The sequence below is a fragment of the Cyprinus carpio genome, chromosome A16, assembly GCF_018340385.1.
Source record: "Cyprinus carpio isolate SPL01 chromosome A16, ASM1834038v1, whole genome shotgun sequence".
In the NCBI taxonomy this organism is placed as follows: domain Eukaryota; kingdom Metazoa; phylum Chordata; class Actinopteri; order Cypriniformes; family Cyprinidae; genus Cyprinus; species Cyprinus carpio.
Window position 1 is genome coordinate 7,761,409 of NC_056587.1, and position 102,290 is coordinate 7,863,698.

Sequence of the window (102,290 nt, forward strand, 5' to 3'; positions counted from 1 at the left end):
TTAAACATAGCATCATTATAGTAACACGGAGGAGACAAACTTATCAATAAAAAAAAAGTTTGTCATTAATATTCCTGTATGTTTTCATTTATTTATTATAGAAACAAGTCCTCACCATGAGGATGCACTCCCATGCCATCCAGCGAATAGGCAGCACAGCTCGCCCCTGTATCCTGTAGTAATCGCCAGCATAGAGGTTCCTGCTCATGCCAAAATCAGCTATCTTTATCTGACGCTCTCCGCCGCGGTCCTCCCCCTCACCCCTCTCTCCACCCACCAGGCAGTTCCGCGTGGCCAGGTCTCGGTGCACAAAGTTCAGAGACGACAAGAACTTCATTCCTGATGCGATCTGACTCGCCATGGAGATCAAAGCTGGGTAGCTGAGACAGAAAGAGACATTTATCCTCCCACACTATGGGAAATGCATTTCTATTAGATTCTATCATTGCTTGATATTGTCATTGTACTGTTCTGTGTGTTTGTGCACCTGATGGTTGGTGTGTTATGTGCAGGGCCGGTCTTGTCCAGCAACACTCTATGGGAGAGGTACTGATTGAGGTCTCCACTCTCCATGTACTCTGTGACCATACACAGTGGGTCACTGCTTACACACACACCCAGCAGGCGGATTATGTTCGGATCCTTCAGGCGAGATAAGATCTTCACCTCCTTCAGAAAATCATTTCTGATGAAAAAAAGAGCATGAAAGGAATGAGAGATTAACAAGAGAAGGGGAAAAGACAGAACATTAAGATATGAAGTGTATGAAGAATTTGAGTTTACTACAGTTTTACAAAATACACAACAGTTACAGCTTAAGAACTATTCCAACCAAATCTGAAAATATTGCACAAAACATATGCACAATAAAATAATTACATAATAACCCATAATAATTATAATAATTAAAATAAGCCACATATGTCCTAAGTTCAAACTAATATATCTGTTTTTTTTAATATCCTTCCATCTATCTATCTACGTACCTACCTATCTATCCACACACATTTATTTTATATTTATTATTTATTATTATATATATACACACAATTCAAAAACTAATAGAGTTACCTGGCATTTTTAGAAGCATCTGGCCTTAAAATCTTCACCGCCACCAGCAGAGGGCGCCCTTTCCTCACATTAAATGGGAACTCAAGGTTTTCAAGGTCCTGGGGGTTTTCAATCTCACACAGATGAACCTAACAAGGAAACATACAATATATAGCCTGCTATAAAGGGAACAATTTTATTTAAATAGTCTGCTTTTGGCCACACAATAAGGTTTTTGAAGAAAGAATTTCGTGAAGCGGAGAGGGGTGTGGGACTTTGTAATGTTAATGTAATCCAAAGTTGTACCTCTCCAAATTGTCCTTCTCCCAGCTTTTCTTTGAATACAAGTCGTTCCCTTGGCAACTCGGGCAGTGGTGGACAATCAGTGGGCGTGGCTAAGAGGGCGGGAACTGCATATGTATTGTTACCACTAACTCCTTGCAGGCTAATGATGTCAGCTTCTGCATAATGAGGAACACTTCCCCCGCCTCCTGATGCTTCTCCATAATGAGCCAGGCCAGGGGGCGGAGCTCCAGGATAAGGAGGCGGTCCCTCCTGAATGGGTAGGCCTTTATCAACCATATCAACAGCACATGCTAAGAAGAAAAAAAATGAACAAACGAAAAACTTATAATAGAGAGCCATATTACATAATAATAATTATAATAATAATAATAATGAGTAATTATGAACTGCACACATGCACTTAAACACTCACATACACTGGAGAGGACACATTATGTACATGCATACTGTGATATGATTGGCTGTCAGAAGACAACAAGAAAACACTAACATACTCCCATACTCTCATACGGTACCTCATCCCGGAAAAAATGATATGCTACGGAAAGTTTTGGCCCTGTAGACTTTACTTTTACTCTCTCTAATGTATTTAGTCTGGGGTCAGTAAGTTTTTTTTTTTTAAGAAATTCATACTTTTTGTTCAGCAAGGACAAATTTTTGATCAAAAGTGACAGCAAAAACATTTACATTGTTACTAAAGATTTCTATATCAAATTTATGCTATTCTTTTGAACCTCATATTCAAAGAATCTGGTTTCCACAAGTATATTAAGCAGCACAATTGTTTCAGTGTTGGCGATATCGATAATAAGAAAAGCAGCTTGAGAGTAAAATCAGCATATTAGAACGATTTCTGAAGGATCACGTGACACTGAATTCAGCTTTGCAATGATGGGAATAAATTATATTTCATAAAATGTAGTAAATAGTTATTTTAAATTGAAATAATGCTGCACAATATTAATTTATTTACTGTATTTTGATCAAATGTAAACAAGTACATTAAATCACAATAAACTTAGATTAATAATTTAGAAAAATGTTTGTTGCACTGGTAATGAAAGTAATGGCAGATTTAAAAAACAAACAACTCAGGCAAAATCATTAAATCACTGAACAATTCATGTTTATTTCACTCTGTTAGGTCATCTTAGTTCTAAACGTATTAATACGTGATGGATTTTTATATTGTGATTGACGTTTAGGTCTGGGACAAGGGTTAACCACTACAAGCTTCCAAGACAATTTTAAATGTGTCCTTCATATAACAAAAGATACAATTTTAAATCTTTTATTTAGAATAAATTCAACCCCAGAGACATAAAAGTCCCAGAAACACAACTGAAGAAACACCCTTTTATGAATGTTTAATATCCTCTGTGCTGTTCTGGGGTCATTACATCACTAACCGTTGCCTTTAGGAGTTCAGGGCACCACCCCTTGCCCCTTGCCCCTTTTTTAGGGCAAAATGAACCCCTCTCTCTTACCCTGGGACAGGTTTTGGGGCTTTTCTTGCTGGCTGTGGCAGTTTGTCAGCCTGTTGGGGCCATGTGTCAGGTCAGACAGGAGGAGATGATATGCTGGGTTGTTTAACAGCAGTGCTAGGAGGACACACACACAAACACACACACACACACAAATCCCACGGACACACAAGTCCACGAAGGGTACGACAGTGTGAGCAGACACCACATGACAAAAATGACACGAAACGGCACAACCACAACCAAACCACAGCACAACACAACCGTGTCACATCACAACATGAGACGACACAACAACAAAACACAAACAACAGGGCCGTTAATGGTTGACAGAGCAAACCAGTTACATGTGAGATGCACAAACACGGCAGGCAGTGTTATCATTGATAATGACGCAGGCTGTTAATCATCTTTTCATTGGTCAGTCTGTTGTGGGGCATTCGTTTATGTTAATTAATATATGAAAACAATCACACAGTGATTCAAAAATTAAGTATCTGTCACGAAAGCAACTATGGCATTAAAAACCGGAACATTTGAGTAAAAGTGGAGTGTGAGTGAAATCAAATCTGCCTCGCTCCTCTCTCTGTCAGATAGGACAGTGGCTCTTTGTGTCTGGGTTGTGGATTGTCCTAAAGTACTTTTTCGGATGTCGTTTTGGCAGTGCTGTTGATTCCCCCTGGTGACCCAGGTTCCTGTGCATTTACTGAGTGATGAATGCTGAGTAAGCGTGCGTGTGTGTTTTGTGTGTGTCACCTGTGCTGTCACGTTGCTCTTGGGGCCGCAGTACAGTGCTGGGCTCCTGGTATTCTCCCTCGCGGTCTCGGTCGTCGGGGAAGGTGTGTATGCGCTGGTAGCGGCTGGAGTATGTGTGCGTGTTAGTGTTATTGATCACCACGCTGTCCGATGGAACCGAAAGATGAACCCGCAGCTCGTCGCTGGAGAGGCTGCCTTGTGCCTGGATATACAGAGACAAATAGAAAATTAAAGAGCCATGAAATCAAATTTGGAGTTTTGTGGCGTTTTGTCCATGTCTGTTAGCTATCTGTATGCTAGTGTATTCCTAAAATGGTATAACAGATAAATGCACATAAAATACAGTTTTCTATTCTGAAAAAATAAATCAAACAGATGAATATTCTGCTTTTATACAACGGTCTAAAAAAAATATTAAATTTTATTTATATTTTAGACACAATATTGCCAGTTACTCTATTTTTGCTCCACCAATGAAAAGTTACAAACAAAGTCAAAGTAGAATAAACCATTGCGTGCCTCAGAAAGAATCAGGATGAACCTGAATGCTTTTGAATGAATATGTTTACTGAATAATTCAATGACTCACTCATAAAGATTTACTTGATTTGATGAATTAACCATTGTTTTTTAATAAATCACCTAAAAGAATGATTCAATTACTTATTATTAAAAACATTTACCATTTTTTCCCAACAAGAATAAGTTCTTATGAACAAATCAGTTGAGTTAAGGACTCGCTTATAAAGCGCGAACACAGTTAAGTGGAGTTATACAAACACTGAAAAGACCCAGTGCTTTTGAACTGTTTAAGAACAGAGTAATAAAAAACACCTTGCCAAGTAGCTTCTTCCAGTATTGCCTCCAAAGTATGACAGCTATGATAGCCAATAGGAGCAGGATAATTCCAACCAGGCAGCCAATCAGGATGGCCGTGTTGCTGCTGTCATCTTTGGCCACAGGTAACCCGGCCCTCAGAGTGACGGCAGAGAACTCTGTTAATACGAAACACAACAGTTCAAGATTACATGTGTATGTTAGTGTAATGCTGGCCTGAATTTACAAATGATTACAAACACCACAAATGAGGCATTTAAAGACCTTTAGAGTGTTTAGAGAGTAAAATCTCTAGTACCTATTAGTAACCTTCTAATCTCAGTGCTGGGTGAGGCAGTAACAAGCAAATGCCTTCATGGTTTTTGACACACTTTCTGTGATTTGACTTGCTTTCTTATACACTGTGTGTGTGTGTGTCTGTGTTCTTATGTCAGTAAATTTAGAAGGCAGCTGTTGTTTTGGGGGACTGTAATAAGCTTTGACGGGGGTAAATGAGCTATGAGAGTGGGCACGGTCCAAAAGCTAAGAGAACTGAAGTTAATTCAAAGAGGGACTAGAGCAAGGAAAGCTGGAGCAATTTCACAAAGATTCTTTATGAGTTTGGCTATATAAAAACACTAACTCAAAACAATAGTGCATTGTTAAAATCAAGAAAAAAAAAATAAAACATCCAAATCATGCAAAAAAAAATTCTACTTGCTTCAAGATGGACTCGCATACACACGCACAACAACCAACCACATTCTCAAGGGATTTTATGTGAGGGCAGAGTTTTCAAATGCGAAGAAGTTTAGAGGGGAACATCATAAAAGGCCTCTGTAGTGGTAAACATGCCATACAAATCTAAGACGCAAGAACAAGTATGGGAGATGGTACTCTTTTCTTCCCCTTGTTCTTCTATCTTTCTCTCTCTCTCACCTCTCTCATTGCAGTGAAGTAATGGTCATAAGGTGGTCTAGAAAAATGAGGGTGTGCAAGTCAGAAGAGGGAGAATTAGAGAGATAGGGGTGGGTGACATGGGAGTGCTGAAAGGTGAGGGAGGGCAGACTGTGAGCTAGGCCTTTTCAGTTTGTAAAGATGCATTTTCTAAATTATTCTCCCAGTAAACTTTATAAATAGGGTTGGAAATGAAGAACTGGTTTAAAAAAAAACAAAAAAACACTGAATTAACAATATTAACATTTTTAGTAGTATCCTTGGTCCAGCGTGCTGTTGTAATAAAGAGTCTTGTTGTAATAAATAAAACGTACACAAACATGACAGTTCGGTACACATCTCGGTTTTGACATCACACTTTGGTACATTTTCGGTTCAGCAGGGGGAAAAACGAAACTATTTTTTTTTTTTATCTATTATTTCTTTAAATAAACTTATTTATAATTAAAAATTTCTTAGGAATAAAAATCTACCTTGGCTTATGCTTTAGTGAGCCCTTTTACATTAGGCCTAGGGTTACAGTTAACAACAGAGCCCAAACTTAAATTTAATTACTATTTATTTTAAAAATATAGCAAGCAACACTCAACTTAAAAAATATATATGCAAACATCTAAATTGCACATAATGTAGTTTTTAAATTAACTTATAAATTATAAAAATTATGTTTACTGTTGAAATATACTCATTTACACAGTGCCTTTCATAACTCGTTTCATAACAATTTTTTTAAACATTAAATAATTAGTCTCTAGACTTCATTTATAGATTTATAGATTATTAGATTATAATGAGGATGGTTTGAAGTGTGTTTAAGTAACTGGTGGGGCTGCTGGTTCCGTTTGCTAGATTAGGGGTGTGAGGAGAGGTAGCATTGAGAGGACGAGTGCTAGAGGAAGGCAGAGGAGGAAGGAAGTATCCATCCTCAAAAGGCACTGGAGACAAGACAGAGAAAGAAATATGTAGATAAGCAGGCTTTATCTTGGATAAAGCATGAATATTGATCATTTCGTCTCTCTATCTTATCTACAAACCCATCAAGTACGAGTCTCAAAGTGAATGCGGCCCAAAGATTCACTTTTTCTCCAAATTCTTGTTGTCAGGTGTAAGTACCCTTTCAAGTCACACTACTATGATTTGCTCATAATTTGACATTGACCAACCAATCAGAACCCAAAGGCACGCACTCAGAAGAGTCATTTAGTTGACAGTGCTTTTTTAATTAGGGCGGTAACTTGAGCTATATTTCATTTAAGACATTTAATTTAAGAAGTCCATAATGATGAGCGCAAAACATTCAGAGAGAAGTCAAGACTTTCTTTTGAATGATGTCGGAATATTTGTTTTGTGGCCAAGGATCATACTATTCATTCCTTTCCTGCAAGAAAAAAAATCTTAAACCAGTCTAAGCTGTTTTTGTTGGTCTCAGCTGGATTTGGGGTACTTTTCATAAGCTTGTAACACTGGAAGACCAGCTTGCTGAACCAGCATACATCAGCTTGACAAGACTGTGAGACCAACTAAACCACAACAACTCTCTAAAAAAACTCTCTGATAGGTCAATCGCAGCTCACTTTGGTCATTTTTTATATAATTAACGCCAAACTGTATAATAGAACAATTTACTACAAAGCTGAGCAAAACACTCTTTCTTCCCACTTAATAGAAAAACTCAAATTAAACAGCCATGCAATATGTCAAAATATGATACATAATAAATTGCTACTATATACTTAAAAGTGGCTGCAGAACCGTAATGGTAATGAACCAGTGCACTTTGCTGTGAGAGGTCAGGTGTGTGTGTGTTCATACTCGAATAGAAGCTTATCTCGCTGATGAGGAGCCAGCGGTCACTGAAAGAAAAACGGCAGCGGAGGATTTGCGCTGGTTGTCCTCCGAGTGGCAGTGAGATGGTGCGGGACGAAGGGTCGTGTAGGTCAGACAGCGGCACCTGAAGACTGAGCGCAGGCTCTGCCCACGGGCTCAGCAGACTGGCCTTAAACTCACACACCACTTCGTTGAACACCCGCACATGCTGAGTGTGTCTGTGATTACTGTGCACCTGTAACACAGACATTTAAAAACAAAAATCTGCAATCAGACACTAGACTGCTGGGAACAAAAATAAGGAGCAGTGGAAACAACGGACATCTGGGAGAAATAAACAGAAGTTATTACTCCACAAATGAAGAAAAAAAGGTAAGGTACAGGGAGCAAATGAAAGGTGGAAGGCTAGAACATATATAATGTGACAGGTTAGACATTAATGGCGCTGTTAGGTCAATGTGTAACTGTGCACATGTGTGCAAACGCTCACTGATACATAAAACAAAACAAAATGCTACAACAGCGGTAGAAGTTAATGCGTAGCCAAAGCTATCATGTTGATACCTCATAAGTCTCTCTCTCACACACACACACACACACACACACACACACAAACACACACCTTGGTGAGAAATGATTTTGTAAACAAAATAAAGACTGTTCGAGTAAGTTTTAATTTAATGTGTTACTTGCTACTATTATTTGTGAAATTTATTACCAATTTCTGAGTGAGAACTGTTTTAAAGTAAATCCTACACTGATTTATTCTCAATGTGTAGCAAACTTTGCACTGGAGTTCCTGAAGCAACGGGGGTTGATTTATACAGGAAAAGTGCTGGTGAGACTTGAGGTATTCTGACACGGCAGGAATACAGCCAGAAATACTCTAAACAAAGGTCTGAGAAAGTGAGCAGAGGGAGGCAACATAAATCATCTTGCAAAGGCACGTGAACACGTGAAGTGCTTGTTGTTATGGAAAATGTTTTAATAGGACCCCTGGTCCTTTTTCTTAGTATCTTTTGGGAATCTGCTGCGAGACTTGCAGGAAGCAAGCATTAGAGGAAGTGTTCAAAACACTGGGAAGCCACAGGAAAAACAGGGCGACATGAGAGGATGATGCTGTTTGAACTGTAAGTCAAAAAGAAATAAGAGAGAATGCTCTCTCAAGACCAGAAAAAGTCAGAAGTGGTACAAACAAATCTGCATTCCTGGTCTGGAAGACCCTTAAAAAATGACAATGCACACACACAAACTCACATACACGCAAATAACAAACAACAGAAATAATTATGGCGCCACAAATTGGATAACGAAACACTCAGATGCCTCTCAGAATCACACATGACCACAAATGCAAAGCCACAGGCAGAAAGATGAACAAAAACAAATCAAATGTTCATTAAAGGGGTGAAGGATAATGACAGACTCCTGAGGGTGATTTACTGAGGCAGAGCTTCATTGCTGTCCTACTAACTGACTGAGATGACTTTCATTGTATGAACAAAAAAGTTATTTGGCATTCAGCACAAGAAAGAAAGAGATGAAGATGAGTAAGTGATGACAGAATGTTCAGTTTTTGAGTGAACTATCCCTTAAAATGTTTTTCCAGACACTTTGAATGCCTTAAAATCACCTTGAAACCATAATTTAAAATGGCTCAGAAACATGAAATTACTATTGAGAAAAAGTTCTAGTATCATTTGTTTGCCTCGCTGTGATTTTTAAAGCAATGACATTAAGGCATTTAAAGTGAAACTTAAATGTCCAAACATATTTTGGGTTGCCTGTGCACATACTGACCTGCATGGTGTGAAAGACCCGTGTTTTCTCGAAGTGAAACTCAATGTCAACAGTGGGCTGGCCCAAAGTTTCTTGATTCCAGCCCACGTAATCATATCCCGGCCACACTCTCAGCTCTTTACTCTCCATGAAATCATTCCCACCTAAAACACCATCACACAACTGGCCCAATCCTCCGAACATCACCCTACGAAGAAGAGAGAGACATTACAGCAGTGAAGTCATAAGGCATGTCCACACACATACACACAGATGCATGCACTCACATAAGTGTTGGAATTTCCCATGCATACCCACATCTGGCTAGTGTCAAACCTTAGCTTAGGTATTGCAAACATTTCTCCTCCATCAAAACACATCTGGGAATGTTTCTACACAATATTCGTCAACCCCACTTGACAGGTACACATACATACATGAGAAAGGGCTCTGGACTTTAACATACATCACGGAAAATGAAGTCTGACAGGAGCAGGTGAGATTTGAGAAGTTTACCACAGCAAGTTCTCAACTGCTTGTTTCTGACACACAGCATGAAGCTATGGTTGCAAACTGAGAAATGGTTCCTTTTTTCTGGTATTTTTTTCAATATATGATTCAAATGTTTTGTTCCATCATCGGTTCTAGAATGTGCATTCTTCTACAGTTCAAGGCTGATTCCAAATGGACTCTGAGCCAGTTCTTTTTAGTGAATCAAAAACATACACGCAACCAGTGTAGTCTAACCACTTTCTAAATGAATGACTCTCATGAGTCAGTATTTTAAGTGAATCAAACACGTCATTTTTATTTATTTGTCACTAATCATTGATTTCGGCCAAGGGAATCTTACAATCTCCATTCCTACTTAAACATACTTGTTTAACTCAACAAAATGATTGAAAAATTATATTTGATGGTTTCTATATCATTTTTGTTTTCAACATGTGTAGCACATACATGTACAATTTTCATGCAGATATGGAACAATTGCAGGGAGCATGAAATTCCATTCTTAAAAAATGAAAATAAACAAAGTTGCGTGTGTGTGTTTATACATTACCCTGCCTCTTTACTGCCATCATAGACGGAGTCATTAAGGTAGACAGGACTGCCTGATAGGTCCATCACATGACCCACAGGAGCGGTGTACGCCTTCAGCCCGTCTAACAAAGAAGAAGCACATCACTCAAAGGTAAACATTATTCCACTGCAAAAGGTGCCTGATGTGAATGTAATGGAGTTGTGTTTGATCAGAATGATGGATTGCTTGTCATGTGTTGGACTCACCCTTCCAAACACAACCGTACAGTTCAACTCTTAGACATACACTCATCACACGGTCTGCCAGTGGGTAGAAGCGCACCATACGAGCTATGACGGGTGGACCCAGGTCCTTCAGGACCACGTCGTATGTGTTCTCATTCCCTGTCACCACCTGAGCCAAAAACAGTACAGAAGAACTGTAAAATACCAACAAAAAATCCATATTCTGCTAACTAAACTTTATTATTACAATTCATACGAGGGTTACAAACCTCCTGTCCCCAGCGGTCCTTCCACGTTATCCAGTGTCGTCCGTCACGGGAGTATCGCAGCCGGTAGCTACGTGCAAACTCCCGCCCGAGCCCATCTGCGTGGCGACCCTGCGTGCCCACCAGAGACAGGAAATGAAGCTTGCGCAGATCCACCTGCAGGTACTCGGAGCTGCTGGGGAACACCGGACCAGCTGGACACCATGCCCCGTCCCCCTCTCCAGTACTCAACCTAGGACAAGACACAAACATAAGCATTATGTACATGCTCAACTATATAGATCTAATATATATATATATATATATATATATATATATATATATATATATATATATAATATATATATATATATATACACACACACACACACAATAATATATATATATATATATACATATACACACATATATGTTTTTATATTTATATTTATAGCACTGTGGATGTGTAAATTATGGATTGTAAATTTAAGTATTCTTTAAATTTAGTGTACTACTGGCAAATTTTTTGACATTGTGACATTTTCTTTATTATTACATTATTATACTTTTTATTATTATTTTTACTATATTACAAAAATCATTCTTTTTCAAATTATTCTTTGTTTTGAATAACTTAAAGTTAATATTTTTTAACATAATTTTTTTTATATAAATTCTACTGTCAAAAATCTGGGTGTTATATTAGACAGTAACTTGTCTTTGAAAATCATATTTCCCATGTTACAAAAACAGCATTCTTCCATCTAACATTGCCAAGCTACGAACCATGTTACCTGTTTCTGATGCAGAAAAGCTGGTTCATGCATTCATGACCTCTAGACTGGACTATTGTAATGCACTGCTCAGTGGTTGTCCTGCATCCTCAATAAATAAGCTACAGATAGTACAAAATGCAGCGGCTAGAGTCCTTACCAGGTCAAGAAAATATGATCATATTACCCCAATTTTACAGTCTCTGCACTGGCTACCTATTAAGTTCTGTATTAGTTACAAAATATTATTACTTACTAATAAGGCCCTTAATGGTTTAGCTCCTGCGTACCTAACTAGTCTTCTACCACGCTACAACCCATCACGCTCCCTAAGGTCACAAAACACTGGACTTTTGATAGTACCTAAGATAGCAAAGTCCACTAAAGGAGGTAGAGCTTTTTCGCATTTGGCTCCCAAACTCTGGAATAGCCTTCCTGATAATGTTCAGGGTTCATGGATACTATATTTTTTTTAATCTAGATTAAAAACACACCTCTTTGGCCAAGCATTCAAATAATGCCTCTCACGATTTTGGACTGCAGTTATATCTGATCAAATGTGCATTATTATTCTTTAGCTTGTGTTAAACTAATTAATTTTACTTGGCTGGAACAGCAAAGTAAGTTTGATTGCATAATTGCTGTTAATAGTGTTAATGGTCTGTTTGTTTACGTCTTTTATTGATTTTTCTGAACATTTCTGCCATATGCACATAAACTGACAGTCACCACTGATAAGCTACTCCTAAATATTGTAGAAACGTAATTTTCTGTAAAGTTGCTTTGCAATGATTTGTATCGTAAAAATGTGCTATACAAATAAACTTGAATTGAATTGAAATTAATGAGAATTTGGTGGTACAATTAATTATGCTGAAAATAAAACAACACAAAACAAAGCAAAATACAATAACACTCAACCATCAAAAAAAAAAAAAAAGGGAAAAAAAATAAATCACACAATTTGGAATTTCTTGGCAAAAAAACAACAACAAAAAACCTGCAGGCTAATGAGGTGATGTGTAAGAGGTGAGGTCTGTGTGTAAACACCATTACCTGGTTTCGCTTTCTCACAAGCCTCTACACACAACCATCTGTATGACATTTAAGCCATTTCCTCTTTTAAACTTCCTAACACACTTTCTACACTCACAAACACAAGTAATAGCCTAATCTGTCGGCTGGCTCAGCATCAGTACTAAATGTTTTTCGCTCAAAGAAGAAAGAACAACACTGAATGTCCCTGCATTCAGCTACTGATATCACATAGGTGACGAGACACTGATGACAGAAAGTGGAGACCACAACCACTCAAACGAAAAAAGAAATGCACCTGAGACAAGATATTCCAGTGAGGTGTGGGTACTGTCACCTCACTGAGAGCTCATTGTGACACAGCTGAGATCAAGAAACTGAGAGCAGTCAGAGACATTTCAGATTCACCCTTGAATCTTCACCATTACCTCAGAGCCGATACATGTGCCGATATTCGGTATATCGCGGTAATGAATAGGCACGGTATTGTTATCGTGAGCACTTCTAAATACCGAGAATAATTATATATTACAAATTGTTCCGAATTTGGAATGCATTTTAAGTATACTTTTCCCATCAGCTGGTCAAAATGCACAACACTGCTGTATGCTGCTTTAAAGATGCGTGTGCGCTCTGATGTAAACAAGCACGGATGAGAAGCACATGGAGGAACACGTGAGAGACGCGCTGAATGAAAGCACATTCACTCTCTGAAAGCAGATGGCGCTAAACTGCAGAAAATGCAGCCCTTACCCTGGAAACCCCATTAATAAAAGCAGCTGCTACTTTCTGAACATTTAAATAATATAAAATAATATTTATATATTTCCATAAAATTTTTCCATTTTAATCTGGACTACAACATGCCCTAGATATTGTCTGAAAGTGTTTTGATTCTCTATTGTTCATTAACACTTTACATTAGGGCTTCATTAGTTAACAAACTGCCAATGAAAAATTCTTCTGAACATTCATTAATCTTAGGTATTCCAATATTTAATAACACATTGTTATAATTTGAAAGTTGCAACTTTGCTATTAAATGAGCTAACATAAGCTATGACTTGAATTTTTTAACAAAGATTAATAACTTCTGAAGCAAATGTAGCTATTGCTCATTGTGAATGTTAATGCATTAACTAAGGTTAACTAATGAGGTCTTATTGTAACGTGATACCTATGGGTCTTTAAAGTTCATTTTGCACTTTAATCGGTGTAAAACTTTTATTTTAAATATATTTTTGGTATTTCTTTATTGTATTCAAATGTTTAGTTATTTTTGTCATAAAAAAGTTATTTAACCTGTTATACTGTATTATGACCACTTTTTTTAAACTTAATTTCAATACCGTAATAATATCGCATACCGTGACAAAACATTATCAATTAATCGCAACAGGAAAATTTGATACCGGCATATCCTTACCTCAGAGTCACAGAGAAACACGGATCTCAAAGACCCTTTCAAAATCAAAATAAAGTTTAATCCACTTTGTAATATTCTTCTGGCCAAGAATAAGACACATAGGCCATCAGAGTTTAGTCAAGTAAAGTGATCAGTGTTGGTCCAGAGCCAATTTTAGAAATTGCAAGTACAACTTTCTGCAGAACATTCCACCTCAAACCAGTTAACAAAGTTTGTTTCTCTGTAATATTGTTTATTCTTTGATTTGTTTTTCACTTTATATATATTTATATATTCAGCAGTCGTGATCTGGAAGTAAAAATCCCATTCATTTAGCCTACTCCACAGAGGAACTGATGTTTCACTTTAACTTATAAACTGTTAAAGACAGACCTACTGTAAACTACATGCTTGTTAATCGATGGTATATGCTTTTGTTGCCATCAGTGTGCATTATTTAAACTTCTTTTCTTTTTTTTAATAAATAAATAAATAATAATAATAATAGTCTTTAACAGAATTCCAGGTGAAAAAATGCAGTGTCCCTATAAATACTAGAAACTATATATATATATATATATATATATATATATATATATATATAAATAAAATGTAAAATAAGTTAATAAATTATACATGTAAAATCAAAATCTTTTAAATCAATCTTCATCTTTTGATTTTTTAATTCTTTCTCCTTAAAAAAAAACAATAAGCACAGTCTTTTTACATTTGTCTTTTTGTCATATTTTCATATACTTTTTTTTTATTTAAATCAAATTTGGAAATTTAGTGATTCACCTCATAGCTTATAACATCTTAAAGACTTTTTCAAAATCTCTGGAAAAATGGATATGAATATTTGTCTTACAAAAACACATTGATTCACTACAGGAGGCCTTTGTTCACCCCCCGGAGCCATGTGAGACATTTTTTTTTTATGGATGGGCGCTTTTTATTTAACTTCTTTTGGACTGATGCACTGCAACATCCGCTGAAGTGCCATTAAACAGCTTGAAAGATCAAAGACAATTTTTAATATAACTCTGACTGGATACGTCTGAAAGAAGAAAGTCATATACACCTAGGATGACTTGAGGGTGAGTAATTTGTGGGTTAATTTTCATTTTTGGGTGAACTAACCCTTTAAAGCACTGTATCCCCACCATAAATCCCATCTTCAGCACCTCTCCCTCGCCCCATTTTTCTTGTAAGCTCCTCTCCCCTCTGTTCGAAATCCCCCTGCTGTCTTAAACAGAATGTGGACTTAATAACAACCACATGATCTGTGTGTTGCCAAAAGACAGAAACAGCCTTCGCAAACACACACACACACACACACACGCTTCTATTCGTTTCAGGGTGGGAGAGTGATGCTAACCTCAAAGCTTATCAGTCAGGTGTCGTTTTGTGTCTGCTTTTGTGTTTTGTGTGTGTGTTGCATCTGTATTCAGCAGCATGTGAGTCTAGTCCAGACAGACAGTGCTGTAATGTCATTACCTAATGCTCTATATCAGGATACGCTCCATTAATGACATCTCATGTAACCTAATCACGTCCCCTCATGAGCCTCACAGAGCCCACAAACACAAACAACCAACCACAAATCACAAAAACAAAATGAGAGTGAGAATATTGTATTAAGCACGCAACAAGAAAGCAGTGTGTGAATAGAAAGCATGTGCTCTACGCTTACCTGCCGTGTTTGGCCTCGGTTGAGTCAGACCAGGCACTGGATGCGGTGATGTCGGAGTCGGGTATGGTGCGGTCCTCCATCCCCAGAGCGTAGCGACACTTAGCTGTGTGTTATAAAGGAAACACTTCAGACAGGCTCTGAGAACAAAACTAACAAAAATTAAACATACACATCATGAAGAATCAGGATGGTAGAAAAAACAATTACTCTGTTGTTAGCGTTAACTAAAACATTTTGTTTAATTGAAATAAAGCTGGGGAAAAAAATTATGAATACATATTAAAAACTTAAAACTAAACTTCAAAAAAAAAAAAAAAAACTTTTAGAAAAGTTGCCATGGCAACTAAATGAAATAAAATAAGTTTACATTGAATTTCAGAAAATACTAAAACTAAAAAAAAACTTAAGCTAAATATACATATTTAAAAACAAATAAAAAAATTAAAATCTCAAAGGCACATAAGCACATAAAATTACTAAAATTAAAATGAAAACTGAAAATAAAAGTCAATTCAATATATTATTAAATACACACAAGTATATAATACTAAAATAACATTATGACACATGCATGTTTACCCTTACTTTTTTAAATCTAAATGATTACATAGACTTACATACTATACATACTTTGATACTTGTATGAATGACGGTATTCAAAGTAAGTTTGATATTTATGATAAAATTAGTATTTATTATTTATTGACTTAAAAAAAAAGCCTTGAGGATATCACTGAAACTGAATTCTTAGGGCATTTCTGTGCTTAAAGCATAGGTAAATGAAGTCGCACATGGCACAATGTCAAACTCTCACAAAAATACCAATGCAACGTTGCTGCATTGTTGGAATTGCTTCGGCAATGCCTTACAGATGAAGCACAGGGAGGAGAAAACTGAAGTAAAGAGATGAAATAAAGACAGTAGAGGAAAATTCTGGCACAAACACAGCGTTGAAATAATCCGCACAGATCACATGTCAGTCCTGTCTGTGTGTCAGTCCAGAGGGTGTGCCTGTCAGTGTGTGTTGAAGCTGGGGGTGATGGGTGAGGTTTTGGGTTGGGGGGGGGGGGGGCGTACTCAGTTGCTGTAAAGTGAGTCATGAGATAAGAATGCAAAGGCTGGAAACAAACCCTGCCTAACCAGTGAGACCCTCAAACTCCCACCCACCCATACACACACACACACACACACACAGGAAGAGAGAGGGAGAGAGAGAGAGAGAGAGAGAGAGAGTCACACTGTGGAAAGGTGCCTGTTTCATTACATCATCACTCTGCTGCCAATAAAATGATTTCTCTCTCCATGACTCTTAATCTGTCTATCTCACACATCTCCAGCTAATACAGAGCAGATGAGAGCTGCGCTTTACAGTCATTCTGGATTGTAAGCAGATGTCTCGATCTCGGTGACACGAATGCAGTCATTTTTTGCTTCTGATCTATTTGCACCTCCACGTTCATCTCTCTCTCCTGAGGAAACACATCATCCTCACTATAATCAACTGTTGCAGAGGGTGGGTTTGTTGAAAATGTTAGAAAAAAACTGAATTCAAAAGTTTAGGGTCAGTAAATGTAAACCAAAAGTGACAGTAAAGACATTCAGAATGTTACAATAATAATAATAATTCCAAATAAATGTTGTTCTTTTGAGATTTCTATTCATCAAAAATCCTGAAAAAAACAAAACATATCACGGTTTCCACAAAAACATTAAGCAGCATAACTATTTCAAACCTTGACAAAAATAAGAACTGTTTCTTGAGCAGCAAATCAGTATATTAGCATGATTCTCTAAAGATCATGTGACACTGAAGACTGAAGTTTCTTATCTCTCTTTGCCTGTCCCCTTCTTTTCCCTCAGTCACTGGAAAGCTATACATGCAGACGTTCCAGCTTATTACATGATTAACTATCAGTAACCTGAATATAATGACTTCTAATGACCACAGAAACATTTCACAGGCATTAAAAACTCATTAGAAACCCCAATAAACACAAAAGAGGGGGAAAAAAGAAAAGTGGACTGGAAGAGTTGAAAGAGAAGACTGATTAAAGGAAATCTGACTTTAGGACTTTGGGAGGACCCACACATCCTCAGGGTCGGACCGCAAAGCCACAGTTAAATAAACTGAGAAAGGATGTTTCTCACACTAGCTGTGATGTATGACAGGAGCAGCACACGATCAGAACACCTGACATTCTTACCAGTGTCAAAATGCCAATCCACGTCCTGGGCCGCTGTCCAGGAAACGAGGAGGACAGTGAGGAGGGCAGGCAACAACAGCAGCATCTGTGTTGCCATAGCAACAGTGACACCAGGTTACCTGTCCAGAGTTGAACTATCTTCTACAGACATACCTGATGAAGAAAGAGAGAGAATGATTCAATTAAGTTTCCACATATTGTACTAAGGATGCACAAAACATTGGTATTTCATCGGTTATAGGCCGATATTACGGTTTTAAAAATATATCGGTAATCATCAAACGTTCACTTAAAAGTTAATCTTTAAAAAACTAAAACATTTATATCACTGTTAAACATAGTTTTTCAAATTTAACTCTATAATTTTGTGATGCCCAAATTCATTTGTAGCATTTAAAATCCCATTCATGCTGGATTTCCACATTTCATAGTGGAAATGTGCTGTCATGACTATTATATTTTTATCCATTCAATTTTGGGGTGAAATATGATCTCAGTTATGATGTCATAGCATGTGATGAGGGGAATCTCCACCTTTCTACAACTAATGAAGTCGGTTGGACAGAATAGATATAAACACTTGAGACATACTTCCATTCCAACAGCCACATATATCAAAACACATTAGTACAATAAGTTACACAGCATGCCATTTTTTCCATTAACACCAACCCTTTGTCTCTGTGAATATGGGACTTATGTTTGTTCATACATTAGGCTTCTTTTTTTTTTAAGCTGACAAATCCATTATAGGAGAAAGAAGAGAGGGAATGGAATGGCTGGATTAATTTCCTGTATGTGCACCACGTCAACATACATTACATACACATTACCATTCATCATTTTGGTGTCAATAAGAGTTTTTTTTTTTTTTTTTTTTTTTGACAGAAATGAATACTTTTATTCAGAAATGATGCACGAAATTGCTCAAAGGTAGTAGTAAAGACATGTCAATGTTATAAAAGACGTCTAATTAAAATTAAAGTTGTTCTTTAGAAATCTCTATTCATCAAAAAAAAAAAAAAAAACACGGAAAAACCGAAAAAGAGCATAATGGTTTCCACAAAATTACTAAGCAGCACAACTGTTTTCAACATTGATAATTGTATATTCACTAATAGGTTACAGTTTTTTTTTAAATCACACGTGCTGTTATTCCAGCATCATCTGGCATTGCTGTTATTCAATCCCCATTAAAAATAAGGTCTCTGTAAATATGTGATTTGTGTTTGTATATATGTTTATGTCCCACAAAGCCGTGGAATGGGGGTCTGTGTGTGTGTCTCTGAGTGTGTGTGTGTGTGTGTGTGTGTGCATGAGGTGGCAGCTGTCCAGTGCGGAGTGACAGTGCTGGTTCTGGGGTCTGAGAGAGAGACAGACAGCTGATGCACAGCTGTGCAGACACAAGGACAAAGAGAGTAGAGGAGAGAAGTAGAATCTGAAAGGAGGTGTGGAAAAGAGGTGTAGATAAGGCATGCGTGTAATAGACCCAGCTTAATGGACTGTGTGTTACTGTGTATGTCATATTCAGTATACTGTCTGTCTCTGTGTGTGTGTGTGTGTGTGTGTGTGTGTGTGTGTGTGTGTGTGTGTGTGAATGAGTGTGGCAGCCAGTGCAGCTGTCCTGAGCTCGAGACATGCGGTGGCCAACACACAGACTGCAAGTGTTTCCAAAACCCAGGGAAAACAGAAAGGAAGAGGGAGAGAGAAATATCAGTCTGTGCCAAATAATTCGCTATTGTGATGCAAGTTTTGGGTTTATTACAGTTGGCATTACAAATCCTCTCACGTCTTAGCAACCTATCAACAATTTCAATTAACCGAATCCAAATGATTAAGAGAGGGAACAAAATACTGAGACCATAGTCCAAAATTAATGCTCACCAAGCGCCAATGTGAGCAAAAATTGACTTTGGCAAGTAAACAAAATAAAGTTAATCGCCAGTTGCCCGGTAACTTTGTTATGCACTGCAACATTACCTCATGTGAGTCAAACTTTAAAAACAATAGTCTGACCCTATCAAATCAAATCAAATATTTATAATCGATTACCTCTTATGAAAAAAGTACCCTTTGGCATAATCTTAAAAAAGAGTACTGAATGGAATGCTTTGGGGCACTTAATTCCATGTTTTATAGTTTAAATGTATATTAAATGCAATTATCTTAACTTTAGAATTGCTTTTCGACTCAACATACACATCTTTAAATGTAATTTCATAATTACTTCTATTCTCTTTGAAATAAGGTTAAAATGTACTAAGGAATATACTGACAAGCAATTACAGTAAACTAAACCATACTTTAATGTAATTTCTAATGAACCTTGGATGTCATGTATTTAAATATATTTCTAAAAACACATTTGTAATGAAGTTGCAATTTAGTACATTTAGAAATCATTAACTTTAAATGTTTAACTTTTTAACTTTACATTTTTAATTTTGCATTACAACAAACTGCACTTTTTAAAAGTGTAATTAATTGTATTAAACATGAAAGTGGCATTTTATTTCATTAATATTATATTAAATGCAATTAAAATTTCACATTCAATACAATAAAGCAGACTTCTTTCTCGTAAGCATCTGCAACATTCAATATGGCAGCTATACGACTGAGAGTCTTGTCTTATTAGCTTGACCAACCTAAAATATATATATTTTTTTAAAATTTAAAATATATATATATATATTAATATATTTATATATTAATGACCTGTGCGGTTTGTCACTAATATGAAAGTAAATGAAATGGCTAAATTATGCCATTTTCATTAGTACAGAAATGTATGTGTGGATAGTTTCACTGCCTGTAAAAAAATATATATTTCTGGCTTGCTTAACCGTGAGCGCAAAGGAGAATGGAAAAAAGAATCTAAGGTAATGCAAGTTTATATGTTCAGTTTGATCTGATCTTTTATTTCCCCTATAAACTTCCTTTTCATGTTCTGCAAAGAAAAACGGTTTCTATAGCAGCATCTGCTGTAGCGAGTGAATGAGCTAAACCTCCTCAGCGGTTATAATAATGCTGATCTGGTCCTGCGGGAGCCATATAGCAACCAGGCTGGAAATAAGCCCCTATGTACTGGGTTTAAACAGATAAAGATCTTAAACACTCAAATGACTCACTTCATACATTAGAAGTCAATCAGAACGCCCTATACATTATACAGTAATAATGTGGCTCATAACTCAGGTTGACACCACTGGGGTCACTCTGGGTGTGATTCTGCCCTAGGGAATTTCACACAGCAAATTCGTCAGTTCAGCTCCATTTAATAAAATCCTTCTTGACAACGTTTTAACTGACTCGCCTGAAGCAAGTTCACACACACACAAGCACATCAAGAACTGTCAGTATTAACTGTCAATAAATGCTTACAGTATGTGTTTTTGAGTCTATAACCCTGAGGACACAATCACTGGGCAAACTACATTTCACATCATCAATACTTGCAACACATCATCACTGCTGACTTTCACCTTCATGAACCCATCTGCACTGAGTTTAACCCCCATGATTTGGGACAGATACAAACTTGAGTCAGATACATTCTCAAAATTCTCCAAAAGAAAATGGTTCATATTTCAGCAAGTGTGTGTGTGTGTATGTGTGGGGGGGGGGGTTTACTTAAAAAAAAAACTATAAAATGTAAATATGAATAATTTAAAATGTTTATATATATATATTTTATTTGTTCATTTTCCTTGTATAAAATGTATATCTATATTTTTTGGGAAAATATTTAAAAATGTATTATTTTTCTCATGATTTGAGTGAAACTTGACATTTCTTTACAATTTTTGTGTGACCCTGTCAAATCTCAGTAACATAAAACATTACCAACACAATAATAAGGTTGTGTGTTTTAAACAATTATTTCACAAAAATTACACACAAATTCCAGTCCATGCAAGAATAATCTACAATAAATTGTTTCACTTTATAATCATATTGTAAAGTTTTTTTTTTTTTTTTTGGAGAAATAATCATATTCATGGAAATCTCTAGTTTATTATTGGGATGTTCTCTAAATCCTAAGTTAGCAGTAACAATAATTAAGGAGGGCGGAACTTAATGAAAGGTCAGTTGTAGTTATTTTTTGTTATATGCTAGTTTTAATAGACAAAGTTAACAGAGAAGAGAAAGATTTTTTTTTAGGGAGAGAGAAGGAAAGAGACTTGCATTCAAACCTGGATCTCCTGTCCGAGCAGGCCCTGAGTGCTAACTGCTAGGCCACATCTTTGACAACTCCTACTTTTAATTTTCAATAAATCATACAGAGTATTGCATTGCTTTCATTTCATTACCATAACAAAGTCATAGTGTTGTTACACAACACTGATTGACTAAAACAGTCTCCAAACCATTTAAATGACCGTGTTGATGCATATGTGAGTCTTATGAGTGAGTCCCGCTGACTCCGCCAGACAGATGAAAAGTTTCCAACCACTCCGTCCAAATCTGTGGAGAATGACTGAATCAATGTGTGTGCTCAAGCTGGCATGAGAAAGAATCGGTGAGTAACACTCGGACTGAGGAGACTCAGCGTCCTCGGCTCCATAGTTTTGATGTTCCCTTTAAAGATCAGATAAAATGGAACTTCCTCAGTTCCCAAGTGACCTATGATTGTTTAACTCAAAGTATCCGACCACACAACCTCTGAAAACACATCACCTCTGAAGACAGCGGCAGTGTTTTAAAGAATGAAGGGTCGTGTTTACACTTGGGCACACTATTTTCATGCTAAATCATGACTCAGGTGTGTGTCAGTCCCCACACTGACTCAGTCGCACAGATGAGCTGTTCCTTCAGCAGTCCTGCCAAGATGACCAATAACTTGTGAATTTGTGGCTGACAGGAAAAGTAAAACAGAATTACTTACTCAATGAACAGGAAAAGAGTCAAAGAGAGGACAAATGAGACAGCAAGCAAGAGAGAAATCATCAGGAGAGAGAACAAAAAGGCAGTGAAGGTTGAATAATGGCAGAAAGGTTTAGCCACTTTACAAGGGGAAAATGTTTTACTGGAAATATCCGGGATGAGCCAAATCATTTAAGCCCCTGTTTAAATCCTCATCTACATGAAAACCTCACCTATCAGACATTATATGCCCTTGACCCACCAAGTACATTTCTGTTATTGCCTGATTCACCTCGTCACCCCATGAAACACTCACAGCTGACGGTTCCCACAATACACTCAAACTATTTGAACATGATGCCAAATCCACATTTCACCCTATTCAGTTTCCTCATCTTTGAGCTCATAAAATAAGGTTTTTCTCAGAAGTAACCATCTGTGCTGACCAAGTGCCAACTTGTTCTTGTTTTCTCTCATGAAACCAACACAGAACTGACTAAAACTGCAATTCATCGACTGGCCGCTAAAGGCTGGCTCCAAAAGGGAGTCAGTCCCTTAGACTCCCTATGTTAAAATGCCCAACTTTACAGCAGAAAAAAAAAAATATGTTTACAGCCTGGTACAAAAAGTGGTTTTGGTCTATATAACTAATTTTGCCCTTCATGACAACTGAGGGGGGTAAATGTATTTTTTTTTATAACTCATCCGTTTAAATATGGTAAAGAATTTGGTTTTTGCATAATTAAAGGCGTGGTCACTTGACTGAGAAGTGGATTGCCGCTGCTGACACTGCCATCGAGCTAGGTGGGTGTGGTTTCAGCAACCAGCTCCCACCTCTTTGCCCATTTTCGATTATCCAGGAGTGACGCAAGGTTAAATAAATGACAGTAGCTATATTTCACTGAATCGATTATACTGAGCTTGACCCAAATTCAATTTCAATTGAACTGAAAGGGATGGTGCAGATCTAAAATAATAAAAAAAAAAATAACAAACAAAATAAAAACAAAGCAAGGAAATTCTTGAATAGACCATATTATCCTAGCTTTCCTTTTAGATATGTCATCAAATCAAAAATGACAGTAACCATTTGTGAAGTGCACTACTGACATGTTTATTAAACCATTTTGGATGAAACCAGAGTTCTTTTTATTGGTTCTTCACTGAATATTTTCAATTGCCGAATCTAGTCACAGCATATTGCTTATCAGCAAATATACTGGTTAAACTTTAGGGTGATTGGTTAGTAAATAAGATGCTGGTTTGTGTTGTAAAAAAACACCCCTCAAGGTGTTCCTTAGGTTTGCAGCACTTTATGATAGTAAATGTAGCGCTATATCAAAGCAAAACAAATTTGTGCACATTGCAGGTTCTGCAATGAGTAAAAGCAAAGAAATGTGACATTGCTCTTTTGTGCAACTGAGTTAGAGTGCTTTGACTTTGGACCTTGAAGAGCAACGAAAAAATGAGAATGAAAGATGAGAAGGGTCTTTAGATTGAGGGTTATTAGTAATTCAAAACGGGTGAAAAGGAGGGCATTTTCAAAAAGTAGAAAAGCCAAAAGCTAAAAAAAAAAATGAAAAAAAAAAAAAAAATGAAGAGAACAGTTCAATTGGAAATGCTTAACACAAAGCTCAGCAGGGTAAACAGCAGTGGTTTTTGCCCAAAAGAACACTAACCTTAGTGCTCACACAAAATCTCCATCAGAATATAAGCATCAGTTCGCACAAGAAGTATATGGGCTGATGAAGATTTGATTTGACTTATTTGATGCATTCATTATTACAAAAGCATCTCAAGCCAACAGAAACAGAAGGGTGTTGGTGCAATATCTGGCTGCGGTCTGGAAGAAGAAGACAAGCACAGAAATGGTGGAAATGGTTTTAATAAGCAGAAGTGAGAGTTGTTATGGTCTTGTTTTCCTCTAGAGTGTTTGGCTGTCAGGATTCAGGCAAAAAACACTTAGCGAAGCTGCAGCTTTGATGTTGAATGTTCCTGTTTTCAGGAACAAGTTTCAAAAGCTTGTCTACCTTTGCTTGAAGCCATGTGTAATTACTGGAGAGCTAAATGAACCTGGCAGCAGTTGTGATACAGCATGTATATGTGTGTTTGTTAGTCATCCTCTATACAAATTAAAACTGTTCTACCTGTTTAAACATATTTTCATATTACATTTAGGTTCATACACCTGTGAAATGTACCTAGAGGACATGCTAATGAGTTGTTTCTTCACTAATCAAACTACATAATATAAACAGCTTGTCCACTTTGTGCTGGATGATGTATCATTTCTTCCGGTATGAATCAATCTGAATAACACTTTAGTTTGTTGCTCTCCCTGCAGTTCTGTGTGCAGATCTGGCTGTAATGTTTCACATTCTGGTTACCCCCTCATGTCAGACATTAATGAATGCAGAACCCTTATGTAAGAGTGATTCATGAAGCTTTTCAGAATGTAACACACATACAGGCCAAGGATCTCTGAACATTGATTTCTTCAGTAATCCAGACTGTATCATCAGGGTTATGCGTAAATCATAAAATACATGAACAGCACATAAAAAAAGAGCATGATGAATCAATAAAACGGGCAGAATCTACAGCAGCATCAACCTTGAAAATGTACCTTTAAATCTTTAGGCTGAAATCCTGGAGATGAAGAACAAGTGTGTCTGTAGGTGGAAGCGAATCGGGTGAACATGTACAACCAGGTGCAACACACTTGCCCGGCAGTTTCTATTGAGTCTGAAGACCTTGGTTAACTGGTTTGGGTGTGTTGAATTAGGGTTGGGGCTAAACTCCGCAGGACAGTGGCCCTCCAGGTAGAGGTTTGGACACCCCGATATACAGCTTTTGTCTATTTGATTCCATAAGCATTCACATTATTCAAAAAATGGTTTTAGACATTTTTCAATTTAACTGAAAATCTCAAATATTTCTAATTCTTAAATCATTAATATGATTTATATTTACGCAATACTTTTAAACTCCTAAATATAAATTGCTTTTATACTGACCTTTATGACCTTAACAAATGTGTATGTACACACAAACACCCACAGCACTCTAAAGGAGCTGACAAAAAAGACTGAAGATAGAGACAGTGATGTGTGATGGACGGACGGATGGATGGATGGGTAGGCTAAATGATTTAAAGCTACCTCAACATCAAGACGGGACAGCATGGAGACAGACAGTGATGAAAGACAGGAGGTGAACAGAATGTGATATGAAGTAAAACAGATTGCTCAGGAGGCCAAATTGCAGCATCAAAAGTATATGGACTGAGAAAGAAAAAGAGAGCAAGACAGAGAGAGAGAAGTACAGGGTGTGTCAAAAGACAATTTAATAGATGAAATAAGACCGTCTGATGTTAGTTCCAACTCAGAGGACATTTCCATTCTGTATGCCACCCGTGTCTCTCCCTCTCTCTTTCAATTCTCCTTTGATCCCTCTATCATTACCCACCAAACGCTAGTCATATTACCCAGCTTTTTACAGACATGAGTGTGGAGACAAAAAAAAATGGTTTAAGAAATGCATGAAAAACAATTCATTGTGAGCTTAAACACACACAAACACACACATCAAGAATGAGGTGAAATGCAAAGAAAAGCATTTTATAGTTCTTTGTATTCAAGTAAAGCCAAACCTCCCTGGGATAATGACCCAGCGAAGAGTTCTCGAGTGATTTCTCCACAAACAACCTCATAATAAACCCTCACTGCCCAGATCAATGCTCTCGACCTCCTCAGGGATGTTTGTGGACATCCCCCACCCACCCCCACACACACACACATTCTTCTGTAACCCTCTTGGCACTCACTTAGGGAGGGCCTTAGTGACACAGCACAATTCAGAGCACTTTTCATTGCGTCTTTATTCACACATCTCCAAAACCCATTTTAAACAGAGAGAGAGAGAGAGAGAGAGAGAGAGAGAGAGAGAGAGAGAGAGAGAGGGAGGGAGCAAAGAGAAGAAAGAAAGGGGGGAGGGGGAATTTTCAGCTTCATGGTGCATTCATTAGCATCTCTTCATTGCTTTTGCGCATACACTGCATTTTCTTTTGCCTGTTCAGAAAAAAAAACCCAGTGTTTTTTATATTCTGACATGGTCTGAATGAAATCCCATACCTGTGGTACTATGGTTATCATGGTAATGTTCCTTCACTGATTCATCAGAAAATGAATTCTCCTTCTTAATGCAAAAGTTCATTTGCATGCTTTTTTGTATGGTTAGTAATTTAGACACTTTGAAAGGCTGCAGTGTCCTTATTGCACACAGTTTAAAGTTGCTCTCCTGTCTTGTGGTGGTCTGAGGTCACCTCTGGCACAGAAGGGTCACAACAATCCAACCAGGTCTCATGAGAAAACCTTACTACTTTACGAGGTGGCAATCTCATGAATTTGTATGATGTGATTCGTAGGGAAACACACAATTTTTAGAATAAAGTAAGCATGAAGGTCCACACCCAAATTTTAGCCACCAAATCTCCAAAAGTTGTTACAACTGGACGCCACATTCCCACTCAAACAAGCTCTAGAGTGGCTGTAAAAGAGAGCTTAAACAAAAGCACCACTATCCCGCTGAGTCTCACTAGAAACATTTGTGACCAAAATGTACCTATCGATTTGAATCGTCAAACCAGAGTTGATGTATTTACATGTAGTTGTCAACTATAAAGGAACGTGTAGACTATTTTGAATTCTAAATAAGTTGAAACATCTTAAATCAGTGCATATAGGTCTGATAAGTACTTTGCATAAATCTTACTTACCATGACTCGTCAGATCAGCGTGTTTTTGAGACTGCTCGCTGCAATTACAGTTAAAAGCAAAATTGCAAGTAGTCCATAAATACTAAATGACGCGTAATGCCGGGGCCACAGGTGGGTAAATATACCACCAGAATGACCCAAAGCAGTTTTCAAGCCATTTCACAGTATTTGTTCTAATAAATGTTGCCACTGAACCCTGGTTCCAGGTATCATAACCATAACTAGGAACCATTTAAATTCGTCGAGCGGGTGTGAAAACAACTTCACAAACAAACAGCACTCAGACTCCGCAACAGACCGAGCGCATTCCCGGTTACCGTGGCAGACGTCCAAACTCCTCACATACACACACACACACACACACACACACACACACACACACACACACACACACACAGACTCTTGGCCGCCATGCACGAGACAGACGGTTAAGTTTACTCGCGCGACGACTTGACACATTTGAGCAGAGTCTAAAACAACTAACGTAACTTAGTTTAATGAAAAGCCAAATGTGTTTCCACGCGGCGGTCGAAAAACACTGACAATCAAAATACGAGTATTTTAGTAAATACAGTGTATTTACTAAAAACGACATAGTAAAAAGTAACGCCTGGCAGTTTGCTAAACATAGCCTACACTTAACGTTATATGCAATTATCAGTTATTTTCTAACCACTTACCTAGAAGTCTGTCAAAACGCGAAAACGTCTCCAAATGTGTCGCCTGATCTTCTTTTAAATCCGAGTTGTTCACTTTGGCAGGTTGTTTTTATACTAGGTAAATATAGTCTGGCACAGTCTTTTGACTTTGTGCTTAAAGCCACAAAACCACCAATAAATAAACCGAGTCAAGAAAGCAAAGGCAGAAAGTTTCTGAAAGCAGGCAAGTTGTACGTCCCACACTCGAAAAGGTTTGTAAGTAGGAATGTTCTATAAGATCCGACTTCTATATGAGCGCAAATGACACGGACGTCCTTATTTATTTCTCAATCAGTGTTTCTCTCTCTCAGCGCGCTCATAAGCGCTTAGCTTTTAGACCTCTTTCTCTTCCCCTCAGGGCTTGCAAACTCGACCAGGTGCTCATTTACATAACTGCACTAGCTGCGTCCAATGGCAGCCCTCAATCAGCTGCTGCTTTGAATATTCCATGAGGCAATTGACCAATCCGGAGCGAGTAAAGCAAGGAACCCGTGACCTGGCAGCGCCGCTGTAAATGATACTCAAGGCTTACATCTGAGAGTCTTTTTTTTTTTTGAAGTGTTACAGGAACGAAGTTTTTTTTTGTTGGATATGAAATTTAATATTGCTGGTAAGGAAACAACAGGATTTACCTTGTTAACCCTTTCCGGTGTCTGCCGTAAATCTTGTAGGCTATCGGCTTAATTTCTAATAACTAAACATGCTTGGCTTTTCCCCACAGAGTTTCATGTTAGCGTTTAGAAACAGCCCTTTGTAGTGTTAAAAGATGGCATTATTACAGAGTAAAAATCCAGCAATATACCATTATGTCCTGAGGCGAGACAGTAAAGATGGTGTGTTAACAGACTAAAACCTGAGCTCAGAGGCAACAAGGAGAAACATTGTTAGATTGAAAAGTTCAAACACTGGTAAAATTCTGCAGATGTACAAATACAGGAGAATGAAGGGTGTGGTGCTTTAAAGTCAGCAAAAAGCAATATTTAAAGGTAAATAAGACAGGTATGGGTGGAGGAGTGAAAAAGCTATTCCACAGCTATGTGTTGCTACTTGCCCATTCACTGGAAGCAGATGGGAACTGGAGAGTTGTTGGCAGTCATTCAGTTACAATGAGGTAAGTAGTTGACCAAGAGAAACAGCAGTCTACCTAGCGAGTCAATATTGTTTCTCAAAGCCTGTTGACCGCAGGCATCGTGTATGAGCATGAGCATGTGTGGAGGTATTGCTTTTTATGGCACGGAAAGAATTTGCACAGAAAGATGAGGCATATTTGAGAAAAACAGAAAGAGATATTATTTAACATCAGGTCCAGGAGTTCCAGTTCAAATTTTGTTTTAAAAGCAGCTTGTTCTTTTGTCTTCTTTGAGCTGAATGAACAATTGTGCATGACCTGGTTTGTCTTTGAATATGATTAACTTTAATTCACACATTATAATGGTAAAAGATTCTGACACAAATCCTCTGCCTCTTTTTTTCTTTTCCTCACACTTTGCTTTGCCAAGTCAGCATGAAAAGAAAATTCACCCTATCTAGTTTCTAAATGCATGTTATAGATCCTAATGTAAACAATTCATCAGTGCATGTTCATTTTTAAAAATGTTTACACCTGTTTAATCATAATGTATTAACTGGACCTTTCAGTGAAAATGACAGACTTCTCTCTGTCCACTTAAACTGGATGTATGCCATTTTTGATTTATTAATATATTTATATCTGTTTAATCATAAGGTTTCATTGCAAAATTTAAGTTGACATGAAATGGAAATTCACTCCTATTTTTCTAAATGCATCTCAGTGGTGTTATTGTGAACAATTCATGCATGCATGTTACATTTTTTTCATTTTTTTGACCTTGTATTTTTATTAAAAATGTCATAACTCAGTCTAACATTGAAATGACAGACTTCAGCAATAATTTAGTCCACTTTAAAACCCCACCTCTCAATCAACAATGGACAGAACCAAGTCCCCACCCTTTTTCATTTTTTTATAATCCATGTCACTCGGATATACATCACAATATAAAGAAACTATCTGCCGCAACTTCCATTTCATCATGACTTAAAATTAAATTACTGATTGATTTAGTGTCTGCACTTCGGTGGTTAAAAAAGTTGGGGGACATTTCCTCTCTGTCCACTTAAACTGGATGTATGCAACTAATCTTCAAGTTTTATAATGAAAATCAATACTGTAAAGTGCATTTCAGCACTGAGTAATAAAGCTGAGGGCATGTCCTTGAGCAGAGCTCAGCTTACCACGTTGCCACAAGAAAAGACAGGAACTATAACTTTTCAACTTTGTTAGAAAATTAACTTAGCTTGTGATATAACCTTAACTTGTGATATAACCTGATTACTTCTTCTTCTACGTCTCCTTTCTTCCCACTTCCCACTCTCTGTTTTTCACACCCTCACTTTTTTACCTCTCTCCTACCAGCCTAGCTTTGTGCGTTGCTCTGGCAACCTGCGATCCCCCTGTACTGTTGCAATGACCTTTGCACATTGTTTAATTTGTTTCCACTACTTGCACTGGCTTTGTCTCACTCTCTCTTCATTCGCTCTCTTCCTGAAGATAAGGCCCTCTGTTACACTTGGTCAATGACTCTTTTTCAACAGATCTCTTCCACCGCTTTATTTCCAATCTTGTCTTTCTCTCTCTGTCTCGTTTTTTTTTTTTTTTTTTTTTTTTTTTGATCCAGCTAAGCATGAAAAGCAAGCCTGATCCTGTGTGGAATTCACAGTGAAAGATGGAGAGGGAAAAGAGCAGTGTGGGCCAAAGGAAAAGGAGGTAAAAAAGAGTGAAGCTGGTTAGAGTTAAAGAGAGAAAGACAGGGAAGAGAGATGCACAAGTGCCTGATAGTTATAGTTTTACCCCCTGAGAAGCCAGTAATGCATAACATTTTATTACATTTTAATGAAATGAAAAACTGAGGATATGTGATGCATGTAGTTCAGGTTGTGGTTCCATCAAACCCATCATTTCATCACAATTTCACCATCCAGTTAGACACACCGACCATAACTCCTTCAAAAACAGCCAGAAACCTTGGTGTTATAATTGATGATCAGCTGACTTTCTCAGACCACATTGCTAAAACTGCCCGGTCCTGCAGATTTGCTTTATTCATCATCAAGAAGATCATGCCCTTTCTTTCAGAACATGCTTCACAACTCCTTGTTCAAGCTCTTGTTCTGTCCAGGCTGGACTATTGCAACGCTCTCTTGGCAGGTCTTCCAGCCAGTTCTATCAAGCCTTTACAATTAATCCAGAACACGGCAGCAAGATTAATTTTTAATGAGCCAAAAAGAATGCATGTCACACCTCTGTTCATCAATTTGCACTGGCTACCAGTAACTGCTCGCATGAAATTTTATGTATTAATTTTTGAGTAAATAAACACCAATGGCTCTGCACCCCTTTACCTAAATTCATTACTTAAGACTTATGTGCTTCTAGAAGTTCTGCAAGTTAACGTCGCTTTATTGTGCCATCCCAAAGAAGCACAAAATCACTTTCACAGACTTTTAAATTAAATGGTCCCTCCTGGTGGAATGACCTGCCCAACTCAATCTAAGCAGCTGAGTCCTTAGCCATCTTCAAGAATCGGCTAAAAACACATCTCTTCCAACTCTAGCACTCTCTATTCTAATTCTGTTTAAAAAAAAAAAATACTTGTCCCTTTTAGACTTGCACTCTATATATTTACTTAGTGCTTGTTTTCTTAAAAAAAAAAAAAAACACTAGCTTCATTCTTTTTCTATTCTGTTTTCTTTTTATTTATTATATAATTTAAAAACAAAAACAAGAAAACCCTTGCTACATGTACTGCATTAAGCTAACTGAGACTTGTTATAGAACTTGCATATCATTGCTCTCTTGCTGATTTTGATTGCTTCCATTGTCCTCATTTGTAAGTCGCTTTGGATGAAAGTGTCTGCTAAATGACTAAATGTAAATGTAAATGTAGAATCAGCGAACAACAAAAGAGTTTCACAAAATGTGAAATGATTTTAATTAAAAGACTTATTGAAATTATAAAGCTAAAGTATGAAATGTGTTGTAATAAAAAATAATTTAATAAAAAAAAATTTTTTTGTATAATTGTACATACAAACAAATGTATGAATGATACAGTCTTGTTCACTATGATGTGTTGTAATAAAAAATAATTTAATAAAAAAAAATTTTTTTGTATAATTGTACATACAAACAACATGGAATTAAACAAGCTTTAAAGTGAATTTTGCATTGTGTAAGAGAGTGGCTTTCACATAGCTTCTGCTAACTGTCATACGTGCCTTCACAATAGTGTAAGCTCCGGTGAGAACCAGGTTTTGTTTTAGCAAAGGAAAACCAGTATCCTTCTTGGCTTATATCAAAATCCTCCAAAATTTTTCTTTACAAATCCTCGTTTTGTACTTCTAATTGTGACCGGTGTTTTGTTTTGCTCTTGAGTATTAGACACTTCTCACTGGACCTTACGCTATGCCTACATCCTTCATCTTTTAAGTCACTCTCTTGTGAAGGCACGTATGACAGTTATCGGAAGCTATAGAATACTGTTTTTAAATATGGATGTTTTTCTTACACAAACGCTTAAAATTCACTTCAGAAGGCCTTTAGTAACCTAAGCCCGTGTGTAGCACTTTTTATGATGGATGGATGCAGTTTATTGGAACTTAACACCGGTTGGATGCAGTTTTTTGGATTTTAAGAGCAGTGAATTTTTTTTTTTTTTAATTTGATTGTATTCGTCTGAAAGAAGAAAGTCATATATATATATGGCTCTGGATGTTTCTACTCCAGACTCAGTCCACTGCTTCCGCAGGTCCCCCAAGGTCTGGAATCGGTCCTTCTCCACAATCTTCCTCAGGGTCCGGTCACCTCTTCTCGTTGTGCAGCGTTTTTTGCCACACTTTTTACTTCCTACAGACTTCCCACTGAGGTGCCTTGATACAGCACTCTGGGAACAGCCTATTCGTTCAGAAATTTCTTTCTGTGTCTTACCCTCTCGCTTGAGGGTGTCAATGATGGCCTTCTGGACAGCAGTCAGGTCGGCAGTCTTACCCATGATTGCAGTTTTGGGTAATGAACCAGGCTGGGAGTTTTTAAAAGCTTCAGGAATCTTTTGCAGGTGTTTAGAGTTAATTAGTTGATTCAGATGATAAGGTTTAATAGCTCGTTTAGAGAACCTTTTCATGATATGCTAATTTTTTGAGAAAGGAATTTTGGGTTTTCATGAGCTGTATGCCAAAATCATCAGTATTAAAACAATAAAAGACCTGAAATATTTCAGTTGGTGTGCAATGAATCTAAAATATATGAAAGTTTAATTTTTATCATTACATTATGGAAAATAATGAACTTTTTCACAATATGCTAATTTTTTGAGAAGGACCTGTACACCTAGGATGGCTTGAGGGTGAGTAAATCATGGGGTAATTTTCATTTTTGGGTGACCTGTCCCTTTATTATTTGCTTCTGTCTGAATACTTATAATTACGTCATTGCAACAGATACTTATAATGGCTTGCTGCGCAACCTTATGTGACACAATGTACGTCATCCAACTTACAACAAACAATTTGCATTTGTTCTAGACATATGGACAGACAAAACAAGATGTTTTCTGCAGAAAGGTAAATGCAGGTTATGGTTGAATAGTCTAATTGAATGCTAGAAATTACTTTAAAAAGCTGCAAAGTTGCATAAATGTGCAAGGTCACAGCTGAGAGAGAGAGATGCACATGGCTTTGAATACCAATATAATATTTAGCATACACAAAGCATTGCATATTATAATAGTTCACTTTCACCAATGTCATCTATACGATTTATGTAATTAAATGCAGATTTAAGTGAGGAAGTGCAGATCATATGTACACCCATGAGTCCACATGTATGCACCCCTCCCCACCAACACACACACACACACACACACACAATGAGTTGTCATCTATAAGCCTCACACACACACACACACACACACACACACACACACACACACACACACACACACAGCTGTTGAGGGGCAGAGCGGCCTGATCACTCTCACAATCTCAGGCCTGCAGAATGCGGGGAAGCGACACAAACTGACATTCCACTCATTCCCTTACTAAAGCACATAATCTATCCATTTCTCTCCCTCCCTTGCTATGGATCCCTCCTGCTACCTCAGTTACCAATGTCACACACATAAATCCTCCCCCACCTTCACACACACACACACACACAAACACACACTTGAAGAATGGCAGGACACTCTCTGTTCTGTCCTCTTTGGTGTCCTCTTTCAAAATGGCTGGTTGTCTCAGGGGCCCAGAGGTTAGAGAGCTTCTCTAAAGTGTCATAAGAGTGTAAAAAGACAGGGATGATTCAGGGACTGTGTGTGTGTGTGTGTGTGTGTGTGTGTGTGTGTGTGTGTGTGTGTGTGTGTGTGTGTGTGTGTGTGTGTGTGTGTGTGTGTGTGTGTGTGAGTGAGTGTTTTGTGAAATGAGATCAGCCACATTTGGTGTCTGAGGCTCAAAGGAATGTAATACTTTTGACTTTGTCCTGTGTGCATGTGTGTGATGTGAAAAGACAATGACAGTGACAGAGGGAGATTCATCCTGGTGATATGTTATAATCACATCACATTACTGCTAAAATATCAGACATTGTATGAAAGTCAGACATGTTTTTAAAGGTTGGATGAAGTAAACAGATACCTAATTAAATATCACTTCTTAGTATGTGAAAATATAAGTACTTATTTTAATCAAAATGACCAAATCCTTTTAATGTATTAAAGAATTAAATGTATACTAATCTATAATAATTAATAATTAGTCATTTTTGTTGGACAATTTTTTTTAAATATTTTTATTTAGTAATATGTATATTTTATTATTATTTTTTTTTTTATTATTTTTATTATTATTATTAATTAATTAATTAATTTTTTTATTTATTTATTTATTTATTTATTATTATTATTACACTACTATAATTATTAATTTAAGCATTTAAAAAATAATAATTGTTGTTATTATTATTACTATTTAAAAATGTATTTATTATATTTCAAAAATAGAATTATTTTAAAATTTGCTAGAGGGGGTCTAATGTTACAGACACATTTTTGTGAAATATTGTTAAGTAGAAAGCTGACAAATTATTCACTGAAAAAGAGTGAAGTAAAAGTTTCCCAAAATCCAAATACTAAAATATTAAATATTATGAATAAAATACTGTGTTACTGTCTACTACTGAACTATGCACCGCATTTTACGGAGCGATCATGGTGCAAAAATGCTAAAAAAAACAACAGTTTTTTTTAACTGTGTCATTAAATTTGTCATTGAGTTTCTTGAGGCTTTTTATGTTGGGTTTATCATGGCAGCATTGACCTATTGTGTGTTAAACATATTAGTTTGCACATTTGAAAATAATTACCATTTTTGGTTACTCCCTTGAAGCTTTTCCAAAAGGTGAAGGTGTCAGAGGTCACAGGGTCAGGCTGCAGCCGTGGGCGGGAGTCTGGGTGGGGGTCAAAAGGGTGTCAGATCTCTGATCTCTTTTTTTGGGTATTGGGAAGTAAAATTGCTCCAGGCACAACTTCTGCTGCTCCATCACTGATATCAGTCACCTCATATAGCTGGAGGATGTTCTGTTTGAGTCTGCTTCAGTGCTATCATAGAACTGAAGTCTGTCAAATCACGCTGACCGGCTTCTGCATAACCATCCTTTCAGTCAGGAACAGACAGCAGAGAAGCACAACCACTGGAAATAACTCAGCTTCAGTGTGATGAGTTCAAACAGGTTATTCCCAGACCCATAGTCATTTCCTGAACAGTAATCCCACTTATTATTTGTTGAGCCTGTTGTTCTTTTCTATGTTGTGTAGTTTTCTAAGACATATTCGCATAAGCATTCATCGTGTTTACCCCCATTAAGAGTCTGTATATCCTTCTTTTGTGGGCCTAAATATAAATGCATTCATAACTATAATGTTGTGTTTTAATTCTGCATTGTTGTTGTGTGTTTTCTCTTTCTATGGAACATCTCCTTGGAAGATTAAAACAGAAGGGTGAGTGTGACCGCAGGTGTTCTTTAGCAGACGGTAATTGTGTTTGTGTCTGTCTGTGTTTTTGTGTCATGTGGTTTAAGGTTTTTCTCTGCTTGATCGCTTACATTATATAGTCAAAGACTCAAGATTTGAAGAAATAGTTCACCCCAAAATTAAAATGATGTCATTTTTTACTCACCTTTATGTCATTGACCAAACCTGTATGACTTTCTTCCTTCTGAGGAACGTAAAAATTACATTTGGAAGAATGGTCTCTCTTTGTCATGTAGTCTCATACATTAAAGTTTGTATTATATTTATATGATGCTTCTGGTCCCCATTTATTGTAATTTATTGTTTTATGTTCCACAGAAGAGTGAATAAATGATGACAGAAATTAGATTTTTGGGTCAACTATCCCTTTAAGGCCCCACCCACAGTCTGCTCACTTCATTCCCAAACCTCTACAGAACCCTTCAGGGACTCTGATTCTTTTAACATGAAAAGAGGAAAGTGAAGAGACCCTGAAGAGGGAGAGAGATCTGGTATTTATGTGTCTCCTTTACAACTGTTGCTGAAGTTGTGACTGCAGAAACAGTTTCACTTGACTTCCTCTCCATCTCCTCCACCGCCTCTCATTCTTTTCCATCTGTAAATAAACATGTCATTTATTTGTCTGAGGGCCTAATTCATTAGTTCCCTTGTTACACTCACTGTGTTTCCTAAGTATGGGTTCTCTCCTTGAATCTGTCTCTTTCCCTCCATTTCTCCCTCCCTTTTTCTTCCACATCAGACAGAATTTGATTCTCCCCAAATTACTGTTATTTTCTGTCTCTGCACGGAGCGTATGAGTGGTTAACAATATAGCGGCTGACGGTAATAACGGTTGAGTCAGGGTGTGGCAATCAGGTAGGTCGCCCTTTATAACAGCCCATCATAGAGGCTATTTCAAACTGTCTCCATGGAAACAGAGCAGGTAGTGTCTAATTCTGTGACGATACAACTGTCCCACTCGCTCTCTTCCTGTCCGTTCTTGCTGTTTCTGGTTTCGCAGTGAGAGTGAGTGGAGTGGGGGGTTGCTGGGATTTTGGGAATGAATGCCATTGCAATGCAGTGAGAGCCGAAGCTAAAAATACCTATTGACACATAGACTCTAACAAACATGGTGAGCGGCAAACAGTCACACCACTCAAAACACACAGATGCACATGTGGAAAAAAAGTGATGAATATCTAAAATATTGCTTATTTTTATCTGTAAAATCTCTGTGATGTGAGTTTATACACTGTCTTTAGGCTATCTGAGCTTATTCTGTCACATAATAGGTGGCTTATGGTGGTCCTGTTGTGGGATATGTCATAATGCTGTTTGATGATAATTTATTATGTCTGTACTATTGTGTGCCAGTATAGTTTGGCCTCTCTGACTTGAGTTTAGATTCAAAGACAGGACACCTAATACACTTCACTGCCATCGGCAGCACCCAACTCGGAAGCAGACTAGAAACAACTGCCTGCTCATAAATTACACCGGCGTGTGTGTGTGTGTGTGTGTTCCTGAAGCACTGAGCGTACTGAAATAAATCTAGGGGAAACTCCTATCCACATATATACCATAAACACTATAAATCATTTTTAAACTTAAAATCATGAACAAAATTCATTTTGCCGACTAAGGTCCTCTTAATAGAGCTTTTCAATCATGTGGTTAATTTATAGGCCAACCTGGAAGGTTAATTTGCTAAATCCTGTTTGAAGTATGACAGTAAAAAAAAAAAAAAAAATTATATATACAAAGGTAATGCAACGTTATTTCTTTTCATTTTGACTTAGTATCTTTAAATATGATTTGATGGCCTGAAATTGCAACTTAATTTTTCACATTTCTGAGTTTATTTTTAAAATTGTGACTTGTATTTTGAAACTATAAGATTATTTCTTGTAAATGCAACTATTTTTCCACAGTTGTAGCATATTACTCAATGTGACTTTATATTAGCAATGGTGAGTTTATTTCTCGTAATTGTAACAATTGTGACATTATTTTTGTTTTCCGTAACTGGGATTTCATATTGCTCTTTATTTTTATGCAAGTGAACAAAAAATATATATTTATGCAAGTTGTGCCTTATATTTTTAAATTGTGACATTATTTCTTGGAAAAGTTACTTTATTTTTCACAATTGTAACTTTATATTGACTTCAAATCTTGCAATTGTGAAATAATTGCTTGTAAATGTGATTTTTTTCTCGCAATTGTGACTTTATAATATACAACTGCGAGTTTAGTTCTCAAAATTTTGACATCATGCAATCGCAACATTATTTCTTGTAAATGCAAGCTGTTTTTCTCAATTGTGACTTTCTGTTGTTCACTGTGACCTTATATCATGCAATTGCAAGTTTATTTTTCATAATCGTTACTTATATCTTTTCATTTTTCATTTATTTATTTGCGTCTGTGACTTTATATCCCGCAACTGCGAGTTTATTTCTCAAAATTGTCTGTTTTATTTTTTACTCAGAAGCAGAAACGGGCTTCCATATTATAACTTTCATTTAATGTATGTGGTATATTGTAGAATATGAAAGAATTGTTTCATCCACAAACAGAATTTCAAAATGCCATTCTCATGTCTGTAAAATAATTAATTGTGGTCAAATATCACTGGAACCATAAATATTGTGGAGCTACAGTACGAGACCAGTGACATTCCTAGGATTGCTGTGCCAGTGTTATCAGTTCCTTCTACATTCCTAAGGGAGGTGATATAGAGCCTGCGAAGTCAAGAAGACCAAATGCCACCTCTGCATTCCCTTCAGATACTGAACCACACAACTCAGTACTTCCATTTATCATTAAGATACAAGCTTCATTTTTAATTTTACTGTAGAGGTTATTTAATCAGCCAGACATCCTAAACTGGGAAATCCCTTCATGTGACAAATGGTATGGCTAACAGAGTTTGCAAAATCGCCAGATGTCTCAACAGGCAAATCAACACCAATCAGGTTAGAGATACAGTATGTGTCTGGTTTCTGGTTAACCCCTGCCTGACCTATTGTGTTTACCATTATTCACACTGATAAAAACTCAGACTTTTTCTCAGTCAATACCAGGCCCTTGATTATACTGTTTAAAGGCAGACTGGTTTATTAGGACTAATTCATTCACTTTTTCTAGACTAGTTGTTTAAAGGGTGTTGCAGGCTGGCTGCTCTACACAAATGCAACACATGTGGACAGCACGAGCGTGACCAATGACTCCTGTTATAGACCACAGAATTTAATTTGGATAATTTATGAGGTCACGGTTGAGTGAAATATGAGAGTAGCGTGAAGCTGACTTTGGTTACAAAGGCAAATAGTTTTACACAATCTACCGGAAATTAGTGAGTTGTGTTTTACAGTTTTACAGAGGGGAAGATTATTTGTGTTGGTTATTATGAGCAAATTATGCTTGTGAGGCACTGTAACATATCCAAGTCACACCCGAAACCACAAGCCTGTTTTAATAGTTTTCCCAGTTTAATTAGAAACAGATAATAATGTAATCCACAGAGGATTTTAAACGACTTGTTTTTGATTGTGGTGGAATAATCAAATTAGATAGGAATGCTTTATTGTCTTCATAATGCTGCAGTGTTTACAGCTGGGAGATGATGAATATTAATGTCTTAGCTGATGTGACCTCGTGATCAGTGATTGTCAAAGGTTTTATTTCCTGAACAGTGTTACTGTAAAGCTTATAATTAGTACCAGTCTGTGGACACACCTACTCCTTCTTTATGATTACTATTTTCCACATTTTACAATAACAGTAATTGAGATTATGGGAAAACACTAACTGGGAGCATAGGCATTATGTATCTTGAGATTATGGGAAAACACTAACTGGATTTGGCTTCTTTAAGGCCGAGAACAGCTTTTTTAGAAATAACAAGTCTCTCAGAAAACTGAGGTAACCAGTTGTTTTTCCAACAGTTTTAAGGCTGGTTCACACAGAACACGTTTTTGCGTTCTACTCCGCAGCTTTTTAACTGTATTTCTATGTAAACATGGTAAATAGACCGTCACTCTCAATAACATGCCTTAGTAAAATTATATTTACAGTAAACGTTATATAATCAAAGCTCTGTAGTTTGTCAAGTTAGTCCTTAAAAGCCTGATGTATCATATTTGATACATTTTAACCTGATTTTTCTAGAAAAAAAAATGCATGGATAATCAAGTAAACCCAAGTGAGGATTTCAGCAAAAAGCCGTGTACATCATGACCCCCGTTATTAGAATTACACTAAAAGGCCTTTTGCTTGCTAGATTGTGTACAACAGGTTTTTCAGCAGTTTTGATCAATCATGTCAATAATTTAGAGGCCTTAGAAATGTGCATATCAAATATGATACAGTAGGCTTTATCGGGTTAAAGTTGGCATGAAATGAAAGTTGGTTTTTTGTTTGGTTATTTGTTTTGTTATTTCTTGTTTTGTATGTATTTTTTAGTGCTCTTTTCCAGTGAAAGTTATAGACTTTTTTTGTGATTGCTTTATAAGATGTTAATTTGCCATTCTGATTAATTTTAAAGTATAAATTTCCAGTCCAGATGCTACTTTCATTTTATGTTTTTCTACATTATACTTTCAGTTACATTATATTGTCATTTAGATTGACATTCTGTTTGTAAAGAGTTGTTTTGTCCTCATGCAAAAATACTGATTGCAAAGAGTCAGAGGAATGTCTTTATTGCAGAGGGCTGTTTCTTTCAGCATAATTACATTTCAATAAAGAATGATCCACACACCATCACACAAACAAAGACACACCCACATGAAATCCCTAAGCAAGGGCATGCAGGACTGGAGACTGAAAAGCAGGAAACCAGCACCCTTCTATCGGTATCTCTGCACATCATCACCATTACCTGAGTCCTACTGCAAAAGTGCACAAACTCGAGTTCTTCAAAACCAACCCACTCTCTAACAAATGCATTTTTAGTCCAAAACAACACGACTTCAAAACCTTTGAGTGGCTTGTGTTAGTGTGCAGCTACAATGTGTGTTACACAATCTCACTTTAATTACTGGAACACTTGTATCAGGTTTTTCTGATATCTCTGAAAACTTTGCATAGTCTATAACATTTTGTGGGATAAATTCACTCCCACCGCAACTCTCAACAACACCCTCACTTCATTACCCACATAATAAATGTATATCTGCTCAGAAATTAAAGTATTCAAAAATAAAAGACTGCTGGTTGCTGCCTCTTGCTTTAGAAAGTGCTTTGAGTGTCCATAACTTCTTTTTATAAGAATAATCTTCTGAAGACAGCAGCCTGTTCCTGGCCTCTATCTCTTCTCCTCAAACATGGCTGGTTCTGCACTGCATGCAGAGGTTTGTGGTACTGACATTGAAGGTAAAATACATTCACATGGGCAACTTACAGTTTGAGGTCAAAGCAGTGACCTCTGACCTCACCTGATGTTTGGCATTTCTGCTTTGAAATTGACAATAAATCAGCGATTGTATTCAATGTTTGTTTAGTAACACTGATTGTACAATCACTGGCTGTACAGACATTCCTTCTGCCCTCTCAAAAATGGAAAAGGCTGCATGCAGGAGGTACAAAAGGTTTCAAAGCATTCTGATAATTTTCTGAAAAGCAGGGTAGATACAGAGGCACAGAGAGGCTGAAAAAACACAAAACCAGCAAAAATAAGTAGATTGTGAGATTTGATGTCTGTACATTGGGCCGTATAAGTGCACAATGAGTGTCAAATGCAAAACAAATGTGTAGCGTTTAAATTCAAAACATTATACAGTCCTTTGATTGACATTTTGCAGATTGAAATTAGATGGTTGTATAGAGATCAGTAATAAATAAAAAAAACTGGAATGCATGAACATGGATCTCATCCCTCACGCACACTCGTTCTCTCCCAGCACACTGAACATGTTGAGAGTGAGGCCCTTCCTGTCAGCCTTCACAGTATCATCTTCATCATCCCCATCAGCATCTTCATCATCATCGGCATCTCTATCATCCTCCTCCAGCTCCGAGCTGGATTCGCCCTCGTCGTCTTCCCTCTCACGCTCTTCATCCGTCCTTCCTTGTAGAGCGCTGATCTCGGCCAGGTCCGGGTGTGATTCCCATTCATCTGAAGAGATGGTTGTTGTATTTCAATTTATTGCCATATAATCTTCAGAAGTTATTACATGGCAGATACAGACTCAACATTCAACAATTGGGGGCATCTTACAAAAATAAGTTTGCCCTGATAAAAATGACATTAAAAATGAGGAAAATCAAAAATATATGTTAGTGCTACAATATTCTGAAGAAACCGAAATTTTATACATCAAATCTGGTCATGAGTGGCGGATGATATGAGCCATAATGTTTTGACCTCTGACCTTTACTCTCAGTGTATCCAGGTGGTTGCAGACAAAGACATATGCGTCCATCAATGGCTAAACGCAGGAGACTGTTGGCTGCTCGGTAGACATCGTTACGGGCCGCCTTAGCAGTTTTATACCCTCTCTTCTCGGCCCAGGCTATAAAATGTAAAAAATACATGATAAACTAACGTGACTGTAGACAAACCAATAAAAACAACAACTTTTCATCTCTCCAAGTTTCTTCCCCCAGTCGAATGTTAAATATGAATTGAATGATGCCATTTCAAAACAGGACAGGCACCTTCACACACGTCCCATGCGGTCCAGTCCTGTGTGCTGGAGTCGTGTGGGGTTTCTGGGCTGTGGTCAGGATGTGTCAGCTTTAATACAGGCAGGAAGTTGGTCCGTTCACACAAATATCCTACTGAACTGTAAGGCTCCTGCAGCTGGGACACTGGATATATACCAGCCAGGATCTGTTCGAGAAGATTAATAACACACGCACACACATAAACAAAACCCAGATTGGATGACTTAACTTTCATAAATGATACAGTATCATGCAGTTTTTACCTGTAGCTGCTTGTCCACTTGGGAAGGGAAGACAAGCCCAGGACAATCACACAGTTTAACAGTGGGAGTGAGGTAGTATGTTTGGAAATATTTTGTGTGACCCGGGGTTCGGGACACACTCACGACCTTCCTGCCAACCAGACTGTTTAGCACTGAAGATTTGCCTACATTAGGAAAACCTGGAGAAATGCAAAAAGTCTCCATATGAATTTGAAACTAATGAATGAATTTAAATTTATGCATCAAGGAGAAGATACTTCATTTAAAAGATATATTAACATAGCAATAGGAGACCATATATATTAAACTGATACTGAGGTGATGTTAATATTTTTGATGAAAAATTACGAGGGCACATTCATTTATAAAAATAATGATGTGAACAGATAAATAATTTATGTAATAAATGCTGCAATATTCCATAAAAAAAAATAGTGTCAGTTCTGATTTTATGATGACAGACTTTTACCTATGCAGCCCAATGTTAGTACTCCATCTTTATAAAGTTCTTGCGTGGGGCTGTTCATTTCCATGCCAATGTCACTATTATGCTCCATCAACACAGATTCTGCTCCATCATCAGCCTGATCCCCTTCTGTTCTCATGGCAACAGCATCCCTCTTGATCTTCTTCTCCCAGCTACTCAAATCCACTATAAACAACAACCACCATCATCATCATCATTTAATGCTCCCATGAGTTCCAGTACTGATATTTTTTGTTGTCTGGGAGGAAGCGGTCTAACCTCTTCCTGCTGTGATCTCCTGACACGCTCTCATGATGTGGATCGGGCCTCCACCATTCCATCCTACTTTCTTCCTGATCCTCTTCTTCTGCAGAACTGCAGTTAGTACAGATGAAGGAAGTATTTTTATTCTAATCTATTTCTTTGATCATATAATAGCTAAAGCTCTGATACTGGAAAGACTCTCACGTGTGGTGTAGGGTTGTCCTGGGTGCGAGGTGAAGCAGACACAGTGCAGGTGTGGGAACTGTTTAGTCATATAGTGTTTCCATGCCAACACCAGAGGGGAGGGGCACAAGTCCACCTTATTGAGCACCAGGATGATGTACTTCTTTAACTCACCGGTGATGTAGTGATACAGAGCAGGAGGAAACTGCAGCACCTACAGACAGAGTGATAATGTTTGCTTGAACAGCAATGATGACTCAACTATGAGTACTTTACACTGTGTCTTTCACACTGTCCTTCTTTTGCTAAAAATGTATAACAATATAAAAAGTGCTGTTTTCTGAGATTAAATGTAATACAATCTCTGGCCCCACCTAGTGGGGAGTTTATTATGTCAGTTTGCATAATTTGACACTCCCTATATTTAGTGTAATGGCTATGCAATTTTGATGATCTTTTGAAAACTGCTAAAAGTTTCAACAGGCGTTAAAGTCGCACACTTACTGGGTATCTGATATCCACTATGAGAAGAATGACATCAGACATCTCCATTACTCTCCACAGCTGCCTCCATGTCTGAGAGAGAACGAGTAGGGAAAAAAAAGATACATTTTTAAATAGTGGTTATTTGAAAGAACACTAGTCAGACTGTCTATAGTGAACCCTTAATCTGTTATTCACATTCTTTCGGATAAGCCAACTTGTTTCCTAGTCCTTTGGCCCACTTTAGGTAAAATAATGACTTGAGAGGTGAGCTATTTTATGGTCTCTTATTGCTACATTAATCCAAAATTATCTGATAATTGGAGACGGTTAAAAACAATGAAGTCGCTGTGATCCAGTGTTCATAGAAACAAAGCTTGTTTGTCTTAAAATATTCTGCCCAATATTGTAGCGCTTCTGTTGTCTGCAGTCTATTTAAAACAAACAGGAATCATAAAGCCTCTTTTAATAAACTAAATATGCCTATTAATTAGTAGAATACATTTTAACTGTTGAAAAAGTGTTGCTCCTTTTGCAATAAGCAAATGCAACAGTTTTATGTGTCACATAGCTAGAGAAAGGCAACGGCACATAAACCAGTGCATTTGAACACTTAATAGTGTTTGCCTCCAGCACTGTCTGGCCAAACAGATGCTCAAGTGCAATATAAAAAAGCTATTTCATTACAGCTATTAACTCAGCAGCAATCAAATTCTGGTTGCTGATAAAACATTTTTTTTTTTTTTTTTTTTTTTTAAGTACTTCAGCAACCCTCTACGGACACCTTGGCAATTGAATCGCCATTGGCTAACAAATTTCTTAGTTTACTCGCCAGACTGAGATTATATATATATATATATATATATATAAAAATGTTTGTAAAATGGCATGTTTTTTTTTAAATATCTGAAAGCACACTCTTAACATCAGTCAGTCAAGCATTCTAATATGATAATCAAGTATTATTTAATGATAGAACTTTAGTATTTAGAATTAAAACTTGATACCATGCAATCATGTATGAATGCATATTAGTCATTTTAACTGGACTTAGGACTGGTGGTGGTGCTTACAGTGTTTCTGTAAAAATAAAATTAGAAAAAATTGTAAGAATTAAATTTGAGATAATTATGATACGAATTCTGCTAATAAGAACAATATGAAACGCACTAAGGATTAATGAGCTGCTGGATTTATGAATATTAATCAGGTTGTGTGCATTTGCTCGAACTGATTTGCTGAAATCAAAACAGGAAAGTTAATAGATGAGCGCCAGCCAATGAGATTGCTGTTTGCGCATTAGTTCCGCCCACTACCAGAAACCCGGCTGTTCTTAAAAGCTGAAAAAAATCCACATAAACACTGTTATTTTGTCATGAAAATAGAACAAAGAATATCTTTTACATGTAGCACATCAACTCTCTCTCTCGCTCAGCGTGTGTGAGAGAAAGTGACGGCGAGTCGTGCATCTTCACATTAGAGTTTACTGTACGTTAAATGCAGGTGCGCTGCACATCCATTCAGATGAACTGAAAAAAGCACAGATCGCCTGACGGAGAGTGAAACTCTAAAATGCTCAGTCAGAGAGTCTTCGCGAGTGAAAATATATCTTTGCTAAACTTATACAGGTGCTGGTCATATAATTAGAATATCATCAAAAAGACGATTTATTTTACTTATTCCATTCAAAAAATGAAACTTGTATATTATATTTATTCATTACACACAGACTGATATATTTCAAATGTTTATTTTTTTTAATTTTGATGTTAATACCTGACAACTAAGGAAAATCCCAAATTCAGTATCTCAGAAAATTAGAATATTGTGAAAAGGTTCAATTTTGAAGACACATGGTGCCACACTTTAATCAGTTAATTAACTCAAAACACCTGCAAAGCCTTTAAATGGTTTCTCAGTCTAGTTCTGTAGGCTACACAATCATGGGGAAGACTGCTGACTTGACAGTTGTCCAAAAGACGACCACTGACACCTTGCACAAGGAGGGCGAGACACAAAAGGTCATTGCAAAAGAGGCTGGCTGTTCACAGAGCTCTGTGTCCAAGCACATTAATAGAAAGTCGAAGGGAAGGAAAAGATGTGGTAGAAAAAAAGTGTACAAGCAATAGGGATAACCGCACCCTGGAGAGGATTGTGAAATAAAACCCATTCAAAAATGTGGGGGAGATTCGAAGAGTGGACTGCAGCTGGAGTCAGTGCTTCAAGAACCACTACACACAGACGTATGCAAGACATGAGTTTCTCCTGTGTTAAGCCACTCTAGAACGACAGACAGCGTCAGAAGCGTCTCGCTTCAAAAAGGACTGGACTGCTGCTGAGTGGTCCAAAGTTATGTTCTCTGATGAAAGTAAATTTTGCATTTCCTTTGGATATCAGGGTCCCAGAGTCTGGAGGAAGAGAGGAGAGGCACACAATCCACATTTCTTGAGGTCCAGTGTGAAGTTTCCACAGTCAGTGATGGTTTGCGATGCCATGTCATCTGCTGGTGTTGGTCCACTGTGTAGAGTCTGGAGGAAGAGAGGAGAGGCACTTCATGCTTCCTGCTGCTGACCAACTTTATGGAGATGCAGATTTCATTTTCCAACAGGACTTGGCATCTGCACACACCAAAGCTTCCAGTACCTGGTTTAAGGACCATGGTATCCCTGTTCTTAATTGGCCAGCAAACTCGCCTGACCTTAAAATAGAAAATCTATGGGGTATTGTGAAGAGGAAGATTATGCCAGACCCAAGAATGCAGAAGAGCTGAAGGCCATTATCAGAGCAACCTGGGCTCTCAAACACCTGAGCAGTGCCACAAACTGATCGACTCCATATGGGTCATTGCTGCAGTAATTCAGGCAAAAGGAGCCCCAACTAAGTATTGAGTGCTCTACATGCTCATACTTTTCATTTTTATACTTTTTAGTTGGCCAAGATTTCTAAAAATCCTTTCTTTGTATTGGTCTTAAGTTATATTCTAATTTTCTGATACTGAATTTGGGATTTTCCTTAGTTGTCAGTTATAATCCTCAAAATTATTTTGAAATATATCAGTCTGTGTGTAATAAATGATTATAATATACAAGTTTCACTTTTTGAATGGAATTAGTGAAATAAATCAACTTTTTGATAGTATTCTAATTATATGACCAGCACCTGTACTTAGCCTCCAACTAACATACTGCCGAGTAAAATCTGAGAATTTAAGATTTAGTCGCATATGTGGGTGATTTATTTGCAATGTAGAGGGTTGTTCAGTCGTGTGTTTTGTAACAGAACATGCCTCACCTCGAGATTGTGCTCAAAGTGGCTGAGGGTACCAGGTGGGTTCTTGGAGTGAAGAGCCTGCAGATACTCCAGAAAGGACTTCTCCTCTTGCATGTTGTAATGCCATGAGGGCCGCCGTGGGAAATTCAGTCCTGTAATTAGACAAAATGAAAGTGAAATGAAGCAAGACATAACAACATGGACCAAAATCAATATCACAGTGAAAATCTAAATATAGTTATTTTTGCTGGTGCCTGGTAGTTCAATGACAAAATGGGTCATTCCATATCATTATAATACATATATTATATACATTACCGTTCAAAAGTTTGGGGTCAGTATGATTATTAATTATTTATTTTTTGATTAATTATTCATAATTAATATTTTTTTCTTTTATTCAGGAAAGATGCATAAAATAGATGGGTAGTTGTGACCTAATGGTTAGAATCGGACTTGTAACCCAAAGCTTGTGGGTTTGAGTCTCAGTAACGGGAGGAAATATAGGTGGGGGGAGTGAATGAGCAAAGTGGCTGCCCACTGCTCTGGCTGTGTGTACATGGTGTGTGTGCACAGTTGGATGGGTGAAATGCAGAGCACAATTTCAGAGTATGAGACATCATACTTGACTACACGTCACACATTTTTAAAAAATAGATCTAAAGTGATAATACAGACATTTATAATGTTACTTAAGTTTTCTTATTCAAATAAATGATGTTAAGTAATTATTTTTATATTCATAAAAAAATCCTGAAAAATGTTTTCCACATTCTTATAAATAATAGGAATTGTTTCTTAAGCACCAAATCAGCATATTAGAATGAATCCTGAAGAATCATGTGGCACTGAAGACTGGAGTAATGGCTGCTGAAAATTCAGCTTTTGCCTTCACAGGAATAAATTACATTTTTAAATATATTCAAGTAGAATTTTTTTTTTTTAAATTGTAAACATATTTCACAATATTACAGTTTTTCTTTATTTTTAATCAAATAAATGCAACCTTGGTGAGCACATAAGACTTATTTAATAAACATAAAAAATGTATCAACCCTAAAATTTTTAATTGTAGTTTGTATGCATTTAGTGTTTGATTTTTCATTTGTTTAGGCAAAAGGGTACAGAATTTAAATAGAGCAAACCCAGCTCCTGTTCCCATTAAATGGATGTTAACCGACCCAGCATTTTTGACAAGTCATTGATTCATCTATTTGACAGCAGAGTCATACTATGCACTCTTTTTTTGACACAGACGCTGCAGCATCTGATGGTGTAATTGTGAAAGTGATACTTTGGCTAGTTTTGTGAAGACAATTCCCCCAAATGTAAAGTTTATTATCATAGCAGTATGTCAACACTTTTAGTTACTTTTAGTTATCATAGCAGTATGTCAACACTTTTAGTTACACTGTTTAATAAATTAGTTTATATTCTTTTTTGTTCTGGTTAGTTTTGGTTTATATTTATTTTTCTGCCACCTGCTTCAGGATTTTCTCCCTCGCAATTTTTTTCCTCCTCTCCACTTCCTCCTTGCTCTCCTTCTCAAAGTGCAGACGGAATCTGAAAAACAAGCCATTATAAGATTAACACACAGGATGATACATGCCCCTGCCAAAATATCTCATGCTGAATTATTAAGACAAGCCTGGACTGACTGTTTCACCAGCCCCGACTCACTTGTTGGGGTCATATCTGCCGTCTCCGGTGCCAGGCTGATGGTTGATCCTCCTGATGTCTGTCGTCTCGCTGTCTGATGTATCCGACTGTCTGTCTCTGCCAGGTCCTCTCTCCACACTGGCATTTCGGCTACTGTGACTTGAACCGTTTTCTCCTGCACACACACACACATTCAGACACTTTAAAGAGTGTTTTCTGTCTTGAATGTGGTTCCAAAGCAAAGTAATGATTCCTGAGTTTTTTTGTTTTTTTTTAATTATACACTATTTTTCTGTGAAAAACATTTGTGTACTTCCAATCCAGGATTTCTGCAGGTTTTATGAAGGTAAATTTAAGACTATTTAAGACCAAGTAAAGAAAATGCAAGGAATAAATTGAATGGAACACAATAAGTCTACACTGAGATTTTACATCTACATCTAAACATTCTTAAATGAAGATACAAGATACAAACGGGCTAAGAAAAATCTACTTAATTCAATGGGAAAACAGTTTTTCATAACCCAAACCCACTTAAAGATGTTTTTTCTTGTTTTGAGCATAAACTCATTCAATTTTATTCATTTAAAAAAAAAAAGAAGACACATTCAATTTGTAGCTCAATTAAATGCATCTTGATTTAAGGATGTTTCGATATTTCTATTGTAAAACAAATCAAAAATACTAACATATACATATATATATATATATATATATATATATATACACACACACACATATACAGGTCCTTCTCAAAAAATTAGCATATTGTGAAAAAGTTCATTATTTTCCATAATGTAATGATAAAAATTTAAACTTTCATATATTTTAGATTCATTGCACACCAACTGAAATATTTCAGGTCTTTTATTGTTTTAAAATGATGATTTTGGCATGCAGCTCATGAAACCCAAAAGCCTATCTCAAAAATTAAATATCATGAAAAGGTTCTCTAAATGAGCTATTAACCTAATCATCTGAATCAAACTAATTAACTCTAAACACCTGCAAAAGATTCCTGAGGCTTTTAAAAACTCCCAGCCTGGTTCATTACTCAAAACCGCAATCAGGGTAAGACTGCGACCTGACTGCTGTCCAGAAGACCATCATTGACACCCTCAAGATAGAGTGTAGGGCTCTGAAATAAATTTGTGGATTTATAGGATGTTAGCAGGGTGATGTATCAAGGCACCTCAGTGGGAATCTGTGGGAAGGAAAACGTGATGTGGCAAAAAACGCTGCACAACGAGAAGAGGTGACCGGACCCTGAGGAAGATTGTGGAGAAGGACCGATTCCAGACCTTGGGGGACCTGCGGAAGCAGTGGACTGAGTCTGGAGTAGAAACATCCAGAGCCCCCGTGCACAGGCGTGTGCTTTTGAACCAGAAACAGCGGCAGAAGCGCCTGACCTGGGCTACAGAGAAGCAGCACTGGACTGTTGCTCAGTGGTCCAAAGTACTTTTTGCAAGAATGGATGAAAGCAAATTTTGCATGTCATTCGGAAATCAAGGTGCCAGAGTCTGGAGGAAGACTGGGGAGAAGGAAATGCAAAAATGCCTGAAGTCCAGTGTCAAGTACCCACAGTCAGTGATGGTCTGGGGTGCCATGTCAGCTGCTGGTGTTGGTCCACTGTGTTTTATCAAGGGCAGGGTCAATGCAGCTAGCTATCAGGAGATTTTGGAGCACTTCATGCTTCCATCTGCTGAAAAGCTTTATGGAGATGAAGATTTCGTTTTTCAGCACGACCTGGCACCAGCTCACAGTGCCAAAAAACCACTGGTAAATGGTTTACTGACCATGGTATTACTGTGCTCAATTGGCCTGCCAACTCTCCTGACCTGAACCCCATAGAGAATCTGTGGGATATTGTGAAGAGAAAGTTGAGAGACGCAAGACCCAACACTCTGGATGAGCTTAAGGCCGCTATCGAAGCCTCCTGGGCCTCCATAAACACCTCAGCAGTGCCACAGGCTGATTGCCTCCATGCCACGCCGCATTGAAGCAGTCATTTCTGCAAAAGGAGTCCGACCAAGTATTGAGTATCATAACTGAAAGATAATTATTTGAAGGTTGACTTTTTTTTGTATTAAAAAAACACTTTTCTTTTTTGGTCGGATAAAATATGCTAATTTTTTTTGAGATAGGAATTTGGGTTTTTCATGAGCTGTATGCCAAAATCATCAGTATTAAAACAATAAAAGACCTGAAATATTTCAGTTGGTGTGCAATGAATCTAAAAATAATGAAAGTTTAATTTTTATCATTACATTATGGAAATAATGAACTTTTCACAATATGCTAATTTTTTGAGAAGGACCTGTATATATACACATACATACTGTACATACTCTTAATGGTATGTTTTTTGTTTGTTGTGGCCTCATACTTTTACATGCGTTGTTATTTTTAAATGCTACTGCTTATGTTAGCTTTTAATATACAGTTTTATCCTGATTAAAGCTTTAACACAGTACAGCAAATGCACACGCATCCATGTTTAACGCTTCTCATAGCTATGTGAAAATAAGTGTATAATTGGAACACTTCATTTTTTGGAGCTGTACTGATGATCTGAATGAGCGAGAGAGAGAGAGAGAGAAGCAGAGCGTGTGTAGAGCAGGGCGACGCGAGAAACAGGCTTAAGAACCACTGCTTTAGAACATTAATTATGAAACTTCTGAATCCATTAGAATCTTTAGAAAACTGAACTGCGATTCATATATGATTAGATTTTTAGGTGCACCCCTATTTTTCTTCCTCTTCTCTAAAGCAGCACAACATGGCCTCGCCCCCTTTGTTGCATGTTCCCGGGGGCGAGGTTTGTGATGTCACAAACCCGGGAAGTCACTCGTTGTAGTCCCTACGAGCCGCTTTTTGTATGCATTAAACTGCAAGAATTTTAAAAGACTTTCAGCGCCGCATCTTTGCAGATACTGTTTATGCTCAAACAGCAACATTACACACTAACTAACGTTAAAAAAGTAAAATCGCAATCAACCACCCCTTTAAGACGTCTTACTCTGATTTAAAGGGACATCGGATGAAAATTTTACTTTTTTTTTCTTTTTTTTTGCATTTAGTTAGGTTTGTGGTGTATCTGCCAGCTCAGGAAAGCTGAAAAGAAAATACACGCAACCAGTTTGTTTTGCACGGTCTAAAACTGTGTCATCCACCGTCGCGTTTCAATTTGCAGCCAATAGCGAGCTATTTGAGTAAGACCACCTCTGAGCCAAAAACAGATCAGTCCAAGGCAATGTCAACGCCCCACAGAAGAGAGGGGTGGGGTGAGCAGTAGCTCATTATCATTTAAAGAGACATGCACTGAAATGAGTCGCTGTGAACGGAGCTGTTTTTGACCAGACAAAAATGTTGTTTTACACGACGACTGAGGAATTTTAATCAAAAGTATGTTTCAGTATGAAGACCCTAAAGAATCATAACAACTTGTGGAAAATTGGCATCTGATGTCCCCTTTAAGACCCTTCCGTGAAAGCACAAATTAAGACTTTTTATGACCTTCAGAAACAGTCATATCCCTCCATAAATAAAATCTTATTGTCATTACAGTTCCTATGAGAATAGTGCAGTGTGCTTTACACTGACGGCATAATTATGCCTTTAATGCGTTCATTAGTTCATCTGCACTTAATTTGGCTGGTTTTGCTGTGTACCGGACTCAAATACTTATAAAACTGCAAGCGAACAGCAGTTAATTCAGTCTGCTTTAGTGTGTGTCGATCGCTTTGTTTTTGTGTTACGTAACGTCACTTCACGCTGAGACTGCGCACTTACATACCGCGTGACACAAGCGCCAACTACAGCAAAACACGAGCTGCACAAAACGCGTATCATAATCACCTCCTTTCACCATCAGTTCACTGTTCACCTCCATATCACGCTCACTATGATGCATTTATACTGTTGCTAGGGTTGAAATTCAGCGTTCCTTCTTATTTGCATCGCACATATTAAAATATCAGCAACGCACTGCTTTGTGCCTGTCAAGTTTGGTTACACACACCCACAGAAACTTCGCAAACAAAGTAGTTACAGCAGCGTAGTAGCTTAACGAATGCTCTAGTATGTGAGAAGCTGATCACATTACTGCACACTAAAATATAAATCATAAAACTATGAGTCACGTGGCTAATGTAGCACGTCTGCGAGCGCATTCAGCTCCTAGCGGGCTAATAACTCAGCTAAGCTAGTTACGTTACCCACCTCTCTTTTTCTCGCGTTTCACCTGGAGCTGCTTCTTTTTCTGTTTGTTACTAAAAGGCTTTTTGCGTGGCATGTTCGCATTAGTCAAACGATGACAATAGAAAGAATGCTCGAGGACGTATCCTCCTCGTTCGCTTAATATTTACATTCGTGAAGTTTCTCCGTTACTCGCGTGGACTTTTCTATGTTGGGGGGTAGATGGACGCTACCATTATGACCTTAACGCTAGGCGTCAGAAATACATTTGATCGACTCTGTTCAGATGTTCTCTTTTTTTACAGCCCGTTCACTTTATACGACTTCTGTTTACAAAAGAAAAACGATAAAGCAGTAAGTAATTTTGACCCCCATATTTTTAACTAGTGGTGCAGTCTGTCACAGAAATGAAACTGACTGTTATACAATGCAACGTTAGAAACCAATATCTATCTTAAGTGTATGTATGATTAACTACAAATAAATCTAATATTATATACAATAGTTCAAGTTCAAATTCAGTTTCTTTGATGTCTGACAAACAACTGTTATACATTACATGAGGGGATTTGCAAATAAATCTCATTAGAAAACTTCAAAATCTACAAACCACAAAGAAAGTAACTTTATTCTGTAAACCAGTGGGGGTCCTTGTTAATATTCTATGTTCTTACTTAATGATTTAAGTATTATAAAAGGCAATTCTACTTGTTAATGTTGTAAATATAAATTGTTATTGAGAAACCCAGGTTGCCAGTCTGTACATGCTGCAAACTCCTGCTATAAAATGAGATTATCACAAGGAGGCATGCAATAATTTCAGATTTTTTAATATCTTGTTTTAAAGGGTTAATGCACACTAATCTGATTTTGTTAATGCTTAGAGGCTGTTGCATGTTAACAGTTATTTTGAAAGTATAACAGTAGTTACAATAGAATATAATATATTCTATTAATGTAATAATGGCATATTACACGTCATCTGCAAATGGAAATACTAAACATGATCATTTTTCCAATAAAAACACCATCTAATAAGATATTTGCCATCAACGTTAGTTGACACACATATCTTTTTGTCCTATTTACAGTTGTCCTTTACTCATTCACACACACACAATACATCTGATAACCAAATGTGCTTTTGTTTTACGTATGTGACTGCAAACAAATTTCCCTTTTTAAAAAAACAAATCAAAAACAGACCAACAATTCCCATACACACTGTGCAAGACACAATATTTCCCTTCTTATTAACAGTAACAATAAGAATGTTGACAGTGCAGTGATCGTACCAACAACTACAGATGCAGACAATCATACAAACGAGATAAACCAGAAATTCAACAAAAAGACTTGAGATATGAGCTGAAACAGCAAGTCTTCAAGGAAGCTTTTGGGAGGAAGATCAGAATTACAGCAATACATGTAAAAAAAAATTGAAAGAAAAACAAGTAAAAAAATTCTTCACTTCTGTCCATTTTAATCCACTTGCTCCTTCATACAAATAAAAAGGTATCAAGTAAGAAAAGTTATTCTATATCCACAGCTCTATGTGGAGCTCGTCAATTGCAAAAGTTTTTTCTAACCTCCAAAGTTTCATCCCTCGCTCCATGGGATTCCTCATGAGTTCAGGTGTTCCACCTGTATGGCAGAAGCCTCCACAGTGATGCAGAGGTCTTTGTGAGGGGAGATGTCAGATACACTGACAGTTTTATACTGCACATCTGCAGAAGGTACTGGTTTGTATTGGTTCAAGTCGAATATGCACGGCACACCGACCGGCTGGAAGGCATTGCTTCTCTCAACTTGGCTTTGCACGTCTCCATTCGAGCCGTTTCCTCCTGCGTGACCGGGGCTGTGACTCTGTTGGTTTGATCTGGGTGGAGACGGAAGCATATCGGGAGCGTGTTTTCGCATGTGCTTCATCAGATATGTTTCCTACAGACAGAGAGAGAGAGAGAGACATGTTAGGATCAATTTGAAAAAGAATTGTGAATGCTGCTCATTAATAGTGTGAGATGTTTGTACCGAGGTATATGTGCGGTTGCATAGACCACAGGAGTACAGCTTGTCGTGCTTGACTGTGTGAGTGGACAGATGAACCTCCAGGCTGGCTGCGTCTACATAACCACGGTTACAGTGGTGACACTTATACGGTTTGTCCTTGTTGTGCTGACGCCGATGAGACTGTAAAAGATCATAAAACAACCCGTATGACTTGGGTGCTTGTTTAAAGTGTTTTGAAGGTGTGCAATAGTTCAGTGTGAGGAACAGGCAAAAATGTATGTCACTATTCACTATGAAAATGTTGCTTGACTGCTGGAGCAGGGTTCTTTCAAATTCAAAAGTTGAAAAATTGGCTCTCTTTTAAATTCATGATTGTGAATACAAATTATGGGTGGACAATATGGCAAAAATATATTTTATTTTTCAGGAAAATCACGAATCATGATTTTATCATGATTCTTTGTCATGTTGGTTTTACTATTTTGCAAGTTTTCTGAGCAGTGCAGTCAAACTAATTTCCCTATTTTAAAAACAAAGCCTTACAAGGTGACAAAATATAAAAGAAAAAAAAATGGCAGACATTTAGGCCAAAGTGGGCAAAGATAAAAATCTTTGTTATTATTTTATCTTTGTTATTATAAAATAAGAACAAAGATACACATTACAAATTCACATAATAAAACAAACAGTGCTTTAATTTTCAGGTACAGTAGGTGTATTTAGCAGTAGCATTCAAGAAACTGAATAAACAAATATAAAAATATATTTTTTTTGTGTTGTTTTTTTAACATTAAAGGGATAGTTCACAAAAAAAAAAAAGAAAATTCTGTTATTATTTACTCACCATCAGGTTGTTTTAAACCTGAATTAGTTTCTTTCTTCTGTTGAACATACAAGTTATTTTGAAGAATGTGGGTAACCAAACAATTTCTCAGAAAAGGTGCATGTCCGAACAGCATGCAAATGAAATGTTTAACCGGCAAGGCTTTAAAGCACATGCAAATAATGTATTTTTGTGATTGCGAAGTGTAGTGTCCCATGAGTGTAACTCTAGCACTGATTTAACATTTGATGTGAATGTATGTCGCGTTGTACAGTAAATCTAGACAGAGGCACCAGAACTGCAACTGATAGAATGTGCGCTGTAGCGCGATATTACGATATTTCTTCAAAAACAGATCGTGGAGACATTTTAATCATCCACGATAAAAAAAATCATGATATCACACATGCACACCCCTAATATAAACTGAATTGGCCAAATCCTGCAGGATGTAAAACTGGAATCTGAGTCGGAATGACAAAGACATCTATATATACTGTTGTTTAAAAGTTTGGGGTCAGCAAGATGTTTGAATGTTTTTGAAAGACGTCTCTTATGCTGTTCCCTTTCAAACTTTCAATTTTTTCAAGCTATCATTCAAAGTTTAAAAAAACTGTCCAAAGAATTTGGCTTTTCTAGGTGAAAAATATAGTTATATGTATTTCTTTACATTTCAATTCATTCAGCTTAATTCTACTTTCTTGTACACAAATTGAAATTGCAATTTTGCGCCTTAAAATTAAAATCTAATTCAAGAACTGAATTGGAATATAAAAGGCATTCTAAATTTAATTCTGAACTGCGCACATCCTTTACTCAGTCATCTTTTATATAGCATACAGGTTTTGAAAGACATGAAAGGTTCATTATTTCTTAAAAAGAACAGTCAATTAATATCCTAAATAAAAGTAACACTTAAAAAAACTGACTTAAAGAAACTACATCACCTGTAGGTTAGAGAGCTGAGTGAAAGACTTCTCACAACCAGGATGTGCACATTTGTATGGCCTGTCTCCTGTGTGGATCCTGAACAAGCACAAAATGTAAAAGTCGAGAGGTAACAACATAATAGAAACTAAACTTTGTCTGTAAGAATAATAATGCAGGTGCAACAAACACAAATGAAAAGAAAAGAAAACACATTCTGTGTGGTACCTCTGGTGTTGCTGTAAGTGACTGAGCTGTCTGAAGGTCTTCTGGCAGTAGTTACAGGTGTAAGGTTTAACTCCTGTGTGTATTCGTACATGCTGAGCAAGGTAGCTTGTGTTGGCAAATGATTTCGTGCAATGAGGACACTTATGAGGTTTGCTTTCTGTGTGGTTTCTGCAAAGAAGGAAAGACCAACATGGAGCTCATTCAATAATTTACACACGCTACACAAATATTTGACTTGACAATATTCTTCATTTCTACACTCACACTGCTGACCTTTCTTAGGTGGTCCCTATCAGTACCGTCAACAATTATTAAAAGTGTGCAATGTATTTCAAAGACATTTGGAAGTGGTGTGGTAGGAGTTTGAATGAGGTCACAAAAAGGGCAGATCCATTTCTCAAAAAAAACATTTGCACTAAATCCTCACAGGAACTCTGTGGGCAGCAGAGCCCAATCCCACATCCAAGTGTAATCAAGAGTGGACGAAACCTTTACGTGACCTCTATTTCAGAGCGGGGCAGGACCTCATAAAACTTCTACACAGTTATGGGACGATAATGTAGAGTCGAAAAGAACTCGGCTTTCACTGACAGCTGCAATTTCAGTTCAATCCTTCAGTGTGTGTCTGTGTGTGTGTGTGTGTGTGTGTAAAACTCCACGGTGAGGTGTAAAAGTTTTTTTTTTAAAAGTAGTCTGCAGTAATCAAAAGTGTGCCAGAGGAGAAATAAATTAAACAGAGAAAGCACAGAAAGGGAAATATAGAAAAAAAGATATTTCTTTCATTCTTTGAAACCTAAGAACTTTTCCTGACAAGATTTAGTTTCTTCGAACAATTTTTCCTCCAGTACATCAGTAAGACATATTTAATGTGTAATCTGCCCACAACACATGGTGACATCAGCTTTACCATTATAAAGAATGTGGTATATAATTACACAGTCCATTACACATTAAGTTACATATAAACAAACTATCATCAGAGTATGTTGCTATAGCAACAAGCAGTAGAGGATGAGACCCTGTTTATCAACCTTTCCAACGTGACCACAGAATGTCTCAGAGGGCGGACACCCAGAACACGTGTTTGCGTTCAAAAACTGCTAGATGGAACACAACGGAAAGCAAAATGCAGAGGTCACAAAAAGCACTTTAACCACGCAGGCTTTCTGTCAGCTACTCATAAAGTAAGTGGGCTGAAAATACTGTCAGCTACCGCTTTGGAAATGGGAAAAAAAAATTGTAAAATCTCCCTGACACTAGCATTAGGCCTATATGAAAATGTTGCAAAGAAAGATTTTCAAGTTAGATTTGTCAAGCACTTCTCACATTACATTTTCAAAATCAATGTGTTAAATTACTATTATTATTATTAATGTGTTAAACACATGAAGTAATATTTTAAGTTAACATGTTAACTTTAACGTCCCTAAAAATTAATTTTGTTAAAGGGGAGATCGGATGACACACCAGTTTGTTTTGCGCGGTCTCAGTCTGGTTTGCTGATTTGCAGTTGGTTTCTACGTAGATAGCCAGCTATTTAAATAAGCCCACCTTCAAGCCATATATGGAGTTCCAGGCAGAAATTTACGTGTCTCCTGTCAACATGCCCCACGGAATATTAGTTTTTTTTTTGATTGTAACGTTTGTATGCATACACAAAAAATGGAGAAACGAGTCGCTGTGAACAGAGCTGTTTTTGACAAGATAAAAAGGGTATTGTTCTACACGACCATTGAGGAATTTTAACCAAAGTATGTTACAGACATTCATGAAGACCACTGCATCTAATGTCCCCTTTAAATATTTATCTTTTCTCTCCCACTTTTGTGCAAACTGACTTGTTGCCCAAAATACCTTATAATGGTCGTATTACCAATAATTTTAATGTTTATTCATATAATTTTCTACAAACCAGGGTCCAGGAACCTCTAAGGGTCTGCAAATGACTGTGTGAAAAATAATTTTACACGATAATTAATTTAATAATGTAACACATTGCTTTGGAATTATGGATGCACTGATAGGATTTTTTTGTGGCTGATACCGATTTTAACAAACACTTATTGGCCGATTCAGATATTTGTCACTTCCTCTAGGGGTGCACGATAAATATCGGGCGATAATTAATGCGCATCTAGTCAGTAAAGCCGGCTCTCTAATCAGCGGTAAATTCCATCAAGTGCGTGATTTCACATAAAGCAGCTGTTACTACACAGAGCCGTTGTTAACTGACAAGCTGCGCAAATCCACACTGATAATGAAGGTGGATTTGCGTAGCTTGTTGGCCGATATTTATCGTGCACCCCTAACTTCCTCTCTTATTTGAAATTTTGGCATCAAAATAGATAGTATTTTGATCCTGTTTTAAATCATCAAAGTTCAAAAACACATGCATTAAACTATAATAGAAGTTTTATTGCTGCATCATCAAATAATTTCTAATGAACATGGATTGGATCCATTTAACACAGCAGGCCTACATAAATACAACAGAACAAAGATACATATTAAATAAACAGTGCTTTTTAGGTAGATTTAACAGTTTTCAGGTACAGAAATAAAGTAAACAAATGTAAAAACACTTCACTGTATAAATTAAATAAATATTAATCCTTTATTGTAACATACTTTATTATGATTAATCTTCTCATTTGTTTTTGTATGCATTTTAATAGTTTTTGTTATAAAAGTTTAAATATGTATGAGAACTCCTTTACTAAGCCAGGACTCTTATTTTGACGGGTTTTCTAGTCTACGGAGCTATATGGGTAATGAAAGCACGCAGTTCTTCGGATTTAAAGTGTCAGTTTATTAAGCACCCCCCGAAAAGGCATGAGTTCTGAATACATTTGTTTTCTGTTAGTTGTAATAAGTATTTTGTGTAATTCGCTTTATGTTGTTGATAATGCAACTGAGACAGAGAGTTTAATGTGCACTTCTCGTGCTGTGTTTTGTTTTTGGAGTGAAAAAGGATGCAATAAACTTAATAAAACATCAGTAAAGTTTTGGTCATCATTCAGATGAGGTCCGCTACAATTAGGAAAGTTACAAAAGTTTTGTCTTTTGTTATTTGATTAGCATTAAAGTGCAGACAGCAGCGCTAGGATTAAGCAACAGACGCTATACAGCTCAGTGCCTTCACGCAGTTAATTAATTAATCATATATCTGCCTTTTTCCTTATATAGCCGATACTGATGGTTGTAAATTGAGGAAAAATTGGCCGATAAATATCGGCGGCCAATACATAAGTGCATCCCTATTTGGAATGATATTTACTGTGAAATAAATGCTGCACGATACAGTTTGAATTATGATATGATTGTTTTGCAGTGTGTATCGTATCGCGAGGAAGTTTGCACTCAGGTACATCATACACACTCTCCATCACCTGCCTGCTTTGCGACAGACACCCACACACAAACACACACACTCTTGAGGTGCGGTGCTGAGTACCGTGTGTGCTGCTGTAAGTGACTGAGCTGTCTGAAAGCCTTCTGGCAGTAGGAGCAGGTGTAGGGCTTGGCACCGCTGTGGATGCGGATGTGCTGGGCCAGGTAGCTGGTGTTAGCGAAGGATTTGGAGCAGTGCGGACACTGGTGAGCTTTCACCTCCGTGTGTGACTTGGAGTGCAGCTGCATGTTTGACTTATTGCAGAATGTCAAACCACACATCCGGCACCTACAGACAGAAAAAACACACACACATACACACACCCCAAGAGGAGGACAGAGGGATGAGAGAAGAGGAAAACATGAGAGAAGACAAAGTGAGAACGGGAAAAAGAGAAAAGGAAAGTTAAAAGCCTGGTCCATAAATAGTGAAAGGAGAAACATGAGACCTGACAAACAGGCAAGAATGAGACACAACACAAGCAGGAGGGTGAGAGACGAGGAGGTCAGTGGAGAACAATCCAGAAGGAAATCGTAGACTCTGGCTCTAGGAAAGAAAGACGAGAGGGACAGGCCAGAAACGCAAGTGCAGATGGGCAATGAATGAGTAACAAAGAGGGCGACAGGAGTGTGTGTGTCTTTGTGTAGATGTGTGTAGCTGAGGCTGCACATGCTACTGAAAAAGATAACACGCTTTCTACTGAAGCACAGCAAACAATCACGCAGATACGCTCTTGCAAAGCCTTGAAGCCAGGAGTGTGTGTGTGTGTGTGTGTGTGTGTGTGTGTGTGTGTGTGTGTCGGCCGGGAGGGCCATGCATTGCTGCAGTATGAAAATGAAGTGGCTTAGGAATCCCTGCCTCTGTCTTTGCCTGTTCTAATAGATCATAAGAAACACACACTGAGTGCATGCTGAGCCAACATCCTTAAGAAAAGCCCTACCTGTATGTTTTTCCACCCTCTTTCCCAGCATGCCCTTCTTCTGGGGACAGACTGTAAGGATTGACAGAATGATGCTGAGGAGAAAAGGAAAATCATTTAAAAGAACTGTTACTTAAATCTTAAAATTACTTTGCATATACATTACCATTTGTTAAGACTTTTATTCAGCAAGGACATATTAAGTTGATCAAACGTGACAGAAAGACATTTGTAATGTTACAAAATATTTCTATTTCAAATACATGTTGTTCTTCTGAAATTTCTATTCATCAAAGAAATGTTTCAGCTTCCACAAAAATTTTACAATTTTCAAAACTGATAATAATAAGAAATGTTTCTTGAGCTCAAAATCAGCATATTATAATCATTTCTGTAGAATCGTGTGACACTGAAGATTGAAAATTTAGCTTTGCTGATTTATTCATGGGGTAAAAGTTAATTAATTCACTAGAATAAATTCTATTTTAAAATATATTACATTTTAACACAGTAACTTTAAATTGTAATAGTATTTCACAATTTTCTAATGTTTTTGTTCAACTAAATGCAGCCACAGGAAGAATAAATGGCACATTAAAAAATTATCTTATTCCTAATTTTTTAACATTAGTGTAACTGTGCTAATCGCTTTTTCAGACAATGTCAATAAGGATTTCTCGATATGCATGGTTATCATACCTGTCCTGAAAGACCCAAAATCAAGTGATCTGTCCTAGTAGGTGAGCCAACCAATGGGAGTGTGTCTTTCTTCTTTCTGCCTCGTTTCGACGGTAACGGGATGATAACCGGTGAGCAGGGCACAGAGTCATTTTTCTTGTCTGGTGGAGTCATGCAAGAGTAAAATACTTTAATTATGTGAGCCAAGACTGATGAGACAATAAAGTGTATCTGTTCCTGTCTCAAGCATACGGCACAGTCAAAATTTGCATGTAATAATGCCAAGCAACGCAGACAGAGATGTTTGGGAGCTCAGTTTGAACAGGGACCCATGGAGGTCACTTGAAAAGCCAGGTGCAAGTTTTATTTTTAATTCTAGGATTGTTACATGTCAGACTACACAATACAACAATAATGATGATAAACTCATCAAGCAGCTCTCCGACAGATCAAGGTCACTTTAGAAGATAGGAAAAAAAAAAAACTGACAGAAATGGACAAGCAAAATATACTGCGAATGTCAAAGCGGGTTGTGCCTCGGCAAAAGATGGAAGTCATATGCTGCTCCTTCTTGTGAACACATCGGGCATAATTTTGATTGTACAATCAAAATGTAAAGAAGGAAATGCTAAATAGAATTTAAATAGCAATATTGTGGCATAAATCATACAGTGTGCATGTCAATGTTTATGTGAAATAAGGTGCATTACCAGTCTGGACTGTTATCATGGTGGTAGATGGATGTCCAGGAATAAAGGACTGAGCAGATGACACTGGAGACACCAGAGTGACCAAACCCGCTAGAAAGAGTGAGGCAGTGATGCAAGACTTATGAAAGTGAAAGAAAGTGCAAATAAACTAACCCGTGAAAACTCTGTAATCATTAGCAATTTAGAATAAACACACGTATGGTACCTGCCGTCATGATGCCAGCAGGCGGTACCGGCAGCACTGTGATACTGTGTGAGGACTGAGATGGTTGTGCATGCTCCTGTTTTAGTGTCCTTGCTGTCATCGTATCCATGGCACCCCCAGCAACTGCCACCACTGCTGTGGTGGGATAGTGTGCAGGGCCATGCGAGTAGGTGGGGGCTCTGTCCTGACCAAGCTGCTCCTTTACCATTGAGAAATACAGCATTCTCAATCTAAAAGCCAAAAACATTAAATTGGGTTAAAACAAAATAAAAAATAAAAAAATAATAATAATAAAATAATTTTTAAAAAAGGTTGCAGTTGGTATGATTTTTTAAAATGTTTTTTGTTTTATATTACATTTTATGTTAACTGTTTTCTATTTTAAAGAGGTCATGAACTGAAAAATCAAAAATCCCTTGATGTTTTGACATATAAGAGGTCACTGTACTATAAAAACATCCTGTGAGTTTCAGAACTCAAAACTTTCTTGTAAGTCTAAAAACAGCTTATAATGAAGGCAATCTTCACTGTACTATAAAAACATCCTGTGAGTTTCAGAACTCAAAACTTTCTTGTAAGTCTAAAACAACTGCTTCTACATCACTACCTATTTAACCCTGCCCACCGATATAGTGTAAATAACAGATGAAGGCAACTAACTAAGGTCTACACAGAAATCAAATGATGAAGATGGCTCTGAAGACAACAAGACGCTGTGCAGTTCCAAGTTGTGGAAAAACACTGTCTTTGCATTGCTTTCCTTCTGATCCCAACATTAGGAAAGAGTGATCAGTGCCAGTGGAAGATTTTTTTTTTTTTTTTTTTAATATCCAGACCGCGTCAGTAAGAACTTGGTCCTTTGTTCACTTAATTTTACCATGGATTAATTTACAAACAAGGCACAATTCACATTTTCAGAAAGACTGAAACTAAAAGATGATGCTGTGCTGACTATAGGGGGGTCAAAACAGAGCAGAAAATAGTGCATTACTTCTAAATTATGATTTTTTTTATCTAAAAATCTTGATAACATTATAAGTGGACTTAAGAGAACAGTATAAAATAATAATAATAAAAAAGCAGTTCATGACCCTTTTAATATATTTTAAAATGTGCTTTATTCCTGTGATGGCAAAGCTGAATTTTCAGCATTCATTACTCTAGTTTTCGGTGTCAAATGATACTTAAGAAATCTTTCTAATTTGCTGATATGGTGCTCAAGAAATTTTTTTTATTATTATCAATACTGCAAATGGTTGTGCTGCTTCAAATCCTTATGAAAATGATCTTACATTGTGAGATATTTGTTTTTTAGAATTCTTTGATAAATAGAAATTTCAAAAGAACAGTATTAACTTGAAACTGAACAGCATTTATTTATTTATTTTGGTAACAATAGAAACGTTTTCACTGTCAGTTTTGATCAATTCATACAGTGTTTTTTTTTCGTTTGTTTGTTTTGTTTTTTTAAACCCTCCAAACTTTTAAATGGTAGTTTATATAATGTAAAATACAATATAAAGCATGCAAATACATTAAGTTTGTACTATATTAATGCCATCACAGGCCAGCCATAAAATTCAAACAGTTGAATCGGTGTGCTTACCTGTCCCTGTACAGGGGACCAGAAATATGAAGAATTGAAATGGGAATCCTCCATCACCCCTGACACAAGAAAGAAAACATTCTGATAATCAAAAATTGTGCACGCTATAATCTGTGACCTTTTAAAATGAGTAAGAGTTATACATTATATGTTTAAATAAAAAAAAATGGACCTGATGAGAATATAATTTGACAAAAGATTCAGAAAGAAAATAATAATAATAATAAATGGACATTTTGCTAATAAACACTTTCAATAACACTTATAAATGGAACTGAACAACATGACTTATACAGGAAATTTTATCCAGGAAGAGCTGGTGTCTATCGTATGTCTATTTATGGTCAACACCGCAACAAATCATGCATTTCGCATTAACTAGTTGATATAAACCCTCCATACATGACTGTAATACACTTCATATCACAGAACCAACATCACTCGCGAGTCTCTGTGTTTAGGTTATTTTGTTACAGATGTGGGTTCATAGTAGCTCTAGCTTCTGAGTGCAATTTATCATTTTGTTGCAGAGAAGAGAATGTGCTTTGCTTTATCCTCGATGCACTGTAAATTCGTGTTTTTTGATTACATTCTAAAATATTCAAATATGTATTTGCAAATAACCCATCACATGTAAATATCTAGATATTATTGACAGGCTGCGGTGCATCTACTGAACGATGACGAAGGCGGACCTGCAGCCCACAGCATGACGTGACCCACGCATTCACACTGCTGCCCGCTTAAATAAAAAAGGAAAGGCGAAAAAAAGCTAGAAAAAAAGAACAAGTGGGAAAAAAACCGTCGACGCTGGGACCGAGGCGGTTTTACGCAGACTTCCGGCACATGAGTGTCGGCGATCGGGCGACAGCAGCGCCAGAGGCTCACATCAACAGCCAAAAACAAGCTTCAAAGTGAAAAATAAAGACGGTTTACCAGCTTTTGTTCGCCCGGCGGGGATATTCTCCGACCTGGGTAGTTTGCGAAGTCTTTCCAAAGCCACCCGAGTGAAGAATTTCAATGAGTTTTTTTTTCCTCCCTTGTGTTTTTTCTATTTTTTTTTTCTTTTCTCACGGAGTTGACTCCTTCCGAGCGGCGCGAATTCTGCCGTGCGTCCTGACGTCATTTCCGTCTAGTAAGGTCAACATGTCCATGAAAATAGTTTTAGCACGTTAATTATACTCTTAAACTAAAATAACTTACTCTATCTGATGAAAACTATGATTTAGATGTTGAATTTATTGTTAGCGAAATTACATATTGTTAAGAAAAACTTTGCACGCATGCCCCAGGTCCAGATTTTTCGTTTCGTTTTCGTCTCAAGATAATAACTTTCCCCTCAATATTATAGTCATTTATATGTCATTTTAGAAATATAGATTTTTCTAAGGTTTCGATAGTCACTACAACGGCATGTTTCAGATTAAATGATGGATAAGCTACACAACAATGTTCAAATATCCTCATTTGCACGGTTATGTCTACAGAAGAACAGCAGTGTTGTACACATCCGCAGTTACAGGCATGTGATTTCATCCAGACCTGGCTTTTCCCACCTGTCTCGATTAAATGTGAACGGGAAATATACAAGATTTTAATAGCCATGGAAATATCAGGGAGTTTTTAAACTGTTTGAAAATCTAATAAAATTCCATGAAAAGTGTCATGCAAGTGTCTAAATGGAATTTATATTCATCATGTCGAATCCTCAGTTGTTGCTGTAAAGACAGTATTATGGACATTTGTAATGTATTAAATTCCGCTTTTTAATTTGAATTTAGGCCTACGTGTATACACCTCTTTTTCCTTTAATTTGCGTATTTTGTTTTTAATATGACTTGTACTTTAGTAACTATGTATGCTATGTGACACTTTAGTAACTGTTGTTTTTATTTTTGTATTTATGTATGCTATGTGACACTTTAATGAACCATTCTATATTTTTAAGGTAAATGTAAAAAAAAAACCGTTTATATATAAAAAAAACTCTCTCTCTCTCTCTCCCTTTCTCTCTCTCTCTCTCTCTCTCTCTCTCTCTATATATATATATATATATACACTTCTCTTCAAAAGTTTGGGATCAGTAAGACTTGTAATGTTTTAAAAAAAAAACTCTTCTGCTCATCAAGGCTGCATTTATTTGATCAAAAATGCAAAAAAAAAAAAAAAAAAAAAAAAACTGTAATCTTGCAAAATGTTATTAGAATATAAAATAATGGTTTCTATTTAAATATCATTTAAAATATAATTTATATCTGTAATGCAAAGCTGAATTTCCAGCATCATGACTCCAGCATCATGACATGATCCTTAAGAAATCATTCTAATATGCAGATTTATTATTAGAATTATCAATGTTGGCAACAGCCAAATATTTTTTGGAAGCTTTTTTTCAGGATTCTTTGATGAATAAAAAGTTAAAAAGAACAGCATTTATTTAAAATAGAAATCTTTTTTAACAATATACACTAGCATTCAAAAGTTTTGGGGGTCAGTAAATTTGTGGTAACTGTTGTGATATATGTTTTTGCTGTCGCTTCTCAGATATGATAAATGTCATGTATATTTATAATGTCTACACTAGGAGCATGCAAATAAAAGAGAACAGACCAAAAGCGTTCTCCTGAATCCACGCGATGTCGCCAGAGAGATTCAGACGGGTTTCCTTAACATGAGGTCACATCTTACACTCGTTGATTTCCGGCTGATGATGTTTACATGTCTGCTTACAGTAACCGTGAGCGTAGTCTGGAGTAGAGCTACAGTAAATCCGTTAAATCTTGTCTACATTATCAACCGTGGCTTCAGTTCATATAAAAACATCAATGAAAGCATGCACGTCTAACAGAGCTTAGTGACTAGATGCAGAATACTTGCAGTTTGAACTGAAGTGCATCGGCACTGAGTTTGTGTTTACACTGAAGTCAGATGGGGAGGTGAGGAAACTCCAAAAGAAGTTAAGGCAAATTGAGAACTTGGAGATCAAAATTTTCAGTAATTCCTAGGAAAAAATAAAGGTACAGCATCATCGTGCTCTTCTTTACCCACATTAAATATTTGTGTTCCTACTGCACTTAACGCAGAGCAGAATTTCTGCACATTGAATCTCAAATAGACACCAAATACGTTCAGTACAGTTGAGGACCATCACACTTAAAAAAATCACTCAGGAATGATTTACTGAGTAGAAACATATACTAACTAATGTATTCGGCTAAACCATAAATTAGATTTTGTCTTTTATGAATATATCACACGTCTTTCACTCTTTGTAGGTCTTAAAGAAGGCGGCGCTTCACTCCAGATTGGCTGAGCTTCTGCTGCAGCATTCTGGCCCCCAGCAAACTCATGGGATTGTGGGAAAGGAGGAGGATAAATGAAAAGACAAGTGTAAGAATGAGCGACTAGGTAGGGAAGGAGAGAGCGAGATGGTTGGGGTGTGTGAGATTAAACTCTAGACCTCTGCCCATGGCTGGTCCCCTGCTCTCTGGTGTCTAGGCAGTGTTGATTCCTCATATTACTGTAAAGTCTGTTCTTGAACTTCCACACCTGGTCTTCCTGTCAGGCACATTGTTATTTAATAATATACTTGTTACAACTAAGGTATAACAAGACAAGCAGTGTTTGTTTAACACCTATGGACAGGGGTGAGAATAACTGACTGACTGTGATATTTTTGTGCTTGTTGATTTTTATTTTTCATGATAGCGAGGAGGTCACAGAGCAACGTGTTGTTGCCTGTCGTCCTGCGCTGAAGATTGCGCGAGAGGAGAGACGAGAGAATGAAAGAAGCGATGGAAGCCAGACAGATGGCAGAGGAGAAACGCATCTCCCCGTCAGCCCCAGTGTAGAAGTACAAGAAGGTCAAATTAGTGCACTAATCACACACACAGTTACAGTTTCTCGCACAGATGTTGATTACAAGCCTGCTTGTCTTTCACAGGAAGTTCTGCCTTATGGCTGTCTCATGCGATGATATAACAGATGGTTAGTTTATCAGCATTCAAGGGAGAGGAAAAAAATGACCTCCGTTTATATGAAACTGTTTGTTTGTCTTCATACGTCGCAGATGCCGAGTTCAAATCTCGCCAACAAACTTGGGAAAAGGCCAAGTTTCGTCTCAGAACCCTGGAGGGTCATAGCGACATCATCACTTGTGTGGTTGCCGTCGACAATCTTGTGATTTCTGGCAGGTACCTGAACCGATGATGGAGAAAAAAAAGTAAACAGTTTATAACCCTAACTGACTGTGAAATTGCTGACGTATCGATTAACGCCTCTCTCTCTTCTCTGCTTTTCACCTACTGTTTCTACCGATTTAAGCGAGATACAACAGTTAAAGTGTGGCATGTTCCCACGGCAACGGAGCAGCGCAATTTGGGAGGTCACAGCGGTGGGGTCACCTGTCTCAGTGCACCACCTCCAGAGTACTGCAGGAGATTGGGTACACACACACACACACACACTCACACTCTCTCAAGCCCGGGAAAGTAAAGAATAATTGATCCTGTTGATGGGTTGCCAGCCGATTGATACAGATGTAGCCGTGATTGTTCACTCGTCCTTTATGCTCTCTCTCTTTTCTCCCACCTCTTTTGTTTCAGCTACTTATGCCCTCCTTCCCATCTGTCCCTTTTGCTCTCCATTATTATGTGTCTTACTGTTTTGACAGTGCATTTGTTCTTCATATCCCTTGTCCTTCGTTCTCCCTTTTCTTGTGTCCTGCAGTCACTCTCTTTTCTCATTCTCTGTCCCGCTCTTTCTCATTCTCTTGATCTGTTTTTCCACAGCACGTGCATTCGACTTGACTGACCGGGAAAGATTTGTTCTAAGTGGTTCCACAGACTGTTGTGTGAGAATTTGGGCTTTGAGCTCGGGTGAGTCTCTCTCTCTCTCTCTCTACTGTTGTCCACACACACACACACACACACACACACACACACACACACACACACACAAATGTGTGGCCTCAGCAGTCATTTTTCCAACAAGGGTTGTGGAGCTTTAGAATTATGAATGTACTTTAAATTATTAGGAAGAACTGTTAAATAAGGAGAAAGGCAAATACAAATCTATTTAAAATGTCAGACTTAATTATACATTGAAATGAATTCTTATCTGATGTTCTGTAATAGATCATAGCACAACCGTGTTTTACATTGCTAATAAAAAAATTATTGAGCACCAAATTAGCATATTAGAATGATTTCACTTTAAAATACATTAAAAATGGAAAACAGTTATTTTAAATTGTAATCATATTTCACAAAATTAATGTTTTTATGATTAAATAAATGCAGCCTTGGTCAGCAAAATAGACTTCTTTCAAAAAAAAAATTAAAATATCATACCCATCCTAAACTTTTAAAAACTTTTTTATGGTCCATTTCACAGACTAGTACAGAAAAAAATTCACAGGGCTATGAAATTTTAATGTAATCACGTTTGTTATTACAGTTATTACTGTGTGGTTATAACTGAGTGTGTTAGTTATTTATTTTTTATATATTATTTATGGAGTGTTTTTTTTACTTGAATGTATTTGTTGTGTGCTGTTTGATGTAGAATGATGAATCAGGGGGGAAAAATCTGTTCTACATATTAGAAAATAAAAAGGCATAATTAGTCTGAATTAATGATGTAATTATTTATGTGTTGTTGCAAAACTAAACTAATTTAATTATTCATTTTTGTGACTGTGCCAAATGCCCTTTTATGGCAGTTCAGTAGATTTCACCTTCTCTCATTCCGAATCAAATTCTAATTCAACATCCCGTTTTGTTGAGCGTTGTGATTAAAATTCATACTTATGAATCAAAAAGATGCCAATTTTGAGAATTGCCATCCAAATCCTGCTTAAAATGTAGTGTAGCATTAGAAATGTATCGTCAAATTACAAATGTCCATTTTAAACTATTATTAGTAAAGGATGGAGAGTGTACAGTAGATGTGCTGTTGTTCTGAACATCCATTATCTGAATCTCAGGAATCAGTCATTATATAACTGGTGGAGAGTGTCCTACTTAATCTTTTTTTGGACACCACAGCTTTTTTTCGTCCCTTGCCAATGACGGTGAATTAAACTCGAGTGTGTTCGGGGTTTGCTTCACATGTTGATCTTGTTATTCCTGCAGGTCAGTGCGTCAAATCCATCTACACATTCAATGCAGTCTCAAGCCTGTGCTTCATTGCTGAAGGAGAGGGCTTCATTGTTACTGGTTCAGGTAGTTATCCGTGTGTGTGAGAGTGAGGTTGAGTTTACCATGTCTTGCATCAGTCTTGAAATATCAGGTGTGTCTGAGGCACAGTGTTATTGATGTTACACTAGATGCTGGGAAGCTGCAGGTGTGGAGCTGGCGCTCGCAGGAGAACTGTCAGTCAGTGAATGCACACCTGGACGCAGTCACCACACTACAGGTGGGCGAGTGCCATGGCAACAGAACTGTGCTGGCATCTAGAACTTTCTGAGTCTGCCCTTTAGAGCAGCACGTGTTTCAAAAAAAAAAAGGGTTGTGCCTCCGCTCAAAGCTGAAGTGTTGCATGTAGAGGAATCCCTTGAGAACAGTTTTTCTCCTCTGTGATCTTTAAACACAGTCTAAAGTTCACAGAGACGTACAAGCAATTAAAGGCCAACATTTAAACATTTTTCTTCTGCTGTTTCTGTTTCTTTTTACTTAGTGATGAATGTATACTATGAAATAAAACTGGGCAGAGCGATATAATATAAAAAAATATACAGATACTGAAAAGAAGTAAATAAATCATGTAGCAATTGAGATAAAGAAATAGGTTGAGATAAGAAACAGAATACTGTAGCATCAAACAGTGGTGACTCTCTTTCCATATTTAATACTGTTAGTTGGCAGGAGTTGTCGTGGAAACACAGTGGCATTTACCCTTTGTTCTTTCCACAGTCCCAGGGTCCTCTGCTGTTCAGCGGCTCCTCCGAGGGATGTGTGTGTGTGTGGGAGGTGTCCGATGAAGGGCCAGAGCCCCTCCACAGGTTGCACATCTGGGGGCCAGAAGTCACAGGGTGTAGTGGGGATGACGGGAGGCTGATTCTGAGCCCCCGCGGTGACCGTGTGTTCCTCTCGTGTAGAAAGGCCAGCATACAAATCCTAAATTGGAGAACGGGTAATATATTGAATCTATTCTAATCTAATCTAAGTTTAATATTAATATGAATTAGGATTATATTTATTAATTTGATTAGTTTATATATAATATATATTATATATATATATATATATATATATATATATATATATATACACACACACACATACACTATATAGTTTTGAGATTCGTTAATTTTATATTATTTATTTCATTAAAAATACAGTAAAAACAGTAATATTGTGAAATTTATTAACAATTACTGTTTACTATTTTATTATATTTTAAAATGCAATTTATTCCTGTGAATAAATCAACAAAGCTGAATTTTCAGTCTTCAGTGTCACACTTCATAAATCATTCTAATATGCTTTTTTCTCCCCTTTTTTTTTCAAGATTCTTTAATTAATTAGTTCAAAATAATAACATTTATTTAAAATATTTTTTTTTTTTGTATGTATGTCAATTTACTGTCACTTTTGGTCAACTTAATGCATCCTTGTGAAACAAAAATGTTGATTTCTTTAAAAAAAAATCTTATTGATCTTAAAAAAAATACAATAACGGAATTATTAAACAGTAATAAATATATGTATATAAAATTACATTTTATGTATATTTAAATATATTTACTTGAATTTGCAATCAAATAAATCACTGTTAATCTCATATATCAATATTTGATAAAAACAGCCCTCAAATTAGGAAAACTAGAAAAAGATATTTCAAAGACTACAGTACATAAAAGTGTGCAGATGAATAGGCTTCCGTATCTTTTTTAACTTAATCACCAAATAAACGTTAAATCAACATAATCCTATGATCTGCCATCAACACCAATATTTAGTCAACATCTTATTTTATAAAGCACTTCTTATGGATATGCAGAATTCTGTCGCAATAAATATTTTACAACCCCCATTGGACCTTCATTTGTTCTTTGACTCAAGGCTATTTAACGGATTTATTAATGGAATGCATCTTGACTGAGTCTGTTCGCTCAGAGCTTCTAATATAATCTGTGTTAAAGTCCCAGTGGCTCAGGCAGGAGAGGGGGCTTTTTACCCCGGGGCTGAGCAAAACGTAAAAAACATCCCCCACTTTCTCATTTTCTCACAGGATATTTGTGCTAAAGGCCATTATCTCAGGGGAAAAAAACAACAACAACAACCTGTAAACAATTACATCAGATAAATCAAAGTTACTGGTTGGAGCACACAACATGATGTGACACTCTAATCAAGAGCGCTGAGATTCATAATGACCCTAGTTCATCAAACAACTCGTAGCTGGAGCTCTCAAAGAATTAATGAGCTTCTTACAGACAAAAAAACATTGGTATTAATGGCATAAAACACACAGCAAAGTCCGCAGCTATTGACAATAAGAATGGAGTCTATAAATAGACAGATTATGTGGGTTTAATTACTTTTTGTTTATGGTTTATTTGCGTTTCAGTGGATGAATGTTATTAGGATGGCCCTAATGATGCATGTTTGCTCTCTCCAATCATTTGCAGGCGTGATGACCAGACTAACCAATCACAGCAGCACTGCTGGTGTCACAGATTGCGTCAATCAAATACCCGGCCTTTTGATTGGCTCATGTTTTGACATCACTAATGGAGAGAGCACTATTAACCGTGAGTGAATTTAACATTAATTTTATTTTAACACCGCTTGATGTGCAAAACTGCGAGTTGTATAATCACGCCCCCTTTCTTTTTTTCTTTAAGTGTTCTCTCTTCCCCAGTGCAAATACCTGGTTTCGCTCACCTCTTCAGATCTTCCCAGGATTCTTTGTTTTGCTGCATGGCTAACAGCTAGCGGGGACCATCGTTGGGTCACAGGGGGTCGTGACCTCATTGTTTGGGAGCAGCTTCCTGGAAGCTTCAAAAAGAGGTGGGTTTTTTCAGATACAGCTGTCCTTTTGTTTATCCCAAACCTACTACTTCTAATAGATGTACTTTATAACCCTTTCTGCCCATTACTTATCCCATCACAACCTACTTTATATAATGTATTACTGTATATATCAATCCATAGACATTTGCTGACACATAGTTACTAATATAAGACACTCTGCTCAGTGTTTCATTTAATCAGTATATCAATATGTACATCAGTAATGAGATGCTGGCTGGAATATAGTAACTTTGGGATGCTTATTAATGAGAAGTCTGCAGGAATGCTCCAGGCACAGTTTAATTGACAATGCAAACCGTAGCTCACATTGAGTGTTGGAATGCCAAACTGATGATCACTTTGTGAAAAAAAAATGTCTAGAGTCTAGAGTCTCAGCTGGTGGGTTTTAGGGAAAACAATGCTGAATACAAATAATCAAATGCAATTAGCCATAAAATTCTGCATATTTAGATTAGCAAAAAAGACTCTCAGGTTTTTAAAAGGGAGGGAATGGCTTCCCACATCATTTGTTGATGATGTCAAAGATTTTGCATCCTGTATTTTGGAGCTTAATCTGTCACTTGGAAGCTATCCAAATTAGGCAGATGTCAACATGGCAATATTGCTATCAATGTTTATTTTCAAGGACATTTTTTTTTACATTGCTGTTGGTTTCTGGTCTTTGCGGGTCTCCCAGCCTTGTCAGGCTGGTCTGTTCACTGGTTTAACAGTAATTCTGGGCATTTTTCAGCTGGCCAGGCTCAAAGACCAGCTGGTTGCTCATCTTAGTTAAACGCCATTGTAGCCAGGCTGGGAGACCAGATTAAGTACTCTAAGACCAGACTGGTTTAATTGGGTTTTTCAGCAGAGCAATAAACAGTTTTGGTGCTCTGTTGGGTCACCACTCAATGTCCAATGTAAAATCCAAAACCAAAGACTTTGCATTCAATATTTTGCCACTTAATATGTCACTTGGAACCTATCCAAATTAGGCAGATGCCAACATTTGATGTCAATATTAATATCGATGTTTAATTTCAAGGACATTTGTCTTTAAAATTGTACACACTGCTGGCAAAAACATCTTAAACCAGCCTAACCTGGTTTGCCGGTCTTAGCTGGTCTCCCAGTCTGGTCAGGCTTGTCTGTTGGCTGGTTTCTGGAGTGGTTTTGACCACTTTTAAGATGGTCACCAAGCAAAACCAGCTAAACACCATCTTGGAGAGATGGGAGATCTGATTTAACCAACTAAAACCAGATCATGCTGGTTTAAGCAGGTTTTGTCAGCAGAACAATAAAACAATTTTGGTTCTGTGGTGGGTCACCAGGAGTAACTTCTGAACAACTAAAGGTGTAGTCAGGGCCGTCCTTAGGGCGGCACAACTGGTGCGGACCGAGGGGGAACATGCCCCCAACCTCCAAAGCGAATTTTGCTGGCTTGACCTAACAGAAAGCTCTCTGGTTTACAAGTGACTTCTGTGTGAGCAGTGCTTCATGTTTCACTACACTATAGACCTTTTCATTGAAATGTAGCAAATGTGACACCTTAAGCCAGATATGAAGATTTGTAAGTTGATCTGCCTCTGCCTAACTCTTAATGATGTACTTGCTACTTCAAAAGCATGTATAATGAAGTCATTCCAAACCCATTGACAGTGCACTGTTGTCAGCAGAGCAGCTTTGCTTTTTGCTTCAGGCTGAGTTAAACATCCTTCTGTCCTCGTAAACAGTGTGATCCAAGTGCCCTGCACTGACGGTTTTCTTTTGTTTTTCCTCTAGAGGCGATGTCACAGTGAGACGAGACAGCCGATTGGATTGTCTTCTGGATTCCGACAGAGACTCCGATGACGAACAAAGTGAGGGTAAGAGGGCCAAAGATGGATGCTTTAACCTATTTGAAAAACAAATATTACATTTTTTTTTTTTACAATATTTTAACATTTAAAATATTTTAATATATTTTAATAAATGCATGATTTTTATTCCAGTCTAAAAAAAGCTGCATTAATTCAATAATAATTTTTTAACACACTTTATGAACTTAATTTTGCAATGTTTTTGAATAAATGAGTTAACAGCATTTAAAAAGCAATGCTATAAAACATTTAATTCACTTTGATGGCTTTAATGAAAATATATTTTTTTCCTCCAGTGAACGATGATGAAGACTCCATACCTCAGGATGCATCTGAAACAGAGGAACCTGCAAGTTCTTCATGGCTGCGTTGTGTTCTCCAGTGAGCGAGAGAAGGGGTAAATGAAAAATGAGAGCGAGGGGAAGGAGATTGAAGGAGGGTTAAAGGAAGAGAAAGTGAATGCAAGGTCAAGGGGCGACGATGGAGTGCAAGGGGGGGACTGAAGTGGAACAGATTGACAGACTGGCAGAAAGGAAGAAACAGAAGGAGGAGAGAAACAACAGACTGTTTTTATGTAAACGTTGATCCAATAAAACCTACCATGTTATGTCTGTATATGTGTGAGATTATTTATCATCGCTGGCACTTCTGTCTATAAATATCTATAGCGTTGTTCATCATGTAGGGCTCCTGTCCAACGCTACAATAATGTATATCGATTTTCCTGCTGCTGCCTCTTTTCATTTGTCGTTCTTGAATACTTTTTATTTACTTAAACTGGTCTTCAGAATATTAATAAGCTGCTTCTTTTATTCCATCTGGCTATTTTCGCATTCAAAATTCATTTATTTTCTTCTTGCTGCCTATTTAATTTGAACCAGTTAAGATGCATAATTAGTATTTCAATCTTTCCTCCAATCCTCTTTTCCTCCCTCCCTCCCCTGCCTCTCTCTCTCTCTCTCTCTCTCTAGCTCCCTCTTCCGCACTCTATTTCTCACTTGCACAATTTCTACATGTCTCTGTCGCTACGGCAACCAATGCTTTTCCCCACTTCCAGGCACTCTGCCTCAGTCTCTTCTTCAGTGGCATGAGGTAGGCATGTGAGTCGATATCTGTCTTGAGAGTTCGAATCTGCATGTTTCCAAGTGTGTGTAGGTGTATTTGTGAGTGTTGCCTGGAAGTCTGAGTGTGCCGTAAATCTGGATACAGATGTTGAGTTTTGTTTGACCGCTCGGGAAGACGCTTAACGCACGAAAAGCATCCACAGGTGTATTTGCATGTGTGTTTTTCTGTGGATCTTGTGGTTTGATTTTTGATGAGTGTGATCCGTTTTGATCTGGATGAGTGTGTATGCATATGTGTGTGTGTGTGTGTTTTATTTGTGTTGTCTCAGAGCCAGCAGGGTATTTCTTCACTACAGCCATCTGTTTATGATCTTTTAGTCAGTGTCAAGACTGAACCCTCCCTCTTCCAGCTCTGTTTCTCTTCTCATCCTTCTCTTTATGTCATTCTCATTTAAGAGATGATCGGAGTGGCAAGGAGTCAGTGAACAGGCTGAAGCGATGGAGCGATGGTAAGGCAAAGCGAGAGTGCCGAACAGACTGTTTTGGTTGCACTGTGCTCTCAGATCTGACCAGTTGGTTTCCTGCAGCCCATTGGGTTGCATCAGCTTCTGCTTTAAGTCTCTTTCCATCTGTGCTCGATTCACGCCTCTCAGTTATATGTTTTTACTGATCTCTAGCTTTTCCTTTTCAATCCCTCCTTCCGTCTTTTCGTTGCTTTGTCTCTCCTTCCCCCCAGCTCCATCTCTCCCCACACTGGATTCATTCCCCTTTGGAGCTTCCTGCTGGTCACTGTAATTTTTTGCACTGCCACCGGTGACACAGATGACAGGAAGTGGGAGGAGTTGGGTGAAATGCAAATGCCAGTCACGGCGCAGGCCAGCACCACTCAGATCTGGGCGGTGGACTGGGATCCCACACAGCCCTTGGAGGACGAAACCCATCACTTCCTGTCCAACCTGGAGACGGAGAGTTTGAGGGTGACTACGCCTGAGGACTGGTCGCATCGTCGGAACATGCCTGCCAATCAAACCCAACACCCAACTAGTGGAGAGAGGGATAAAATAGAGACAGAAGAGCAGGACACCAACGAAGGTTGGTCTCCGTGAAATGAGTTCTTTATCTGAGAGCTGCATCGCCGACAGGGCTCTGGGCTCATACTGGTTCCTCGTAGTAGAAAATCTGCACTTGAGGAGAGCTTAGATTTCTCTCCCATTGAGCAGGAGGCAGGCATCAATCCAATCAATACAATTTTACCTGATTATGATCGCCGACAGGGCTTTGTGCAAACAACCTTATTGACGGGGGGGGACCTTTTTTTTTACCCTTTTCGCCGCCAGCGGGCGTAAAATTTTCTGCGCTGTGCTGTCTTCTATGAAATGTCAATGGTAAATCCAATGTTGACTTTTTACACCACGATCTGCAGTTAATTCGCTCAAGAGGCTTATTCGTTCGAATGACCACACTAACCCAAACGCCCCCCCACCCCCTAAACCTAATCCTCACAGAAATCATGCTAAATTATGAATTTTTTTGAGCATATATCATTTTATGCACATCCATTCTTTCCTTATAAGGTTGCTTTACCAACTGAGCTACACGAAACGCAAATGAGGTTGTGTACACCATTTACAACCTTTGAACTGGGAATTTCAGTTTTGACAAAACCTATACGAGCGTATTAGTTCAGGTTGTGATTGTGACACTCTTGCATTTGCCACAATTGATGGCTTTTTGCTTTCGGCAGTCCGCTCTTCTATCCTGTAATGGTTCCTTGTTGCTTTCGCTCAAAGTCTTCACACTTTTTCGACATCTTTATGTTTCCTTTAATTGCTTTTTTTATGAGGTTGTGCACCATTTATGTGATTTTTGGAATGTGTTTTTCAGTTCTTGCATTTGAATTGAGGCGGCGAATAGAGGATTTAAAATTTTTTCTGTTATTGAGTTTTGATTTTGGCGTTTATTTCTTGAGTTTGTTTTGTTGCATTCAAGATATTTTTGGTGTTGCTAAGACAATGCTCTACTGTTTGAGGAATGTATTTTTAATTGTATTATTTCTTGTTAAGGATATACCCAAATATTCAAGATTGTGTGGGCCCATATGTAAATACTGTATTATGTATATGTATTTGAATTGCAATTCAGCACATCCTCTTCCTATCATTACAATGAAAAGTATCACGTGGGTTTAAAGTGTGTCTGTTCAAAGTGTCCCCTCGCTGTGTCTAATTTATTCTTCTCCTATTCTGTTTCTTTTTTCAGTGGACCCACAGTTTTACGTGACGGTGACAATTTCATCTCTGCTGATTCTCTCTGCGGTCATCATCTCTGTTAAACTCTGGTGAGACGTTTCACCACTTCTCTGCCTGTATGGTTCTGTCGTACATCCCCTGAGACAGCTTGACAGTCAGTGTGCCATAATGGGTTCACACCACAGATTTCCACAAACTTTCAGTCGAGGGTTCTGCTGTTCAGTAAGAGTTCCCCACAGAACTGTTAAAAAAAAGCTATATGGATATTCTAACTCTGCAGTCATTAACAGGGTGGACACCTTACAGTGTTTTATTGTGCTGGTTTTATTTGAAATGTAGCCCAGAGTGTCGAGGGCCATCAGGCACAGGAATGCATTTATACTTACTTGGACGGCAGCATTTGATCGCATAGATGATCATTAAAATGATATAGAGAGCTGAGGAACAGCCCATATCATCCTGAGAGTAACTATAAACACGGGGTGACAGGTTATGAGTGTGATTTATTACTACCAGCCTTAGTTTATGCTAGAATGTTCCCTTCGCTGAATTCACGTCCATCGTAACGTGCCATCAGCCAACACACTCTCATGGCAATTCATAACTATTTTACTTTTCTGACAAATAGGTGGCTAATTTGTATGAATTTGTACAGTCTCATTTGTATGTTTTTATACAATCTGCTTAGGCCTAAATTATACTTTGGCTTTTACGTGTACACTAGGATATGCATTGTGCGCTGTGACATATATTTTGTCATCAAAATAGTACATACAATCTGTATCTGATCAACATAAGCTAGTATATACAACACATACTATATGTGTGAAGCCCGATTTTTCTAACCACGCTCAGCTCGCAGATGTGCCTTCAATGTTTTTGTTTCACAGTCAATAATGAAACAACAGAGATAAAACAACAACAAGAGCCATGTTAAAAAGTGCTTGTGTGTGAGGTTTAAGAGATACCAGCAACTCTAATTTAAGACATTTTATTGCTAATAACTTCTGGAGAGAAATAGTGCAGACATTGGACACTAGAAACTTTCTAGTGTGCATGAGTTGACCGCACGTGTTGCCAAACACTATCCAACTAAGCAGTTAGGTTTTAGGCCCAGGTGTACTTGGTTTTCCATGATTCACTCCATCTCATACACAGCTGAGCATGCAAGACTTTTAAAGTGTACTCTATTAACTGTTGGTGTGGATAGATACGTTCAAATCGTTATTTTCAAGCGCCTAAATTACTCACACACGGCATTATGTGAGCAGACATCAGCGTGTTAGTGTTGACTAAACTTATGTAGGGCAGACAGTACACAGGCCAGCATGAACGGGGACAAGTTTTTGGCTTCAGTTCAGGGTGGACCTTCAGTCTTACATTCTAAAAAAGACATCTTTCTTTACGAATCACAAATTCATCCGACATTGCCAACTCTTAGAATAACTGTTTTCTCACAAGATTCGGATTGCTTCAGCTAATCACATCCTTTTTATGATGCGGCAAAGCAAGAGTGCAGGTAAAGTTACTACAAATCGGACATTATGGGAATGTTTGTGAGCTCGATAGGGAGGCTTAAAACCGTGACATCACGAACTCCCGCCAGGTTTATGTAAATGTGAGGCCGCCGCTCATCTGAGCGAGCCGAGGGCGATTTTATTGCAAACACAAGCTTACATCTCCGCAGTTAATCTCTGTATTTCACACACTTACCTTGACAGACACCCTCACGCTCATTTAACAACCTCCAGCCCTCCGTGCATCATCCCATCAGAGCAGAGGTGGAGTGAACTCACTCCTGAGGCACTGAAGATAAGTGCGTGTCGATGTGGGGTATTAATATTACATGGGACGTCACACGGTGTCTGCGACACTTCGACAAATATGCTTTTAACTGATAATTTCAGCGTCTCTCTCACACTTTCACGCGCTTTATTTACCCCGCTGTTTTTTTTTCCTCTCGCTGAAGGCGGTCTATGAAATTAAGCCAGTGAGTGAATGAACTTCCCGTCAGTGTCCCTGAAGTGTTCGCCTTCTTTCCCGTTATACTCTTTAATCTCTCTTTTCATGCCTCTTTCTCACCTTCTTCAGGGTCTATTCATTCACTGACTGACGTCCTAATCTCTCTCTCTCTCTCTTTCATTCAGTTACGACCGCAGTCTGTCCCAGCGCCCTCCGCCTCTCTCCCTCGCCATCCCTCGGTCCGTAGCTCAGGAGGACAGCAGGCAGACTCTGCACAGCACTCCATCCTTCCCCGACAGAGAGAGGTAGCCTGCGTGTGTAAGCCTGTGGGACAGGGTGCCAAGACTGGATTTAGCACTGTGTGTGTGTGTGTGTGTGTGTGTGTGTGTGTGTGTGTGTGTGTGTGTGTGTGTGTGTGTGTGTGTGTGCGTGAGAAAGAGGAAAAGCCAGAGATAACAAGACTGGTAAACCAGACACTGTCAAAGGGAACAACATAAATAAAAGATGTTCCTAACAAACAAATAAACACAACTAGGGGCTATATTAAATGACTGATTTATGTTTGTTCGTTTAAACTCATGTCAGCGTGTCTGTGGATCCTTTTTAAAAAGTAAAAAAATATTGTAGATAGCACAGAAGTTGTTTTGAATGTTGTTAATTTGTTTAAGGAAAGACTAAGAATTAAAATGTACTAATGCATTATTATGTACTAATATATCAAGATTAAATTATTACATAACATAAAATAAATATTAAGATAAAAAATGTCATTCAGTGTAACGCTGTAAGTAGAAAATGTACAGAAAGTGGCCTAACTATTTGAACTTAATCAAAAGATATTTTTATACAAAATTAATAGCAATATTACATTATTATTTTTCCATGAACTCATTTAGTGATGTAAAATGTACCTGTTCATTTTTTCAAAGTATTTTAGTGATTACTGTTCATTCAGTTGAACGTGTTGATGTAGTTTAGACCTCATTACTTAATGACTAAAATATTATATTTTTATCTTTGTTTTGTTACAAAATTGGTCAAAATCTTTTAAAAATGTGCATTCAGTGAAAATGTGTTCTATTAATGAATGTAATATCTATTTAAACGTAAAAATGCAGGTACCCTGTATGTATGGCTGATTCTGTGAAAATGGTGTGTAAATTAGTAGCCTATGTTAGTGTTGTTAGATCAGTGGTCGTGGCTTGCAATACAAAACAGCCAGTTAGGTGTTGTTGTGGAGGTTTTTTTTCCTCAATTGTTGTGAATATTTCAACAGGAGAGACGCAGAGAGTGAAAGAAAGCGTGCCATCCATGAAATCAGACCCACTTCCTGCTGCTCTCTGCATTTCAGAATTAATCTCACACTCGATAATAGAGTGAGACTCTTATTAATTTAATTTGCCGTCTCTTTCTTCATCTCTTTACCCCACGCTGCAGGATACCAGTGGTCAATCTTTGAAGAGCTGACTGTTCCGAGTATGATAATCAAATCCCGCCGGCATGACACAGACTTTGGTGTGAACACGTGGGCAAGCCATCCGAATGTACATAACATGTAGATAGACACGTGTGGATATATGGATGAATACATCCGTTTGGACACTCTGATGGAGACTGTGAGGTTTTGTGGTCCAGTGGCTCTTCGTTTCTGGCTTTACCTCTTTCTTCCAGTGCCATTTATTCTTAACAGTACTATTCTCATTAGCTCAACGCAGCCATTCAGAAGTGCTCTGGGAATGCCAAGTCCTCTACCATAAAAACAATCATTAGCTTCTGATCCTGGAATAAGCTGTGATGTATGTAGTTATTAATTTAGTAACCGGCGTGACATGCTTGTAGTAGCCTATCTCATGCATACAAAGTTACAGCTGCCCACCGCTGCCTTCATCACACTTTGTGTAGCATTTATTCAAGCTTGAGTTAAATATAATTCTCATCATTGAAGTTATAGTGTTTTGTTTCATATGGCTCAGTGTCCCATGGCAACAGTGGACTGCAATGACGTCAGCTGATATAAACAGATACCTGGAAACACCTCTGCAGTGTTACCTTATAATTTACACTAATTATCTGACGGACGTTTTCATAAATCTGGCTCAACATCTGTTGAGGTGTTTGTGAAACCTACGTAATTCTATTGCAAGTGTGTTGTTATGCTTGTTTTTAGCGTTATACTTCTAAATCATGGCCATATAGCTCTTCTCGGGGTATTCTTGAGTTAGCACTAACCACAGTGGTTGATGTCTGTGATGTTTTCATGTTGAGTTTATGGAAAGCACAATTAATGACGTGTGAAGACATATTGAAAAATAAGCTTGGCGCTTCCATGGCATATTTAGTTTGATAAGGAATTAAAAAAACATGCCACACAAGTTTGTCTGATCTATCGCAATGCTAACAACCCATGGCTAGCGAGGCAGCTTGGGGTTTCTTGTTTATGAACCGCACAACTATCAGCAGTATTTGGGTTTTTAGACGATATAAACATTTTTAAATCTGTCCTGAATTCAGTGTTTACTTCTGTATTTTGACTAATTTGATAATGAAAGATGATATTCAACAGGAAAAATTAAGGAAGGACGTTCTAAAGGACAATTGTGAAAAACTGGCTTTCTATTTTAGAATGAAGTCTGACTGAATGCAAGTTTGCAAAATCAGTGCATGGATAGCTAATTGGCTAATCAGGGGTTAACGTTATCCAATACAGTGTAACAGTGTCCGTCCACTTTATCAGCGGGCTTGATTTCAGAAGCATTTTCCCATTCTTTTTTCCCAAAGGGATTTAAAATAAAGTCTTTAATAGTTATAAGCCATGAACCAAATCAACCAACTACAAGGTGAACCTCAACATTGCACTTTAATTTGAAGCAAAAAAAAAGTTTAAAAATCGGACAAAGACTGTGTACTTAACGGCTTTGATGAAGGAAAGAACTACACTCCCATGATGCATTGCAAATGACATGGTTGAATTTATAATTATGTAGAAATATAAAACTATTGATTTAAAGATGTTGATTATATATATAGAAACAATATATTTTACATTTACAGCAAAATATGCATATAATACAAATATTTAAGTCATTTAAGAGTGTAGGGACACTGACTATTATGTTTTTCTATTATGTGCAATGATTCATGGGAATGTGCAGGTGGTAAAGTATTTTTTGGTACTATTTGCTTATCACAATTCTCTGATTATTGGAAGCTTCTATGTAAAGATCATAGGTAAAAAATTCAGCTGTTGAACATGATTAAAATAAAATCTTAATAATGCAGGCTGAGCGCTTCAAAAGATGGATTAATTAACAACCTTGTAGCTCACAGTAGGTCTGTCTTTGATAGTTTATAAATTATAATTAAAAACAGAATAGGAATGGGATTTTTACTTCCACTCTATAGACTGTGTGGTCTGTCTTTGTAAAAGGAAATTTGAGGAAAAGCAAGTTTGTACATTTTATTTACATTTAATTCAAAACTTTTTTCTTTGAAATAATGAATTGTTCACAATATGACCAAGAACACATATTAAGATCAATTTTACATATTCATATATATTCACTTTAAACCAGAAGAAATTCTGCTATAAGCTGTATTTTCCAAGATAATCATAACCATGTAACTCGTGAAGTGAAAAAAAAAATTACAACAGAGAGGGGAAAAAAGAAACTACTGTGCCATTATAGTTTATGGGCACAGCAGATTAAATACTCTCTTAATTTTTCACATCATGCACAAGAAGCTACACCATGTGAGATATGTTTAGAGGTTTCACATCATTTATGTAGCACTGCCTTAAAAATGTGATTCTGTGTTCTATGAAGTCAATAAAAAGCCATCTCTGGTGTTTTAAAATATGTTTCTTTGGTGTGGTGTTTAAAAAGGACTGCCTGTATGACAGTGAGTCATGCAATCACACACTCCATACAGCCAGGCCAAAGGGACACCACGAGGACTCATTAGCCATTGCACAGCAACAAAATACCAAGACACAAAGACTCTTAACACGCACACACGCTGTATGTAAGCCGCAAAAGTTCACAGCTCCCATCTGCTCAGAGCTGAAAGACCGAGAAACTGAACCTCAGTCACACCGACTGAAATTAACACCACTATTTATAGAGAGAAACAGAAGAGAGTGTGCGCGTAAAAAGGATCGTGGATTTTGAGGTGGATGGATTTCTACAGACGGAAAGAGAGAGAAGGCAGGGGTTAATGTAAAAGTAGATCATTGCTCTCTGCTTTTTATTGTTCTCCTCATTTCTGAGTTGCTATCACAAGTTAATCGCTACCATTACAGACCATTATGCAGGACAGAGAGAGAAACATTGCTTTAGTCAAGCTTAATAGCTGGATAAAGGGCATTTTGCATAACGCAGTGGAGGGAAGAGCGTATGTGCTGAGAGGAAACTAGGATGTTATTTCAAGGCTCCGACATTAAAGTGTGGCTAATTAATGTCATGACCTCTTAACAGACATGCCCCCATTGAGACGAAACATTTAGCAGCACTTAACATTAGAGGAAAGGAAACGTGAAAGCCAGAGACTACACAGGGTGACAGATGGATATCATTTATTCATTGGCTTCATCAATTTACATCCAGATTTAATAACGAATAAAACAAACACGCAAAGGAAAAGGAGTATGAGTCAAAATAAATGACATTTACAGCACACATGTACATAAACATGCTCCAAAAATTATGTAGAAGTTGTATTTGTGTTAGACTGTGATGCTGGTTTGTGTTTGAGAAGTGGCATGTTTTGTTTTTCTGTCTATCCAAGCAAGCAGTCCACAATCTGTCTGTGAGTTCAGCGTTTAAGATCAGTTAGACTTTGACCAAATCTTTCCGCTCCCACGAATCCTAAAAAATACAGAAAAAATTATTCAGGTGAAATTTTGATATTATAATGATACTTCATGATTTTCCTTGTGGCTATTAATGGTGCATATTTAATGCTGTTGGATTAGTTCACCCAAAAATGAAAATTTGCAGAGAATTTACTTACCCTCAAGCCATCCAAGATGAAGATGAGTTTGTTTTTTCACTGGAACAGATTTGGAGAAATTTAGCATTACATCACTTGCTCACAAAACAGCTGATAAAAGCATCACAATAATTCACAAGTAATCCATGATTATGATTACGTCTTGCAACGTAAAAATCTGTTTGTAAAAAACAAATCAATCATTAAGACGTTTTTAACTTCAAGTCCTCTATCCATAACATCACATTCTCCAGTGAAAAAGTCATCTTGTCTGAATCAGAAGAGAAATATGCATAGATCAAGCAATCTTTACAAGCGAAAACAAGTTCTACAAAATGTCTATGGATTTTGATGTGAGAAGACAACAGGGAATGGACTTTTTCACTGGAGGAAGTGTTATTATGGATTATGAATTGGTATTTTTTTTTTTTTTGCCAGAAATGACAGTTTAAAGTAAAAACGCCTTATTGGTGGATTTATTTCTTACAAACATGCAGCTTTTTACTTCATAAGATGTCAACTGATGGACTGGAGTCATACTGATCACCTTACTGTGATGCTTTTATCAGCTTTTTGACTCTGATGGCATCCATTCACTGCAGAGGATCCAATGGCAAGCAAGTGATGTAATGCTAAATTTGTCCAAATACGTTCCAGTGAAAAAACAAACTCATCTACTCATCTTTGTTGGCCTGTGAGTGAGTAAATCTTTCAGCAAATTTTAATTTTTGAGTGAGCTATTCCTTTAATTATTGGCCCTATTTACACTTTGAATGCCTAAAAAAGGTGCAACTCTAAATTAATTTCATTATTCCACAAAAAAAGTGGAACATATTTCTTAGCCAGGACATGCTTTTAATGTATTCTCCTAATCATATTTTAATAATCTGATAATTATTATTGGAAAATTAGCAGCAGTTTCGCCCATGGACAGGAAGTAGTCCTGAAATGTTAATGAAGAGTCTCCACTGAGACGCCTTTAAAGCCTTAGACTCAGATTAATCTGTGCTTAATCAGCCTTGAATAAATTAATTGACATTCTTTAGTGACAAAGAAAAGCAGTGGTGATCAAAAGCCCCCTCTCCTTCCAGAGCACATCCTGACATGAGATTTCCAAACCAGGACAGAGACAATTTTAAACTCATTGGGGTTTAATTAGGAGTATAAGCCTGTAGGTGATTTCTTATACATCACACTTAACTAAAGGCAGGATGCAGCACATAAGATCACAGAAACAGCGCACACAAATACTCATAAATCATATTCTATGTGCTTAAAAATACCATTAGTATATATTAACTCTCAGAGATGTATGATTTATGTGTAGTAGTGAGGATGGCTGTTTTAATAGCAAAAAAACTACAGGGCTTTTTTTTTTTTATTTTTAATATAAACCACTGTGATATTTTCTAGAGTTATGGTACATTACAGAGTACATTATAGACAGTAACTGGAGGGGATTCTGAGGCAGTAAATGCAGTTCACTTACCCTTTGACCTTTGAACTCTTTTTTCCTGGTTGCCGTGGTTCCTGGGAGGAGGCAGGGTCTCTTGGCTCAGCTGGCTGGTCTGCATCCTGATTTGATGCTGCTCCAGCAGGGGCGGGGCCAGATGAGGGGGAAGCAGAACTTGCCTTGAGGGTTTTTTGTAGGTTTGACACCTAAATAAAAAGGTGAGAAGAAAACCTGTCATTGAATCCTGCAGTTGTCAAAGTGAAATAAAACCCAGACAAGCCCTCATCTAGATTTTGGGGCAGTTGTGGCCTAATGGATAGACTCGGATTTGTAACCCGACGGTCGCGGGTTTGAGTCTCAGGTCCAGCGGGGATTGTAGGTGGGGGAGTGAATATCCAGTGCTCTCTCCACCCTCAATAACACAACTGAGGTGAGACCCTTGAGCAAGGCACCGAAACCCCAACTGTTCCCCAGGCGCCACAGCATTGGCTGCCCACTGCTCCGGGTGTGTGTTCACTACTGTGTGTGTGCACTTGGATGGGTTAAATGCAGATCACAAATTCCAAGAATGGGACACTTAAAACAATACTATGCTGTATACCATCATAACCAATAAATATGTTGCATATTTATCCAATTTTGTGTAAAAATGTCTCAAAGGGCCATGACATAAAAAATAAAATTTGCTTTGATCTTTTGACATCTAAAATGTCTTTGTACCATTACAACATCCTTTAAGTTCCATAGCTTAAAACGTCCTCCTCATTACAAACAAAGCAGCTATTTAATCAAGCTCCAAACACAGCTTGTGTGGATATTGTGGGATTTGTGACATCAAATAGGCAAACATATTTGCATATGACTGCTACTAGAACAAGACATTAAAGCATAGTTATAACTATTAAATAACTGGCATTCATTTGCTTAACGGGTGAGTTTTTGTGCAAAAAAAAACTTTATTAACCTTAAGGAACATTAAAATAATATAAAATTATCCACGTCATAACTTTAAATTTTTGCCAGTCCAATCAAAAACTTAGCACATAGTATCTATTCTGTACAAAGCCTTTATATACTTAAATAGAAATGTTTTATTTTACTCATCAAACATGTAAACACCTAAAACTGCCTTTATATGTAGGTCACTGAAAGTGATGCTTATTTTTTTGTCTGCAAATCATACACACAATGATTTGAATACGCTTCTTCAATGATTAAAATGCTTTAGATTCCTGAATTGACATTCATTTTGATATTCTTGGGGGCTTAAAGTAAAAAAAAAAAATAAAACAGGCAGGGTGATGCAACTGTCTTGAAATCATAATGAAGAAAAAAAAATGCATCAAAAGAAGGATTTTTATAGTTTTCAATGTAGTTTGCCATAATTTTCATTATTTATTCAGAATGTATGTATATGTATAAATGTATAATTTGTTAAACATAAATGTAGCGTTTATATTTAATAATGTTATTTATTTTATTTATTAATATCTTTAAATAACTTAATCACTTAATTCATGAAATTCATAAAAAAAATACCTTGAAAAAACATTTTAAATCCTAGAAAATAATGATTACATGTGTACACTCAAATGTACACAAAATGTAAAGAAAATCTCAAAGTATGGTTCCTTTTTATTTGCTTTAATTTACTTTTACATTTTAGGGTCATTTGAAACTTCAAATGATGTTTAAAAAAATGTCAAAACCCCATAAAACCAAAATCACTGATATTATCTAATATTGTATGTCAATGGAAGGATAAAGATTCACACACAAACCTCTGTTTCCACTTGAACTTTGATCTTGAGCTGGTTTTCTCTGTACTGATTGGCTCTTGACACCTGCTCCTCAATGCCACACAGAACTGCTTCACAGCCTGTACACCTGAGAGACACAAACAGACAGAATATTTAATACCACCAGCAAGGCATTTCCCTTTTTCCATCAGCAACAGAGTCCACTGCAACATACTGACACAAACAAAAATACACGCTTACCACTCCTGCAGTGTGTTGGCAATGTTGGGTAATTCGTTGGGGCCCAGGTCTCGACCTATACTGCAATCTACCTCGACCTGCTGGTTCCTCTGGTCCAGCTTCCCATGGATAATGTCACAGTAAACAGCCTCGATCAGCAGGTCTTCCAGCTCGCGCACATTCTTCAGCTCTAACTGCTGGAGCAGTAATGAATACGGCAGACACTATCCAGAGAAAGAGGTGTTTTTTTTGCTTTGTTTCTGCTCTGGGGTAAGTTGAAACTTCTAATTTGTCCTAGTAATATTACAAAGGCTTGATAAGAGAATATTGGTTTTGTCAATCATGCAGTCAGTAACACTAACAGCCCATATTGTTAACAGCTGTGCGCTGATCATAAGGGAACTCATCAAAAACAGTGCTAATAAACCCTCAGTTGAGAACAGATGAATCACTACCTTTAGATTGGAGGCCAGGCTGATGATTGACAGGTGACGGAGTTTGTTCTTCTGGGCAGGTGTGAGTTCAGGAAGTGAGGCTGCCCTCTCTAAATGGCAGACATACATTAAATTAACATACATTATAACCATCCGCACAGCCAGGAGGAAAACAACTGATTACATTAAAGCCCTGGTAAAATCTGCAACAGAACACGAGCCAGAGACTCCCACTTCCCCCTCACATGAGTTATCTTATTTAGCAAGGCAAAGGGCGGCATATACAGTCTCATTCTGAGGCAGAGCAGGGAATGAACCTGCCACCTCAGGGGGCCAATATCTGGTCAGATCATTTGTTGGCATGGTTACCTTTATAGTCGCAGTAGGTTCCATACGCAAAAAGATTGAGAAGCTGGTACACTGGAGCGTGGGGACCCGTCTCCAGCTAGAGAGAGGGAAAGTGAAGTGCAGACAAAGACTGATATGATAAAGTGTTGGAGTATTTAGTGTTTAGCAGGTAAACACTTTAGCTGGGCTCTTTAGGAATGACGGTGTGGTACATGAGTACTCTGGGATCTCTGTGCAATATGTTGCAGAGAAGCATGCATGTAATGCAGTTATGAAGACATCTGTTGACTTTCCAATTGGTTTTATTAAAGCACTCCTAGCAAATATCAATATAATAATATATGATATAATAAATATGTATCATGTTAAAATGAGTTGAATTGAGTCAGTATGTTTCTTTAAGAAATAAATGATTACTTTTATTCAGCAGGGACACTTTAAAATGATCAAAATTACAGTAAAGACATATAAAGTAACAATAAATTCTATTTCAAATAAATAATGCTCTTTTGAACTTTCTAGTCAAAGAATCATGAAAAAAAATGATCATGATGTTTTTTTCATTGAAGTTGGAGAAGTGCTAATTCTGAATATTAGTATTATTTTTATTTCTATAGGATCATGTGACACTGAAGACTCAAGTATAATATATAGTAAGTAAGTGTAATATATATAAAACTAATGTATATTGTAATATAAACGTCTATGTAAATATATACTGACATCAAATATCTGGGATGCTTTGAATGGGAAACAAAAACTTGGAATTGCAACCTGACTGTTCAGATTGAATATGAAAGATTTTAAACCATAAAAAATTATATTGATCCGACTTAAATGAATCAGATGCCCTGTGTGTGTGGGTAATTGTTTTTTTGTATATGCCATTCAAATTAGATTAGAGTAGAATACATATTCAAGAGTATGCTACACTAATCTGATTTAAATAGGATATACAAAAAATTGGATTTGGTTTCAGACACCACGGCGAAGCACATCAAGAAAGAAAACAAAATAGCTCAGCGCTCGAACAAATGATCAGTCGCCTTGATATTGAATATGACACACAAGCACTGAAATTTAAAACTATTACATCTGACACAGAATTTATGTAAAGTCATCAAGTCGAACTGAAATAGATTTTTAGCACACAAACTCACCTCGCGGACATTGGGCAGTTCTAGAATGTCTGAGAAAACGTAGAGGCCTGGGGTCTCCAGCAGAGAGCTGATGGCCTGAGCCAGAGCTGAACCTGAGAGAGACAGCAGCTGATCCACCTCCATCTGAAGGAAGAGAAAGAGTTTAAACAACCCAGATCCCAGCTTCAGAAAGCATGAGGTGGATATTCTAACCAAAAGAACAAGTTTCATAAATAGAAAGTACTATGTTCAGACCTTTAAATTAAATGCAAGAGTTGTTCTTATTAAATCTGTACTTGAAAGCCTCAGTAACTCATGTACAATAAACATGCTTCATCGGGCTTGTTAAATTGCTGTTGATCCACAGCAATATGCTTTCGACGACACTTGGATACAAGAATTTAATATGACAGGTGGCTCATGGTAAAAATAACTACATTATCAGGGCGAAGTTATGCATGATGCACTTTCCTGATGATTAAAACAAAGCTGCCAAGTGCACTAGAAGATTACATCTCTGAGACAGCCAGGAAGAGATGTATTTAAATGCACTTGACACAATGAGATTATTTAGGGGACTACAAATGATAACGAACACGTAACGTAACGGTATGCATGTAGAATAATAACACTTCTGAAAACAAACTGTTTTATTAAAGTGAACTGAAGTGTTTCTGGACAGTTACTAGATTTTGGTAAATGAACCCATATTCTAACCGTGCATTTACCTTGTTAAATGGAGTCTAAAAGCATTTTATGTTGTTTAATACTAATACACATAAGTTTTAGAGAATAAACCAGTCAGCTCGTGCTTAGAGTTGAGTTCAGCACCCGGTGTGCAGTACATCAACACACAAGCTAGGCCTTGCCGTTAGTAAACTAAGATCTTACGTAAACACGCATCGTCGCATACTTTCCCAAGTACGCTCAAATGTTTAATATTAACATGCGACCACATGTCGCGTGGTGAAATGTGCTGAAAAAGCCGTATATTTACCTTATTTATAAAGACTGAGGTTGTTTGTGTCAACTGTGGTGTCACTGCTACTTCCGTTAGCAAGCGTGATACGACATGAAAACGTGCTCTCTGATTGGCGGAGACGTAGAAGGGTGGGCGTGTTCACAGAGCGATTGCAAGAGTGAGCGGATACACATCGCCACCGTGTGGTTATGAGAATTATAGCGTCTTGGGAAGTCTTCTCAATGAATCAAAGCCAGCGATGATGATGATAATGATGATAATAAGAAAAACAATAACTTGTTGAAAAAGAATCCTAACTATTGAATTCTCCTTGTATCCATCTTTAATTAACATCAACCTAAATGGTTTGTTAGTCTTAGCTGGTTTAAGCTGCTGGTTTCCAAGCCTGACCAGCTAAAAAATCCCCGAAACCTTTCTAAAACCAAGCCAATATAACTTTGATTGCATAAAATCTTTTTATTTTCTTTGGTGCCTGAAGCAAAGGGGGTGATGATGAGAGGAAAAAACATTATTATGCAATGTTTTAAGTGTCCTAAATCTCAAGTCAAATCAAAGACACACAAACTAAATCAAATCTGAGAATTTCCATTTCACTGTTTATTAAAAAGAATGAAAGCAATTAGAAAAATAGAGATACATTTTTATATATAGTCTTCAAATCAAACGTTAATGGTGATAGGATCCATTTCGCAGATGCGTTTGTAACTGAAATCACATGGCACGTCAAACCACGTCTTGGAGCGTGAGTCCAGCACTGCGCAGTCTTCTCCATGAATCCCACCTGACTGGTGGTTATTGGGCTCTTTATCCCCTTCACTCCAGAACCTACAGAGAGCAGCGGAACAATCAGGAAAGCATAATATTAATATCACCTCAGAGAAACTCATTTGCATTTAAATAACCTCCACTGCCTTGACTGTCTCTGAGATTTTTTAAAGACAAATTCCTGCTTTGGTTTTACTTGTCTATATCCAGGGTTTTCAGATGTTTTAAGGACCAAGGACCCCCAAATATGAAGGGACACCCTAAAATATAAATGTAGCTATATATTTTGCATGTACAGACCTATATATACATAATACTTAAACAATTGCCTTTTTTTTCTAAAACAAATGATTGAAATATTATCTGGAAATATTAAAATAATTCAATAAATAAATACAAATAATAATAATTAAAATTTGTAAGTTGGCAAGTTAAAGGTGACAGTGGTGAATAAAATCTCTGTAGAAAGGTACAAGACAAATAAAAAATAAAATTATTTATATATTATGTATATGTATATACATTGAAAATGTGAAAACCCCTAGTTAGTATTATTTTTGTTCAGATTATCTGTGTGTGCACGTACGTTGTATTAACCACTGTGTTGTCCACCCATTTCCACACTCCCTCAGTCTCAATGTCTGATAAACCAATCCAGTAATGATAGTCAAATCCACCACGACTGCGTGCGACACTTTCAAGTGTGTGCTGTAATAAAAATGAAAATATCAGAACATTAAATGCATATGGACATAAATAATGCATATATTAATTATTGAAGTAAGTTTTCATCTTGTATATGTAAGAAGTCCGTTCACAAACACGGCCACAGACTTACATGTTGTTGGTGGCTGTGCAGTATTGACAGATGGCCGCCCATAGATGCGCAGCTCTCTTTGCTGTGCTGCCAGTCAAGTTTATCCTCACTAAAGAAATAACACCTCCCTTCTAAATGGAGCCAGTCTTCTGGGCATGGCCTACATTTGATCACTGCAGAAGAGAGATGTTAAAGAATGAATGGGTGAAAGAAAGGGAGAGTGAAAGAAAAACAACAAGATAAGGTTGACCCTTGGGCATCAAATGTCATTCAAAGGCTATATATACACAAATATTTTGGTTTCCTCACCCGGTTTTGAACAAGTCTGTCCAAGGGTTGTGTATACAGAGCAAAGGCGGGAGAAACGCTCCTGCATGGCGGTGAGTTTGAGAGTTAGAGAGGCAGACTCAGACTCATCATTCTTGACTGGCTTTACAGCGACATCTGATCTGCGACTGTTTACCACTGCAGAGAGATATATCAATATATTAACCCAGCAGCCGTGCAAAGACTTCAGACACCACAATGTTTTTATGGACAGCAAACCAGCTATTTATTATCATTACCTATCAGGAAATTTTATATTAGGAATTATGTCTGCACATATCTCCTGAAGCTGTATACAAAACATTTAACTGCTCTATAGCAAAAATTCTGTTCTATTCTGTTCTGTTCTGTTCTGTTCTAATGTAGGGATACAAAATGTATTGTACCATATTGCTTATTTGGCTATATTATAACATTTTAGTAATAGGTATTTGTCAATATTTTTAATACTTATTTTTATTTATTTTTTTACAGTTATTATTCTAAATATATATTATATATTAGATATTCTAATATATATACTATATATTAGAATTTTAATACCAGCGTATCAGCATCTCCCAAAATTGTAATATCCATGCACCCCATTCTATTCTATTCTATTCTATTCTATTCTATTCTATTCTATTCTATTCTATTCTATTCTATTCTAAAGTAGGGATAGAATTTTTTTGTACCATATTGCTTATTTGGCTATATTACAACATTTTAGTTATAGGTTTTTGTCAATATATTATTTATCCTTATTTAAAAAAAAAAAAATACATTTAGAATTTTAATACCAGCATATCAGCATCTCCCAAAATTGTAATATCCATGCACCCCATTCTATTCTATTCTATTCTATTCTATTCTATTCTACAAAATATCAGTATCATATTGGATATTGGTCAATATTATATTTATATTTACTGGTACATGTCCATGTTGTGCATGCTCAGTTCCCATATTACATTTACATTACCTTTGCCATCATTTAACTCTCGCATTTATTTAATGACACTTTTATTAATTCAATAAAACTTTTAAATAGCTCTTTAGCAAGCTTCAAAATAATTGCAAACTGAATTACACATTTATTAACTGAATAACACATTTATATGTCATCACATTTAAACAGCAAATCTCAAAATTAATATAAATTTTTCATACTGTGCATTACTGTACATTAGACATGACAACATTATATAATGTTGTGATGTCTAAATTTTGATTTTAGTTGTTAGTGGTTTATTTGTAATTTATTTAGAGAAGATAGTATTGAATATTAATATGGGCTTATCAGTATTCTCCAGCATTTTAATATTGGTGCATCTCTAGTCTAGTCTCTTCTGTTCGTCATGAAACCCTCTGCACTAGAGATTCAGAGGCATGCTTACGTGCATAATGTGTGTTTACTTACAGAGAACGCCAAGTACTATGTTTGCGCAAAGCGAGGTCAATAGAGCAATGAGCAGTACAAGAGAAGCCTGTCCCCTCAAACACTTCGCCCCTTTGTGAACCCCTGGTTAAACACATAATCATTGTTAGATTAGTTGATTATTACTCTGACTTGCTCCACATTTCTCTACATTTATCTTCACCTCCCCCCTCAAGTTCACACACATACATTACCTTGCTTGCCTTGTGATGTGAGTATAGGTCTGTTTCCACCATGAGAGATATCTTCTGTGAACTCTTGTAAACTGGTGTAATTTTCAATATCTTCCATCTTTAACAAAAGGTTCAGTAAATGTGTTTACTTAAGAACAGAGCTTCTTAAGTAGTCTGTCTGACAAGAGTAATGTCTTTATCTTCTAGTCCTGTCCTCCAGATCACCAATAAAGAAATAACAGTCCACAAAGAGGAGAGAAACCAAAAGACAGCTTCCCTGGAAAAAAATAAGAAGAGAAAGTTCTTCCTGAGTGTTTCTGCCCAGAATTGTATGAACTGCTCCTTTTGAAAGCTGCTGGGCTCAAACTTTTATCCCCCTTTCTCTCCCTCCCCCTGTGATCATGTGCACAATTTCAGGGCTGCTAGAGGGAAAACACAGACAGGATAAATTTGAGGAGAGCTGGTTATGCAATACTGAACTTTTTACCATGCACAGAACAACTTACACTGTTCAATGAGTCAGTAGTTCATTCTAGCCAATAAAAAGAACAGTTTGTTCATGATTGTGAAATTGTGATATGTGAATTCCTGTAAAATGTTTCATACTGAACATGTTGTAAAATCCAGCTGTACGCATAACATCGAAACAAGTTTTGTTAGTTTTTAAACACGTTTTTTAATGAACGATTAAAGATCTACGTAATGTAGTGATGTACAATGGAGTCTACATTTACAGCAACCTAATTAATAAGAAGTTACACATATAATTAGACTTTTAATTCCCTTTTCTGGGAAATCTGACATCTAATTATTGAAGTTATTACAGCCATTCTTTTCAACTGGTTCACAGAAGAGGGGGGCGGGGGGTTGGGGGATTATGCTAAATACAAATAATAAAAATCAACTAACCATATAAATCCGTATAGTTAAGATAGCAAAACAGCAAAACTTTTAAAAGGGTGAAGAAAAACACTTCTCTTATCTTTTGTTGTCATTCCATCAGTCAGTATTTTGGTGGAGAGCTCAAAACCTAAAAAGTCATAATGGTCAGGGCTGATCACTGCTTATATCACTAAAGGTTTTGGCAGACTGTTGTGACATAAAACTGTGTAGAAAAAAACAAACACAAGTCAAAAGCATGATGCAGCACTGTCACAAAATCATGACACAGATTATTGCTCAATCCACAACTCAGAATTATGATAATTAATCTGGCCTGGTTTCATATGACACTGCTGTTTTTCATTAAAGACTGACAGAGCTCTGTACTGTGAAGATTATTTTATTGTTGCTTTTATGTCTCCATCTTCCAAAATTCCAGTTTTACAGAGTTGAACTTTTCCCACACCTCCGTTTCCCAGTTGTGATTGAGCAATTCCACAGATAGGAGTCACTTTCATATCACTTTATCAATTTATCACTATCAATTTATTTCAGGAGACAAAAACTGGACTGAACTGGAATTACTTTTGGTTCTCATTGGAGTCATTCTCAGTGCAGACTGCTGCAGATGTGTCTCTGTCTCTTGCAGCTGTTCATTTATCATAAAAAGGTTAGTCTGCATGGCCTCTGCATTCCTTTCCTGTTTCTCCAGCTGTTTCTTCACTTCCTCTTCCTGGTTTCCTCAAAAACAGCTGCAACTCCTCCATGCACAAGAGATCTGTTCTGAGAGCAATACTACTACTACTACTACTAATATATATATATATATATATATATATATATATATATATATATATATATATATATATATATATATGTGTATATATATATATATATATATATATATATATATATGTATATATATATATATATATATATATATATATATATATATATATATATATATATATATATCTGCAACTCCTCCATGCACAAGAGATCTGTTCTGAGAGCAATACTACTACTACTACTACTTTGTTGTCTTTGGCAAAAATCTCCAGTCCATCCTTCATCCCGTCCTTTAAGATAAAAAGACTCCAGCAGATATCCGTAACATGTCATTAAATGCTCTTAAGTTGAATGAGTTTGATTCTACAAGCTTTGTAACGTTTTGAAAACATTTGATTTTAGTCCTCCTTTAAACACTTTTAACAGTTTTAAAAATGTTTCTTCAATGTTTTCCTCCATCTACCAAACACTAAAAATGCTCAAATACGAAACACATTAATACTATTGTTTTATAGATTGATCTTAAATTATTTCACATATGAAACTGTGTGAGAAAATATTATGGTTTTATATAATGTTTTTCTTTTCTTTTCTTTTCTTTTCTTTTTCTATTTTTAATCAACATTTCTCTGTATCCCCAGCACACCTTTGTGGTCCCTGGAGTTCAAAATCCATGTTCTAGAGGTTAACTGTGCACTTTAGATGTGATCAGGTGTATAGTATTCTGGGCCTGATCTGCATATTCTTACACGTATATGTTACAAATGTCTTCATCATTTTAGAAAATACCAGTTAATACATAAGCCTTTGTATGGACTCTATTACAGTATATGAGCCAAAATTCCTGTACAAAAATCTATTTTAAAAAAGTAACAAATATAGAAACCAAAATACAGTTAAAATATGATATTATGTTGGACAAACTGTTTATTTTGTTCGATTTTGCCAACATCCTGTCAGCAAATATTTAATTTGTCTGGTATGCAAAACTTGTTAACAAAGCTTTGTCTGATATCCAGAATCAAAGTTTTTGTCTAGTACCCAAAACTGTATTAATCAGCCCAAGAGGCAGACTGAGGAAGATTTATAACAATAACAAGTTTATCCAATAATTATAAATTATATCAAAATTAATAGGATGACCAGACTGTTTCTCAGACTAAATGGTGTATAAATGTTACTTATAATTCAAAGAAGGTTTACTAATGGTTTGATTTATATATAAATCTATTTATCTCCACATCACACCATGTGAAGGAGAGACATTTTATCTGCATTGCAAAATACAACCTGACGTTTCTCATTGTCTACATTAACCCTGACTCTGCTGGGTATAATCTGGGTGACAATTGGGGTTTCTTCACCTCCCCTTACAGCATACAGTCTGCCATTTTTTACAGAAAGAGATATGTTCTCAAAACATTTAGAAAACAGTGTCTGCAGACAGAACCTTTTTTTTTCCTTTGGGTAATATCTAACTGTAAGTCCATGTTCCCATCCTGGTTCAGCTCCTATATCAACCTCCCAGTACACCTGACCAGGTTGTATGTTCTCCACATAATTCTCCTTATAACCGTTGTGAAACTTCTGGAATTTGGCAAAGTAATCTTCCCCTGGAGACTGCAGATGGCTCTCTTTTTTGATAGCCAGTTTCAGGTCTTTGTCTATTGTAGATGCATCTGATTGGTCTAAAAAAGATCAAACATTCTCTAAATTAATGAAACTTAATAAATGAAAAAAACAACAACAATAATAACTCGTGTTTACATAAATCCAGAAGTTCAGCAAGAAACAAAGAATGTTAAATCATGTTACATAAAACATTACTATGAGAGATGTTCCTAGGCTCAGCTCACTGTGTTTAACAGAGCCTAGCAGGTCTCTCCAAACAATTAGTGGCAGGTCAGTTTCATAAGAGCCAAGTGTGAAGTTGTCAGAAATCATTCGAGTACCATCAAGTCTCGACTTAAATCTGTAGAAAATAATTGTTTCAAATGTATTTAAGTCACATTGAATGTATGAATCTAAGCTAATGACTGGTAACATTCTTTTATATATTTATTTATAATTAGAATTTGTGAGTTTTTGATTAAATGCCTGAAATAAGGTCTGTGGTTAACACAAGCTCAGGATATTTTTATCTTGTATTCTAAGACATACAATGTGAACGTGGTGTAGTTAATTTATAACCTAGCTTTTAATTCTGGTGATTCATTTACAGATTGATTATTTGGTTCAGATGGTCTACTGGAATAGGTTTGCATAATTTAATGTTCAAAAACACATTATTTTTCATTTATACTACGGGGCTGTTGAATGCTTGAATCTGATTGGTTGACAAATGTTGTAAGGTGTGCTTTGAATGCCCTTAACATGTCCATATCACTTTGCCAAAAGATTTCAGTTATTTCAAAAATAACCAATAAACAATAAGTTAAAAAAAAATATTTCCATGTTTTTGCCACAGAATTATGTTTTATTAAGCACATACTCTCTTTCTCCCTCTCTCTCATTTACAAACACACACACATACAGACACCCGCACTAAAACGTGTTGTCAGTGCTGCTCTGACGACTTTATCAGTAAAATAGTTTAGCAACCTAAAAGCTAAATGACATTTCTCACTAGTGAGGTAATAACAGTACTGTTTTTGAAGCAGATAAACTTACAGTTTCACTATTAGAGACCTGCAGACTTCAAACATGCTTAATTTCTCTCTCTTGTTTTATAATAATGCAGTAGTCTGTTATTAATGGCCCAAGCCTTTGTTACTTGCTTTAAAATTACATTTTGGAAGCCACATTTGGCCCCACTGGGGAACCACTCTGCTTGGAGTGGGCAGCCCAAACTTTGCGTGTCCCACAGGGGCCCCACCTGGGCCCAATAGTGTGGGGCCCACACGTGCCCCACATTTCATACACACAGTTCTGCCCACAGTGGGCCCACTGGCCTCCAAGGGGCATGTTTGCTCCTACACACAAGTACAAAAAAGTACAAAAACCTCACAAATGTCTTGAAATGCAACATCTGAACAATGCCTTGGTAAGGTGTGGAACAAGATGTGGTAACCGAAGCACAAGCAGAATAACTGATGTAATAATTGACTGTATCCTATTCTCAAGTGTTTACATTTTACCTTTGCAGTTTATATTAACCATACATTTCACATATTTAAACAGGGCATCTTGCTGAATTAATATATACTATAAATTTCTTAAATAACCAGCTTTAACAACATAAGGACAGATCCTTTGAGTGCAGCTGATGATTTTCTTTCACAGCATCCTTTCCTCACATCAAGGGGGTGGAGCTAAGACATTAAAACTTAAGCATTATTTTCTATAATTCAGTAGACAGTCATCAATTATTCCTTACATAATTTGCATAATACATAATTCCTCTGTCTAAAATTGTTTCTTATTTGTGAACCTGGACCACAAAACCAGTCATAAGGGTCAGTTTGTTGAAACTGAGATTTATACATCATCTGAAAGCTGAATAAATAAGCTTTCAATTGATGTATGGTTTGTTATGATGGGACAATATTTGGCCGTGATACAACTATTTGAAAATCTGGAATCTGAGGGTGCAAAAAAATCAAAATCGCCTGTAAAATTGTCCAAATGAAGTTCTTAGCAATGCATATTACTAATCAAAATTTTAATTTTTATATATTTTCAGTAGGAGTTTTACAAAATATCTTCATGGAACATGATCTTTACTTAATATCCTAATGATTTTTGGCATAAAGACAAATATATATATTTTTTTACCCGTAGAATGTAATGTTGGCTATTGCTACAAATATACCTGTGCTACTTATGACTGCTTTTGTGCTCCAGGGTCACATTTGTGCATCATCGTTTCCTTTCCTTGCGTCTTAGCTCCACCGCCTTTAGAAAGTGAGGAAAGGTTGAAAGGATGGAGGAATCTAAGCAAAACCTATTTGTTTAGTGAAATATTGCGTCATCATCTGCACTTGAAATTGGTTAAGAAATTTATAATAAATATAAATACAGCAAGATGCCCTGTTTAAATATGTGAAATGTATGGTTTATTTAAACTGCAAAGTTAAAATATAAACACTCAAGCACAGGATATACCTATGTCAGGATATCCTTACTCCTAGCTTCTTCATTCCTTGTCTGTGTCCAAAGGGCACTGTTGACACAGAGAGTCGCCACTTCAGAGCATACATATCCCATGTGGAGACAGCTCTCTAGGTCCAAACACACACACACACACACTGTGAACACACACCTGGCGCCCGGAGAGCAGTTGGGTGCTTGGTGCCTTCCTCAAGGGCACCTTAGTCATGGTATTGCCGGCCCGAGACTCGAACAAACAACCTTAGGGTTAGGAGTCAAACTCTCTAACCATTAGGCCATGACTTCACTGATCTCCATAGCTTCTTTTACAGGCCTGAAACTGTATCCAGTGTGTCTCTCTCCCTCCTTGCAGATGAGGCAAACCAATCTCGGTTCACTCTCACAGAGAAGTTTAAGTGGTTCCATATGCTCAGAGCATAGCATTTCTTCAGCGGTCCTTGGAGTCTGTTGTCTTATCTTGAGTTGTTGTTGTTGTTGTTGTAAGATGTCCACAATGTTTCTCAGCACTCGGTTAGCTTTAAGATCTTGTCTGGTGAAGTTTTGTCTGCATTCCGGGC

The 102,290-nt window shown here is 37.1% G+C and overlaps 4 protein-coding genes and 3 pseudogenes across 7 annotated transcripts in view; 1 reads left to right on the plus strand and 6 right to left on the minus strand.

Moving 5' to 3' along the window:
• LOC109074571 (epithelial discoidin domain-containing receptor 1-like) overlaps positions 1-28,300 on the minus strand; it is a 30,002-nt gene extending 1,702 nt beyond the window's left edge. Inside the window, exons 1-16 of one of the 3 annotated variants that reach the window (XM_042772349.1) lie at positions 27,923-28,299; positions 17,600-17,752; positions 15,396-15,498; positions 10,514-10,742; positions 10,266-10,413; positions 10,039-10,141; positions 8,997-9,183; positions 7,182-7,431; positions 6,191-6,304; positions 4,431-4,591; positions 3,597-3,798; positions 2,844-2,957; positions 1,357-1,646; positions 1,072-1,199; positions 488-685; positions 116-380 (exon numbers count right to left, since the gene is read on the minus strand). In XM_042772349.1, the coding sequence (XP_042628283.1) occupies positions 116-380; positions 488-685; positions 1,072-1,199; positions 1,357-1,646; positions 2,844-2,957; positions 3,597-3,798; positions 4,431-4,591; positions 6,191-6,304; positions 7,182-7,431; positions 8,997-9,183; positions 10,039-10,141; positions 10,266-10,413; positions 10,514-10,742; positions 15,396-15,498; positions 17,600-17,696 (2,589 nt within the window). In that variant the 5' untranslated portion in view covers positions 17,697-17,752; positions 27,923-28,299. Of the gene's footprint in view, positions 1-115; positions 381-487; positions 686-1,071; positions 1,200-1,356; positions 1,647-2,843; positions 2,958-3,596; positions 3,799-4,430; positions 4,592-6,190; positions 6,305-7,181; positions 7,432-8,996; positions 9,184-10,038; positions 10,142-10,265; positions 10,414-10,513; positions 10,743-15,395; positions 15,499-17,599; positions 17,753-27,242; positions 27,566-27,922 lie in introns of those variants that run through there. The other 2 variants (XM_042772350.1, XM_042772351.1) reach the window with 2 other exon arrangements.
• A 12,411-nt stretch (positions 28,301-40,711) lies between these two features.
• LOC109074572 (guanine nucleotide-binding protein-like 1) lies at positions 40,712-53,701 on the minus strand. Its single transcript, XM_042772353.1, is given in 12 exon segments — positions 40,712-42,142; positions 42,399-42,539; positions 42,685-42,859; positions 42,957-43,135; positions 43,426-43,608; positions 43,702-43,797; positions 43,891-44,083; positions 44,374-44,445; positions 47,644-47,776; positions 49,051-49,185; positions 49,303-49,456; positions 53,503-53,701. Coding segments are annotated over 12 exon segments (1,773 nt in total). The 5' UTR covers positions 53,576-53,701; the 3' UTR covers positions 40,712-41,903.
• Positions 53,702-54,291: 590 nt separating this feature from the next.
• LOC109074573 lies at positions 54,292-65,811 on the minus strand (annotated as a pseudogene).
• Positions 65,812-67,833: 2,022 nt separating this feature from the next.
• On the plus strand, positions 67,834-83,223 carry LOC109074564 (annotated as a pseudogene).
• A 2,459-nt stretch (positions 83,224-85,682) lies between these two features.
• On the minus strand, positions 85,683-92,758 carry LOC109104736 (COP9 signalosome complex subunit 7a-like). Of its 2 annotated transcripts, XM_019118012.2 has the most exons (9): positions 92,466-92,758; positions 91,490-91,612; positions 90,351-90,426; positions 90,003-90,091; positions 89,569-89,771; positions 89,350-89,455; positions 87,605-87,774; positions 86,137-86,175; positions 85,683-85,991 (listed from the first exon to the last, which is right to left on the minus strand). In XM_019118012.2, the coding sequence occupies exons 2-8, from the start codon at positions 91,610-91,612 to the stop codon at positions 86,139-86,141; spliced, it is 804 nt and encodes a 267-aa protein (XP_018973557.1). In that variant the 5' UTR covers positions 92,466-92,758; the 3' UTR covers positions 85,683-85,991; positions 86,137-86,138. The 2 variants fall into 2 exon arrangements, with proteins under 2 accessions (XP_018973557.1, XP_018973556.1); XM_019118011.2 differs by lacking the exon at positions 86,137-86,175 and having other exon boundaries at positions 92,466-92,714.
• Positions 92,759-93,026: 268 nt separating this feature from the next.
• On the minus strand, positions 93,027-96,366 carry LOC109104737 (CD209 antigen-like protein C). The gene is made up of 6 exons (XM_042772354.1): positions 95,974-96,366; positions 95,762-95,863; positions 94,342-94,497; positions 94,054-94,205; positions 93,802-93,923; positions 93,027-93,275 (listed from the first exon to the last, which is right to left on the minus strand). The coding sequence occupies exons 1-6, from the start codon at positions 96,068-96,070 to the stop codon at positions 93,110-93,112; spliced, it is 795 nt and encodes a 264-aa protein (XP_042628288.1). The 5' UTR covers positions 96,071-96,366; the 3' UTR covers positions 93,027-93,109.
• A 2,484-nt stretch (positions 96,367-98,850) lies between these two features.
• On the minus strand, positions 98,851-101,941 carry LOC109105277 (annotated as a pseudogene).
• Between the last annotated feature and the right edge of the window lie 349 nt (positions 101,942-102,290).

What these genes read in the sequence shown, in the direction of transcription:
- LOC109104736 (XM_019118011.2), bottom strand. Translation starts at nt 91,612, where the DNA reads ATGGAGGTGGATCAGCTGCTGTCTCTCTCAGGTTCAGCTCTGGCTCAG. An exon ending in AACCTACTGCGACTATAAAG is followed by an intron (nt 90,092 to 90,350) that starts GTAACCATGCCA and finishes TCTGCCATTTAG; the next exon opens with AGAGGGCAGCCTCACTTCCT. An exon ending in GCCTGGCCTCCAATCTAAAG is followed by an intron (nt 89,772 to 90,002) that starts GTAGTGATTCAT and finishes TTCTCTGGATAG; the next exon opens with TGTCTGCCGTATTCATTACT.
- LOC109104737 (XM_042772354.1), bottom strand. Translation starts at nt 96,070, where the DNA reads ATGGAAGATATTGAAAATTACACCAGTTTACAAGAGTTCACAGAAGAT. An exon ending in CACATCACAAGGCAAGCAAG is followed by an intron (nt 95,864 to 95,973) that starts GTAATGTATGTG and finishes GTGTTTAACCAG; the next exon opens with GGGTTCACAAAGGGGCGAAG. An exon ending in ACAGACTTGTTCAAAACCGG is followed by an intron (nt 94,206 to 94,341) that starts GTGAGGAAACCA and finishes TCTCTTCTGCAG; the next exon opens with TGATCAAATGTAGGCCATGC.